At 44.1% G+C, this 144,179-nt stretch overlaps 23 pseudogenes; all 23 read left to right on the top strand.

Annotated features, from left to right (window-relative positions):
• The first annotated feature begins 27,892 nt into the window (after positions 1 to 27,892).
• LOC142690141 (5S ribosomal RNA) lies at positions 27,893 to 28,011 on the top strand (annotated as a pseudogene).
• Positions 28,012 to 34,281: 6,270 nt separating this feature from the next.
• LOC142690687 (5S ribosomal RNA) lies at positions 34,282 to 34,400 on the top strand (annotated as a pseudogene).
• Positions 34,401 to 76,804: 42,404 nt separating this feature from the next.
• On the top strand, positions 76,805 to 76,923 carry LOC142704902 (5S ribosomal RNA; annotated as a pseudogene).
• Positions 76,924 to 77,333: 410 nt separating this feature from the next.
• LOC142707651 (5S ribosomal RNA) lies at positions 77,334 to 77,452 on the top strand (annotated as a pseudogene).
• Positions 77,453 to 89,124: 11,672 nt separating this feature from the next.
• Positions 89,125 to 89,243, top strand: LOC142706295 (5S ribosomal RNA; annotated as a pseudogene).
• A 2,463-nt stretch (positions 89,244 to 91,706) lies between these two features.
• LOC142705753 (5S ribosomal RNA) lies at positions 91,707 to 91,825 on the top strand (annotated as a pseudogene).
• A 439-nt stretch (positions 91,826 to 92,264) lies between these two features.
• Positions 92,265 to 92,383, top strand: LOC142736034 (5S ribosomal RNA; annotated as a pseudogene).
• A 67-nt stretch (positions 92,384 to 92,450) lies between these two features.
• LOC142683584 (5S ribosomal RNA) lies at positions 92,451 to 92,569 on the top strand (annotated as a pseudogene).
• A 67-nt stretch (positions 92,570 to 92,636) lies between these two features.
• Positions 92,637 to 92,755, top strand: LOC142671495 (5S ribosomal RNA; annotated as a pseudogene).
• A 957-nt stretch (positions 92,756 to 93,712) lies between these two features.
• LOC142685262 (5S ribosomal RNA) lies at positions 93,713 to 93,831 on the top strand (annotated as a pseudogene).
• Positions 93,832 to 94,086: 255 nt separating this feature from the next.
• LOC142691616 (5S ribosomal RNA) lies at positions 94,087 to 94,205 on the top strand (annotated as a pseudogene).
• A 67-nt stretch (positions 94,206 to 94,272) lies between these two features.
• LOC142692675 (5S ribosomal RNA) lies at positions 94,273 to 94,391 on the top strand (annotated as a pseudogene).
• Positions 94,392 to 109,301: 14,910 nt separating this feature from the next.
• LOC142698712 (5S ribosomal RNA) lies at positions 109,302 to 109,420 on the top strand (annotated as a pseudogene).
• Positions 109,421 to 109,860: 440 nt separating this feature from the next.
• LOC142666777 (5S ribosomal RNA) lies at positions 109,861 to 109,979 on the top strand (annotated as a pseudogene).
• Positions 109,980 to 110,046: 67 nt separating this feature from the next.
• LOC142717164 (5S ribosomal RNA) lies at positions 110,047 to 110,165 on the top strand (annotated as a pseudogene).
• Positions 110,166 to 110,421: 256 nt separating this feature from the next.
• LOC142699770 (5S ribosomal RNA) lies at positions 110,422 to 110,540 on the top strand (annotated as a pseudogene).
• Positions 110,541 to 111,166: 626 nt separating this feature from the next.
• Positions 111,167 to 111,286, top strand: LOC142691284 (5S ribosomal RNA; annotated as a pseudogene).
• A 6,486-nt stretch (positions 111,287 to 117,772) lies between these two features.
• On the top strand, positions 117,773 to 117,891 carry LOC142677359 (5S ribosomal RNA; annotated as a pseudogene).
• Positions 117,892 to 119,416: 1,525 nt separating this feature from the next.
• LOC142705035 (5S ribosomal RNA) lies at positions 119,417 to 119,535 on the top strand (annotated as a pseudogene).
• An 811-nt stretch (positions 119,536 to 120,346) lies between these two features.
• On the top strand, positions 120,347 to 120,465 carry LOC142737745 (5S ribosomal RNA; annotated as a pseudogene).
• A 3,974-nt stretch (positions 120,466 to 124,439) lies between these two features.
• LOC142716026 (5S ribosomal RNA) lies at positions 124,440 to 124,558 on the top strand (annotated as a pseudogene).
• A 1,288-nt stretch (positions 124,559 to 125,846) lies between these two features.
• LOC142677082 (5S ribosomal RNA) lies at positions 125,847 to 125,965 on the top strand (annotated as a pseudogene).
• A 434-nt stretch (positions 125,966 to 126,399) lies between these two features.
• On the top strand, positions 126,400 to 126,518 carry LOC142685583 (5S ribosomal RNA; annotated as a pseudogene).
• Positions 126,519 to 144,179: the final 17,661 nt, after the last annotated feature.

Below are 144,179 nucleotides of genomic sequence, written 5' to 3'. Positions count from 1 at the left end.
AAGGACCGTTACCTGGTGTCTGGCCCCCTCCAGGAAGTGCCGCCACTCCTCAAAAGCCCATTTAATGGCTAGAAGTTCGCGGTTGCCAATATCATAGTTACTCTCCATGGGCGAAAACTTCCTAGAGAAGTAAGCACAGGGGCGGAGATGGGTGAGGGAGCTGGTACCCTGGGACAGGACGGCCCCCACTCCCACCTCGGAAGCGTCAACCTCCACAATAAATGGCTCCTCTTGGTTGGGCTGAATCAGCACGGGGGCCGAGATAAAGCACTTCTTGAGAGTCTCAAAGGCCTGGACGGCCTCAGGGGGCCAATGGAGGACATCGGCACCCTTGCGGGTAAGGTCCGTAAGAGGCTTAGCGACGACCGAGAAGTTGGCAATAAATCTCCTGTAATAGTTGGCGAACCCTAAAAAACACTGTAACGCCTTAAGGGAGGCAGGTTGGACCCATTCCGCCACAGCTTGAACCTTGGCAGGGTCCATGCGGAATTCATGAGGAGTGAGGATTTGCCCTAAAAATGGTATCTCCTGTACCCCAAAGACACATTTTTCAGTCTTAGCAAACAGATTATTCTCCCGAAGGACCTGGAGCACCTTCCTGACATGCTCCACGTGGGAGGACCAGTCCTTGGAAAACACCAGTATGTCATCAAGGTACACAACAAGAAAATTACCCAGGTACTCTCTCAGGATTTCATTAATAAAATTCTGGAAGACAGCAGGGGCATTACACAACCCAAAGGGCATGACCAGGTATTCGAAATGACCCTCGGGTGTGTTGAACGCAGTTTTCCACTCATCCCCCTCTTTGATGCGGATAAGGTTATATGCCCCCCGTAGATCGAACTTAGAAAACCATTGGGCTCCCTGAACCTGATTAAAAAGATCCGGAATCAAAGGAAGTGGGTACTGGTTCCTTACGGTGACCTTATTCAGGTTACGATAATCAATGCACGGCCTAAGACCACCATCCTTCTTCCCCACGAAGAAGAAGCCAGCACCTACAGGAGAAGTCGAGGGGCGAATGAAACCCTTGGCCAGGCATTCTTGGATATACACCCTCATCGCTTCACGTTCAGGACATGAAAGATTAAATATCCTACCCTTAGGAAGCTTGGCACCAGGCACCAAATCGATAGCGCAATCGTAATCTCTATGGGGGGGCAACACCTCGGAGGCCTCCTTAGAAAACACGGCGAAGTCCTGAACAAACTCAGGAAGTGTGTTTACCTCCTCCCGGGGAGAAATAGAGTTAACAGAAAGACATGACATCAGACATTCATTACCCCATTTGGTGAGATCCCCAGTATTCCAATCAAATGTGGGATTATGCAACTGCAACCAGGGAAGGCCTAAAACCAGATCAGACGATAATCCCTGCATCACCAGTACAGAGCACTGCTCCAAATGCATGGAGCCAACCAGGAGTTCAAAAACAGGAGTATGCTGAGTAAAATAACCATTAGCAAGGGGTGTTGAGTCGATTCCTACTACAGGGATAGGATAAGGTAAATCAATACAAGGCATCTTTAGAGACATAGCAAATTCCACAGACATGATATTAGCAGATGAGCCAGAATCCACGAAAGCACTGCCCGTGGCAGACCGGCCAGCAAACGAGACCTGAAAGGGAAGCAAAATTTTATTGCGTTTCACATTAACGGGAAATACCTGTGCGCCCAAGTGACCTCCCCGATGATCACTTAGGCGCGGAAGTTTTCCGGCTTCTTATTCTTGCGCCTGGGACAGGTGTTCAGTAGATGCTTGTCGTCCCCACAGTAGAAGCAGAGACCATTCATTCTGCGAAACTCCCTACGTTGTCGAGGGGACATGGAGGCCCCGAGTTGCATAGGTACCTCCGAGTCCTCCGTGGAGGGGCGAGGAGACGGGACCTCGGGGGGAATCGCAGAAAGGTCAGAGGGGAGCACACTGAAGCGTTCTAGCTGACGTTCCCTGAGACGTCGGTCAAGTCGTACTGCTAGGGCCATAACCTGGTCAAGGGAGTCAGGCGAGGGGTAGCTAACCAGCAGATCCTTCAGGGCGTCAGATAATCCTAACCTAAACTGGCACCTTAGGGCCGGATCGTTCCACTGAGAAGCTACGCACCACTTCCTAAAATCAGAACAGTATTCCTCAACCGGTCTTCTACCCTGACGTAAGGTCACCAGCTGACTCTCGGCTAAAGCAGTCCTGTCAGTCTCGTCGTAAATGAGTCCGAGGGCAGAGAAAAAACGATCAACAGAGGAAAGTTCAGGGGCGTCAGGAGCCAAGGAGAAGGCCCACTCTTGGGGCCCTTCCTGGAGTCGGGATATGATGATACCCACCCGCTGGTTCTCGGAACCTGAGGAGTGGGGCTTTAGGCGGAAATACAGTCTGCAACTCTCCCGGAAGGAGAGAAACGTCTTACGGTCCCCTGAAAACCGGTCAGGTAACTTGAGGTCGGGTTCTAGAGGTGAGGTGAGGGGTACTACTAAAGCAGCGTCACCCTGATTGACCCTTTGGGCCAGGGCCTGGACCTGTAGGGAGAGGCCCTGCATCTGCTGGGTCAGGGTCTCAAGGGGGTCCATGATAGCGTCAGCGTAGGAGAAATGGTAGACTAGGTAAAGGCTTGTAATTATGTAATGGCAGGAAGGAGGTGAAGGGAAAGTGAGCCCTAATCTACCCACCGCCCTGTCCCTGCCTACTTGCAACGACCCGCCCTAGGCGACGAGGTACAACTGGGCGGCGGTCCCTACGCTGGCTAAGTGCACAGGAAGACAAACAGGGAACACGCAAGGGAAGGGGCAGTAGCCACGGAACGCCACGAGGAAACGGAGCGGCGAACGAACAGTCAGGACCAGGACGAAGTGAGTACACCCGAGCGGACACGGAGACAGAAGCAAGCCAGGGCAAGCAAAGCAGGTCAAGCAGAACTGCAGCAAGGCAGAAGCACGGCAGAAGCAGGCTGGAGCAAGCAGCAGTGGGGCCAGGAATCCAAAAGAATTACAAGCACTGAGGGAGAGCACAGGGCAGGTAATAAAGGGCAGGGGGCGGAGCTAACTCCGAGAGACCAGGCCGCGATAGGCTCTCCCACTCCTGAGCCTGCCACCCTGGTTGGTGGGAGAAGGTGTCAGTCGAACAGGTCTGGCCTCAGGTGTGGATTGATTAATCCCAGGAGTGTAGCTAGATGAAGTACCTGGCAGATCCCTAACAATATATATATATATATATACCATTAGTTTGTGTGTTAATAAAAAAAAAAGTTTCTTTAGTTAGTGTTAGTGACGTTATAGCGAGGACGTTTTTTAGTGCTGAGGAGGCATACGCCATGCTGTGATCTGAGTCTGAGAACGCATCAGAGATGGCGTCAGAGATGGAACCTGTTTTAGGTAGCGACGATGATAGCGTCACTTCAGGTTCATCTTCAGGGGACGTTGTCCCTGACGCAGTTGAAACTGAAGAACATGGAAGCACAGGGCCTAGTAGCGCTGTAGCACGGGACAGCCTGGTCCCTTCAGTTCAGGCTCTTGTATGGGCACCTGCTCCATCTTTTGGGCCTAGAATCCCCGGCTTTACTGCCACTCCTGGCATAACTGTGGATAATACAAATTTTGTCCAAATGGATTACTTCCATTTATTTATTACTGACGACATCCTAAATATGATTGTCCACGAAACTAATTTATATGCCGCTCAGTATATAAGGCAGAAACTTTCATCCACCCATGCCAGAGATTGGACACCCACCAATTTGCAGGAATTAAAAACATTTTTGGGGCTCACCCTAAATATGGGTATTGTCAAAAAGCCCTCCATTAGGTCTTACTGGTCAACAAGACCCACCCAAGCCACCCCAGTGTATTCTGCAGTAATGCCCAGGTCTCGTTATGAAACAATAATGAGGTTCCTCCACTTCAATGACCACGCACAGGCCCCCCCCCAAGTACCGATGCAAACCGTGATCGGTTGTTCAAAATAAGACCGCTAATATATTCCCTCAATAATTTATTCCTGCAACTTTACACCCCTGAGCAGAATGTAAGCGTGGACAAATCCCTCCTCAACTTCCATGGAAGACTTAGCTTTCGCCAATATATACCTTCCAAAAGGGCAAGATATGGCGTTAAGCTTTACAAATTGTGTGAAAGCGGGTCAGGATATACCACCACCTTCAGGATTTATGAAGGGCGGGACCGCACAATAAATGTTCCTGGATGCCCCCCTGATCTTTCCACCAGAAGTAAGATCGTGTGGGAGATAATGCAGCCTCTGCTTCACAAGGGGTACCACCTGTACTGCAATAATTTTTATTCCAGTGTGCCCCTTTAAAGGCATTTGCATGCTGCAAGGACTGGGGCATGTGGTACCATGCGCAACAATCAAATTGGTTTTCCGCAGCAATTAGTGGGGAAGCGCATGGTAAAGGGGGACTCCTGTGCTTATGCATCTGAGGAATTGCTGGCGGTCAAGTACAGGGATCGCAAAGATGTATATGTGCTAAGCATGATTCATACCTCAGGAAAAGTGTCAGTGAGGGAAAGAAAGGCAACATCGGACAAGCACAAACCAGTGATCGTGTCCGAATATAACAAGTACATGGGGGGGTGGGGTGGATTTAAGCGGCCAGGTTTTACAGCCCTATTTAGTAAAACGCAAAACAAAAACCTGGTACAAAATTGTGGCCATTTATCTGTTACAGGTGGCAATCCACAATTCATTTGTGCTCTATAAAAAAAACAGAGGCAGAGACACATGTCACGGTCACAGGGTATGTGGACCCACCAGGCCGCTCTGCCGTAGCAGGGAGGCAGCTGACCAGGTCACAGTCTACACGAAAGTCAATAGCGGATAGCAACGCTAGGGTACCTGAACTAGTCCAGACGGTGGCTGTGGCTTCAGCATGGATGGAGGCCGGTGCGGTAGGTAGCGCCAGACGTGGCGGGCAGTATTCGATGTGGCAGAAGACACTGGACGTGGCAGAAGGCACGGTATGTGGCAGAAGACACTGGACGTAGCAAACGACAGTAGGTGCAGTAGACGTAACTCCAACATGGGTAGGCACAGGAACAAGAACAATACGGGATACAGGAACGGGTAACAGGGCACGGGTAACAACTGGAACGGGGAAACACTAAGGGACCATTTGCAAGACAGACTGGGATAGACTAACAATGCTCAGGCAAGGATCAGAAGGCCTGGGGCCTTCTTATAGACCAGGAAATCATGGCAGATGATGATGATGACGATTTCCTTTGTGCGTGCGCTGGCCCTTTAAGGCCTGGCACTAGCGTGCGTGCACACCCTACGGGACACAGCCGAAGGGAGCGGAAGTGAGCGGCAGCATCTCCTAGGAAGGAGATGGGGACCAGCACTCACGGATCCATGGCTGCAGGCGTCGGGAGGTGATTAAACCCGACGGCCCGTGGCCATGGACGCTACAACACATATCTGGATTTCCAGGAGAAAATTATTGAAGGCCTCATATTTGACGTTCAGGACACCAGAGAATGCCCCCAGTCTGAGGATGTCACGCGACTGGCTGAAAGACATTTCATCACTCGCATTCCCCCAACACCAACTAGAAGCAAACCCCAGAAAAAGTGCAGCGTCTGCAGAAAAAACGGGCACCGCAAAGATTCCCGATATTTCTGTCTCTCATGTCCCTCGCAACCAGGCCTGTGCATTGACCCATGTTTTAAAAATACCACACTGTTCTGAATTATTAGATTTTAATAAATTAGTTGAAAATATATTTGCCCTACATTACATTTTTATTTTTCCCCCGATTTTACTCCAAGGGTGAGGGACGGAATGCGTGGGGGGGTGGATGTCATGTTTGCATATTTTCTAAAGTTCATCTGCTGGTGAGCTCCATTTGCATAAACTTGCAATTTCTTCTTTTAGAAAACCCCAAAAATAAATTCCCATTATACCCCTAGATGAATATTTCGGGATCTCTGCTTCAAGAGCAGATATTTTGGAAGTGTTATAGAAACACTGTTGAGTTTTGTAAAACCAGCTTTGAAAAATGGCGATTTGTGAAATAAGCTTCTTCTATCGTCCGTCCTCCTACATCTCTATGTGATAAATAAGGCACACATATTTGGTATCCCCATGCACAGGAGAAGTGGAAGAATGTGAAAGGAGATTAATTTGGTCCGTGGTCTATACCGTGTGTGAAAAATGCTAAAAAAAATGCTAATTTTATTTTGTTCCATCTTATTCAAGAAACTTTCAGAAGAAAACTGGATTTTCAAAAAATATGATAAACCCCCTTGAAGGAAATTTTGTTGGGTCTACTTGTGTGAATGAAGTAATTTAAGGGGTGTTTCTAAAGTTTCAGTAGCATTAGGCCCCCCAGAAAACAGTATGCTGCTATAAAATCGTATGCAGAATTCCTGGACCGAAAAGGCCAAAAATCCTCCTTTTATGCCAAGCCCTGGCACATGCCCGCACAGTGAATAAAGCATACATATTTGATATCCCCATGCACGTGAGAAGTGGAAGAATGTGAATGGTGATGAATTTTGTCCGTGGTCCATACTATGTGTGAAAAATGCTAGCATAAACTGACGCAATTGCTAAAAAAAAATCACATTTTATTTTGTTCCATCTTATTCAAGAAACTTTCAGAAGAAAACTGGACATTCTAAAAATATTATAAACCCCTTGAAGGAAACCTTGTGGGGTCTACTTATGTGAATGAAGCCATTTATGGGGTGTTTCTAATGTTTCAGCAGCATTAGGCCCCCCAGAAAACAGTATGCTGCTATAAAATCAAATGCAAAATTCCTGGACCGAAAAGGCCAAAAAGCCTCCTTTTATGCCAAGCCCTGGCACATGCCCGCACAGTGAATAAAGCACACATATTAGATATACCCATGCACGTGAGAAGTGGAAGAATGTGAAAGGTGATGAATTTTGTCCGTGGTCCATACTATGTGTGAAAAATGCTAGCATAAACTGACGCAATTGCTAAATTCTTGCATTTTTTTTCCAATTTTGCCCACTTTAGAGAAAAAAATAAAAATGACATATACTGACAAATGCAACTAAAACAAAGCCCTAGCTGTCCTTTAAAAAGAGTGTAAAATTCAAAGATGAACTTTATTCACCTGCAGAGTTATAGTCATCTAAAGTGGTCATTTAGCTGTAAAACAGCCTAGTCCTTAACCGGTTAAAGCTTTAGCTTTTTTAATCGATTGTGAAACAAAATCTAAACTGCATAACAATAGGTCAACAGCACCACGGATTCCCAGACAGTCTCCCACACTGGTACTAGCAGGGTCTTAAGCCATGTAATTTCTACAAACTGACGAGAGAAGGTACATTCAGCTTAGATTGGATTTTGACTTTTAAAGCTTTAGTCCATAGTGATATTTTAATCGATTTAGAAACAAAATCCAAACAGCATAACAATAGTTCAAGAGCACCACAGATTCCCAGACAGTCTCCCACACTATTATCTAGCGATGCCTTAAGCCACTTAACTTTTGCAATCTGACGAGAGCAGGCACATTCAGCTCAGAAAGACCATTGACTTTCAATGTTTTAGTCCAAAGTCCTTTTTTAATCGATTGTGAAACAAAATCTAAATGACATAATAATAAGTCTACAACACCACAGATTCCAAGACAGTCTCCCACACTGGTACTAATGAGGCCTTAAACAGTATAATTTCTGCAATTTGACGAGAACAGGCACATTCAGCTGAGAATGGCCATAGACGTTTAAAGATTTAGTCCGCAGTCCTTTTTTAATCGATTGTGAAACAAAATCTAAACAGCAAAACAATAGCTCTACAACACCACAAATTCCCTGACAGACTCTCAAACCAGTACTAGCTAGGTGTTATGCTGTGTAACTTCTGAAATCTGATGAGAGCAGGCACATTCAGCTTAGAATGGCCATTGACATCTAAAGCTTTAGTCCATAGTCCTTTTTTAATCGATTGTGAAACAAAAGCTAAACCACATATTAATAGGTCAACAGCACCACAGATTCCCAGACAGTCTCCCACACTGGTACTAGTGAGGTCTTAAGGTGTGTTTCTTCTGCGATTTGATGAGGGAATGCACATTTTAGCTTAGAACAGCAATTAACTTTTAAAGCTTTAGTCTATTGTCATTTGTAATCAATTGTGAAACAAAATCTAAACCACACATTAATAGGTCAACAGCACCACATATTCCCAGACAGTCTCCCACACTGGTACTAGCAAGGTTTAAAGCTGTGTAACTACTGCGATCTGACGAGAGCAGGCACATTCAGCTTGGAATTGCCATACACTTTAAAAATTTTAGTCCATAGTCCTTTTTAATCGATTGTGAAACAAAATCTAAACAATATAATAATAAGTCAAACGCACCACGGATTCCCAGACAGTCTACCACACTAGTACCAGCAGGGCCTTAAGCTGAGTAACTTTTGCAATCTGACGAGAGCAGGCACTTTCAGCTTAGAACGGTCATCGACGTTAAAAGCTTCAATCCATAGTCCTTTTTTAATCGATTGTGAAACAAAATTTAAACAGCAAACAACAGGTTCTAAAGCACCACGGATTCTTTGACAGCCTCCCACAATGGTATTAGCAAGGTCTTAATCTGAGAAACTTCTGTGATCTGATGAGAGCAGACACATTCAACTTAGAATGGCCATGGGCATTAAATGCTTTAATCCTTAGTCCTTTTAACAAAATCTAAATGACATAATAAAAAGTCAACCGCACCATGGATTCCCAGACAGTCTCCCACACTGGTACTAGCGAGACCTTAAGCCATGTAATTACTGCAATCTGATGAGAGCAGGCACATTCAGCTTAGAATGGCCTTTAACATTTAAAGCTTTAGTCCATAGCCCTTTTTTAATCGATTGTGAAACAAAATCTAAACGACATAACAACAGGACCACAGATTCCCAGACAGTCACCCACACTGGTACTAATGAGGCTCAAAGCCATGTAACTACTACAATCTGATGCATGCAGGCACATTCAGCTTAGAACGGACATTGACTTTTAAAGCTTTAGTCCATAGTCCTTTTAATCGATTGCGAAACAAAATCTAAAAGACATTTTAATAATTCAACTGCACCACGGATTACCAGACAGTCTCCCACACCGGTACTAGCAAGGGCTTAAGCTTTGTAACTGCTGTGATCTGACGAGAGCAGGCACATTCAGCTTAGAATGTCTGTTGACATTTAAAGCTTTAGTCCATAGTCCTTTTTTAATCGATTGTGAAACAAAATCTAAACTGCATAATAATAGGTCAACAGCTCCACGGATTCCCAGATAGTCTCCCACACTGGTACTGGCAAGGCCTAAAGACATGTAACTACTTCAATCTGACAAGAGCAGCTACCTTCAGCTTAGAATAGCCATTGATTCTGGAAGACTTTAGTCCATAGTCCTTTTTTATCGATTGTGAAACAAAATCTAAACTGCATAACAATAGGTCAACAGCACCACCCATTCCCAGACTGGTAATAGCAAGGCCTTAAGATGTATAACTTCTGCGACCTGACGAGAGAAGTCACATTCAGCTTAGAATGGTCACTGCCTTTAAAAACATTAGTCCATAGTCCTTTTTTAATCGATTGTGAAACAAAATCTTAACGGCAAAACAATAGGTCTACAACACCACAGATTCCCAGTTATTCTCCCACACTGGTACTAGCGAAGACTTAAGCTGTGTAACTTCTGTGATCTGATGAGAGCAGGCACATTCAGCTTAGAATGGCTATTAACATTTGAAGGTTTAGTCCATAGTCCTTTTTTAATCGATTGTGAAAAAAAAATCTAAACGACATAATAATAAGGGAACCGCACCACAGATTCCCAGACAGTCTCCCACCCTGGTACTAGCAAGGCCTTAAGTTGTATATCTTCTGCGAGCTGACGAGAGCAGGCGCAATCAGCTTTGAAAGACCATTGCCTTTAAAACTTTAGTCCATAGTCCTTTTGTAATTGAATGTGAAACAAAATCAAGCAGTAGGTTTACAGCACCACTGATTCCCAGCCAGCCTCCCACAGTGGTACTAGCGAGATCTTGAGCTGTATAACTTCTTGGATCTAACAAGAGCAGGCACATTGATCTCAGAATGGCCATTTACATTCAAAGTGTTAGTCCATAGTCCTTTTTTAATCGATTGTGAAGCAAAATATAAACAACACAATAATAAGTCAACAACACCACGCATTCCCAGACAGTCTACCATAGTGGTACTAGCGAGGCCTTAATCTGTTTATTTTCTGCGATCTGACCAGAGCAGTCAAAATTAGCTTAGAATAGTCATCACCATTTAAACCATTAGTCCATTAGTCCATAGTCCTTTTTTAATCGATTGTGAAACAAAATCTAAATGGCATAACAGTAAGTCAACCGCACCACAGATTCCCAGATAGTCTCCCACACTAGTACTAGCGAGGACTTAAGCTCTGTAAATTCTGCGATTCGACGAGAGCAGGCACTTTCAGCTTAGAATGGTCATTGACATTAAAAGCTTTAATCCATAGTCCTTTTTTAATCGATTTTGAAACAAAATCTAAACAGCAAACAACAGATCTACAGCACCACGGATTCCCAGACAGCCTCCCACACCGGTACTAGTGAGGTCTTAATCTGTGCAATTTCTGCGATCTGACGAGAGCAGGTACATTCAACTAAGAATGGCCATTGACATTTAAAGCTTTAGTCCATAGTCCTTTTTTATCGATTGTGAAACAAAATCTAAACGACATTGTGTTAGGTCAACAGCACCAAGGATTCCCAGCCTGTCTCCCACACTGGTACTTGCAAGGCTCAAAGCAATGTAACTACTGCAATCTGATGAGTGCAGGCACATTCAGCTTAGAATGGCCATTGATTTTTAAAACTTTAGTCCATAGTCCTCTTAATCGATTGTGAAACAAAATCTAAACCACATATTAATAGGTCAACAGCACACTGGACTTTACGTTACTGCCAAAATTTTCTCGATATATTCAGTATTTAATTGTGAAAAAAAACTAAATGTAGCGAAAAATTGCAAAATTAGCATTTTTCTACATTTAAATCTATCTGCTGTTAGACAGGCAGTTATACCACACAAAATTGTTACTAATTAACATCCCCCATATGTCTACTTTAGATTGGCATCGCTTTTTTAACATCGTTTTATTTTTCTAGGATATTACAAGGCTTAGAACTTTAGCAGCAACTTCTCACATATTCAAGAAAATTTCAAAAGGATATTTTTACAGGGGCCAGTTCAGTTGTGAAGTGGCTTTGAGGGCCTTATAGATTAGAAACACCCAATAAGTCACCCCATTCTTAAAACTTCACCCCTCAAAGTATTCAAGACAGCATTTAAAAAGTTTTTTAACCCTTTAGACGTTTCACAGGAATTAAAGCAAAATAGAGGTGAAATTTACAAGTTTCATTTTTCTTTGTGCAGAAATTCATTTTTGATCAATTTTTTTTTGTAACAGAATGTTTTACCAGAGAAATGCAACTCCATATTTATTGCAAAGATTCTGCAGTTTGTAGAAATATCCCAAATGTGGCCCTAGTGTACTTATGGACTAAAGCACAGACCTCAGAAGCAAAGTATTTGGATTTTGGGCCTCCTTTTTATTAAAATATATTTTAGGCACCATGTAAGGTTTGAAGGGCTCTTGCGGTGCCAAAACAGTGGAAATTCCCCAAAAGTGACCCAATTTGGGAAACTAGACACTCAAGGAAATTATCTAGGGGTATAGTAAGCATTTTGACCCCACAGGTTTATTGCAGAAATTATTGGAAGTAGGCCGTGAAGATTAAAATCTACATTCTTTCAAAGAATGTAAACTTAGCACATTTTTTCTCATTTCCACAAGGAGTAAAGGAGAAAAAGCACTGCCATATTTGTAAAGCAATTTCTCCCGAGTAAAACAATACCCCACATGTGGTCATAAACGGCTGTTTGGACACAGGGCAGGGCCTAGAAGGGAAAGAACAGCGTTTGGAGCTCAAATTTAGCAGGAATCGTTTGCGGAGGCCATGTCGAATTTCAAAGCCCCTGAAGGACCAAAACAGAGAAAACGTCCAAAAAGTGACTCCATTTAGGAAGCTACACCCCTTGAAGCCCTTGAGGAATTCATCTACGGGTGCAGTGAGCATTTTGACCCCACAGGGGTTTCATCAATTTTGGGCAGTTAAAATAAAAACAATCCTTTTTTTTTTCAATAAGACGTAGCTTTAGCTCAAAATTATTCATTTTCTCAACAAGAAAAAAAGGAACCACAACGTTTCTAAAGCAATTTTTCTTGAGTACGGCAATACCCTATATGTGGTCATAAACTGCTGTTTGGGCACACATTAGGGCTCAGAAGGGAAGGAGAGCCGTTTGGCTTTTGGAGTGCCACTGTGGGACCAAAACAGTAGAAACCCCACAGAAGTGACCCCATTTTGGAAATTAAACCACTCAAGGTATTCACCTAGGTGTGTAGTGAGCTTGTTGACCCTGCAGGTGTTTTGCAGAAATTAGTGTGCACTTGATGTTGCAGAGTAAAATGGGATTTTTTCCATAGATATGCCGATATGTGGGGCCCAGCTTATGCCACCATAACAAGACAGCTCTCTAATTATTATGCTGTGTTTCCTGGTTTTAGAAACACCCTACACGTGGCCCTAATATTTTGCCTGGACAGGGCTCAGGATTGAAAGAGTACCATGCAACGTTGAGGCCTAATTTGGCAACTTACACAGTATTGGTTTACAATTGCAGAGGCTCTGATATGAAATAATAAAATAAACCCCTAAGAAGTGACCCCATTTGGGAAACTGCACCCCTCAAGGCATTTATTAAGGGGTGTAGTGAGCATTTTCCCCCCACAGGTCTTTTCCATAAATGATTGTGCTGCGGATGGTGCAAAGTCAAAATTTTTATTTTTACCTAGATGTGACATTTTTGTGGGAAATATGTCATGCCCAGCTTGTGCCACTCTAGACACAGCCCCAAAAATAGTTAAAAGGGTTCTCCCGGGCATGGCGATGCCATATATGAGGAAGTAAACTGCTGTTTGGGCACGCTGTAGGGCTCAGAAGGGAGGGAGCGCCATTTGGCTTTTGGAGCGTGGATTTTGCTTGGTTCTAGTTTTGTTTGAGTATTGCTGGTATTTCAGTTAATAATGTGGGGGTACATGTAAGCTGGGCAGAGTACATTAGGGGCATAGTCAGGTGGTATAATGGGTAAACCATAAAATAATAGTGTAGATGTGTGTTACGCTGTGAAGCAATCCTTTCTGCACAGGCCAGTGTCGCACTGATAAATGTCCTTACTTATCCCCTTTTGGTTCACACTCTGTACCTTAGGGAATTTTACTGGGAAAGTGTTGTCCTGGTACAATATGGTCACTTCCAACAGATATGTTTGGGCCCTCCCATTCCTGGTTCCCTAATTTTAGGGCCTTGATAAATCGCCTCTGGAAACAAGAAGAAATGTTCCCTTCGGGCCTGCACAACTGCATATTTTTTATTTCCGGACTTATTGGAACCTTAACTAATTTTATTTTTTCACATGCGTAGTGGTATGAGGGCTGTTTTGTTGTGGGACGAGCCGTAGTTATTATTGGTACCATTTTGGGGTACATGTGACTTTTTGATCACTTTTTATCCTTTTTTTTTGAGAGGCAGTGACTAAAAAACAGAATTTCTGGCATCGTTTTTTCATTTTTTATATATAGCGTTCACCATGCGTCATAAATTACATGTTAACTTTATTCTGCGGGTCAGTCCAATTCCATAAATACCAAATTTATAGAACTTTTTTGTTTTACACATTTTTGCACAATAAAATTAGTTTTATAAAAAGAATGTAGTTTTTTTTTCTGTTGCCATATTGTAAGAGCCATAACTTGTTAATGTTTTTCGTCGACGGAGCTGTATGAAGGCTTGTTTTTTGCGAGATGAGCTATAATTTTTATAGATTCAACTTTTTGGATACATGCGACTTTTTGATCACTTTATATTTACATTTTTGAAAGGTAAGGTGACCAAAAAAGAGCAATTCTGGCATTGTTTATTAGAATTTTTTTTACAGCGTTCACCGCGCTGGATAATTAAAATAATATTTTTTTTTATAGTTACAGATGTGGCAATACCACTTATGTATAGTTTATTTTTTCCCAATAATAAAGGACTCGATATGGGAAAAAGGGCAATTTTTGATTTTGATACTTGAACTTTTTTTAGTCCCACTTGGGGACATAAAGGTCCAACAGTCTGATCTCTTTTCTAGTACATTGTGCTAGCCATGTATTGTAATGCAGTAAAACGGTCAGTTTGACACTGACCATGGGCCTAATAGGCTTCTGTACTTGGCAGGCCATTGTTAGGCCTCCGGTTGCCATCAGCACCCCGGTCATCTCGACGCGGGAATGCCGATTGGCTACAAACCACTAAGATGCCGCAGTTGCTTTGGACCACAGCATTTAAAGAATTAATGGCAGGGATTGGCACTAGCTCCAGTCCCTGGCGTTTCAGAAGGGTGACAGCTGTAATACACAGCAAAAACACACGGCTGAGGCCCCATGCACACGACCGTATTTTTTCCCTCCCGTGAATACTGGCCGTAAATACGGATCCTTTGTCACACGTTTTTAACCCATATTTACGGACCCGTGCCCGTAAATATGGGTCCGTTGTCATCCGTATTCCACCCGTATTTACGGACCTGTAAAAAAAGGGGGTATGGAAATGATGTCACAATCATGTCCAAACCCCTTAAAAGGGTCACATGATCGCTTAGACGCCATTTTCTCTACTTCTCTGTAAAGGATCTGCCAGGCACAGCTTCGGGGTTAACGCCCATAGATAATCAGTCTGCACCTGCTTCTATGCCTGTGAGACTGACTCCATCTTCCACCACTCAGGGTGGCAGGCTTAGGAGTGGGAGAACCTATCACAGCCTGGCCAGACAGAGCTAGCTCCCGCCCTCTGTCTATTTATACCTACCTTTCCTGTTCCTCCTTTGCTTGTGATTCTTCTTGTTTGGTTTCCTGGCCCTGCTGCAGCTTCTTGTACTATTGTCCTTGCTTCATATTGACCCCGGCTTGCTGACTACTCTCCTGCTCTGCGTTTGGTACCTCGTACACTCCTGGTTTGACTCGGCTTGTTTACTACTCTCCTGCTCTGCGTTTGGCACCTCGTACGCTCCTGGTTTGACTCGGCTTGTTCACTTCTCTTGTTGCTCACGGTGTTACCATGGGCAACTGCCCCTTTCTCCCCCTAGCTCTGTGTACCCTTGTCTGTTTGTCTGTCGTGCACTTATTGAGCGTAGGGACCGTCGCCCAGTTGTACCCCGTCGCCTAGGGCGGGTCGTTGCAAGTAGGCAGGGACTGAGTGGCGGGTAGATTAGGGCTCACTTGTCTGTCTCCCCACCCCCATCATTACATTCTCTTTATTCAAAAATTGAAATCCCTGTCACCTAGCAACTCTCCCGTAATTACGGGTGCACACACGTAGCCACCTGTAATTACAGGAGCCCCATAGACTTCTATGGGCCTGCCCGTGCCGTAATTACGGCCTGAAATAAGACACGTTCTATATTTTTCAACGGCCCGGGCACCTTCCCGTACGCAAACAGGAAGGTACCCGTGGGCAATAGAAGTTTACACCGCATTCCAAATTATTAGGCAAATGTTATTTTTCGCTGATTTTCCTAAATAGTCGATGCAAATGACAGTCAGTATAATCTTCAAGCCATCAACCGTTGGAGTATAATGCAAATTTTATTGAACAAATCTCCTAACGATAATGTAAAGGGTTTGCCAGACACAGGTTCTGTGTCGACGCACGGGGTTAATCAGCCTTCATCAGCTCCAAGGTCTGCTAGAGTGACACGATCTGTTACAACTCAGGCTGGCAGGCTGAGGAGAAGGAGAACCTATCACAGCCTGGCCTGACGGTGCTGCTCCCGCCCTTGGTCTATTTATACCCTCACTTGCAGCTTGGTCCTTGCCTGTGATTGTCTTGTTTCCTGGCTCTGCGATTCCTGCTATTTACCTAATTGACCGCTGCTTCATATTGACCCTGGCTTGACTGACGATTCTCCTGCTCAGATTTTGCTACTGCGTACTCTCATGGTTTGACTCAGCTCGTTCACTACTCATGTTGCTCACGGTGTCGCCGTGGGCAACTGCCCAAACTTCCCCCTTTGCTTCTGTGTGCCCTTGTCTTGTGTTGTCTGTCTTGCACTTACTGAGCGTAGGGATCGTCGCCCAGTTGTACACCGTCACTTAGTACGGGCCGTGCAAGTAGGCAGGGACTGAGTTGTGGGTAGATTAGGGCCCACCAGTCCGTCTCCCTACCCCTATTCATTACATAATCACAGGCCAAATACCTTTTCTACTCAACAAAAATGTATCTTAAGCATACATTATACCATCAGGTATAACTATCAATTAATCAGAATACCAAAAATATACCTGATATACAAATAATGTCGATAGACAACGAAATAACAAATATAAATCTTTATTATCCCATAAGGGAAAAATTACCCCCAAAATACATACATTTAAAACACAGAAAATTAAAAACACCCCGGATTGGAATGTCCAACATATCCCATAACAATAGCCATGAAATGTTTACAATGTGTAAAGCTATAAAGTATTGCCTGAAGATCAGAAATCTAGAATGATCAACTAGCTATGGCATGAGTATTTCACATATGTGGATGTATAGAGCCACATCAATATCTGAATTGGCTATTTATTTACCTGGGGTGGACATGATGAAAGCTACCCAATCCGAGGACCACCTCGACGCGTGTTTCGCTTCCTTCGTCAAGAGGTGAATATGCTAGTTGTTTCCCCTCTTTAAGTACAGGCTCAAATGAGATGATGTTAATCGGCGCATGACAGATCACGCCCATCTCCATGCGTCAGACCATCCGCGTCATGGCCGGAAGTTGTACCTGGAAACCAGGACTCGTTCTCAAACCTGATTGACAACTTCCGGTCCGGCGCATAAGAGATCACGCGACCCGCATGCGCTCGGATCAAGTACCCAGTGAGTAGAACAAGAAGCATATTATCAATAGAGGGAAAGTGTCATCTGTGAGATCGATTTGTAAAGCGCCAAAAACCCATATACATGGATACAAAATTACTTAATATATATCATTATACCTATATCTACCCATAATATGGGAATGCTAAAAAGAGCTCTAGAAAAATGCATAAATAAAGAAAAAAAAAAATATCCAATCCATGACTGTATAAATACTTCAATAGCTAAATACTATGTCCAAATTATTATATATACATAACTAAAACCATCATTAAACACTACATCACTTATGGTTCCATGTAAAATGACTAAATATGAATAATTGCCATAGATATACCAATATTAAACATAACAACGTGTATATATATAAAAAAAAAAACAAAGTAATAAGAGGACCATCAAAAACCAGGACAGACCCACGATCATTATAATAAATATAAAGTGCACAAGTGTAAATCAATGGGTTCGTGGATGATAATCTCGATCAGAGAGCCAACCTGCACACAGGAATTACGGGCTCCGATCAAGATGAGCATCCCGGATCCATTGATAACGTGAATAATGTTATTATACACATAACATATAAATCTCATAAAAGTACATGTGCAAATATATAGTGAGATTAGAACAATATTCCAGTTCATATAATAAAAATAAATATAAAAAAATATATATTAAATTAAATAAATAAATACATAATATCAGAACACCCAATATATATAGTTCATCCTAAAAGTGAAACACACAGTGTATACAGATAAATTATACATAATATAGAAACTTCATACAGATATACAATAAAAATACATTCTACATTAATACAAAGACCCTAAAACATAATACAAATAGGGACAGACAGATTATTACACATACAACCAAAATAAATATAAATATATTAGCCCAATTATATCAGCGTATATAAATCTCCCATAATCTCCATATTATATTACAGACTAACCGTATAAAAGATAAATATATATCTATATATAAACAAACAAACAAACATATATCCACTACCGATATCACTACATTTATATACACAAAAATATATATTTATAAAAAATATATATATATATATGGACAGCCATGTACATTTTCCAAAAATTCATATCATCCTGCATATGCAGTCTTTAGCACTGTTCCGTTTAATTCTGAATCTTCGGTGTTCACTTTTTACAAAAATCCGATAACTTGACACTAGCAACAAATAAAAACAGCATTAGTCTTAAACAAAATAATTACAAAAAGGATGCAAAACTTTGTGTTTTTAATTTTCTGTCTTTTAAATGTATGTATTTTGGGGGTCATTTTTCCCTTATGGGATAATAAAGATTTATATTTGTTATTTTGTTGTCTATCGACGTTATTTGTATATCAGGTATATTTTTGGTATTCTTTTCATATACCTTTTCTACCCTGGTCCCTGACTCGTCTATGGACCCCCTTGAGACCCTGGCTCAGCAAATGCAAGGTCTCTCCCTAAAGGTCTAAGACCTCCCTACAGTTCCTGGTTTGACTCGGCTCGTTCACTACTCCTGTTGCTCACGGTGTTGCCGTGGGCAACTGCCCCACTTCCCTCTCTTCTGTGTACCCTGTCTTGTGTTGTTTGTCGTGCACTTATTGAGCGTAAGGACCGTCGCCCAGTTGTACGCCGTCGCCTAGGACGGGCCGTGCAAGTAGGCAGGGACTGGGTTGCGGGTAGATTAGGGCTCATTTGTCCGTCTCCCTACCACGTACACTCCTGGTTTGACTCGGCTCGTTCACCTCTCCTGTTGCTCACGGTGTTGCTGTGGTCAACTGCCCCACTTCCCTTTGCTTCTGTTTACCCTTGTCTTGTGTTGTCTGTCGTGCACATATTAAGCGTAAGGACCATTGCCCAGTTGTACGCCGTCGCCTAGGACGGAACGTGGAAGTAGGCAGGGACTGAGTGGCGGGTAGATTAGGGCTCACTTGTCTGTCTCCCTACCCCGACATTACAGTGGCACATCTTACTGAAGCGGTCTACTACAACCCACATCACCGACTTGCCTTGGGATGGAGGCAGATCGGTGATAAAATCCATGGAGATATGGGTCCAAGGTCTCTGGGGAATGGGCAAAGAACATAGTAAGCCCACTGGTCGGGACCTGGGAGTCTTGGACCTAGCACAAATTTCACAAGCGGCGACGTAGGCCTTAACGTCTTTAAGCAACCCAAGCCACCAATAGGTTCTAGAAATTAGGTGCTTGGTACCCAGGATGCCTGGATGGCCAGATAGTGCAGAGTCATGATTCTCCCTGAGTACCCTTAGCCGGAATTGCAGGGGAACAAACAGCTTGTTCTCAGGAAGGTTCTCGGGAGCTGAACCTTGATCAGCCGCAATTTCGGAGACTAAGTCAGAATCAACAGAGGATATGATTATTCCTGGGGGCAAAACACAAGCAGGATCCTCCTCAGGAGGAGGGCTGGCCATGAAGCTACGCGACAGTGCATCAGCTTTAATATCTTTAGACCCAGCCCTATAGGTGACCACAAAGTTGAAACTAGTAAAAAACAACGCCCATCGAGCTTGTTTCAGGTTTAGCCTCCGGGCAGATTCTAGGAAAACCAGATTCTTGTGGTCCGTAAGGACCGTTACCTGGTGCCTAGCCCCCTCCAGGAAGTGGCGCCACTCTTCAAATGCCCATTTAATGTCTAAGAGTTTGCGGTTGCCAACGTCATAGTTACTCTCAGTGGGGGAGAACTTCCTGGAGAAGTAGGCACAGGGGCGGAGATGGGTGAGAGACCAAGTACCCTGGGACAAGACAGCACCCACTCCCACCTCGGAGGCGTCAGCCTCCACGATGAATGGCTCCATTTGGTTAGACTGAATCAGCACTGGGGCAGAGACAAATCACCTCTTAAGGATCTCAAAAGCCTGGAGCGCCTCCGGAGGCTAGTGGAGGAGATCAGCACCTTTGCCAGTAAGGTCCGTAAGAGGCTTAGTGATGACTGAGAAGTTAGCAATAAATCTCCTGTAATAATTAGCAAACCCCAGGAAGCACTGTAAAGCCTTCAGGGAGGCAGGTTGGACCCATTCAGCCACAGCCTGAACCTTGGCAGGGTCCATGCGGAATTCGTTAGGAGTGAGGATGTGACCCAAAAATGGTATCTCCTACACCCCAAACACATATTTTTCGGTTTTAGCAAAGAGTTTGTTTTCCCGAAGGGCCTGGAGCACCTTCCTGACATGCTCAATGTGAGAGGAACAGTCCTTGGAAAACACAAATATATAATCAAGGTACACTACAAGAAATACCCCCAGTATTCCAGTTAAATGTGGGATTATGCATATGCAACCAAGGAAGGCCTAAAACCAAATCGGACGATAATCCCTGCATCCAAATGAATGGAGCCAACAATGAGTTCAAAAACAGGGGTATGCTGCGTAAAATAACCATTAGCAAGTGGAGTGGAGTCGATACCCACTACCGGGACAGGTTTAGGCAAATCAATCAATGGCATAGCTAGAGACATAGCAAATTCCACAGACATAATATTAGCAAAAGACCCTGAATCCACGAAGGCACTGCCGGTGGCAGACCTACCCTCAAAAGAGACCTGAAAGGGAAGCAAGATCTTATTAGGTTTCATATATACGGGAAATACCTGTGCGCCCAAATGACCTCCCTGATGGTCACTTAGGCGCGGAAGTTCTTCCGGCTGCTTATTCTTACGCCTAGGACAGTTGTTCACTTGATGCTTGTCATTCCCACAGTAGAAGCAGAGACCATTCTTCCTGCGGAGCTCTCTACGTTGTTGGGGAGACACGGAGGCCCCGAGTTGCATTGGTTCATCCGAGTTTTCCGTGGAAGAGCGAAGCAACGGAACCTCAGGAGCTGTCATATGAGAGCCAGAGGAGAAGGCATAAAAACGTTCAAGTCGTCGTTCCCTGAGACGTCGGTCAAGACGTACTGCTAAAGCCATAACCTGATCTAGAGAGTCTGAAGAGGGATAGCTAACTAACAGGTCTTTCAGGGCGTTTGACAGACCCAATCTAAACTGGCACCTCAAGGCAGGGTCATTCCACCGAGAAGCTACACACCACTACCTAAAGTCAGAACAGTACTCCTCAACGGGTCTCTTACCCTGACGTAAGGTCACCAGCTGACTCTCGGCAAAGGCAGTCTTGTCAGTCTCGTCATAGATGAGCCCGAGAGCAGAAAAAAAAGGTCAACAGAAGAAAGTTCAGGGGCGTCAGGAGCCAAGGAGAAGGCCCATTCCTGGGGGCTGTCCTGGGGCCGGGAAATAATTATACCCACTCGCTGGCTCTCAGAACCTGAGGAGTGGGGCTTAAGGCGGAAATAGAGCCTACAACTCTCCCGAAAGGAGAAAAAAGTCTTCCGGTCCCCTGAGAACCGGTCAGGCAACTTGAGGTGGGGTGCAAGAGGTGAGGTGGAGGGCACTACCTGGTTGCACCTCTGAGCCAGGTCTTGGACCTGTAGGGAGAGACCCTGCATTTGCTGAGCCAGGGCCTCAAGGGGGTCCATAGTGTGTCAGGGACCAGGGTAGAAAAGGTATTTGAGCCTGTGATTATGTAATGTCGGGTAGGGAGACGGACAAGTGAGCCCTAATCTACCCGCCACTCAGTCCCTGCCTACTTGCACGGACCGTCCTAGGTGACGGCGTACAACTGGGCGACGGTCCCTACGCTTAATATGTGCACGACAGACAACACAAGACAAGGATACACAGAAGCAAAGGGAAGTGGGGCAGTTGCCCACGGCAACACCGTGAGCAACAGGAGAGGTGAAGGAGCCGAGTCAAACCAGGAGTGTACGTGGTAGCAAAAGCAGAGCAGGAGAACAGTCAGTCAAGCCAGGGTCGATATGAAGCAGAGGTCAATGGTAAATAGCAGGAACAGCAGAGCCAGGAAACAAGAGAATCACAGGCAAAGGACAAGCAGCAAATGAAGGTATAAATAGACAGAGGGCGGGAGCTAGAACCATCTGGCCAGGCTATGATAGGTTCTCCCACTCCTCAGCCTACCAGCCTGAGTGGTAGCAGATCGAGTCACTCTAGCAAACCTAGGAACAGATTCAGGCTGATTAACCACGGGCGTCGACACAGAGCTGTGTCTGGCAAATCCTTTACAGCCACTTTGTACCCCTCAAGAAACGACCCAATGCCAAGACGTTAGCTACCTTGTTTGTCAAACACATGCTGCGTCTCCATGGGGTTCCGATCAATATTGTTTCTGACAGAGGGGTACAATTTGTTTCATTGTTTTGGAGAGCTTTCTGTGAGAAGCTGGAGATTGATCTGTCCTTTTCCTCGGCCTTCCATCCTGAAACTAATGGCCAAACTGAGAGGACTAATCAGTCTCTAGAACAATACTTAAGGTGTTTTATCTCAGACTGTCAAAATAATTGGGTCTCCTTCATTCCCCTCGCTGAATTTTCCCTTAATAACCGGGTCAGTAACTCATCGGGGGTCTCCCCCTTCTTCTGTAATTTTGGGTTTAATCCACGGTTCTCCTCCGTTTCACCTGGTGGTTCCAACAATCCCGAGGTAGATGTAATTCATCGGGAACTGTGCACAGTCTGGGCCCAGGTTCAGAAGAACCTTGAGGCGTCCCAGAGCATCCAAAAGACTCAGGCAGATAAAAGACATTCAACTAACCCCCTGTTTGTGGTCGGGGATCTGGTGTGGCTGTCTTCTGAAAATTTGTGCCTTAAAGTTCCGTCCAAGAAATTTGCTCCCCAGTATATAGGGCTGTACAAAATCATTGAGGTCCTTAACCCTGTCTCCTTCCGGCTGGAGTTACCCCCGTCTTTTTAGATACACAACGTGTTCCATGCCTCCCTCTTAAAAAGCTGCTCCCCGTCCTTGGCTACATCGAGGAAACCTCCGGTCCCTGTTCTCACTCCTGATAGGGTAGAATTCGAGGTAGCCAAGATTGTGGACAGCAGGATGGTCCAGGGCTCCCTCCAGTACCTGGTCCATTGGAGAGGATACGGGCCTGAGGAGAGGACTTGGGTACCCGCCCGGGATGTTCACGCCGGTATATTGCTCAGGAAGTTCCATCTTCGGTTCCCCAACAAGCCAGGTCCACCTAGGAAAGGTCCAGTGGCCCCTCATAAAAGAGTACTGTAAAGGGTTTGCCAGACACAGGTTCTGTGTCAACGCCTGTGGTTAATCAGCCTTCATCAGCTCCAAGGTCTGCTAGAGTGACGCGATCTTTTACCCCTCAGGCTGGCAGGTTGAGGAGAGGGAGAACCTAACACAGCCTGGCCTGACGGTGCTGCTCCCGCCCTTGGTCTATTTATACCCTCACTTGCAGCTTGGTCCTTGCCTGTGATTGTCTTGTTACTGGCTCTGCGATTCCTGCTATTTACCTGATTGACCGCTGTTTAATATTGACCCTGGCTTGACTGACGATTCTACTGCTCTGATTTTGCTACTACGTACTCTCCTGGTTTGACTCGGCTTGTTCCCTACTCCTGTTGCTCACGGTGTCGCTGTGGGCAACTGCCCCAACTTCCCCCTTTGCTTCTGAGTGCCCTTGTCTTGTGTTGTCTGTCGTGCACTTACTGAGCGTAGGGACCATCGCCCAGTTGTACGCCGTCGCTTAGGACGGGCCGTGCAAGTAGGCAGGGACTGAGTTGCGGGTAGATTAGGGCCCACCTGTCCGTTTTCCTACCCCTATTCATAACAGATTTTTCTTTTAGAAGTAAAAACTCAAAATGCACTGTTTCAAATTATTATGCACAACAGTGATCAAAACATTTTAAAGGTTGTAAAGAGAACTAAAATGGTAATTTGTTAAATTTGCAGCATCAGGAGGTCATATGTTCAGGAATCAAAAGCTCTTTCAATCAAAAAAAACTTAACAGGCCAAGTTACATGTTAACATAGGACTCCTTCTTTGATATCACCTTCACAATTCTTGCATCCATTGAATTTGTAAGTATTTGGACAGTTTCTGCTTGAATATCTTTGCAGAATGTCAGAATAACCTCCCAGAGCTTCTGTTTTGATGTGAACTGCCTCCTACCCTCATAGATATTTTACTTGAGGATGCTCCAAAGGTTCTCAATAGGGTTGAGGTAAGGGGAATATGGGGGCCACACCATGAGTTTCTCTCCATTTATGCCCATAGCAGCCAAAGACACAGAGGTATTCTTTGCAGCATGAGATGGTGCATTGTCATGCATGAAGATAATTTTGCTACGGAAGGCACGGTTCTTCTTTTTGTACCACGGAAGAAAGTGGTCAGTCATAAACTCTACGTACTTTGCAGAGGTCATTTTCCCACCGTCAATGACCCTAAAGGGGCCTACCAGCTCTCTCCCCATGATTCCAGCCCAAAACATGACGCCGCCACCTCCTTGCTGACGTCGCAGCCTTTTTGGGACATGGTGGCCATTCACCAACCATCCACTACTCCATCCATCTGGACTATCCAGGGTTGCACGGCACTCATCAGTGAACAACACGGTTTGAAAATTGGTTTTCATGTATTTCTGAGCCCACTGCAACCGTTTCTGCTTGTGAGCATTGTTTAGGCGTGGCCGAATAATAGCTTTATGCACACTTGCAAACCTAGGGAGTATCCTACACCTTGAGGTTCGCGGGACTCCAGAGGCACCAGCGGCTTCAAATACCTGTTTGCTACTTTGCAATGGCATTTTAGCAGCTGCTCTCCTAATCCTATTAATTTGTATGGCAGAAGCCTTCCTCATTATGCCTTTATCTGAACGAACCCGTCTGTGCTCTGAATCAGCCACAAATCTTTTCACAGTACGATGATCACGCTTAAGTTTTCTTGAAATATCCAATATTTTCATACCTAGTCAAGGTATTGCACTATTTCACGCTTTTCGGCAGCAGAGAGATCCTTTTTCTTTCCCATATTGCTTGAAACCTGTGGCCTGCTTAATAATGTGGAACGTCCTTCTTAAGTAGTTTTCCTTTGATTGGGCACACCTGGAAAACTAATTATCACAGGTGTCTGAGATTGATTATAATGATCCAAAGAGCCCTAAGACACAATACCCTCCATGAGTTTAATTGAAAAACTAATAATTAAATGTTTATGACACTTAAATCCAATGTGCATAATAATTTGGAACACGGTGTATGGGCCTGTAATTATGGGCGTTTTTATGGTTATGGTCGTGTGCATGGGGCCTGATGGCTTGGGCTCAGCTTCTGTGCCCGCACCATCATCTTGTCGTAACTGTGGAACATGTTGTGGGAACAACTCCCCACTTATCATGTAGATACAACAAATGTCGGGAAGGTAGTAAGTGATCAATGCGTATGCTCCCAACCAGGGTCAGGTTCCTTTCCTGCTTAACCTCATAGACACTGCCCTTTCGACTGTGCGGGGGACTGTGGTGCTTTGCAAGGATTTTAGCAGCAGATATCAAGGGCTTGCTGTGCTGTGCTTACTCTGGAAAAACGACAAAGCACAAACTGCAAGTTTAAACTTTAGTACAGCCTCAAGTATGACTCTTATCTTGCTATTTACTTGCTATTACCTGCAGAGGCGACAAGCCTTCTTTACTGTGAGAACTGTGAATCTATGGAATAGTCTACCGCAGGAGCTGGTCACAGCAGGGACAGTAGATGGCTTTCAAAAAGGCTAAGATAATTTCCTAGAACAATTTTTTTTTAGCTCTTATGTGTAGAAATTTTTACCTTGCAATCGTGGAGGCTGCTGATGCTTGTGATGGTATCCGGAGGCTAGGCAACGGCCTCCGGGTCTGCCATGTATGGAAGCCTATGAGGATCAACCTCTGACTGGCCCTCATAGACTAACTGTCAGAGTGACTGTGACGTCACACTGACAGTTGGAATAAGTTACACTACCAAGGTAGTGTAATGTATTCTATCAGCGATCAAAGCTGCAGGTCGAAAAAATAAAGTGTAAAAAGTAAAAAAAAAGTTAATAAACAAAAAAATAAAGTGTAAAAAGTAAAAAAAAAGTTAATAAAAATGTTTTATAAAAGTGTAAAAATAAAAGTTTTTGTTTTCCTATAATAAGTCATTTATTATAGGGAAAAAATGAAAACGTTGAAAAAAGTACACATATTTGGTATCACCGTGTTCGTAACGACCCAAACTATGAAACTATAATGTTAATTTTTCCGCATGGTGAACGCCGCAAACAAAATAAACGAAAAACTATGTCAGCATCGCTATTTTTTGGTCACTACCCCTCCCAAGATATAGAATAAAAAGTGATCAAAAAGTCGCATTTACCCCAAAATAGTACCAATAAAAACTACAACCCGTCCCACAAAAAACAAGACCTCCCACAGCTTTTTTTACGAAAAAATAAAAAAGTTACGGCTCAGAATAGCGTGTCTCAGAAAATAAATTATTTTATAGAAACGTAATTTTATTGTGCAAACGCTGCAAAACTTAAAAAAAGCGTAATCGTACCGACCGTCAGAATGAAGTAAAACGTCATTTATTGCGCACGGTGAACGCTGTAAGAAATAAAGAATTTAAAGCGCCAAAATCGCTGTTTTTTGGTCACCTTAGCTCTAAAAAAGATCCTGTGGGGTCAAAATGCTCACTATACCCCTAGAAAAATTCCTTGAGGGGCGTAGTTTTCAAAATAGGGTCACTTTTGGGGGGTTTTCACTGTTTTGGTTCCTCCGGGGCGTTGCAAACCCGACATGGCATTGAAAACCAATCCAGCAAAATCTGCGCTTCAAAATCCAAAAGGCGCTCCTTCCCTCCTGAGCCCTGCTGTGGATCCAAACATCAGTTTATGACCACATATGGGGTATTGCCGTAATCGGGAGAAATTGCTTTACAAATGTTGGGGTGCTTTTTCTCCTTTATTCCTTGTAAAAATGAAAAAAATCTATGTTTCCACAGAAAAATAGGTGATTTTCATCTTCACAGACTAATTCCACTAAATTCTGCAAAAAAACTGTGGGGTCAAAATGCTAACTATACCCCTAGAAAAATGCCTTGAGTGGTGCAGTTTCCAAAATGGGGTCACTTTTGGGGAGTTTCGACTGTTTAGGTACCACAAGACCTTTTCAAACCTGACATGGTGCCTAAAATATATTCCTAAAAAAAGGAGGCCCCAAAATCCACTAGGTGCTCCTTTGCTTCTGAGGCCGGTATTTCAGTCCATTAGGACACTAGGGCCACATGTGGGATATTTCTTAAATCTGCAGAATCTGGGCAATAAATATTGAGCTGCGTTTCTCTGTTAAAACCTGCTGTGTTACAGATTTTTTTTTATTACAAATGAATTTTGGCAAAAAAAATGAAATTTGTAAATTTCACCTCTACTTTGCCTTAATTCCTGTGAAACGCCTAAATGGTTAAAATACTTTCTGAATGTGGTTTTGAATACCTTGAGGGGTGCAGTTTTCAAAATAGGGTGATTTATGAGGACTTTCTAATATAGAAGGCCCTCAAAGCCACTTCAGAACTGAACTTGTCCCTGAAAAAATGGCCTATTGAAATTGTCTTGAAAATATGAGAAATTGCTGCTAAAGTTCTAAGCCTTGTAACATCCTAGAAAAATAAAAGTACGTGAAAAAAATGATGCAAACATAAAGTAGACATATGGGGGATGTTAACTAGTAACTATTTTGTGTGGTATTACTATCTGTTTTGCAAGCAAATACATTTAAATTTTGAAAAATGCAAATATTTGCAAATTTTTGCTAAAATTTGAAGTTTTTCACAAATAAATATTGAATTTATCGACCAATTTTTTTCACTAACATAAAGTACAATATGTCACGAGAAAATAATCTCAGAATCGCTTGGATAGGCAAAAGCAGTTAAAGAGTTATTACCAATTAAAGTGACACGTCAGATTTGAAAAAATCATCTGTGTCCACAAGGCCAAAACAGGCTGTGTCCTAATGGGGTTAAATGTCAATGGCCATTCTAAGCTGAATGTGCCTGCTCTCATCAGATCACAGTTGTTACACGGCTTAAGGCCTCACTAGTACCAGTGTGGGAAACTTTCTGGGAATCTGTGGTGCTGTTGATCTATTGTTATGCCCAGGGGTGAACCTAGCCCCTCTTCTGCCTGAGGTGAACTATGAAAAAAAGCCCCCCCCCCCCCAAATCTATCCGAGTTTTCTCTTTACTAGCTTTACACAACAAACACACAGTATATACATTTTTTTTAAATAGGATAACATTTGTAGTTATCATGTATAGAAAAGATTTAAAGAATTCCACTTACTGTATTACTTTAGTATCATAGATTAGCAACGCAGCATTAACACTGAAAATGGTTTAACGCATCTACTATGTCCACTTTTTATTACCTAATTGACTTATGATTTTTAACTGAGTTCAGTGGCCCGGCGTGGACGGCATGATGCAGTGACGTCATCATGCCGAACAGTTGACGTCATCAGCATGCTCCCGATCTCTTGTAGACCTCAAGTCTAAACCAGGCTGTGGCCTACAAGAGCAAATGGCGGAGCAGGGAGCCAATGGCCAGGGGTTGGCTGGAAAATTTTAGTCTGGGGGGCAAGCACACAGCACTGGCCCAAGAGTAGCGGCCCATTCTGGGGACACTGGGCAATTGGCGAGTTTGCCCCTCTAAGACCGCTATGGAAGAACTCTGCTACCTGTCAACAGAAAAATCATCCACCAGGAAGAAAAACATTTCTTGTTAGTGGAGTACAAGAAAGCCTCACCTGGGAATTAGACTTTCTTGTACTCCGCCATGGGGAAACATTTTTCACTCTGGTGGATGACTTTTCAGTTGATAGGTAGCAGAGTTACATGAAGGGGAATTATTTTTCCTTGACCTCTAGTTTCAATTGTGGCAAATTTAAATGTTTTACATTTTTATACAGCTAACTTTTTTTGGTAGGTTCCGCTGGACAGTGTCCCAACGATGTTACACGCCCCCTTGCCAATTACCGCACCATTGACAATTCAGGAGGTTATATACATATGGGACGCCAAATATTACGGCAACGATATCTAAATAACGAAGGAGGCTAGCAAAAATATGTAAAGTGCCCCAGAGTTTGTGCAGCCCTACCCATTACATGCTGCACTCAGCTGCAGATGTATGGGCAGGTGAAAGATTCTCTTTAAAGTGTAACAAAAATTTTTAAAAACTTGTGACATGTCAGAAGTTTTGATCAGTGGCGTCCGAGCACTGAGACCCCCACTAGTCACTAAAACGAAGCAGCAGAAGTGCTCGGGTGAACAGTGTGCTGCTTCGATTCTGCTTGGCTTTCCATGGAGCAGTGTACAGGTTCAATAGAAAGTCTATAAGTCCATACACCGCTCACTCGGCCACAAGTCGATCATAAATGAAGTGGCACAGCGCTCACACGAGCACTTCTGCTGCTTCATTTTAGCGATCGGTGGGGGTCTCAGTGCTCGGTCCCCCACTGATGAAATCTTCTGACATGTCAGTATGACATGATAAAAAATTTGACTCAATTTAAAGGCTATGTACACCTTTAAAAACTTATTTTTATATATGTATGTATATATATATACAGTGAAGGAAATAAGTATTTGATCCCTTGCTGATTTTGTAAGTTTGCCCACTGTCAAAGACATGAACAGTCTAGAATTTTTAGGCTAGGTTAATTTTACCAGTGAGAGATAGATTATGTAAAAAAAAAAAAATGAAAATCACATTGTCAAAATTATATATATTTATTTGCATTGTGCACAGAGAAATAAGTATTTGATCCCTTTGGCAAACAAGACTTAATACTTGGTGGCAAAACCCTTGTTGGCAAGCACAGCAGTCAGACGTTTTTTGTAGTTCATGATGAGGTTTGCACACATGTTAGATGGAATTTTGGCCCACTCCTCTTTGCAGATCATCTATAAATCATTCATATTTCGAGGCTGTCGCTTGGCAACTCGGATCTTCAGCTCCCTCCATAAGTTTTCGATGGGATTAAGGTCTGGGGACTGGCTAGGCCACTCCATGACCTTAATGTGCTTCTTTTTGAGCCACTCCTTTGTTGCCTTGGCTGTATGTTTCGGGTTATTGTCGTGCTGGAAGACCCAGCCACGAGCCATTTTTAATGTCCTGGTGGAGGGAAGGAGGTTGTCACTCAGGATTTGACGGTACATGGCTCCATCCATTCTCCCATTGATGCGGTGAAGTAGTCCTGTGCCCTTAGCAGAGAAACACCCCCAAAACATAATGTTTCCACCTCCATGCTTGACAGTGGGGACGGTGTTCTTTGAGTCATAGGCAGCATTTCTCTTCATCCAAACACGGCGAGTTGAGTTAATGCCAAAGAGCTCAATTTTAGTCTCATCTGACCACAGCACCTTCTCCCAATCACTCTCAGAATCATCCAGATGTTAATTTGCAAACTTCAGACGGGCCTGTACAGGTGCCTTCTTGAGCAGGGGGACCTTGCGGGCACTGCAGGATTTTAATCCATTACAGCGTAATGTGTTACCAATGGTTTTCTTGGTGACTGTGGTCCCAGCTGCCTTGAGATCATTAACAAGTTGCCCCCGTGTAGTTTTCGGCTGAGCTCTCATCTTCCTCAGGATCAAGGATACCCCACGAGGTGAGATTTTGCATGGAGCCCTAGATCGATGTCGATTGACAGTCATTTTGTATGTCTTCCATTTTCTTACTATTGCACCAACAGTTGTCTCCTTCTCACCCAGCGTCTTACTTATGGTTTTGTAGCCCATTCCAGCCTTGTGCAGGTCTATGATCTTGTCCCTGACATCCTTAGAAGGCTCTTTGGTCTTGCCCATGTTGTAGAGGTTAGAGTCAGACTGATTAATTGAGTCTGTGGACAGGAGTCTTTTATACAGGTGACCATGTAAGACAGCTGTCTTTAATGCAGGCACCAGGTTGATTTGGAGCGTGTAACTGGTCTGGAGGAGGCTGAACTCTTAATGGTTGGTAGGGGATCAAATACTTATTTCTCTGTGCACAACGCAAATAAATATATATAATTTGTAATATGTGATTTTCTTTTTTTTTTTTTATATAATCTATCTCTCACTGGTAAAATTAACCTAGCCTAAAAATTCTAGACTGTTCATGACTTTGACAGTGGGCAAACTTACAAAATCAGCAAGGGATCAAATACTTATTTCCTTCACTGTATATATATATATATATATACATATATATATGTACATATATATATATGAAGATATCCATCAATGTGATTGCTGCAAGTTTTAATTACTTTTTACTGAAAATTATTTAAACTTTTTGAGATACAGCTGCTTTGTATCCTGTATACAGAACAGCTGTATCTAGTGCTGAGACCTGAATCCATTAGGTCACCTATTATCAATCACATCTAAGTTATGAACTTAGATCTGATTGGTAACAGCTCAATCCTGCCCCTACTAATTTCAAAGGGATCGGCCGATGCTGGGGGGCCGTGAGTATACTGCAAGGGGGGCTTGGGCGTTTTGCTGACAAGCAGAGGGCTCTATAGTGGGAAAAATACCCCCCATAGAGCCCTCACTAGTTGCTATACTGAAAGGTTAGGGGGGTCTGAGCCCCCCTATAGAGCCCTCTCCAGTAAGTCCGATGCTCAGACTGACCCCCCCCCCTTGCATCCCCCTATTCTTCCATTATAGTAATGTGAGGGCTCTATGGGGTGGATTATTCCCCCCCATAGTGCCCTTGGCTGCTAGTAAAATTCCCAGACCTCCCTTGCAGTGTACTCCCGGGTCCCGATCCCCCAGCCACGGCCGACCAACACCTTTTGAATTATTGAAGGCAGGAGCGTAAGCGCTCAGTTTATAATACAGGCCACCGCTCATCTCGTGCATCTCGTCACTTCTCTTCTCGACCGCTCCTTCTGCAGACTTGCTCCTCTCTGGCGGTGCGTGCTGCGCGCTGCGTACAGCGACAGAGAGGAGGAGGAGTGTTCTTACAGACGTGCCCATCATGCGACACGTCAGGTAAGTAAAATAAGGCATGCACCTTACCCCGGGTCCAGTCTGTCCCTGGTTCAAAATGCCGCCCCCCATTTTCGGCAAGGTGGCACCGCCTGAGTCTGTCGGCTCACCTCACATCATGGCAGGTGCGGCACTAGTTATGCCGTTTAGATTTTGTTTCACAATCGATTAAAAAGGACAATAGACTAAATCTTTAAAAGTTAATGGCCATTCTAAGCTGAATGTGCCTGCTCTCGACAGATCGCAGAAGTTTCACAGCTTAAGACGTCGCTAGTACCAGTGTGGGAGGCAGTCTGGGATTCTGTAGTGCTGTAGACCTGTTGTTTGCCGTTTAGATTTTGTTTCACAATCGATTAAAAAAGGGCTATGGAATAAAGCTTTAAATGTCAATGGCCATTCTAAGATGAATGTACCTGCTCTCATAAGAACACAGAAGTTACACAGCTTAAGCCCTCGCTAGTACCAGTGTCTGAAACTGTCTGGGAATCCATGGTGCTGTTGACCTATTCTAATGCCGTTTAGATTTTGTTTCACAATCGATTAAAAAGGACTATAGACTAAAGCTTTAACACTCAATGGCCATTCTAAGTTTAATGTGCCTTCTCTCGTCATATTGCAGTAGTTACGTGGCTTAAGGCCTCGCTAGTACGAGTGTGGGAATCTGTGGTGCTGTTGACCTTTTGTTATAGATGGCGACGCCTGCCCCCTTCGGCTTCGATATATGCACTGCGCATGTCCGGAACTCCCGTTACGCGTCGCGAGTCCGGATGTGCGCTCCAGCATGCGGGGCCGGATGTGGGGCATGCCTCTCTTCCGGTCGCGTCATCGGACAAGCGCCGATTCTTGTCTCGGCGCTAATGTGGATTCATTCCACCATATACACACACACTATAAAAGGACTACACACACTATGGGCTTAATGTACCCCCTGAGGAAGCGACCAAAGATAGCGAAACGCGCGTTGGGGTTGTACTGTGGACCTCTCAGCACGGACGTATTCTGATACTTTCTTCTTTTTTGAATGGGTAAGACAGCATCACTACAACTGCTCACCGTTTATTTACTGATTCTCCCCATGTGACCCCATTGTGGCCAGGTAATATTCATTGTTGCCACATAACCGAGAGGACTTTGTGGACTATCAGTATATAATCCACTTGGATGAGATACATTATATATCTAACTGTGTGGGTAGTATATATGGGTTTGCCCTATTGTACCATTCTGTTACGTAATATTGTCCTGTGCTGTATGATGTACCACGGTATTAGTACTAGAGTCTTCTTATGATGTGCTTTTAAATGTATGTTATTTTCTATAAATAAAATTGATATATTCTTGTATACCCAGACGTTATGCTCTTTTCTTCGGTATGGTTCTGTGACCTTTTGTTATGCAGTTTAGATTTTGTTTCACAATCGATAAAAAAGGACTATGGACTAACATTTTGAAGATCAATGGCCATTCTAAGCTGAATGTGCCTGCTCTCATCAGATTGCAGAAGTTACATGGCTTAAGCCCTCTCTAGAACCATTGAGGGAGACAGTATGGGAATCTGTGGTGCGGTTGGTTTAATATTATGCCATTAAGATTTTAAATCACAATCGATTAAAAAAGGGCAACAGACTAAGAATTTAAAAGTCAATGGCCATTCAAAGCTGCATGTGCCAACGCTCATCTGTTTGCAAAAATTACGTGGCTTAATGCCAGGCTAGAACCATAGTGGGAGACTGTCTGGGAATCTGTGGTTCTATTGTTATGCCGTTTAGATTTTATTTCACAATTGATTAAAAAAGTCTATGGACAAATGCTTTGAAATCCAATGGCCATTCTAAGCTGAATGTGCCTGCTCTCGTCAGATCGCAAAAGTTACACGGCTTAAGGCCTCGCTAGTACCAGTGCTGGAGATTGTCTGGGAATCCGTGGTGCTGTTTACGTATTGTTATGCCGTTTAGATTTTGTTTCACAATCGATTAAAAAGGACTATAGACTAATGCTTTAAAAGTTCATGTGCATTCTAAGCTGAAATGTGCCTTCTATAGTCAAATCGCAGTAAATAAACACCCTAAGACCTGGCTAGTACCAGTGTGGGAGACTTCCTGGGAATCTGTGGTGCTGTAGACCTATTGTTTTGCCGTTTAGATTTTGTTTCACAATCTATTAAAAAAGGACTATGGACTAAAACGTAAAAGTCAATGGCCACTCTGAGCTGAATGTACCTGCTCATGTCAGATCGCGGAGGTTACACAGCTTAAGACCTCTCTAGTACCAGTGTGAGAGGCTGTCTGGGAAGCCGTGCTGCAGTTGACTTTTTATTATGTCGTTTAGATTTTGTTTCACAATCGATTAAAAACGACTATGGACTAAAGTTCTACGTGTCAATGACCATTCTAAGCTGAATGTGCCTGCTCTCATCAGATTGCAGAAGTTATACAGCATAAGGCCTCGCTAGTACCAGTGTGGGAGACTGTCTGGGAATCAGTGGTGCTGTTGACCTATTGTCTTGCCGTTTAGATTTTGTTTCACAATCGATTTAAAAAGTACTATGGACTAAAGCATTAAAAGTCAACAGCCATGCTAAGCTGAATGTACCTGCACTCCCTTCTCTTGTCAGATCATAGTAGTTACATGGCTTAAGACCCTGCATGTACCAGTGTGGGAGTCTGTCTTGGAGTACGTGGTGCTGTTGACGTATTGTCATGGCGTTTAGCTTTTATTTCACAATCGATTAAAAAGTACTATAGACTAAAGCTTTAAAAGTCAATGGCCGTTCTAAGCTGAACGCGCCTTCTCTCGTCAAATCACAGAAGAACCACGCCTTAACGCTGGATGCACACGAGCATGTTATGTCCGTAAAGGGCGGATCGTATTTCGGCCGCAAGTCGGGGACCTAACACACTGCAGGGAGCCGGGCTCCTAGTATCATAGTTATGTACGATGCTAGGAGTCCCTGCCTCGCTGCGAGACAACTGTCCTATAGTGAAATCATGTTTTCAGTACGGGACAGTAGTTCCACGGAGAGGCAGGGACTCCTAGCATCGTACATAACTATGATGCTAGGAACCCGGCTCCCTGCAGTGTGTTCGGTCCGTGACTTGCGGCCGAAATACGTTCCGTCCTTTACGGACATAACACGCTTGTGTGAATCCAGTCTAAGACCTCGCTAGTACGAGTGTGGGAGACTGTCTGGGAATCCGTGTAGCTGTAGACCTATTGTTTGCTGTTTAGATTTTGTTTCACAATCAATTAACCGGTTAAGGACTAGGCTGTTTTACAGCTAAATGACCAGAGCAAATTTCACAATTTTGCTATGCGCTTCTTTAGAGGACTATAACTCAGCAGGTGAATAAAGTTCATCTTTGAATTTTACACTCTTTTTAAAGGACAGATAGGGCTTTGTTTTAGTGGCATTTGTCAGTATATATAATTATTTTTTTTTTCTCTAAAGTGGGCAAAATTGGAAAAAAATGCAAGAATTTAACAATTGCGTCGGTTTATGCTAGCATTTTTCACACACGGTATGGACCACGGACAAAATTAATCTCCTTTCACATTCTTCCACTTCTCCCGTGCATGGGGATACCAAATATGTGAGCCTTATTCACTGTGCGGGCATGTGCCAGGGCTTGGCATAAAAGGAGGCTTTTTGGCCTTTTCGGTCCAGGAATTTTGCATTTGATTTTATAGCCGTATACTGTTTTCTGGGGGGCCTAATGCTGCTGAAAGATTAGAAACACCCCATAAATGACTTCATTCACACAAGTAGACCCCACAAGGTTTCCTTCAAGGGGTTTATCATATTTTTAGACAGTCCAGTTTTCTTCTGAAAGTTTCTTGAATAAGATGGAACAAAATAAAATCAGCACTTTTTTAGCAAATGCGTCAGTTTAGGCTAGCATTTTTCACACACGGTATAGACCACGGTCAAAATTCATCTCCTTTCACATTCTTCCACTTCTCCCGTGCATGGGGATACCAAATATGTGAGCCTTATTCACTGTGCGGGCATGTGCCAGGGCTTGGCATAAAAGGAGGCTTTTTGGCCTTTTCGGTCCAGGAATTTTGCATTTGATTTTAGAGCCGTATTCTGTTTTCTGGGGGGCCTAATGCTGCTGAAACATTAGAATCACCCCATAAATGACTTCATTCACACAAGTAGACCCCACAAGGTTTCCTTCAAGGGGTTTATCATATTTTTAGCAAGTCCAGTTTTCTTCTGAAAGTTTCTTGAATAAGATGGAACAAAATAAAATCAGCACTTTTTTAGCAAATGCGTCAGTTTAGGCTAGTATTTTTCACACACGGTATAGTCCACGGACAAAATTAATCTCCTTTCACATTCTTCCACTTCTCCCGTGCATGGGGATACCAAATATGTGTGCCTTATTCGCTGTGCGGGCATGTGCCAGGGCTTGGCATAAAAGGAGGCTTTTTGGCCTTTTCGGTCCAGGAATTTTGCATTTGATTTTATAGCCGCATACTGTTTTCTGGGGGGCGTAATGCTGCTGAAACATTAGAATCACCCCATAAATGACTTCATTCACACAAGTAGACCCCACAAGGTTTCCTTCAAGGGGTTTATCATATTTTTAGACAGTCCAGTTTTCTTCTGAAAGTTTCTTGAATAAGATGGAACAAAATAAAATCAGCACTTTTTTAGCAAATGCGTCAGTTTAGGCTAGTATTTTTCACACACGGTATAGTCCACGGACAAAATTAATCTCCTTTCACATTCTTCCACTTCTCCCGTGCATGGGGATACCAAATATGTGTGCCTTATTTACTGTGCGGGCATGTGCCAGGGCTTGGCATAAAAGGAGGCTTTTTGGTCCAGGAATTTTGCATTTGATTTTAGAGCCGCATACTGTTTTCTGGGGGGCCTAATGCTGCTGAAACATTAGAATCACCCCATAAATGACTTCATTCGCACAAGTAGACCCCACAAGGTTTCCTTCAAGGGGTTTATCATATTTTTAGACAGTCCAGTTTTCTTCTGAAAGTTTCTTGAATAAGATGGAACAAAATAAAATTAGCTTTTTTTTTTAACAAATGCGTCAGTTTATGCTAGCTTTTTCACACACAAAATGGACCACGGACAAAATTCATCGCATTTCACATTCTTCCTCTTCTCCCGTGCATGGGGATACCAAATATGTGTGCTTTATTCATGGGCATGTGCCAGGGCTTGGCATAAAAAGAGGCTTTTTGGCCTTTTCGGTCCAGGAATTCTGCACTTGATTTTATAGCCGCATACTGTTTTCTGGGGGGTGTAATGCTGCTGAAACATTGGAAACACCCCATAAATGACTTCGTTCACACAAGTAGACCCCACAAGGTTTCCTTCAAGGGGTTTATCATATTTTTAGCAAGTCCAGTTTTCTTCTGAAAGTTTCTTGAATAAGATGGAACAAAATAAAATCAGCACTTTTTTAGCAAATGCGTCAGTTTATGCCAGTATTTTTCACACACGGTATAGACCACGGCCAAAATTCATCTCCTTTCACGTTCTTCCACTTCTCCCGTGCATGGGATACCAAATATGTGTGCCTTATTCACTGTGCGGGCATGTGCCAGGGCTTGGCATAAAAGGAGGCTTTTTGGCCTTTTCGGTCCAGGAATTCTGCACTTGACTTTATAGCCGCATACTGTTTTCTGGGGGGTGTAATGCTGCTGAAACATTAGAATCACCCCATAAATGACTTCATTCACGCAAGCAGACCCCACAAGGTTTTCTTCAAGGGGTTTATCATATTTTTAGACAGTCCAGTTTTCTTCTGAAAGTTTCTTGAATAAGATGGAACAAAATAAAATTAGCAATTTTTTAGCAAATGCGTCAGTTTATACCAGCATTTTTCACACACGGTATAGACCACGGTCAAAATTAATCTCCGTTCACATTCTGCCACTTCTCCCGTGCATGGGGATACCAAATATGTGGCCTTATTTATCACATAGAGATGTAGGAGGGCGGACGATAGAAGAAGATTATTTCACATATCGCTTTTTTTCAAAGCTGGTTTTACAAAACTCAACAGAGTTTCTATAACACTTCCAAAATATCTGCTCGTCCACACTTACATTCTGCTCAGGGGTGTAGAGTTGCAGAAATTAATTATTCAGGGAATTTATTAGCGGTCTTATTTTGAACAACCGATCCCGGTTTGCATCGGTACTTGGGGGGGCCTGTGCGTTGTCATTGAAGTGGAGGAACCTCATTATTGTCTCATAACGAGACCTGGGCATTACTGCAGAATATACTGGGGTGGCTTGGGCGGGTCTTGTTGACCAGTAAGACCTAATGGAGGGCTTTTTGACAATACCCATATTTAGGGTGAGCCCCAAATTTTTTTTTAATTCCTGCAAATTGGTGGGCGTCCAATCTCTGGCATGGGTGGATGAAGGTTTCTGCCTTATATATTGCGTGGCATATAAATTTGTTTCGTGGACAATCTGATTTAGGATGTCGTCCGTTATAAATAAATGGAAGTAATCCATTTGGACAAAATTTGTATTGTCCACGGTTATGCCAGGAGTGGCAGTAAATCCGTGGATTCTAGGCCCAAAAGATGGGGCAGGTGCCCATACAAGAGCCTGGACTGGAGGGACCAGGCTGTCCCGTGCTACAGCGCTACTTGGCCCTGCGCTTTCATGTTCTGCAGTTTCGACTGCATCAGGGACAACGTCCCCTGAAGATGAACCTGAAGTGACGCTGTCATCGTCACTACCTAAAACAGGTTCCATCTCGAACGCCATCTCTGATGCGGTCTCCGACTCAGACCACAGCATGGCGTATGCCTCCTCGGCGCTAAACAACTTCCTCGCCATAACGTAACTAACACTAACACTAACTAAACAAATTTTATTTTTTTATTTTTTTTATAAAACACACAAACTAAGGCCCCATGCACACGACCGTGCCCGCAATTGCTGTCCGCGATCGCGGGCACGGCCGGCCGCTGACTGACAGCCGCATTTTCGGGCCGTGCTCCCATACAAAGTATGGGAGCACGGCCCGCAAAATGCGAAAGAACGGACATGTTCCATAATTCCCGGAACATTTCCACGGCACTGACACCCTTCCGTAGTGCTACTGAAAGGTGTCAGCGTTCAATGAAAGTGAATGGCTCAGTTTTTGCGGACCGCAGTTGCGGTCCGCAAAAACGGAGGTTTTTTGCTGTCGTGTGCATGGGGCCTAACTGCTATATATATCTACACTACCGCTAACAAAAAAATAAACCGCTATTGCTATATATATTATATATATGTGGATATATATATAATTATATACTCCCTACCTGCCTATTCTAATAGAATAAAAGAAAGAAAGGTAGATAGATAGAAAAAAAGATAGATGGATAGATAGATTGTATAGATAGATAGAAATCTATCTATACAGAGAATGTTTTATAGTGTAACTGTTTGTTTTTTTTTCACTGTAATCTTCTGGCAGCAATTCTCCCGAGTCTCTTTTTCTCCTCAAACTGAAACAATATTTGAGGAGAAGAAAAGAGGCAGGAGATTTACTGCCAGAAAACTCAAAATAAAACAAATGTGGTCGCTGTGATTTTCACAGCGACCACATGTTCAGGGACCATCAGATTGGTCCCTGATACTCTGCCCAGTGCCCAGAGCTGTTGGTAACAGCGAGGGCACAGGGCTGTGTGCACGCGATCGCGGGCACAGGGCTGTGTGCACGCGATCGCGTGCACACTGTTTTATAAGCAGAAATGCATGTGATCGCTGTGATTGGTTGTCACAGCGACCACATGTTCAGGGACCATCAGATTGGTCCCTGATACTCTGCCCAGTGCCCAGAGCTGTTGGTAACAGCGAGGGCACAGGGCTGTGTGCACGCGATCGCGTGCACACTGTTTTCTAAGCAGAAATGCATGTGATCGCTGTGATTGGTTGTCACAGCGATCACATGTTCAGGGGCCAAAAGATTGACCCCTGACATTCTGCCCAGTGCCCATGGCTGTTAGCAACAGCCAGGGCATAGAGCTGTGTGCACGCGATCGCGCGTGCACAGTCTCTGAAGTGCGGCCGTATATATACTATACGCCGGACTTTAGAGACCCTGACCGCTGGCCGTATATTTACGGCCAGCGGTCGGGAACCTGTTAAAAAAGGACTATGGACTAAAGCTTTAAATGTCGATGTGAATTTTTTGCTGAATGTGCCTACTCTCGTCAGATCGCAGAAGTTACACGACTTAAGGCCTCGCTAACACCAGTTTGGTAGACTGTCTGGAAATCCGTGGTGCTGTTGACCTATTGTTATGCAGTTTAGATTTTGTTTCACAATCGATTAAAAAAGGTAAAGCTTTAACCGGTTAAGGACTAGGCTGTTTTACAGCTAAGTGACAAGAGAAAATTTCACAATTTTGCTATGCGCTTCTTTAGATGACTATAACTCTGCAGGTGAATAAAGTTCATCTTTGAATTTTACACTCTTTTTAAAGGACAGATAGGGCTTTGTTTTAGTTGCATTTGTCTATATATCATTTTTTATTTTTTCTCTAAAGCGGGCAAAATTGGAAAAAAATGCAAGAATTTAGCAATTGCGTCAGTTTATGCTAATATTTTTCACACATAGTATGGACCACGAACAAAATTCATCTCCATTCACATTCTTCCACTTCTCCCGTGCATGGGGATACCAAATATGTGTTCTTTATTCACTGTGCGGGCATGTGCCAGGGCTTGGCATAAAAGGAGGCTTTTTGGCCTTTTCGGTCCAGGAATTCTGTATTTGATTTTATAGCAGCATACTGTTTTCTGGGGGCCTAATGCTGCTGAAACATTAGAAACACCCCATAAATGACTTCATTCATACAAGTAGACCCAACAAGGTTTAATTCAAGGGGTTTATCATATTTTTAGAAAGTCCAGTTTTCTTCTGAAAGTTTCTTGAATAAGATGGAACAAAATAAAATGTGCATTTTTTTAGCAAATGTGTCAGTTTATGCTAGCATTTTTCACAAACAGTATAGACCACGGACAAAATTAATCTCCTTTCACATTCTTTCACTTCTCCCGTGCATGGGGATACCAAATATGTGTGCTTTATTCACTGTGCGGGCATGTGCCAGGGCTTGACATAAAAGGAGATTTTTTGGCCTTTTCAGTCCAGGAATTCTGCATTTGATTTTATAGCAGCATACTGTTTTCTGGGGGGCCTAATGCTACTGAAACATTAGAAACACCCCTTAAATGACTTCATTCACGCAAGTAAACCCAACAAGGTTTAATTCAAGGGGTTTATCATATTTTTAGAAAGTCCAGTTTTCTTCTGAAAGTTTCTTGAATAAGATGGAACAAAATAAAATGTGCATTTTTTTTTTAGCAAATGCTTCAGTTTATGCTAGCATTTTTCACACACGGTATAGACCACGGACAAAATTAATCTTCTTTCACATTCTTCCACTTCTCCTGTGCATGGATACCAAATATGTGTGCCTTATTTATCACATAGAGATGTAGGAGGACGGACGATAGAAGAAGCTTATTTCGAAAATCGCCTTTTTTCAAAGCTGGTTTTACAAAACTCAACAGAGTTTCTATAACACTTCCAAAATATCTGCTCTTGAAGCAGAGATCCCAAAATATTCATCTAGGGGTATAATGGGAATTTATTTTTTGGGGTTTTCTAAAATAAGAAATTTCAGGTTTATGCAAAAGGTGCTCTCCAGCAGATGAACTTTAGAAAACATGCAAACATGACATCCACCCCCCCCCCCCACCCATTCCCTTCCTCACCCTTGGAGTAAAATCGGAGGAAAAATAAAAATGTAATGTAGGGCAAATATATTTTCAACTAATTAACTAAAATCTAATAATTCAGAACAGTGTGGTATTTTTTAAAACATGGGTCAATGCACAGGCCTGGCTGTGAGGGACATGAGAGACAGAAATATCGGGAATCTTTGCGGTTCCCGTCTTTTCTGCAGACGCGGCACTTTTTCTGGGGGTTGCTTCTAGTTGGTGTTGGAGGAATGCGAGTGATGAAATGTCTTTCAGTCAGTCGCTTGACATCCTCAGACTGGGGGCCTTCTGATCCTTGCCTGAGCGTTGTTAGTCTATCCCAGTCTGTCTTGCAAATGGTCCCTTAGTTTTTCCCCGTTCCAGTTGTTACCCGTGCCCTGTTAACCGTTCCTGTTTCCCGTATTGTTCTTGTTCCTGTGCCTACCTGTGTTGGAGTTACGTCTACTGCACCTGCTGTCATTTGCCACGTCCAGTGTCTTCTGCCACGTCCAGTGTCTTCTGCCACATCGGATACTGCCCGCCACATCTGGCTCTACCTGCCGCACCGGCCTCCATCCGTGCTGAAGCCACAGCCACCGTCTGGACTAGTTCATGTACCCTAGCGTTGCTATCTGCTATTGACTTTCATGTAGACTGTGACCTGGTCAGCTGCCTCCCCGCTACGACAGAGCGGCCTAGTGGGTCCACATACCCTGTGACCGTGACAGTATGCTTAGGCCATGGAACCCGCTGGCCAGCCCAAGACCGCAGTCCAGAAGATACAGACGGAGATGCATGACCTACGCACACGTCAGGATCAACTCCTTGAGGCTGTGAATTCTATCCTGGTCCGCCTGGATCTACTCACTTTTCCACCCCCGGTTCTTCCTCCTGAGGCTGTTGCTGTGCCACTGCCCTTTGCTCCTCCTGTTTGTTCCGGATCTACAGTTCCTCTGCCTCTTCCTCCTCGCTATGATGGTGATCCCAGAGCATGTAGAGGATTTCTTAATCAATGAATGGTTCATTTTAGGCTACGGCCTCATCTCTTCCCCTCCGAGGAGGCCAAAGTGGCATTTATTATCTCCCTCCTCGCTGGCAAGGCCCTCGCATGGGCAAACCCAATCTTGGAGCAACAAGGACCTGTATCCTCAGACTTAGCCTTGTTCCTGCAGTACTTTCGTGCCATGTTAGAGGAGCTGGGTCAAACATTCTCTGCCGCAGCCACTCTGTTGACCCTCAAGCAAGAGGGCTACAAGGGAGGGGAGTATGCTATCTCCTTCCGTACCCTAGCAGCCGAGCTGACATGGAACAATGAGGCACTAGCAAATATCAGCAGCACTGGACAAAAAGATATAAATTGGGTGCAAGCCTCTTAGGTCACAGTCCAATGACCCTTCAATATACGTAAAAAGGAAAGTGAGACAGCACCACCAAATTTGTGAAAATAATGATCCGTTTATTCCACTCGTGTGCGACGTTTCAGCTCAGTGTGAGTGCTTGAGAAAGGCTCATACTGAGCTGAAACGTCGCACACAAGTGGAATAAACGGATCATTATTTTCACAAATTTGGTAGTGCTGCCTCACTTTCCGTTTTACGAACAATGAGGCACTGGTGGCGACCTTCTGGCAGGGACTGTCCTCTCACATCAAGGACGAACTGGCAGCCCATTACCTTCCTTCTACCTTGGATGTCCTCATCCTGTTAGCCACCCGGGTTGATATGAGAATCCGGGAGCGCACTCAAAAGGTTCGACAGGAGAGCTGGGCCCACAGACCAGCACCCTCGGTCCAGAGACCACTATTGTCTTCCCCTAGTGCGCTACCTGAAGAACCCATGCAGGTAGACAGAGTCCGGTTATCTGAACAGGAGAAGCAGCGCAGAGGCTCCTTTGGACTATGTATGTATTGTGGCCTTAAGGGTCATTTTGTGCGCCAATGCCCATAGAAACCGGGAAACTCCAGTACCTAGGGTTGGTTGGAGAGGCAACTCTAGGTATAACGTCTCCAAACGTTAAAACCTCTTCCAGATTATCGATTACTGTGGCCATCGTCTCCGGAGAAACGTCACAACCTTCCTCCGCCTATCTTGACTATGGAGCAGCTGCTAAATTCCACAGTCCGTCTGGAGAGACCCCTGGCTGTTGCCTCTGTGAATGGTCTACCATTGCCCGATCCGATTATGCTCAACACGGAGCCGTTGACACTACGGGTCGGAGCTCTTCACTCAGAACAGATCATCTTCCTGGTACTACCTAAGGCTATCAAGCCTATCCTGCTGGGTCTGCCATGGCTCCGCCTATACGCCCTGCTCCTTGACTGGAATTCCGGAGAGGTTCTTCAATGGGGTTCCAGATGCCATAGCCATTGCCTATCACAAGTCCGTCCTGTTATGCCCCCTCTGCCCCCATCACTGTAATGTCGGGGTAGGGAGACAGACAGATGAGCCCTAATCTACCCGCCACTCAGTCCCTGCCTACTTGCACGGCTCGTCCTTGGCGACAGTGTACAACTGGGCGACGGTCCCTACGCTCAATATGTGCACGACAGACAAAACAAGACAAGGATACACAGAAGAAAGGGAAGTGGGGCAGTTGCCCACGGCAACACCGTGAGCAACAGGAGAGGTGAACGAGCCGAGTCAAACCAGGAGTGTACGTGGTAGCAAAAGCAGAGCAGGAGAACAGTCAGTCAAGCCATGGTCGATATGAAGCAGAGGTCAATGGTAATAGCAGGAACAGCAGAGCCAGCAAACAAGAGAATCACAGGCAAAGGACAAACAGCAAATGAAGGTATAAATAGACCAAGGGCGGGAGCTAGAAACGTCTGGCCAGGCTATGATAGGTTCTCCCACTCCATAGCCTACCAGCCTGAGTGGTAGCAGATCGAGTCACTCTAGCCGACCTAGGAACAGAAGCAGGCTGATTAACCACGGGCGTCGACACAGAAGCTGTGTCTGGCAAATCCTTTACAATCACTCTCCGGTCTTCCATCTCAGTATGCCAGTTTTGCGGATGTCTTCTGCAAACTGAGACGTTGCCTCCACATTGGAATTATGACTGTCCCATTGAACTGGTTCCTAATGCTTCTCTTCCCCGTGGACGAGTATATCCTCTCTCCTTGCCAGAGACTTTATCTATGTCAGCATATATCAAGGAGTACTTGGAGAGAGGTTTTATTCGAAAATCTTCTTGGGGCAGGCTTCTTCTTCGTTAAGAAGAGAGATGGATCTCTTCGACCCTGCATTGACTACCGTGGTCTCAACCAGATCACGGTCAAGAACAAATACCCATTGCCACTTATATCCGAGATGTTTGATCGCATATGAGGAGCCAACATTTTTTCTAAGCTAGATATGCGGGGGGCTTATAATCTAATCCGGATTCACCGGGGTGACGAATGGAAGACGGCATTTAACACCCGCGATGGGCACTACGAATACCTAGTGATGCCCTTCGGACTGTGTAACGCTCCCGCAGTATCTTAGGAATTCTTCAATGATATTTTCAGAGATCTCCTCTATATGTGTGTTGTAGTTTATCTCGATGATATTTTGATTTTCTCCCCAGATCTGATGACCCATCGGAGGCATGTCCGTCAAGTTCTTCTGCGACTAAGAGAGAATCGCTTATATGCCAAGTTGTAGAAGTGCGTCTTTGAAAATAAGTCTTTGCCCTTCCTGGGCTACATCATCTCGGATCAAGGTCTTAAGATGGACCCTGAGAAACTAAAGTCTGTCCTGGAGTGGCCACGTCCTCAAGGCCTAAGTTCAAGCACTTCTCTACCTTTACCAAGAAGGTTGTGAACGCCAAGGTGTGGACTCCAGAGGCAGAGTGCGCATTCATTAGCCTCAAGAAAGACTTCACTTCAGATTCGATCCTCCATCACCCTGGCGTATCTTGGCAGTTCTCACTAGAGGTGGACGCTTCCTCTGTTGGTGCAGGTGCACTTCTGTTCCAGAGGAGCTCCAAAGGAAAGGCAGTAGTATGTGGCTACTACTCAAGACTTTTTTCTTCTGCTGACTCTTACTCTATTGGAGATCAGGAGCTACTGGCCATCAAATTGGCTCTGGAGGAGTGGAGACATCTTCTAGAAGGCGCAGCTCACCCCATCTTGATCTACACCGACCACAAGATCCTTACCTACCTTCAGTCCGCTCAAAGACTGAATCCCTGTAAAGCCAGGTGGTGGCTGTTCTTCACCCGTTTCCAGTTTCTGCTCCACTACCGTCCCGCTGACAAGAATGTGAGGGCCGATGCCCTGTCCAGATCGTTTGAGACGGAAGACACGGTGGAGTCCCTTCAGACTATCATAGACCCGTCCTGCGTTGTCACCGCTAATCCTCTGCAGATTAGAGACATCCCTCCGGGGAGAACTTTTGTTCAGTTGGCAGACAGGAGAAGAATTCTCTGCTGGGGACACAGTTCTAAACTGGCTGGGCACGCTGGTGTCCGTAAAACCCAAGACCTGATTGCTCGTCACTTCTGGTGGCCCACGCTACCTAAAGATGTTCTGGACATTGTCTCTTCTTGCACAGTTGCCTCTAACAAAAGTTACTCACTCCAAGCCTGCCAGCCTTCTTCAACCTCTGCCTGTACTCAATGCCCCTTGACAGCACATTGCAATGGACTTCGTCACAGACCTTCCTCCCTCAGCAGGATGCAACACCATCTGGGTGGTGGTGGACCAGTTCTCTGAGATGGCACATTTTATCCCGCTGACCGGCCTACCTTCTGCTCCCCGACTGGCGAGTCTCCTCATTCAACACATCTTTCCCTTGCATGGCTTGCCTTTTCACATTGTGTCCGACTGGGGGGTTCAGTTTACCTCTAAGTTCTGGAGAGCCCTCTGTAAACTCCTGAAGGTGAGTTTGGACTTTTCCTCAGCCTATCACCCCCAGTCCAATGGGCAAGTTGAGAGGATCAACCAGATCATGGAGAATTATCTCCGCCACTTCATCTCTTCACAGCACGATAACTGGGTACAGCTTCTTCCCATGGGCCGAGTTCTCATACAACCACACAAGTGAGTACACCACTTCCACTCCATTTCACATTGTATACAGTCAACATCCTAGTGTCCCTCTTCCTGTGTCGACTTCATCTCAGGTACCCACTGCTGACTCTGCATATGGGGACTTCCTGCAAATCTGGCAACAGACCCGGTCCTCTATTTTGCTGGCAATAGATCGCATGAAGCGAAAGACAAATACTAGGAGAAGAGAGCTGCCTCGGTTTCTTCCGGGTAATAAAGTCTGGCTGTCCTCTCGAAACATTCGCTTGAAGGCACCCTCATACAAGTTTTCTCCCAGGTTCCTTGGTCCTTTCGAGATTCTGCAACAAATCAACCCTGTCTCCTATAAGCTGCGGCTGCCTCCTACCCTCAGAATCCCCAACTCCTTCCATGTGTCCCTCCTGAAACAAGTGGTCCTAAACCGCTACAGCAAGACTTCTAGTTCCACAGTTGCTCCCAGCGGTCCTTCTGATGTATTCGAGGTATAGGAGATAATGGACTACAAAAGGGTAGGAGGAAGGACTTTCTATTTGGTGGACTGGAGAGGGTTTGGTCCTGAGGAGAGGTCCTGGGAGCCAGAAGAGAAACTCAGTGCTCCTGCTCTTATTAAAAAGTTCCTCTCTCGCTCTGGCCCCAAGAAGAGGGGGCGTAAGAGGAGGGAAACTGTAGCGTCCATGGCCGTGGGCCGTCGGGTTTACTCACCTCCCGACGCCCGCAGCCATGGATTCGTGAGCGCTGGTCCCCATCTCCTTCCTAGGAGAGGCCAGCGCTCCCTTCCGCTCCGTTCGGCTGTGTCCCGTAGGGTGCGCACGCACGCTCGTGCCCGGCCTTAAAGGGCCAGCGCGCGCACAAAGGAAATTGTCATCATCATCAACTGCCATGATTTCCTGATCTATAAGAAGGCCCGAGGCCTTCTGATCCTTGCCTGAGCGTTGTTCGTCTATCCCAGTCTGTCTTGAAAATGGTCCCTTAGTGCTTCAAATGAATTGTGGATTGCCACCTGTAACAGATAAATGGCCACTATTTTGTACCAGATTTTTGTTTTGCGTTTTACTAAATAGGGCTGTAAAACCTGGCCGCTTAAATCCACCCCCCCATGTACTTGTTATATTCGGACACACTCACTGGTTTGTGCTTGTCCGATGTTGCCTCTCTTTCCCTCACTGCCACTTTGCCTGAGGTATGAATCATGCTTAGCACATATATATCTTTCGATCCCTGTACTTGACCGGCAGCAATTCCTCAGATGCATAAGCACAGGAGTCCCCCTTTACCATGCGCTCCCCACTAATTGCTGCGGAAAACCAATTCGTTTTTTTTGCGTATGGTACCACATGCCCCAGTCCTTGCAGCATGCAAATTCCTTTAAAGGGGCACACTGGAATAAAAAGTATTGCCGTACAGGTGGTACCCCTTGTGAAGCAGAGGCTGCATTATCTCCCACACGATCTTACTGCTGGTGGAAAGATCAGAGGGGCATCCAGGAACATTTATTGTGCGGTCCCGCCCTTCATAAATACTGAAGGCGGAGGTATATCCTGACCCGCTTTCACACAATGTGTAAAGCTTAACGCCATATCTTGCCCTTTTGGAAGGTAGATATTGGCGAAAGCTAAGTCTTCCATGGAAGTTGAGGAGGGATTCGTCCACGCTTACATTCTGCTCAGGGGTGTAAAGTTGCTGGAATAAATTATTGAGGGAATTTATTAGCGGTCTTATTTTGAACAACCAATCACGGTTTGCATCGGTACTTGGGGGGGCCTGTGCGTTGTTATTGAAGTGGAGGAACCTCATTATTGTTTCATAACGAGACCTGGGCATTACTGCAGAATACACTGGGGTGGCTTGAGCGGGTCTTGTTGACAGTAATAAATAAATGGAAGTAATCCATTTGGACAAAATTTGTATTGTCCACAGTTATGCCAGGAGTGGCAATAAAGCCGTGGATAAACGAACTTTTTTTTCATTAACACACAAACTAACTGGTATATATATATATATATATATATATATATATATATATATATATATATACATACAGTGAAGGAAATAAGTATTTGATCCCTTGCTGATTTTGTAAGTTTGCCCACTGTCAGAGTCATGAACAGTCTAGAATTTTTAGGCTAGGTTAATTTTACCAGTGAGAGATAGATTATATATAAAAAAAAAAAAAAAAAATCACATTGTCAAAATGATATATATTTATTTGCATTGTGCACAGAGAAATAAGTATTTGATCCCCTACCAACCATTAAGAGTTCAGCCTCCTCCAGACCAGTTACACGCTCCAAATCAACTTGGTGCCTGCATTAAAGACAGCTGTCTTACATGGTCACCTGTATAAAAGACTCCTGTCCACAGACTCAATTACTCAGTCTGACTCTAAACTCTACAACATGGGCAAGACCAAAGAGCTTTCTAAGGATGTCAGGGACAAGATCATAGACCTGCACAAGGCTGGAATGGGCTACAAAACCATAAGTAAGACGCTGGGTGACAAGGAGACAACTGTTGGTGCAATAGTAAGAAAATGGAAGACATACAAAATGACTGTCAATTGACATCGATCTGGGGCTCTATGCAAAATCTCACCTCGTGGGGTATCCTTGATCCTGAGGAAGGTGAGAGCCGAGCCAAAAACTACACGGGGGCAACTTGTTAATGATCTCAAGGCAGCTGGGACCACAGTCACCAAGAAAACCATTGGTAACACATTACACCGTAATGTATTAAAATCCTGCAGTTCCCGCAAGGTCCCCCTGCTCAAGAAGGCACATGTACAGGCCCATCTGAAGTTTGCAAATGAACATCTGGATGATTCTGAAAGTGATTGGGAGAAGGTGCTGTGGTCAGATGAGACTAAAATTGAGCTCTTTGGCATTAACTCAACTCGCCGTGTTTGGAGGAAGAGAAATGCTGCCTATGACCCAAAGAACACCGTCCCCACTGTCAAGCATGGAGGTGGAAACATTATGTTTTGGGTGTGTTTCTCTGCTAAGGGCACAGGACTACTTCACCGCATCAATGGGAGAGTGGATGGAGCCATGTACCGTCAAATCCTTAGTGACAACCTCCTTCCCTCCACCAGGACATTAAAAATGGCTCGTGGCTGGGTCTTCCAGCACGATAATGACCCGAAACATACAGCCAAGGCAACAAAGGAGTGGCTCAAAAAGAAGCACATTAAGGTCATGGAGTGGCCTAGCCAGTCTCCAGACCTTAATCCCATCGAAAACTTATGGAGGGAGCTGAAGATCCGAGTTGCCAAGCGACAGCCTCGAAATCTTAATGATTTACAGATGATCTGCAAAGTGGAGTGGGCCAAAATTCCATCTAACGTGTGCAAACCTCATCATCCACTACAAAAAACGTCTGACTGCTGTGCTTGCCAACAAGGGTTTTGCCACCAAGCATTAAGTCTTGTTTGCCAAAGGGATCAAATACTTATTTCTCTGTGCACAATGCAAATAAATATATATAATTTTGAGAATGTGTTTCTCTTTTTTTTTTTTTTTTATATAATCTATCTCTCACTGGTAAAATTAACCTAGCCTAAAAATTCTAGACTGTTCATGCCTTTGACAGTGGGCAAACTTACAAAATCAGCAAGGGATCAAATACTTATTTCCTTCACTGTATATATATATATATATATATATATATATATATATATATAATATATGTATATATATATAAATATATCTACACTACTGCTAACAAAAAAATAAACCGCTATTGCTATATATATTATATATATATGTGGATATACTGTATATATATATATATATATGTATATATATATAAAATGATATATTCCCTACCTGCCTATTCTAATATAATAAAAGATAGAAAGGTAGATAGATAGAAAAAAAGATAGATGGATAGATTGTATACACAGATAGAAATCTATCTATACAAAGAATGTATTGATGTGTAACACTGTATTTTTTTTTTTGCACAGTATTCTTCTGGCAGCAATTCTCTCAAGTATCTTCTTCTCCTCACACTGAAACAATGTGTGAGGAGAAGAAAAAAGGCAGGAGATTTGCTGCCAGAAATGTCAAAATAAAACAAATGTGATCACTGTTTTCACAGCGATCACATGTTCAGGGACCATCATATTGGCACCTGTCACTCTGCCCAGTGCCCATGGCTATTAGCAACAGCCAGGGCACAGATCTGTGTGCACGCGATCGCGCGTGCACAGTCCCTGAAGTGCCGCTGTAATTAGTCTATACGGCGGACTTTAGAGACCCTGAACGCTGGCCGTAAAAAGTCAGTATTCAGGAACCTGTTAATAAGCTGAATGTGCCTGCTCTCATCAGTTCACAGAAGTTACACAGCTTCAGGCCTCGCTGGTACTAGTGTGGGAGACTGTCTGGGAATTTGTGGTGCGCTTGACTTATTATTATGTCATTTAGATTTTGTTTCACATTCGATTAAAAAGGACAATGGACTAAAGCTTTAAAAGTCAATGTCCATTCTCAGCTGAATGTACCTGCTCTCCCTTGTCAGTTCATAGAAGTTTCATGGCTAAAGACTCTGCTAGTACCACTGTGGAAGACTGTCTTAGAATCTGTGGTGCTGTTGACCCATTGTTATGCTGTCTAGATTTTGTTTCACAATCGATAAAAGAAGGACTATGGACTAAAGCTTTAAAAGTCAATGGCCATTCTAAGCTGAACGTGCCTGCTCTTGTCATGTCGCTTGCTAGTACCAGTGCAGGAAACTTTCTGGGAATCCGTGGTGCATTTGACCTTTTCTTATGTAGTTTAGATTTTGTTTCACAATCGATTAAATGGACTATAGACTAAGGCTGGGTTCACACGAGCACATTACGTCCGTAATGGACGGACGTATTTCGGCCGTAAGTCCCAAACCCAACACACTGCAGGGAGCCGGGCTCCTAGCATCATACTTATGTACGATGCTAGGAGTCCCTGCCTCGCTGCTGGACAACTGTCCCATACTGAAAACATGATTACAGTACGGGACAGTTGTCCGGCAGCGAGGCAGGGACTCCTTGCGTCGTACATAAGTATGATGCTAGGAGCCCGGCTCCTTGCAGTGTGTTCTGTCCGGGACTTGCAGCCGAAATACGTCCATCCATTACGGACGTAATGTGCTCGTGTGAACCCAGCCTAAAGCTTTACAAGTCAATGGACCTTCTAAGCTGAATGTGCCTGCTCTCCCTGCTCTTGTCATATCATAGAAGTTACATGGCTTAAGACCCTGCTAGTACCAGTGTTGGAGACTGTCTTGGAATCTGTGGTGCTGTTGACCTATTGTTATACTGTTTCGATTTTGTTTCATAATCGATTAAAAAAGGACTATGGACTAAAGACTAAAGATTTAAAAGGCAATGGCCATTCTAAGCTGAAAGTGCCTGCTCTCGTCAGATCTCATGAGTTACGCAGCTTAAGGCCTCGCTAGTACCAGTATGGTAGACTGTCTGGGAATACTTGGTGCTGTTGACTTATTGTTAAGCAGTTTAGATTTTGTTTCACAATCGATTAAAAAAGGACTATGGACTAAAGTTTTCAGAGTCAATTGCCATTCTAAGCTGAATGTGCCTGCTCTCATCAGATTGCAGTCGTTACACAGCTTAAGCCCTCGCTAGTACCGGTGTGGGAGACTGTCTAGGAATCTGTGGTGCTGTTGACCTATTGTTATGCAGTTTAGTAAGCCCAACGTAATTTAGGCGCAGCCGTAATGGAGAGAACGCATGACAAGGTGGTTTGGGTATAGGCTATTAAGTGTGAGGTTAAGTGTACAGGGATTTAAATGGTTAAGCAAAGTGGGGCTTGCATAGGAATGTATCTTTAGGTGATGGGAGGAGTATATTGTATATAAGTCCACGTGGGATAGAGGCAGCCCTCTTTCCTGCTGGACAACAGAAGAAAGACTTTCTGTATATTACAGTGAAGTATTTAAAAAAAAAAAAAAAAAATATATATATATATATATATATATATCTCACTTACCTGATCATGGATACTTCCTTGGAGTCCATGATGGCCAGGATCAGAGTCGCGGCGCTTCAGCACAGTCCTGGATGGCTGGAGCAGCTGTTCTCTGGGCCTCTTCCTCCTGTTTCAGTGGCAGGAGCGTTGAGTGTGGAGGGACGCAGGAGTCGGCATTCCAGACCTCCGGAGAGGCCTTCACCTGAGGTAACGCCTCAGTCCCGTCGGCGCCATGGGACCCCCACCAGGCACCCTCCTCCTTTGGGTCCTAAGCGAGCGCCATGCTCAGGGCCTAGGAGGTCTGAAAGGAATCCCGGCAGGCGGGCGGGATTGGAGTTGGCATGAGGGCAGGGCCGCGGCCATCTTCCCTCCTCCTGTCGTCAACGACAAGGCCGGAAGTGACGGCGGGAAGTAGCGGCCCTCTCCGGAAAACGATGTTCCGGGTGCCGGAGGAGTTCATCTGACAGAGGCAAGGACTTCATGCCCAGCCCGCAGGAAGCGGCAGGCGGGCTCGGCAAAGAGGATGTGTTCGCCTCCTGCTGGAGCAGGGAGGCGTGCGGCGGGGACCGGAAGTACCCGGTTTGAATATGCTAGTGATGTCGTGCCCCTTCCGGAAAGGGGGCAGCGGCCATCTTGCCCTTCAGAGGGAGAGGACGAGGACAGCCTTTTAGAGGTGCATGAGAGCCAGGGCTGTCTTTCCATTTATGCCACGCCAGAAGCGTTGGATAGGCCGGTGTCGGCTGGGCCTAGGACTGCATCGGCCGGGTTGTCAGCCAGCTACGGGGAGAGAGTGGTGCCAGACCATCACCCCCCTGGAATGCCGCGATTGACAGAGAGAAAATCTGGATCGGTGGATACGGCCGCTGGGAGGTCACCTCAGGGACGGCCGGGTGAGTCTACCACTTATGTGGTCCCGGGGATGGGTGGGAGGTGTGGGGGGTATGTTTTCTATGGCTCATATGCAAATGTTTTTTAAGGGTATGCAGGAATATTTTGCTAAGTGTATGGGGGATGTAGTGCAGTCTCCAGCGAGGGTGTGGGGCTCTGCTAGTGAGGTGCGTGGAAGTGCGGCTGCGGCAGGGGTTGCAGTTGCTAGCGAGGTGGCGCAGGTTGCGGGCGCTGTGGTGGAGGTGGATAAGTCTGTTGACGCGGGAGCTGGTACATCCAAAAAAGTGGTGGATGATGTGCGTTTTGCTGACGCTGCGAAAGGTGAAGTGTATTTGTGTTTTAAGGGCCCGCTTGGGGCGCATTTAAAGGCTGAGATTAGGGAGAAGATATGGAAGGATGAATATGTGGAGATATTTGCTTTATTGCCATTGGAGAAGTTTAACTTGTAGCGGTGGAAACCGGATGAGAGTAAGAAGGAGGAAGAGGAGCGCCGCCGTTATCGCTTGATTCCTTGGACGTTCGCGAATTGGCTGCAGGCCTTCGCTAATTTGGCTAGTGTGGTGGGCAAAATGGCTGCTTCCTCGGGAAAAGGATGTTGCTGGCAGTTTAATGAGGGGCATTGTAAATTTGGAGCAGATTGTAGGTACAAGCACGAGTGCTGCGGTTGCGGAGGCACCCATGGTTTGTCAGATGCTTCAAGAAGCATAAGGGCAGGCAGGGAGATGCTGAACAGAAAAGGGGCGACGCCGGTGAAAGTGGAAAGGATGCTTCCGTTTTTAAGGGAGTATCCAAATAAGAAAGTGACGGAATTGTTGTTTCTGGGATTCCTTGTATGTCGGTAGTACGGGATGGGGTGTTTCGAAATTTGTCGTCTGCTTTGGCGCGGCCTGAACAGGTTACTGATAAACTGATGAAAGAGGTGGCTTTGGGCCGCATGGCTGGCCTGTTTTCCTCCCCTCCAGTTTCTGGTTTGCGGGTTTCCCCTTTGGGTTTGGTTACTAAAAAGGAGGTTAACAAATTCCGCCTTATTCATCACTTACCTTATCCGGAAGGGGAGTCGGTGAACGACGGCATCGATCCTGCTCTGTGCGCGGTTAGTTACACTTCCTTTGATGCGGGGGTCGTTTGGGTTTGCAAGTATGGGAAGTGCTCACTGTTAGCAAAAACTGACATTGAGGCCGCATTTCGTTTATTGCCGGTGCACCCAGACAGTTTTTGGTTATTAGGTTGTTGTTGGCAGGATGGGTATTTCGTAGATTGTTGCCTTCCGATGGGCTGCTCCATTTCCTGCGCTTTTTTGGAAATGTTTAGCACGTTTTTGGAGTGGGTGGTTCGCCGTGAGGCGCAAGTGCCATCAGCAGTGCATTATTTAGATGATTTTTTGTTTATCGGTCCGCCGGCTACGTATGTGTGTGCAGGGATGCTGCATACTATGGAAAGGGTGGCAAATAACTTTGGGGTTCCACTGGTGCCCGAGAAAACTGAGGTACCTACGATGGTCATCAAGTTTCTGGTGATAATTATTGATTCTGACAAAATGGAATGTCATTGGCCAGACGATAAATTACTGGAATTGAGGGAGTTGGTGGTGAGTGTATTGCGCAGGAAGAAGATCCAGTTGCGGGACTTGCAATCGTTGTTGGGACGTTTGAATTTCGCATCTAGGATTATGCCCATGGGGCGGGTGTTTTGTAGGCGGTTGGCTAGTACTACCGCAGGGGTTCATTCTCCCCATTATTTCATTAGGTTGCCTGGTGAGTTAAAAGCGGATTTGTTGGTATGGGGGGAGTTTTTGCAAAGCTACAATGGGCGGTCTGTTCTCATGTATCAGCCGGTGTGGATTTGAAGCACTTTACAGATGCGTCAGGTGCTTATGGTTTTGGGGCATATTTACAGAAGCAGTGGTGTGCGTTTGTTTGGCCAAGTGCATGGCGTGAATGTGGTTTAGTCCGTAATTTGGCTTTGCTGGAACTGTTCCCGATTGTGGTGGCTGCAGAGCTTTGGTGGGTGTCACGGCGCGGGGTATGGACCCACTGGGCCGTACCGCATAGCAGGCTAGCAGCTGGCCAACAAGGTACAAAACAATGTCTATAGTTCTGAACTGGTACCAGAGGCAATGTAGATAGTGGCAGGGACACGACTTGGCTCTCACAGCAGGTGAAGCCGCGGGTGCAGCGGGAGACACGACTTGGCTTTCACCACAGGTAACGCTGTGGAAGCAGCGGGGAGACACGACTTGGCTTTCACCGCAGGTAATGTTGCGGATGCAGCGGGAAGACATGACTTGGCTTTCAAAGCAGGTAATGCTGCGGATGCAGCGGGAAGACACGACTTGGCTTTTACAGCAGGAAACGATAGCACGGGATACAGGGTACAGGCAGCAGGAACGGGTAAAGCTGGGAACTGGAAGACACTGGGAGACCTTTAGCAAGACAAACTAGGGTATACAATAACGCTCAGGCAAGGAACCAGTGGGCAGAGCCCCTTTTTATAGTCCAGCAGCCATTTGGGCTGATAACTAATTTTTGACAGCTGGACGCGTACTGGCCCTTTAAGTCCGTGCACGCGCGGGCGCGCGCGCCCTGCGGGAAACAGCACAAGGAGCCGGAAGAGAGTGTCGGCGTCTGCCAGGAGGAGGAGGACACCGAGCAGAGAGATGTCCATGGCTGGGATCATCAGGGGGTGAGTTAGAACGGCGATCCCCGGCGATCCCCGGCCCCTCTTACGCCCCCTCCTCTTGGGACCAGAGTGGGAAAGAAATGTCTTCACGGGGACAGGGGCATCGATATTCTCCTCTGGATCCCAAGACCTCTCTTCTGGACCAAATCCCCTCCAATCCACCAAGTAAAATGTCCTGCCTCCTACTTTCTTGGTGGCCAGGATCTCCCTCACTTCGAAAGTACCAGATGAACTGCCAGGAGCACTGCGGAACTAGGAGTCCTGGAGTAGCGGTTTCGAACCACTGGTTTTAGCAAGGAGACGTGGAAGGAGTTAGGGATCTTGAGGGTAGGAGGCAGTCGAAGCTTGTATGACACAGGATTGATCTGCAGCAGAATCTCGAAGGGTCCAAGGAATCTGGGAGCAAACTTGCAAGATGGCACCCTCAGCCGGATATTCCTGGAAGACAGCCAGACCTTTGTACCTGGGGAGGTTCTCGTCTTCTAGTGTCTGCCTTTCTCTTCATGCGGTTCACCGCCAGCAGAATAGAAGACCGTGTCTGCTACCATATTTGCAGAAAGTTCCTGAAGGTAGAATGGGCTGCAGGCACCTGAGACATAGCAGAGACGGGCAGGGGTATTCGAGGATGTTGGCCATAGACTATGAAGAACGGACTGAAGGTGGTGGACTCACTGGTATGGTTATTATAAGAGAACTCCGCCCACGGGAGTAGCTGCAGCCAGTCATCATGTCTTCTGGAAACAAAGTGCCGTAGGTAGTTCTCCATAATTTGATTAATCCTCTCAACTTGCCCATTGGACTGAGGGTGGTAAGCTGAGGAGAAGTCCAACTTTACCCTGAGTAGGCCGCAGAGTGCTCTCCAGAACTTAGAGGTGAACTGGACCCCTTGATCCGAGAAAATATGCAGAGGTAATCCATGCAGACGGAAGATGTGTTGCATGAAGAGGTCCGCCAGTCGAGTGGCAGAAGGCAGACCATTCAGGGGAACAAAATGAGCCATCTTTGAAAAACGATCCACCACCACCCAGATCACACTGCATCCTGCAGAGGGAGGCAGATCTGTAACAAAATCCATAGCAATATGCTGCCAGGGGGCCTCGGGCGCCGGCAGTGGTTGGAGCAGACTGGCTGTAATGGCAGGAAGGAGGTGAAGGGAAAGTGAGCCCTAATCTACCCACCGCCCTGTCCCTGCCTACTTGCAACGACCCGCCCTAGGCGACAGGGTACAACTGGGCGGCGGTCCCTACGCTGTCTAAGTGCACGGGAGAACAAACAGGGAACACGCAAGGGAAGGGGCAGTAGCCCACGGAACGCCGCGAGGAAACGGAGCGGTGAATGAGTAGTCAGGACCAGGATGAAGTGGAGTATACCAACGTGAGCACGGAGAAGGAAGCAAGCCAGGGGCAAAGCGAAGCAGGTTAAGCGGAACTGCAGCAAGGCAGAAGCACGGCAGAAGCAGGCTGGAGCAAGCAGCAGTGGGGCCAGGAATCCAGAAGAATTACAAGCACTGAGGAAGAGAACACGGCAGGTAATAATGGACAGGGGGCGGAGCTAACTCCGACTGACCAGGCCGCGATAGGCTCTCCCACTCCTGAGCCTGCCACCCTGGTTGGTGGGAGCCGGTGTCAGTCTAAGAGGTCTGGCCTCAGGTGTGGATTGATTAATCCCAGGAGTATACCTAGACGTAGTACCTGGCAGATCCCTAACACTGGCTGGTCTGGAGTGGGCACCCTTGTTGGCTGCACACACCGTACAGGAGGAGACAAAGTCTATGACGTCTTTGGGCAGCTTGGGCCACCAGAACTGACGGGCAATAAGGTCTCGGGTCTTACAGGCACCCGCATGTCCTGCCAGCTTGGAACTGTGACCCCAGCGAAGGATTCTTCCTCTGTCTGCCAGCCGTACGAAAGTTTTTCCTGGGGGAATGCCTCTAACCTGCAGAGGGTTGACAGAGTAGATGCAGGAAGGATCGATAATATTCTGTGGGGACTCCACAGTGTCCTCTGTCTCAAATGACCTGGACAAGGCATCGGCCCTCACATTCTTGTCGGCAGGTCGGTAGTGGAGTTCGAACCGGAACCGTGCAAAAAACAATGACCATCTGGCTTGACGAGGGTTCAGCCGTTGAGCCGTCTGTAGGTAGGTCAAGTTCTTGCGGTCCGTGAAGACCAGAATAGGATGAGCTGCGCCCTCCAGTAGGTGTCTCCACTCCTGCAGAGCCAGCTTGATGGCCAGTAACTCCCGATCCCCAATCGAGTAGTTGCGCTCTACAGAAGAAAACAGCTTGGAGTAGTAACCACATACCGGCGTCTTGCCTTTCGAACCCCTCTGGAACAATAGAGCACCGGCACCAATAGAGGAGGCGTCGACCTCTAACGAAAACTGCAGGGCCACATCAGGATGGTGCAGAATGGAGGCAGACGTGAAGGCTTTCTTTAAGGTTTCAAATGCGATCTCCGCCTCTGGAGTCCACACTTTGGCATTCATACCCTTCTTATTGAGGGTGGAGATGGGGGCTGTCAGAGAAGAGAAGTTGGGGATGAACAGTCTGTAGAAGTTGGCGAATCCCAGGAAGCGTTGTATGGCCCTTAAGCCTTGAGGACGTGGCCACTCCAGGACAGTCTTGACCTTTTCAGGGTCCATCTTGACGCCCTGATCAGAGATGATATAGCCCAGGAAGGGTAGAGACTTCTCTTGGAACACACACTTCTCCAACTTGGCGTAGAGATGATTCTCTCTTAATCTAAGCAACACCTGGCGGACATGGCCCTGATGAGTCACAATATCTGGGGAAAAAATCAAGATATCATCGAGATACACCACAACACAGACATAGAGGAGGTCACGAAGTATGTCATTCACAAATTCTTGAAATACTGCGGGAGCGTTACACAGGCCGAAGGGCATGACCAAATATTCGTAGTGTCCATCACGTGTGTTAAAGGCAGTCTTCCACTCGTCTCCCTGACGGATCCGGATTAGATTGTAGGCCTCACGCAGGTCAAGCTTGGAAAAAAATTTCGCCCCCCATATACGATCAAAGAGCTCAGAAATCAACGGCAAGGGGTACCTGTTCTTCACCGTGATATGATTGAGGCCCCGGTAGTCAATGAAGGGTCGAAGGGATCCATCCTTTTTTTTGACAAAGAAAAACCCGGCTCCGGCCGGGCATGAAGACTTTCGTATGAAGCCCCTCTCTAGATTCTCTTTAATGTAGGCCGACATAGACTGGGTCTCTGGCAGGAAAGAGGGTATACTCTACCGCGAGGAGGGGAAGAGTCAGGGACCAAGTCCATAGGACAGTTGTATTCTTGATGTGGTGGCAATATCTCTGCCTCCTTTTTGTCGAAGACATCAGCGAACTGAGAGTAACAAGGAGGCAACCCTGTCAATGACTGAGGCGAAGAAGGCTGGGATGGATGGACATGACCCAGACAGCGGTCTAGACACTTGGGGCCCCACTGAAGAACCTCTCCAGAGTTCCAATTCAGGATTGGGGCGTGAAGACGGAGCCAAGGCAAACCCAGCAGCATGGGGTTGACGGCCTTGGACAGGACATACAGAGAGATGAGCTCGGAATGAAGAGCTCCCACCTGGAGTCTCAACGGCTTGGTCACAGACAATACTGGGTCAGGCAAAGGCAGTCCATCTACCGAGGCAACGTTCAATGGTCTCTCCAGCAAAACAGTAGGCAAATGAAGAAGATCCACCAGGTCCTGACAGATGAAATTGGCTGCAGAGCCAGAGTCCAGGTAGGCAGAGACTGGATGAGGTCTCCTGCCAGCGACAATGGTCACAGGAATAAACAGCTTGGACCAGAATTCTCTATCAAGTGCAGTAGCGCCCAGGGTTGTCTCTTCAACCAATCCCAGGCGTTGGGGTTTCTTAGGCCTCTGGGGACACAGACGCACGACATGGCCAGCGAGGCCGCAATACAGACAGAGTCCAGAGGTGCGCCTGCGCTGTTTCTCTTGATCAGACAGTTTAAGCTGATCCACCTGCATCAGAACCTCGGGCACAGCAGAAGAACAAGGCAAGAGGGGTTGCTGGAAGTTAGGCGCCAGTCTAGGAAGCCGTCTCTCCTGAAGAATCTCTTGGGATCTCTCTCTGAGCCTTATGTCCACGCGGGTAGCCAGTAGAATCAGGTCATCCAGGGCAGCTGGGAGATCTCGAGCAGCCAGTTCGTCTTTGTTCTCAGGCGATAGGCCATGCCAGAAGGATTTAACGGCAATGGCCATTCTAAGCTTAATGTGCCTGCTGTCGTCAGATCACATAATTTACACAGCTTAAGGGGGGATTCACACGAGCGTGTATTCGGTCCGTGCGGGCCGCGTGGTTTTCACGCGCCACGCATCGACCAATACAAGTCTATGGGGCAGTACAGACAGTCCGTGCTTTTTGCGCAGCGTTTGTCAGCTGCGCAAAAAGCGCGACAGGTTCAATAACTCTGCGTATTTCGCGCATCACGCACCCATTGAAGTCAATGGGTGCGTGAAAACCACGCAGGTCGCACGGAAGCAGTTCCGTGCGAACCGACTGAAACAGCGCACCAGCTGTCAAAAGGATGAATGTAACCAGAAAAGCACCACGTGCTTTTCTGTTTCCAAACATCCAAATGGAGTGTCTTTGAGATGAGCGAACCCGGACAATCGAACCGAACTTCACCGGGTTCGGCCGAACTCGTTTTGGCCGAACCCGGCAAAAAATTTCCGGTACGCGACGTCCGGAGATAGTCACTATCCAGGGTGCTGAAAGAGTTAAACTGTTTCAGCACCATGGACAGTGACTACCGATCCCAATAAACATGAACCTGTAAAAAAAAAACGAAGTTCTGACTTACCGATAACTCCCAGCTTCTTCCTCCAGTCTGACCTCCCGGGATGACAATTCAGTCCAAGTGACAGCTCCAGCCAATCACAGGCCAAGCACAGGCTGCAGCGGTCACATGGACTGCCGCGTCATCCAGGGAGGTGGGGCCCGATGTCAAGAGAGGCGCGTCACCAAGGACGCGTCACCAAGGATGCGTCACCAAGGCAACGGCCGGGAAGTTCTCGGTAAGTACGAACTTTTTTTTTTTTTAACAGGTTGCTGTATATTGTGTTCGGCATTCACTGTCGAGGGTGCTGAAAGAGTTACTGCCGATCAGTTAGCTCTTTCAGCACCTTGGACAGTGACGGGCGTCGACTAGCCTCATCTCTATGATGGCGGCTGCGCGAAAATCACGCAGCCACGCATCATACACGGATGACACACGCAGCTGTCAAATGGTTTTTGCGCGCGCAAAACGCTGCGTTGTTTGCGCGCGCAAAAACGCAACGTCCGTCTGTATCTGCCCTAAGGCCTCGCTAGTACGATTGTGGAAGACTGTCTGGGAATCTGTGGTGCTGTTGTCCTTAGGGTATGTTCACACGGCCTATTTACGGACGTAATTCGGGCGTTTTTGCCCCGAATTACGTCTGAAAATAGCGCCTCAATAGCGCTGACAAACATCTGCCCATTGAAAGCAATGGGCAGACGTTTGTCTGTTCACACGAGGCGTATATTTACGCGCCGCTGTCAAATGACGGCGCGTAAATAGACGCCCGCGTCAAAGAAGTGACCTGTCACTTCTTGGGGCGTAATTGGAGCCGTTATTCATTGACTCCAATGAATAGCAGCGCTAATTACGGCCGTAATGGACGCGGCGTTCAAGCGCCTGCACATGCCGGTATGGCTGAAATTACGGGGATGTTTTCAGGCTGAAACATCCCCGTAATTTCAGCCGTAACGGACGCCCTCGTGTGAACATACCCTAACACTTTGTTGTTTAGATTTTGTTTCACAATCGATTAAAAAAAGACTGTGGACTAAATCTTTAAAAGTCAATGGCAGTTCTAAGCTGAATTTTCCTTCCCTTGTCAGATTGCAGAACTTACACAGCTTAAGGCCTCGCTAGTAGCAGTGTGGGAGGCTATCTGTGAATCTGTTGTACTATAGGCTTATTGTTTGCCATTTAGATTTTGTTTCACAATTGATTAAAAAAGGACTATGGATTAAAGGTTTTAATGTCAATGGCCATTCTAAGCTGAATCTGCCTGCTCTCGGCACATTGCAGAAGTTACACATTTTAAGGCCTTGCTAGTACCAATGTGGGAGACTGTCTGGGAATCCATGGTGCCGTTGATTTATTATTATTATGTTTCACAATCGATTAAAAAAGGACTATGGACTAAACTTAAAAACATCATTGGCCATTCTAAGTTCAACGTGCCTGCTCTCGTCTGATCGCAGAAGTTACACAGCTTAAGGCCTGGCTAGTACCAGTATGGGAGACTGTCTCGGTATCCGTGGTGCCGTTGCCTTATTATTATGTTGTTTAGCTTTTGTTTCACAATCGATTAAAAAAGGACTAAAGATAAAGATGGCAATGGCCATTCTAAGCTGAATGTGCCTTCTCTCGTCAGATCGCAGTATTTACACGGCTTAAGGCCTTGGTAGTACCAGTGTGGGAGACTATCTGGGAATCCGTGGTGCTGTTGACATGTTGTTATGCTGTTTAGATTTTGTTTCACAATCGATTAAAAAGGACTATGGATTAAAGCATTTAACGTTAATGGCCATTCTAAGCTGAATGTGCCTGCTCTTGTCAGATTGCAGAAGTTACACAGCATATGGCCTTGCAAGTACCAGTGTGGGAGACTGTCTGTGGTTCTGTTGACCTATTGTTATGCCGTTTAGATTTTGTTTCACAATCGATTAAAAAGGAAAATAGACTAAAGCTTTAAACGTTAATGGCCATTCTAAGCTGAAATCTCGTCAAATCGCAAAAGAATAACACTTTAAGACCTCGCTAGTACCAGTGTGGGAGACTGTCTGGGAATCCGTGGTGCTGTTGACCTAACGCTTTGTCGTTTACATTTTGTTTTACAATCGATTAAAACAAGACTGTGGGGGGCGTGGCTTGGACGCTGAGAGAAGCAGACGTGTGGAGATTGTGCTGCAGGATTTCTGCCTACAATCTGCAGGAATCTGCCAGGAATCTCTGATTCTTACCTGGCATATTCACAGGAGGTCATCCAGGATACCTGCTGCTCACTTTGGTACGGATCAGACGGCGGGAAGTGGTAGGACGAGTTGCGGCCTAGTCCACGTGGAACCGTGGCCTTGAGTTTGGGTCCGACCCGGCAGTTGTGCTTGTACCTCCAGTGCTGTGGCGTGGGTGTTCCGGCATTCAAGGGACACAGTCCTGGAGACAGGGAACCTTGTCCTGTGCACTGGGCAGCAGCAGCTACTTGAACTGCAGGGATCCACAGAGTGATACACGGTGGAGGAGATCTCAAAGCACCTCAACGTTCTAAGTGCCATACAATAGTCCCCTGATTAGACTGCCTTACATCCATTGCTAGGCCTCAGGATTCTAGGGTCTTGCACCACACTTTGGAAGAGCATAGCTCTAATTTTTTTTGCTGCACAACCAAGTTCAGTACACAAATAGACTGCCTTTTAAAATTACCCTGAGGATTGCATTATCTGAGGAATTAGCATTTCTGAACAGGATATAATTGTAATACCAATGCTGTTTTAAAGAGCATCTGCTCTGGTGGGATACTTGGATTCTTACTCACCTGAACGTTACATTGCATAGAACAATGGTTAAACCTTCTAAAGATAAAATCAAGGCTACTCCCAGTACTCCTAAATGTCGCAATAGTCAGCAAGAACTTGATACATTTCTGTGGAAGAAGCTGGAAGCTTCACCAGCGAGTAGGTCTAAAAATGTTTCTGATGACTCTGCTCAGATTGATCCGGCTGATGACTCTGATGAGGGCAGCAGTACTTCTGACAGGAACATGGATACTGATACTTGTCAGCTCTCTAAGTCGTTTCTGAGACGCTGCTTGGCACAAGTGTTGTCTCCTGTTTTAAAAGAACTTTCAGACATAAAAGTGGAGTTGAAGCATATTGGCGGTAGAGTGGAGTGTTTGGAAAATACACAGTCCTCCATTTTGTCTCATAGTAAAGTTGCTCAGCTGAATATTTTAGCACAACAGGATCACCTGAATAACGCTCTTCTTATGTTAGAAGACCAAGAAAATCGCAGTCGCAGGAAGAACATTCGGATAAGGGGTCTACCTGAAAGTATAGCTAATGACGCCTTACAGAGTGCAGCCATGACTATGTTTTCTGGATTACTTGGAGATGACAGAGCGAATAAAATTACTATTGAGAGAATTCATAGAGCTTTACGCCCAAAGCCGGCGTTATCGGATCCACCACGAGATGTGATATGCGGTCTTTTGAGCTTTGTGGATATGGCCGCATTACTGCAGAAAGCTAGAGAGGAGTCCAAGGTGGTCTTTGAGGGGACTACGGTTCTTTTCTTCCAGGACCTAGCAACCAGCACACTGACCAAGCGGAGATTGTTAAAACCGTTAACTGATGTATTGAGAGAGAGGAAAGTTCAGTTTAGGTGGCTGTACCCCTTTGGTCTATCGACCATGTGTAATGGTAAACAGATTACCATCAGACATCCGGATGATCTGGGATCTTTGTGGCAAAGGCTAGCCATTCCGCCCTTGAATATACCCTTATGGCTACCGATTTACCTTCAAACCCCTTTCCCAGCTCTGCCACAGCGGGGTGAATGGAAGACTGCAACTAAGGGGAAATCGCCTAGGAGAAGATTGGAAGGCTATACTGCTTCTCCTTCAACGTCATGAACTTTCCATTTGTGTCTTTGTTGGATACGTGAGGAATATGGTTTTTCTCCTGCAAAATATGCTTAATTCTGTGTTTGGGACTTTCTGAAATTGTGCTGGGTCACGTAAGTTGACATGTCATTAATGTCCAATGTTTCAGATGCTGTTGTCATATTGCAGGTCTGTTCTGAATCTCTAATGTGGATTTATCTTATCCTGTACCTGACTTTAACTAATTTCTATTTTATAGACAGAATGTTATTACGTTCTAGTGTAATTAGGATGCATGCTTTACTTTTTGAAGAGTGCATTTGTTCTCACCAGGGCTTGTTTGCCTTGTAAGTATTGTTATTGAACTATGCTATTAACCAGGGTCTTTTCAGTATACATGGTTACTTCTTATGTAATTTGCTTTGATACACTGCAAAATTTCTCTATTACCTCTATTCAGAGTTTCGTAAGCACATATATATCTCTTTTTCTACAGGGTAGAGGAGTAATTACTACCGATGTGTATTTGCTTAGTCTATTACGATTCGCTATCTATGTATTGTTTTGTTCCCTTTTTGTGTGTCATGTGAAATGGCGTATTCAATCTCACTGCTACCATCCATTTTTATATAAGTAATGGCGAATATCAAAATAGTTTCACTGAATACTAAATGGCTTAATACGCCGCAGAAACGATACCAGGTTTTTCATACCCTGCGGAAAGAACGAGCAGGGATCCTCTTCTTACAAGAAACACACTTTAGACACCAGCATATACCTAATTTATCACGCTCTGATTTTCCTCTTTGGTTTCATAGCACTCACTCCTCAGCGTCTAAAGGAGCGAGTATAGGCATCAGTAAACAGATTCCTTTTACTGCTTTATCACACAAGGCAGATCCCAAAGCTAGATACATTTTTGTAAAGGGCCACATAGGTAACACGTTGGTGACTCTGGTGAATTTGTACGCGCCAAATGTGCACCAACTTACATGGATATCTAACACATTAGATGAACTTCACTTATTTGCTGAAGTACTAATTGTTTTGGGAGGAGATTTTAATTGCATATTAGACAAGGAGTTGGACACAACCTCTAAATCACCTGCTTTGTCTCATAAGGCCATTAGGAAGATTAAACAAGCCCTAACTAATTTTCACCTCTTAGATACCTGGAGAACACTCAATCCGGATAAGAAGGACTATTCCTACTACTCACACATTCATGGTACTTACCATCGTTTAGATAAGATTTTTATTACGGAACGACACTTATCTGGTATAATTGCGGCAGATATTGGGACAATCACAGTGTCCGATCATGCCCCAGTTTCAGTCACACTATCCATCGCTTCACTTCCATGTAGAGCTTGGAATTGGTCATTGAATGAGACACTCTTAGGTGATGCTACTCAGGTTACGTATTTACAGGAACGGCTTAAGGAATATTTTTGTTTTAATGATGTTCCTGAGACCCCAATACCTATGGTGTGGGAGGCGCATAAAGCCTATATTAGAGGAGAACTGATCTCATTAGGAACTAGTCTGAAAAAGGCTAGATCGGCAAAAATCGATGGGCTCATTAATCAAATCTCAGCTTTGGAAAATTTAGGTAAAAAATCCCAGTTACAAAATGCACGGCCTGAGATACTTAGACTCAGGAATGAGCTCAAAGGTCTCTTGAATGTGAAAGCGGCAAAGGTCCTACAGAAATGTAGATATCAATTTTACGCACATGGAGATAAGGGATCCAAAATAATGTCCGCCTTGGTTAGGAAACAAAGGGAAAAAACTTTTATCTCTACTTTAAAAACGACGACAGGTAATGTGATCTCAGATACTTCAGATATTGCATTGGAATTTCATGCTTTTTATACCTCTTTATATTACATTGAGTCCGTTTCCACTCAGTCGGCCATGTCAAGTAAAAATGTTATCATGGCAGAGTTCTTAGATTCAATTAAATTACCACACCTAACCATCGAGGAACAAGAGTCTCTTGTGGCTCCATTTACAGCTGAGGAGATGTCAGTGGTTTTGTCCTTTATTCCGGGAGGTAAAAGCCCAGGCCCGGACGGTCTTCCTATCACCTACTATAAGACTTTTTCTTCTATTTTGTTGCCATATTTTACATCCTTGAGTAACTCTCTTCTGAGAGGGGGCTGCTTACCGAGACAAATGTTAGAGGCTTACTGTTAGGGATCTGCCAGGTACTTCATCTAGCTATACTCCTGGGATTAATCAATCCACACCTGAGGCCAGACCTGCTCGACTGACACCATCTCCCACCAACCAGGGTGGCAGGCTCAGGAGTGGGAGAGCCTATCGCGGCCTGGTCTCTCGGAGTTAGCTCCGCCCCCTGCCCTTTATTACCTGCCCTGTGCTCTCCCTCAGTGCTTGTAATTCTTTTGGATTCCTGGCCCCACTGCTGCTTGCTCCAGCCTGCTTCTGCCGTGCTTCTGCCTTGCTGCAGTTCTGCTTGACCTGCTTGCTTGCCCTGGCTTGCTTCTGTCTCCGTGCCTGCTCGGGTGTACTCACTTCGTCCTGGTCCTGACTGTTCGTTCGCCGCCCCGTTTCCTCGTGGCGTTCCGTGGCTACTGCCCCTTCCCTTGCGTGTTCCCTGTTTGTCTTCCTGTGCACTTAGCCAGCGTAGGGACCGCCGCCCAGTTGTACCTCGTCGCCTAGGGCGGGTCGTTGCAAGTAGGCAGGGACAGGGCGGTGGGTAGATTAGGGCTCACTTTCCCTTCACCTCCTTCCTGCCATTACATAATTACAAGCCCTTACCTAGTCTACCATTTCTCCTACGCTGACGCTATCATGGACCCCCTTGAGACCCTGACCCAGCAGATGCAGGGCCTCTCCCTACAGGTCCAGGCCCTGGCCCAAAGGGTTAATCAGGGTGACGCTGCTTTAGTAGTACCCCTCACCTCACCTCTAGAACCCGACCTCAAGTTACCTGACCGGTTTTCAGGGGACCGTAAGACGTTTCTCTCCTTCCGGGAGAGTTGCAGACTGTATTTCCGCCTAAAGCCCCACTCCTCAGGTTCCGAGAACCAGCGGGTGGGTATCATCATATCCCGACTCCAGGAAGGGCCCCAAGAGTGGGCCTTCTCCTTGGCTCCTGACGCCCCTGAACTTTCCTCTGTTGATCGTTTTTTCTCTGCCCTCGGACTCATTTACGACGAGACTGACAGGACTGCTTTAGCCGAGAGTCAGCTGGTGACCTTACGTCAGGGTAGGAGACCGGTTGAGGAATACTGTTCTGATTTTAGGAAGTGGTGCGTAGCTTCTCAGTGGAACGATCCGGCCCTAAGGTGCCAGTTTAGGTTAGGATTATCTGACGCCCTGAAGGATCTGCTGGTTAGCTACCCCTCGCCTGACTCCCTTGACCAGGTTATGGCCCTAGCAGTACGACTTGACCGACGTCTCAGGGAACGTCAGCTAGAACGCTTCAGTGTGCTCCCGTCTGACTTTTCTGCGATTCCCCCCGAGGTCCCGTCTCCTCGCCCCTCCACGGAGGACTCGGAGGTACCTATGCAACTCGGGGCCTCCATGTCCCCTCGACAACGTAGAGAGTTTCGCAGAATGAATGGTCTCTGCTTCTACTGTGGGGACGACAAGCATCTACTGAACACCTGCCCCAGGCGCAAGAATAAGAAGCCGGAAAACTTCCGCGCCTAAGTGATCATCGGGGAGGTCACTTGGGCGCACAGGTATTTCCCGTTAATGTGAAACACAATAAAATTTTGCTTCCCTTTCAGGTCTCGTTTGCTGGCCGGTCTGCCACGGGCAGTGCTTTCGTGGATTCTGGCTCATCTGCTAATATCATGTCTGTGGATTTTGCTATGTCTCTAAAGATGCCTTGTATTGATTTACCTTATCCCATCCCTGTAGTAGGAATCGACTCAACCCCCCTTGCTAATGGTTATTTTACTCAGCATACTCCTGTTTTTGAACTCCTGGTTGGCTCCATGCATTTGGAGCAGTGCTCTGTACTGGTGATGCAGGGATTATCGTCTGATCTGGTATTAGGTCTTCCCTGGTTGCAGTTGCATAATCCCACATTTGATTGGAATACTGGGGATCTCACCAAATGGGGTAATGAATGTCTTATGTCATGTCTTTCTGTTAACTCTATTTCTCCCCGGGAGGAGGTAAACACGCTTCCTGAGTTTGTTCAGGACTTCGCCGATGTGTTTTCTAAGGAGGCCTCCGAGGTGTTGCCCCCCCATAGAGATTACGATTGCGCTATCGATTTGGTGCCTGGTGCCAAGCTTCCTAAGGGTAGGATATTTAATCTTTCATGTCCTGAACGTGAAGCGATGAGGGTGTATATCCAAGAATGCCTGGCCAAGGGTTTCATTCGCCCCTCGACTTCTCCTGTAGGTGCTGGCTTCTTCTTCGTGGGGAAGAAGGATGGTGGTCTTAGGCCGTGCATTGATTATCGTAACCTGAATAAGGTCACCGTAAGGAACCAGTACCCACTTCCTTTGATTCCGGATCTTTTTAATCAGGTTCAGGGAGCCCAATGGTTTTCTAAGTTCGATCTACGGGGGGCATATAACCTTATCCGCATCAAAGAGGGGGATGAGTGGAAAACTGCGTTCAACACACCCGAGGGTCATTTCGAATACCTGGTCATGCCCTTTGGGTTGTGTAATGCCCCTGCTGTCTTCCAGAATTTTATTAATGAAATCCTGAGAGAGTACCTGGGTAATTTTCTTGTTGTGTACCTTGATGACATACTGGTGTTTTCCAAGGACTGGTCCTCCCACGTGGAGCATGTCAGGAAGGTGCTCCAGGTCCTTCGGGAAAATAATCTGTTTGCTAAGACTGAAAAATGTGTCTTTGGGGTACAGGAGATACCATTTTTAGGGCAAATCCTCACTCCTCATGAATTCCGCATGGACCCTGCCAAGGTTCAAGCTGTGGCGGAATGGGTCCAACCTGCCTCCCTTAAGGCGTTACAGTGTTTTTTAGGGTTCGCCAACTATTACAGGAGATTTATTGCCAACTTCTCGGTCGTCGCTAAGCCTCTTACGGACCTTACCCGCAAGGGTGCCGATGTCCTCCATTGGCCCCCTGAGGCCGTCCAGGCCTTTGAGACTCTCAAGAAGTGCTTTATCTCGGCCCCCGTGCTGATTCAGCCCAACCAAGAGGAGCCATTTATTGTGGAGGTTGACGCTTCCGAGGTGGGAGTAGGGGCCGTCTTGTCCCAGGGTACCAGCTCCCTCACCCATCTCCGCCCCTGTGCTTACTTCTCTAGGAAGTTTTCGCCCACGGAGAGTAACTATGATATTGGTAACCGCGAACTTCTAGCCATTAAATGGGCTTTTGAGGAGTGGCGGCACTTCCTGGAGGGGGCCAGACACCAGGTAACGGTCCTTACGGATCACAAGAATCTGGTTTTCCTAGAATCGGCCCGGAGGCTTAATCCTAGACAAGCTCGGTGGGCACTATTCTTTACCAGATTTAATTTCTTGGTTACCTATAGGGCTGGGTCCAAGAATATTAAGGCTGACGCTCTGTCACGTAGTTTCATGGCCAATCCTCCTTCCGAGAAGGATCCCGCTTGTATTTTACCCCCTGGTATAATCGTCTCTGCCACGGATTCTGATTTAGCTTCTGATATCGCGGCTGATCAGGGTGCAGCTCCCGGGAACGTCCCTGGGGACAAATTGTTTGTTCCCCTGCAATACCGGCTGAGGGTACTCAGGGAAAACCATGACTCCGCTCTATCTGGTCATCCTGGCATCTTGGGCACCAAACACCTCATTACCAGAAACTATTGGTGGCCTGGGTTGCCTAAAGATGTTAGGGCTTACGTCGCCGCTTGTGAGGTTTGCGCTAGGTCCAAAACCCCTAGGTCCCGACCTACGGGCCTACTACGTTCCTTGCCCATTCCCCAGAGACCTTGGACCCATATCTCCATGGATTTTATCACCGATTTGCCTCCATCTCAGGGCAAGTCGGTGGTGTGGGTGGTAGTCGACCGCTTCAGCAAGATGTGCCACTTTGTGCCCCTTAAGAAGCTACCTAACGCCAAGACGTTAGCTTCTTTGTTTGTGAAACACATCCTGCATCTCCATGGGGCCCCAGTCAATATCGTTTCTGACAGAGGGGTACAATTTGTTTCCATATTTTGGAGAGCTTTTTGTAAAAAGTTGGAGATTGATCTGTCCTTCTCCTCCGCCTTCCATCCCGAAACTAATGGCCAAACGGAAAGGACCAACCAATCCCTGGAACAATATTTAAGGTGTTTCATCTCTGACTGTCAATTCGATTGGGTCTCATTCCTTCCCCTTGCTGAATTTTCCCTGAATAACCGGGTCAGTAACTCGTCAGGGGTCTCCCCGTTTTTCTGTAATTTCGGGTTTAACCCAAGGTTCTCCTCCGTCTCCCCTGGTTGTTCCAATAATCCTGAGGTAGAGGAGGTTCATCGGGAACTGTGCACTGTCTGGGCCCAGGTTCAGAAGAACCTAGAGGCGTCCCAGAGCGCACAAAAGATTCAGGCGGATAGTAGACGTTCTGCTAACCCCCGGTTTGTCGTCGGGGATTTGGTCTGGTTGTCGTCCAGGAACTTGCGCCTTAAGGTCCCGTCCAGGAAGTTTGCTCCCCGATTTATTGGACCTTATAAGATCATTGAAGTCCTCAACCCTGTATCCTTCCGTCTGGAGCTCCCCCCATCCTTTCGCATACATGACGTCTTCCATGCCTCCCTCCTTAAACGCTGCTCCCCGTCCTGGTCCCCCTCGAGGATACCTCCTGTTCCCGTTCTCACCCCTGAGGGGGTGGAATTCGAGGTGGCCAAGATTATGGACAGTAGGATGGTCCAGGGCTCCCTCCAGTACCTGGTCCATTGGAGAGGATACGGGCCGGAGGAGAGGACTTGGGTACCTGCCCGTGATGTTCACGCTGGGGTATTGATCAGGAGGTTCCACCTCCTCTTCCCCACTAAACCGGGTCCCCTTAGTAAGGGTCCGGTGGCCCCTCATAAAAGGGGGAGTACTGTTAGGGATCTGCCAGGTACTTCATCTAGCTATACTCCTGGGATTAATCAATCCACACCTGAGGCCAGACCTGCTCGACTGACACCATCTCCCACCAACCAGGGTGGCAGGCTCAGGAGTGGGATAGCCTATCGCGGCCTGGTCTCTCGGAGTTAGCTCCGCCCCCTGCCCTTTATTACCTGCCCTGTGCTCTCCCTCAGTGCTTGTAATTCTTTTGGATTCCTGGCCCCACTGCTGCTTGCTCCAGCCTGCTTCTGCCGTGCTTCTGCCTTGCTGCAGTTCTGCTTGACCTGCTTGCTTGCCCTGGCTTGCTTCTGTCTCCGTGCCTGCTCGGGTGTACTCACTTCGTCCTGGTCCTGACTGTTCGTTCGCCACCCCGTTTCCTCGTGGCGTTCCGTGGCTACTGCCCCTTCCCTTGCGTGTTCCCTGTTTGTCTTCCTGTGCACTTAGCCAGCGTAGGGACCGCCGCCCAGTTGTACCTCGTCGCCTAGGGCGGGTCGTTGCAAGTAGGCAGGGACAGGGCGGTGGGTAGATTAGGGCTCACTTTCCCTTCACCTCCTTCCTGCCATTACACTTACATTACGGTTCTACATAAAGAAGGGAAGGATCCTGAGAACTGTGGTAGCTATAGGCCTATATCACTTCTGAATGCGGATGTCAAGTGGTGGTCGAAACTTTTAGCTAGTCGTATAAGTAAATTCTTGCCTGAATTAGTGGGACCATAACAAACAGGGTTTATTCCAGGGCGGGAGGGCAAATTCAATATGACAAGGCTGATTAATGTCATTGCATATGCTAGGAAACATCACATCCCATTGCTGCTTCTTGGTACCGATGCTGAAAAAACCTTTGATAGGATGGCTTGGGATTTTATGTCAAAGGTGTTAGAACGATTTGGTTTTCCTGCGCCTTTCATAGAAGTAATTCTCACACTTTACAAATCTCCACATGCAAAAATAAGAATTAACGGTACCCTCTCCTCCACTTTTGAGATAACGAATGGTATTAGGCAGGGGTTTCCTCTTTCACCTTCGCTTTTTATATTAGTAATGGAGACACTCATACAAAAGATTACTCAGACTCCTGAGATTAAAGGAATTGATGTAGGCCCACTAACTCACTCCACGTCTGCATTCGCGGATGATTTATTACTTTTCATAACTAACCCCACTGAAGCACTTCCGAAACTTCTAGATTTGCTTGAGGATTTTGGGAGAATATCTAATCTCAAGATTAACTATAGTAAATCAGAAGCCCTTAATATAACTATTCCCAGTCGAGTGCTCACTTAAAACTTCAGTACCCTTTAAGTGGCCGTCCACGACGATCAAGTATTTGGGAGTAAATGTTCCACCTGACCCAGGTCACTTGTACTTACATAACTATAAGCCCCTCTTGAAACGCATATCTAAGCAGATGTCTCAACTTAAGATACCTTACGTCTCTTGGTTGGGGAGAAAGAACTTGGTCAAGACTTATATTTTGCCACAGATATTATATCTTCTCTAAACGGTGCCTATACGGCTGCCACTGGCCTTTTTCAAACAAATAAACTCCCAGTTAACAAGGTTTATATGGAACAATAAACGCGCTAGAATATCTTATGCACAGTTGAAACAACACAAATTGCAAGGGGGGTGTGCTTTTCCAGATGTGTCCACTTATTATGTAGCAAATCATTTAGTTCGTTGGATTACATTGGTTCGTCACAGTATATAGGAAACATATCTCACTCACACAGCCATATGGGGGCCCATCCCCACTCATGCCGGTGAGCTTAATACCGGCTTATTTTCAAAACAAACCTATACCATTAATTGTGCCTTGGACTAATCTTCAGAACATATTTATCTCACCACATTTTAAAGATAACTCTCGTTTGCCTAAGTTGACTGGGCTGTTACTAGAAACACCTACGGAACCTACTACGTTTTTACACTAAATGTCCTTTAAATACTGGTGTGGAAGATTTGCAGCTCGACAGGTAGCCCCCATACGGGATGCCAGTTGGCTTGAAAATATCTTAATACTCCCAAAGCTTCCTAAAGGTTTATTGTCTAAAATTTATAAACAGTTGTTGATACAATCTGCTCCATCTAGGCCCTGTTATTTGACTGCTTGGGAAAAGGAATTGGGACCCTGTTATTTGACTGCTTAGGAAAAGGAATTGGGAGTACAATTTACGCCATCTGAAATTACTAGAATTTTTTCAAGCTCACATGGTTTTTCCAGATGTATAAAGATCCAAGAGAATTCATTCAAAACATTATCCAGATGGTACAGGACGCCATGTCAATTAAAATTGATGGGACTATCTCAAGACGATAGTTGTTGGAGATGTGGGTGGGGTACGGGTACTCTTTCACATATTTGGTATCACTGTGATCTGATTCAACCCTTTTGGTTGGAGGTACAAGAATATATCTCCAAAATTTGTGGAGGTGCGATTGCCTTGACTCCGGAATTAATTTTGCTGTGGCTCCCTACCCAGCAGTTTCGACCCTCTAGGCATAACCTACCAACAATATTACTCACAGCGGCGAAACTGCTGGTTCCACTTCGGTGGAGATCTGTTGACCCCCCAACTATGGGAAAATGGATTGAAAAGGTGCATCAGATATCCAGATTGGAAGAGTTGGCTAGCTGGGAGACGGGCAGTCATGTTAAATATATGAAATTATGACAGCCGTGGGTTCTTTCTGGAACAATAGAGACCACCCACTCTAGTTTACATATTGTCATAAGGAGGGGCTTCAATTCGGTAGATCCTCTAGATATATGCTCGTTGCTTATATATATTTTTCATTATATTGCTTTTTGATTGGAAATGGTTCCTCATACTAATTGCTGCTTACAAACGTATTGTCACTGTGTGTTCCCCCCCCTGTTTTCCATACTTTTAATTTTTTTTATGTATACCTGTATAACAGTGTCTGTAATTTGCAATGTAAATCTCAAGTACTAAAATTTTAACTTTATTTCTTTGCACTTTGGGCTAATGTGCCCCTGTTTCTATGATGTTACGATTTGTATTTCAAATAAAAACAGATTTGAGAAAAAAAAAGACTGTGGACTAGTCTTTAAAAGTCAATGGCCATTCTAAGATGAATTTGCCTGCTCTCATCAGATCGCAGAAGTTACACAGATTAAGACTTTGCTAGTACCAGTGTGGGAGACCGTCTGGGAATCAGTGGTGCCGCTGACTTATTATTATTTTGTTTCACAATCGATTAAAAAAGGACTATGGACTAAACCTAAAGATGTCAATGGCCATTCTAAGTTTAATGTGCCTGCTCTCGTCAGATTGCAGTACTCACATGGCTTTAGGCCTCGATTGTACCAGTGTGGGAGACTGTGTGGGATTCTGTGGTGCTGTTGACCTATTGTTATGCCGTTTAGATTTTGTTTCACAATAGATTAAAAAGGACTATGGATTATAACATTTAATGTCAATGGCCATTCTAAATTTAATGTGCCTACTCTCTTCAGATCGCAGAAGTTACGATTGGCCTCGCTACAGCTTAAGGCCTCGCTAGTACCAGTGTGGGAAACTGTCTGGGAATCCGTGGTGCAGTTGACTTATTATTATGTTGTTTAGCTTTTGTTTCACAATCGATTAAAAAAGGACTATGGACTATCGCTAAAGATGTCAATGGCCATTCTAAGCTGAATGTGCCTGCTTTTGTTAGATCACAGTAGTTACACGGCTTAAGGCTTCGCTAGTACGAGTGTGAGAGAATGTCTGGGAATACGTGGTGCTGATGACCTATTGTTATGCCGTTTAGATTTTGTTTCACAATCGATTAAATAGGACTATGGATTAAAGCATTTAATGTCAATGGCCATTCAAAGCTTAATGTGCCTGCTCTCATCAGATCGCAGAAGTAACACAGCTTAAGGCCTCACTAGTACCAGTGTAGGAGAATGTCTGGGACTCCTTGGTGCTGTTGACCTATTGTTATGCCGTTTAGATTTTGTTTCACAATCGATTAAAAAGCAAAATAGACTAAAGCTTTAAAAGTTAAATGCCATTCTAAGCTGAAATGTGTCTTTTCTCATCAAATCGCAGAGGAATAACACTTTAGGACCTCGCTAATACCAGTGTGGGAGACTGTCCGGGAATCCGTGGTACTGTTGACTTTTTATTGTTGTTTAGATTTTGTTTCACAATATTAAAAAAGGACTATGGACTAAAGTTTAAATGTCAATGGCCATTCTAAGCTAGATGTGCCTGCTCTCGTCAGATTCCAAAACTCACATGGCTTTGGGCCTCGCTAGTACCAGTGTGGGATTCCATGGTGCTGTTGACCTATTGTTATGCCGTTTAGATTTTGTTTCACAATTGATTAAAAAGGACTATGGATTAAAGCATTTAATGTCAATGGCCATTCTAAGCTTAATGTCCCTGCTGTTGTCAGTTTGCAGAAGTTACACAGCTTAAGGCCTCGCTAGTACCAGTGTAGGAGACTGTCTGGGAATCCGTGGTGCGGTTAACTTTTTATTATGTCGTTTAGCTTTTGTTTCACAATCGATTAAAAAAGGACTATGGACTAAAGCTAAAGTTGTCAATGGCCGTTCTAAGCTAAATGTGCCTGATCTCGTCAGATCCCAGTAGTTACACAGCGTAAAGCCTTGCTAGTACCAGTGTGGGAGACCTGTCTGGGAATCCACGGTGCTGTTGACCTACTGCTTTGTCAATTAGATTTTGTTTCACAATCGATTAAAAAAAGCCGTGGGCTAAATTTTTAAAAGTCAATGGCGATTCTAAGCTGAGTTTGCCTGCTCTCGTCAGATCGCAGAAGTTACACAGATTACGAACTCGCTAGAACCAGTGTGGGAGACTTTCTGGGAATCCATGGTGCAGTTGAGATTTTATTATGTCGTTTAGATTTTGTTTCACAATCGATTAAAAAGTACTATGGATTAAAGCATTTATTGTCAATGGCCATTCTAAGCTGAATGTGCCTGCTCTCGTCAGAATGCAGAAGTTACACAGCTTAAGTCCTCGCTAGTACCAGTGTGGGAGACTGTCTGGGAATCTGTGGTGCGGTTGCCTTTTTATTATGTCGTTTAGATTTTTTTTCACAATCGATTAAAAAGGACTATGTATTAAAGCATTAAACGGCAATGGCGATTCTAAGATGTATGTGCCTGCTCTTGTCAGATCGCAGAAGTTACATAGCTTAAGGCCTCACCAGTACCAGTGTGGGAGACTTTTTATTATGTCGTTTAGATTTTTTTTCACAATCGATTAAAAATGACTATGGATTAAAGCATTTATTGTCAATGGCCAATCTAAGCTGAAAGTGCCTGCTCTCGTCAGATCGCAGAAGAATAATATTTTAAGACCTCGCTAGTACCAGTGTGGGAGACTGTCTGGGAATCCGTGGTGCGGTTGACTTTTTATTGTCGTTTAGATTTTATTTCACATTCGATTAAAAAGGACTATGGATTAAAGCATTGAATGTTAATGGCCATTCTAAGCTGAATGTGCCTGCTCTCGTCAGATCGCGTAAGTTACACAGCTTAAGGCCTCGTTAGTACCACTGTGGGAGACTGTCTGGGAATCCGTGGTGTGGTTGACTTTTTATTATGTCGTTTAGATTTTGTTTCACAATCGATTAAAAAGGACTATGGATTAAAGTATTTAATGTCAATGGCCATTCTAAGCTGAATGTGCCTGCTCTCGTCAGAGCGCAGAAGTTACACAGCTTAAGGCCTCGCTTCGTTACTTGTGCGCTGACTGTCGTATTGTTAGCATGAAGCAAAGAGATGAGTACTGGATAGCCACACTTTTAGACCCTCGGTATAAAGCCAGAATGGGGGAGTTTTTTGCGCCTTCCGAGAGGGAGGCAAAATTGGCTTATTATCGAGAGAAGCTATGCAGCCAGCTTGTCATGGCTTTCAAACGGCAAACACCTGCTGCAAGCATGTCTGATCGGGGGGCCACTCTCCGCTCCCCACTGTCTCATCGTTCCACCGTTTCTGGCAGAGCTACCTCTGCAATAGGCGGCAGCCGCGGCAGCAGTACTATGGATTAAAGCATTTAATGTCAATGGCCATTCTAAGCTGAATGTGCCTGCTCTCGTCAAATCACGTAAGTTACACAGCTTAAGGCCTCGCTAGTACCACTGTGGGAGACTGTCTGGGAATCCGTGGTGTGGTTGACTTTTTATTATGTCGTTTAGATTTTGTTTCACAATCGATTAAAAAGGACTATGGATTAAAGCATTTAATGTCAATGGCCACTCTCCGCTCCCCACTGTCTCATCGTTCCACCACCTCTGGCAGAGCTACCTCTGCAATAGGAGGCAGCCGCGGCAGCCGCAGCAGCAGTAGCAGCAGCCAATTCAGTTTGGAAAATATGATGACAACATTTTTACATCCAATACCCCGACCTGACACACATCTTAGTCACCAAAGGGATGTTTATCATCACCAGGTGCAGCACCTAAACAACCAGGTTCACTCGTACCTGGACTGTGCCCTTTCTCCGTCAGAAATGCTGATCCCAGACCCCATGGACTTCTGGGTCAGCAGATTGGATCATTGGCAAGAACTGGCCCAGTTTGCCATGGGTGTACTGTCTTGTCCACCCTCCAGTGTAGCGTCAGAGAGGGTATTCAGCGCGGCCGGGGGCTTCGTCACCCCTAAGCGAACAAGATTGTCCGCCAACAGCTTGGAAAATCTCACGTTTCTGAAAATGAATCAAGCGTAGATCGGTGAGAATTTTAAAACCCCTGTGCATGATGCCACTGATTAGATCTGACATTGCTGCTGCTGCCGCTGCCGCCTGCTACTGCCGCCTGCTACTACGGGATTCTGTCCTGTCCACTCTTTTTTTAATGTGCCGCTGTTGGTGCTGCTACTACCGTGTTTCCCCGAAAGTAAGACAGTGTCTTACTTTCTTTTTATCCCCAAAAGCCCCACTATGTCTTACTTTCGGGGTATGTCTTATATTGGAAAAAAATTGTCGAATTATTTTATTTATTTTTTTCACAAACTTTATTTAACTGTTTTACTTTTTTTTTTTTAGTCCCACCAGGGGACTTCACTATGCGATGTGCCGATCGCATATATAATGCTTTGGTATACTTAGTATACCGAAGCATTATTGCCTGTCAGTGTAAAACTGACAGGCAACCTATTAGGTCATGCCTCCGGCATCGCCTAACAGGCAGATGCTGAAGGCAGACCTGGGGGTCTTTGTTAGACCCCCGGCTGTCATGGAAACCCGACGGCGACCCGCGATTTGTTTGCGGGGGCGCCGATCGGGTGACAGAGGGAGCTCCCCCCTCTGTCAAACACATTAAATGCCGCTGTCACTATTGACAGCGGCATTTAATGGGTTAAACTGCCGGAATCGGCGCGCGCTTCGATTCCGGCAGTTGCAGCAGGAGCCAGGCTGTGTATAACAGCCGTGCTCCTGCCGCTGATGGAGACGTATGGAGAGGGGGGCGGCGCGGAAGTGGGCAGGAGGCGGCAATACCCCCGTGTTTCCCCGAAAGTAAGACATATGTCTTACTTTCGGGGTACGGCTTATATTAGCCGACCCCCCTGAAACCCCCGATACGTCTTACAATCGGGGGTGTCTTACTATCGGGGAAACACGGTACTTCTACCACCAATCCACCCCAGTGCCGTCTGCTACAAGCAGGCCTGCCCACCACAGGGCTTTGTCCTGTGATTGTCCAGTCTCTTTTTTTAATGTGCTGCTACTACTACTACCACCCTTGCTGTCCGTTGGCTACCTCTACTACCACCAATACACCTCCACTGCCATCTGCTACAAGCAGGCCTGAGGCCTGCCCCACCAGAGGGCTTTGTCCTGTGACTGTCCAGTCTCTTTTTTTAATGTGCTGCTACTGCTACTACTACTACCACCCTTGCTGTCCGTTGGCTACCTCTACTACCACCAATACACCTCCACTGCCACCCGTCTGCTACAAGCAGGCCTGCCCCACCACAGGGCTTTGTCCTGTGACTGTCGTCCAGTCTCTTTTTTTAATGTGCTGCTACTACTACTACCACCCTTGCTGTCTGTGTTGGCTACCTCTACCACCAATACACCTCCACTGCCGTCTGCTACAAGCAGGCCTGAGGCCTGCCCCACCAGAGGGCTTTGTCCTGTGACTGTCCAGTCTCTTTTTTTAATGTGCTGCTACTGCTACTACCACCCTTGCTGTCTGTGTTGGCTACCTCTACCACCAATACACCTCCACTGCCGTCTGCTACAAGCAGGCCTGAGGCCTGCCCCACCAGAGGGCTTTGTCCTGTGACTGTCCAGTCTCTTTTTTTAATGTGCTGCTACTGCTACTACCACCCTTGCTGTCTGTGTTGGCTACCTCTACCACCAATACACCTCCACTGCCATCTGCTACAAGCAGGCCTGAGGCCTGCCCCACCAGAGGGCTTTGTCCTGTGACTGTCCAGTCTCTTTTTTTAATGTGCTGCTACTGCTACTACTACTACCACCCTTGCTGTCCGTTGGCTACCTCTACTACCACCAATACACCTCCACTGCCGTCTGCTACAAGCAGGCCTGAGGCCTGTCCCACCAGAAGGCTTTGTCCTGTGACTGTCCAGTCTCTTTTTTTAATGTGCTGCTACTGCTACTACTACTACCACCCTTGCTGTCCGTTGGCTACCTCTACTACCACCAATACACCTCCACTGCCACCCGTCTGCTACAAGCAGGCCTGCCCCACCACAGGGCTTTGTCCTGTGACTGTCGTCCAGTCTCTTTTTTTAATGTGCTGCTACTACTACTACCACCCTTGCTGTCTGTGTTGGCTACCTCTACCACCAATACACCTCCACTGCCGTCTGCTACAAGCAGGCCTGAGGCCTGCCCCACCAGAGGGCTTTGTCCTGTGACTGTCCAGTCTCTTTTTTTAATGTGCTGCTACTGCTACTACTACTACCACCCTTGCTGTCCGTTGGCTAAATCTACTACCACCAATACACCTCCACTGCCACCCGTCTGCTACAAGCAGGCCTGCCCCACCACAGGGCTTTGTCCTGTGACTGTCGTCCAGTCTCTTTTTTTAATGTGCTGCTGCTACTACCAGTCTACCACCCTTGCTGTCTGTGTTGGCTAGTCTACCTCTACTACCACCAATACACCTCCACTGCCACCCGTCTGCTACAAGCAGGCCTGCCCCACCACAGGGCTTTGTCCTGTGACTGTCATCCAGTCTCTTTTTTTAATGTGCTGCTGCTGCTACTACCAGTCTACCACCCTTGCTGTCTGTGTTGGCTAGTCTACCTCTACTACCACCAATACACCTCCACTGCCACCCGTCTGCTACAAGCAGGCCTGAGGCCTGCCCCACCAGAGGGCTTTGTCCTGTGACTGTCCAGTCTCTTTTTTTAATGTGCTGCTACTGCTACTACCACCCTTGCTGTCTGTGTTGGCTACCTCTACCACCAATACACCTCCACTGCCGTCTGCTACAAGCAGGCATGAGGCCTGCCCCACCAGAGGGCTTTGTCCTGTGACTGTCCAGTCTCTTTTTTTAATGTGCTGCTACTGCTACTACTTCTACCACCCTTGCTGTCCGTTGACTACCTCTACTACCACCAATACACCTCCACTGCCGTCTGCTACAAGCAGGCCTGAGGCCTGCCCTACCAGAGGGTTTTGTCCTGTGACTGTCCAGTCTCTTTTTTTAATGTGCTGCTACTGCTACTACTACTACCACCCTTGCTGTCCGTTGGCTACCACTACTACCACCAATACACCTCCACTGCCACCCGTCTGCTACAAGCAGGCCTGCCCCACCACAGGGCTTTGTCCTGTGACTGTCGTCCAGTCTCTTTTTTTAATGTGCTGCTACTACTACTACCACCCTTGCTGTCTGTGTTGGCTACCTCTACCACCAATACACCTCCACTGCCGTCTGCTACAAGCAGGCCTGAGGCCTGCCCCACCAGAGGGCTTTGTCCTGTGACTGTCCAGTCTCTTTTTTTAATGTGCTGCTACTGCTACTACTAATACCACCCTTGTTGTCCTTTGGCTAAATCTACTACCACCAATACACCTCCACTGCCACCCGTCTGCTACAAGCAGGCCTGCCCCACCACAGGGCTTTGTCCTGTGACTGTCGTCCAGTCTCTTTTTTTAATGTGCTGCTGCTACTACCAGTCTACCACCCTTGCTGTCTGTGTTGGCTAGTCTACCTCTACTACCACCAATACACCTCCACTGCCACCCGTCTGCTACAAGAAGGCCTGCCCCCCACAGGGCTTTGTCCTGTGACTGTCGTCCAGTCTCTTTTTTTAATGTGCTGCTGCTACTACCAGTCTACCACCCTTGCTGTCTGTGTTGGCTACCTCTACTACCACCAATACACCTCCACTGCCGCCCGTCTGCTACAAGCAGGCCTGCCCCACCACAGGGCTTTGTCCTGTGACTGTCGTCCAGTGTCTTTTAATGTGCTGCTACTACTCACCCTTGTCAATAAAAAGGGTCAATTTTTGGAGGGCTTGTCAAAAGCCATTGCTTGTTGCTTTTACATCCATGTATGGAAGAACCCCGGCAGGCATCTGCCAATAAAAAGGGTCAATTTTTGGAGGGCTTGTCAAAATCCATTGCTTGTTGCTTTTACATCCATGTATGGAAGAACCCCGGCAGGCATCTGCCAAAAAAAAGGGTCAATTTTTGGAGGGCTTGTGAAAAGCCATTGCTTGTTGCTTTTACATCCATATATGGAAGAACCCCGGCAGGCATCTGCCAATAAAAAGGGTCAGTTTTTGGAGGGCTTGTCAAAAGCCATTGCTTGTTGCTTTTACATCCATGTATGGAAGAACCCCGGCAGGCATCTGCCAAAAAAAAAGGGTCAATTTTTGGAGGGCTTGTGAAAAGCCATTGCTTGTTGCTTTTACATCCATGTATGGAAGAACCCCGGCAGGCATTTTCGACCATAAAGGGTAAATTTTTTGAGGGCTTGTCAAAAGCCATTGCTTCTTCTTTTACCACCTTATATGTATGAACCCTGGCAGGCATCTGCCGCCAAAAATGGTTAATTGTTGTACCTTTTTTAACAATGCATTAAGCATACAACATGCACAAGTGCAGTGGTTTCTGTTAGTTATCACCGTGTCCCATCCGTTTTCCTATAGCCATACATGTTGGCGTAACTTTGACACTAACTTTGCCTTAAAGACAGCTCAAAAGTTCTTGGATACACTCATGGGTGACCTAAGAGGCTTCTAGGGCTTCTAGGGCTTCTAGGGCTTTTAAACAGTGTTATACACGATTTTTATGGGCTTTCTTGTATTACAGGTTCGGTCAGAACTAGTTCGGTTCGAATCGAACTTTTTCATGAAATTCGGCGAACCTGCCGAACCGAACTTTTCATAAGTTCGCTCATCTCTATTAATGAGGTTCCTGACTCAAATATGGATCGTACTTTGGGTCCGCGAAGACTGGGTGGTGATCTTAAGAACCTGATTTCTGAGGAAAATTTACATGATATTTGGAGATATCAACACGCCTCAGAAAAAGATTTTACATTCTTCCCTTCCCCGCATAATACTTACTCCAGGATAGATTTCTTTCTGGTGGATAGGGAGATCTTACTAAATGTTGTACAGTCCAATATTGGGGTGATTTCGTGGTCAGATCATGTGCCAATAGAACTTATTCTTGCGGACAAATATAACAGATCCCCACGTTTTCCGTGGAGACTTAATACCTACTTATTGAACGATAAATCTTTGCAGACTTCAATAGGAAGTGCCTTATCAGAATTTTTCTTAATTAATTCCCCTACGGATTCTTCTCCTGAACTCTTGTAGTGTACCCATAAAGCGTTTGTCCGAGGACTATTCATACAAGCAGCAGCAAGAGCAAAGCGGGAAAGGACCAAACAAATAGACGCTCTTCTTTCTGATATTCATAAATGGGAAAATAGCATGAAGGTGTCTCCTTCAGTTGTCTTGAAACAAGAAATTAGAGACCTCAGGGATAAACTATGTTCCTTATATCTTTATGCACACGAGAAAAACCTAAAGAAACTTAAAGAGGCTCTGTCACCAGATTTTGCAACCCCTATCTGCTATTGCAGCAGATAGGCGCTGCAATGTAGATTACAGTAACGTTTTTATTTTAAAAAAACGAGCATTTTTGGCCAAGTTATGACCATTTTTGTAGTTATGCAAATGAGGCTTGCAAAAGTCCAAGTGGGTGTGTTTAAAAGTACAAGTCCAAGTGGGTGTGTATTAGGTGCGTACATCGGGGCGTTTTTAATACTTTCACTAGCTGGGCGCTCTGATGAGAAGTAACATCCTCTTCTCTTCAGAACGCCCAGCTTGTGACAGTGCAGATCTGTGACGTCACTCACAGGTCCTGCATCGTGACGGCCACATCGGCACCAGAGGCTACAGCTGATTCTGCAGCAGCATCAGCGTTTGCAGGTAAGTCGATCTTACCTGCAAACGCTGATGCTGCTGCAGAATCAACTGTAGCCTCTGCTGCCGATGTGGCCGTCACAATGCAGGACCTGTGAGTGACGTCACAGATCTGCACTGTCAGAAGCTGGGCGTTCTGAAGAGAAGAGGATGTTACTTCTCATCAGAGCGCCCAGCTAGTACAAGTATTAAAAACGCCCCGATGTACGCACATAATACACACCCACTTGGACTTGTACTTTTAAACACACCCACTTGGACTTTTGCAAGCCTCATTTGCATAACTACAAAAATGGTCATAACTTGGCCAAAAATGCTCGTTTTTTAAAAATAAAAACGTTACTGTAATCTACATTGCAGCGCCTATCTGCTGCAATAGCAGATAGGGGTTGCAAAATCTGGTGACAGAGCCTCTTTAAGTGGAATTTTTATGTTCAGGGGGACCGTCCTAGCAAAATTCTAGCCCGCAGAGTTAAACAACACATAACAAAAACCAAGATACATTATTTAAACTCAGTCAGAGCGCAGAGAATTTATGATCCCCAACAGATAACGGATGAGTTTGCTGAATATTATAGAGCACAGTATAATCTTAGGGAAGATGCTTCCCTCCCTCCTATATCTCAGGAATCTATACAAGCTTTTCTGAGCAAAGTACAGCTGCCCCAATTGCCTGAAGTACAACTATCCCAATTGAATGCTCCCATACGAGGGGAAGAATTAAAGAAGATAATTTTAGGTTCCAAACAAAATAAATCCCCCTGATCAGATGGCCTCCCTAATGAATATTTTAAAACGTTTATGGAAACTTTAATTCCATACATGGTAGATACTTTCAATGGAATAATGTCTCCTCAAGGTCCTCCCTCAGAAATGTTGCAGGCCATTATTGTTACGCTTCCCAAGCCGGGAAAAACTCCAGATTCCCCAGCCAACTTTCGACCCATATCTTTATTAAACAGCGATATTAAGTTATTTTCTAAATTGCTAGCTTCCAGACTAAATGACTGTCTACCTTCATTATTAGCTTTAGATCAAGTAGTGTTCGTTAACAGTTGTACGAGGGAGGCATACTCAAATCCTTTCAGCAAATAAGGGAGGGGTTTCAGCTGGACTCTCGCATGTTCTATCAGTACCTGCAGATTCGGCACGCGGTGCAGACACAAGCGGCCAGTGTAGACATGACAATACATGCCGCGGGAGTGTTGGAACATATTGCAAAAGCAGTAACGTCAAAAGGATTAATTTCATTGGTTTATCGCAGGTTATTGGTGGAACATCTGGGGGATCCTATGGCACCAGTGAAAGCTGCATGGGAAAGAGATGTGGGTCCTATTTCTACAGACCACTGGGAGGCGGTATTGGCAGCAACATGTACTTTGTCCATTAATGTAGCACAACGAAGATCGCAGTTGTTTCTGATACATAGGGTGTATAGGACCCCGTGGGTGCTGAAACAAATGGGATTAAGAGCAGATGCCAAGTGCCCTAGGTGCCCGGAGGAAAAAGCAGACATCCTCCATATGTTCTGGACATGCGGGAGGTTGGGGATTCTGTGGACGGAAATATCGGAGCTAGTGGGGAGAGTGTTTGAGGTACAGATTCCATGGGATCCTGTGGTAATGCTGCTAGGGTATGTTGGGGATTTGGAGGGGGATAGGATGTCAGGTTTGGCAATCGCTAAAATACTATACCAAGTTAGGAAAGGAATAGCAAAGCACTGGCTGGATGCGGAGCCACCCTCAAAGCAAGAAATTATAGGGGCACTTAACTCACAGGTTCTGATGGAATATAGGATATACTCCAAGAGGGGGTCCAAGGTCAAGTTTGAAAAACAATGGGCTAGGTGGATTGATCAATCTGGGTATGCTTCTGCGGAGCTAATGACACTACGGTCACACGTTCAGGTATAGGGCTACTGACGGTGGGGTACATACGGAGAGCAGGCGAAGGATGGGGAATGGAAAAGGGGAAGAGAAGGAGATAGGATTGAAAAAGTGGTATCGAGAAGACCGGCTGGGGGGATACAAGGGGGAGTTGGGGGGAAGGGAATGTTTGGTTGGAAATAAATAATTGGGTCTGTGGAAATTTGCTTATACACTGTATGAGAAAGTACAATGACCTGTAAAAATGTGAAGTTTGTTGAATAAAATTGAACTGATTAAAAAAAAAAAAAGTAGGGTTCGTTAAAGGAAGACAAGCTAGAGATTTAACTCGTCGGTTTTAGATTTGATTCAAGTAGCTTCTCGATCTAAGGATGCAACGATTTTTCTTTCCCTGGATGCTGAAAAAGCATTCGATAGGGTACATTGGGGTTTCATGGAAGCAGTCCTGGAAAAATTTGGATTTGGATCTTTTATAAAAACAGCAATTCTCTCTTTGTATACCTCCCCTTCAGCCAGGGTTTTGAATTCCGGGTTTATGTCGAGTATATTTCAGATAACTAATGGTACTCGTCAGGGTTGTCCATTGTCTCCGTTGATCTTTACTCTTTGCATTGAACCTTTCGCAGAATTGATCCGTACTACTCAGGAGATCTCAGGGATTAAAGTAGGTGCCATGGAGCACAAAATTGGACTATACGCCGATGACGTGGTTATGACTTGTACTTCCCCCTTGACGTCCCTGACTGCAGTACTAAAGGTTATCTACCAATATTCCAGAGTTTCATATTATAAACTAAACAAGTCGGTAATGTTACCAATTAAATTTTGGATCCCCTGAGGGCACATCTATCAAAATTTCAGTTTGCATGGGCAGAAACAGGCATTCCATATTTAGGTATAAAGTTATTTTCATGTCCTTCTCAAATAATCTCTGAAAATTATTCTGCTCTTTTGTTGACTATAAAGGAAGAATGTGAAAGGTTAAATAAGTTCCAATTATCGTGGATAGCCAGGATAAATTTGGTTAAGATGTTCTTACTGCCTAAGATCTTATACTTACGTAGAACCATTCCATTTCTTATACCTGTCTCATTCACTACACAATTCCAAAATGTTTTGCTTAAGTTTATCTGGAATCACAAACGAGCAAGAGTTGCAAAGTCACTGCTGTATCAAAGGAATGGGGATGGAGGTTTGGGAGTTCCTAACATTGCTTCCTATAATGTGGCAGCAATAATGGACCAGCTGCGGGAGATGTGGCATGCTTCTCCTAAGCACTTATGGGCTCAAATTGAAGAAGTGCTTGTCCCTCATCATTCTCTCAAAACCCTGATGATAATAGCATATATGGGGGGTTCAGTTCCTCCTCTCCCCATACAATCTATGAAAGACTCCATACAGGTTTGGTCACAGGTAATGTGTAAACAAAATTGTGTGCATGTCTCCTTACAAAATATGGCAGTGATTTCTATTCAAGACTTTATTCCTGCCACTCCAATGTTAGAATGGGAATCAGCTGGGTTGGAGGTTCTTTCTGACTTTTATGACAACGGGGTTTTCAGAACATTTGCAGATTTAGCCGATTCATTTCGCATATCTCATAAGAAGTTCTTTCAATATCTCCAAATTCTGCATTTCTTGCAAGGCTTGAAACTTCCTACCCAACCGCTCCAATCCTCTACATTTCATAAGTTTATGTTTCAATGGCAGGGTTTTCCGAAAGGCCTCACATTTAGTTATGATTTACTGCTTCATAGAGGACGGGATTCAAAAGACCCTTATATGCTAAAATGGGAAGGAGAGTTGGGTACTTCATTCTCTTCAGAACAATGGATTAAAGCTGCTAATTGGATCTCCAAGCACTCTAGATGTATAAATCATATGGAGTTAGTTAAGAAAATACATCTTAGGTGGTACTTAACGCCTTCCAGATTCTCCCACTTTGGGGTGGGGGGGAGGACTAATATGTGTTGGAGAGGCTGTGGGAACAAAGGCTCCACATTACATATGTGGTGGACCTGTGCTTCTATTTGCTTTCTATGGAAAGAAGTGTTTCAACTGATCTCTGAGATCTCAGGTATACTCATCTCAGGGTCCCCAGAATTGGCCGTTTTGGACATGGGGTTGGAAGATATACCTCACCAAGTTCGACTGATGTGTCAACATATTCTCATAGCTGCAAGAATGTCAATAGCTAAATTGTGGAAATCTTCCGTCCCTCCATCCTTATCAGAGGTAATTAGAAGAGTTAACATAGATTGTAGACATGAAACGTCCTTCCTCTATTACTTTAACACACCTCACACTAAGGTGGCAGCGTGGGATTTATGGAAAAGCTCAAAATATTATAAATAAGTCATTAATATGTCTGAACAGAGTCACAGTATGTATAAGATTGTTTTTTCTTTTGTTTTCTGTTTTTGTTGATTTTCTGTTATGTTGATCTGGGCACTCCTTTATAGTACTTCTCATGTTGAGAGCCTTGGGTGCAGACGTTTGGATGTATTTTTCCTATGTAATGTGAAGAAAAAGCTCAATAAAAATTGAAATGATTAAAAATAAAAATAGACTATAGCTTTAAAAGTTAATGGCCATTCTAAGCTGAAATGTGCCCTTTCTCGTCAAATCGCAAATGAATAACACTTTTAAGACCTCGCTAGTACCAGTGTGGGAGACTGTCTGGGAATCCGTGGTGCGGTTGACTTTTTATTATGTCGTTTAGATTTTTTTTCACAATCGATTAAAAAGGACTATGGATTAAAGCATTTATTGTCAGTGGCCATTCTAAGCTGAATGTGCCTGCTCTCGTCAGATCGCTGAAGTTACACAGCTTAAGGCCTCGCTACTAACAATGTGGGAGACTGTCTGGGACTCTGTGGTGCGGTTGACTTTTTATTATGTCGTTTAGATTTTGTTTCACAATCGATTAAAAAGGACTATGGATTAAAGCATATAATGTCAATGGCCATTCTAAGTTGAATGTGCCTGCTCTCGTCAAATCGCAGAAATTACACAGCTTAAGGCCTTGCTAGTACCAGTGTGGGAGACTGTCTGGGAATCCGTGGTGCGGTTGTCTTTTTATTATGTCGTTTAGATTTTGTTTCACAATCGATTAAAAAGGACTATGGATTAAAGCATTTAAAGTCAATGGCCATTCTAAGCTGAATGTGCCTTCTCTTGTCTGATTGCAGAAGTTACACAGCTTAAGGCTTCGCTAGTACCAGTGTGGGAGACTGTCTGGAAATCCGTGGTGCTGTTTACCTAACGCTTTGTTGTTTGGATTTTGTTTCACAATCGATTAAAAATAAAAATAGACTAAAGCTTTAAAAGTTAATGGCCGTTCTTAGCTGAAATGTGCCTTTTCTCGTCAAATCGCAGATGAATAACAATTTAAGACCTCGCTAGTACCAGTCTTGGAGACTGTCTGGGAATCCGTGGTGCGGTTGACTTTTTATTATGTCGTTTAGATTTTGTTTCACAATCGATTAAAAAGGACTATGGACTAAAGCATTTCATGTCAATGGCCATTCTAAGCTGAATGTGCCTGCTCTCGTCAGATTGCAGAAGTTACACAGCTTAAGGCCTCGCTAGTATGAGTGTGGGAGACTGTCTGGGAATCCGTGATGTGGTTGACTTTTTATTATGTCGTTTAGATTTTGTTTCACAATCGATTAAAAAGGACTATGGATTAAAGCATTTAAAGTCAATGTCCATTCTATGCTGAATGTGCATGCTCTCGTCAGATCGCAGAAGTTACACAGCTTAAGGCCTCGCTGGTACCAGTGTGGGAGACTGTCTGGGAATCCGTGGTGGGGTTGAATTTTTATTATGTTGTTTAGATTTTGTTTCACAATCGATTAAAAAGGACTATGAATTAAAGCATTTAATGTCAATGGCCATTCTTAGCTAAATCTGCCTGTTCTTGTCAGATCGCAGAAGTTACACAGCTTAAGGCCTCGCTATTACCAGTGCGGGAGACTGTCTGGGAATCCGTGGTGCGGTTGACTTTTTATTATGTCGTTTAGATTTTGTTTCACAATCGATTAAAAAGGACTATGGATTAAAGCATTTATTGTCAGTGGCCATTCTAAGATGAATGTACCTGGTCTCATCAGATTGCAGAAGTTACACAGCTTAAGGCCTCGCTAGAACCAGTGTGGGAGACTGTCTGGGAATCCGTGGTGCGGTTGACTTTATATTATGTCGTTTAGATTTTGTTTCACAATCGATTAAAAAGGACTATGGATTAAAGCATTTAATGTCAATGGCCATTCTAAGATGAATATGCTTGCTCTCATCAGATTGCAGAAGTTACACAGTTTAAGGCCTCACTAGTACCAGTCTGGGAGGCTGTCTGGGAATCCATTGTACGGTTGACTTTATATTATGTCGTTTAGATTTTGTTTCACAATCGATTAAAAAGGACTATGGATTGAAGCATTTAAAGTCAATGGCCATTCTAAGATGAATGTCCCTGCTCTCGTCAGATCGCAGAAGTTACACAGCTTAAGGCCTCGCTAGTACCAGTCTGTGAATCCGTTGTGCGGTTGACATTTTATTATGTCGTTTAGATTTTGTTTCACAATCGATTAAAAATAAAAATAGACTAAAGCTTTAAAAGTTAATGGCCGTTCTTAGCTGAAATGTGCCTTTTCTCGTCAAATCGCAGATGAATAACACTTTAAGACCTCGCTAGTACCAGTCTGGGAGACTGTCTGGGAATCCGTGGTGCGGTTGACTTTTTATTATGTCGTTTAGATTTTTTTTCACGATCGATTAAAAAGGACTATGGATTAAAGCATTTATTGTCAGTGGACATTCTAAGCTGAATGCACCTTCTCTCGTCAGATTGCAGAAGTTGCACAGCTTAAGGCCTCGCTAGTACCAGTGTGGGAGACTGTCTGGGAATCCGTGGTGTGGTTGACTGTTTATTATGTCGTTTAGATTTTGTTTCACAATCGATTAAAAAGGACTATGGATTAAAGGATTTAATGTCAATGGCCATTTTAAGCTGAATGTGCGTGCTCTCGTCAGATCGCATATGTTACACAGCTTAAGGCCTCGCTAGTACCAGTGTGGGAGACTGTCTGGGAATCCGTGGTGAGCTTGACATGTTATTATATCGTTTAGATTTTGTTTCACAATCGATTAAAAAGGACTATGGATTAAAGCATTTAATGTCAATAGCCATTCTAAGCTGAATGTGCCAGCTCTCGTAATATCGCAGAAGTTACACAGCTTAAGACCTCTCTAGTACCAGTGTGGGAGACTGTCTCGGAATCCGTGGTGCGGTTGACTGTTTATTATGTCGTTTAGATTTTGTTTCACAATCGATTAAAAAGGACTATGGATTAAAGCATTTAACGTCAATGGCCATTCTAAGATGAATATACCTGCTCTCATCAGATCGCAGAAGTTACACAGTTTAAGGCCTCACTAGTACCAGTCTGGGAATCCGTGGTGCGGTTGCCTTTTTATTATGTCGTTTAGATTTTGTTTCACAATCGATTAAAAAGGACTATGGATTAATGCATTTAATGTCATTGGCCATTCTAAGCTGAATGTACTTGCTCTCGTCAGATCGCAGAAGTTACACAGCTTAAGGCCTCGCTAGTACCAGTGTGGGAGACTGTCTGGGAATCCGTGGTGAGGTTGCCTTTTTATTATGTCGTTTAGATTTTGTTTCACAATCGATTAAAAAGGACTATGGATTAATGCATTTGATGTCAATGGCCATTCTAAGCTGAATGTGCCTGCTCTTGTCAGATCGCAGAAGTTACACAGCTTAAGTCCTCGCTAGTACCAGTGCGGAAGACTGTCTGGGAATCCGTGGTGCGGTCGACTTTATATTATGTCGTTTTGATTTTGTTTCACAATCGATTAAAAAGGACTATGGATTAAAACATTTAACGTCAATGGCTATTCAAAGCTGAATGTGCCTGCTCTCGTCAGATCGCAGAAGTTACACAGCTTAAGGCCTCGCTAGTATGAGTGTGGAAGACTGTCTGGGAATCCGTGGTGCGGTTGCCTTCTTATTATGTCGTTTAGATTTTATTTCACAATCGATTAAAAAGGACTATGGATTAAAGCATCTAAAGTCAATGGCCATTCTAAGCTGAATGTTCCTGCTCTCGTCAGATCGCAGAAGTTACACAGCTTAAGGCCTCGCTAGTACCAGTGTGGGAGACTACCTGGGAATCCGTGGTGCGGTTCACTGTTTATTATGTCGTTTAGATTTTGTTTCACAAACGATTAAAAAGGACTATGGATTAATGCATTTAATGTCAATGGCCGTTCTAAGCTGAATGTGCCTGCTCTCGTCAGATCGCAGAAGTTACACAGCTTAAGGCCTTGCTAGTACCAGTGTGGGAGACTGTCTGGGAATCCGTGGTGCGGTTGCCTTTTTATTATGTCGTTTAGATTTTGTTTCACAATCGATTAAAAAGGACTATGGATTAAAGCATTGAATGTCAATGGCCATTCTAAGCTGAATGTGCCTGCTCTCGTCTGATTGCAGAAGTTACACAGCTTAAGGCCTCGCTAGTACCAGTGTGGGAGACTGTCTGGGAATCCGTGGTGCGGTTGCCTTTTTATTATGTCGTTTAGATTTTGTTTCACAATCGATTAAAAAGGACTATGGATTAAAGCATTGAATGTCAATTGCCAATCTGAGCTGAATGTGCCTGCTCTCGTCTGATTGCAGAAGTTACACAGCTTAAGGCCTCGCTAGTACCAGTGTGGGAGACTTTCTGGAAATCCATGGTGCTGTTGACCTAAAATTTTGTTGTTTAGATTTTGTTTCACAATCGATTAAAAATAAAAATAGACTAAAGCTTTAAACGTTAATGGCCATTCTAAGCTGAAATGTGAGTTTTCTCGTCAAATCGCAGAAGAATAACACTTTAAGGGTATGTGCACACACACTAATTACATCCGTAATTGACGGACGTATTTCGGCCGCAAGTACCGGACCGAACACAGTGCAGGGAGCCGGGCTCCTAGCATCATACTTATGTACGATGCTAGGAGTCCCTGCCTCGCTGCAGGACAACTGTCCCTTACTGAAAACATGATTACAGTACGGTACAGTTGTCCTGCAGAGAGGCAGGGACTCCTAGCATCATACATAACTATTATGCTAGGAGCCCGACTCCCTGCACTGTGTTCGGTCCAGGACTTGCGGCCGAAATACGTCCGTCAATTACTGACGTAATTAGTGTGTGTGCACATACCCTAAGACCTCTCTAGTAGCAGTGTGGGAGACTGTCTAGGAATTTGTGGTGCGGTTGACTTTTTAGTATGTCGTTTAGGTTTTGTTTCACAATCGATTAAAAAGGACTATGGATTAAAGCATTTAAGGTCAATGGCCATTCTAAGATGAATGTTCCTGCCCTTGTCAGATTGCAGAAGTTACACAGCTTAAGGCCTCGCTAACACCAGTGTGGGAGACTGTTTGGGAATCTGTGGTGCGGTTGATGTTTTATTATGTCGTTTAGATTTTGTTTCACAATCGATTAAAAAGGACTATGGATTAATGCTTTTAATGTCAATGGCCATTCTAAGCTGAATGTGCCTGCTCTCGTCAGATCGCAGAAGTTATACAGCTCAAGCCCTCGCTAGTACCAGTGTGGGAGACTGTCTGGGAGCCCGTGGTGCGGTTGACTTTTTATTATGTCGTTTAGATTTTGTTTCACAATCGATTAAAAAAGGCCTATGGATTAAAGGATTTGATGTCAATGGCCATTCTAAGCTGAATGTGCTTTCTCTCGTCAGATTGCAGAAGTAACACAGCTTAAGTCCTCGCTAGTACCAGTGTGGGAGACTGTCTGGGAATCCGTGGTGCGGTTGACATTTTATAATGTTGTTTAGATTTTGTTTCACAATCGATTAAAAAAGGCCTATGGATTAAAGCTTTTAATGTCAGTGGCCATGCTAAGCTAAATGTGCCTGCTCTCGTCAGATCGCAGAAGTTACACAGCTTAAGGCCTCGCTAGTACCAGTGTGGGAAACTGTCTGGGAATCCGTGGTGCGGTTGGCTTTGTATTATGTAATTTAGATTTTTTTTCACAATCGATTAAAAAGGACTATGGATTAAAGCATTTAATGTCAGTGGCCATTCTAAGCTGAATGTGCCTGCTCTCGTCAGATCGCAGAAGTTACACAGCTTAAGGCCTCGCTAGTACTAGTGTGGGAGTCTGTCAGGGAATCTGTGGTGCGGTTGGCTTTGTATTATGTCATTTAGATTTTGTTTCACAATCGATTAAAAAGGACTATAGATTAAAGCATTTGATGTCAATAGCTAGAGATGAGCGAACCGGGACACCCGATCCCGGATTTGGTCCGAACATCGTGAATAGTTCGGTTCGCAGCGGGTTCGGCCGAACCCGGCTAAATTTTGGCGCCTGCCACATGTTAGATGTAAAATGGAGGATTTCACAATATAACCTGACATCAGGCTACCCCATAATGCCTTGCAAACGGCTCTCCCAGCCAATCGGCAGGCAGCATAGGGGCGGGCTCAAGCCTGCAATAAAAGTCTATACACGGAGCTCAGCGGCCATTTTACAGACAGGAGCTTTAGGGATAGCATCACTGTGCAGTAAGGGAAAGCTTTAGTAATCTAAGAGGCAGGAATCCAGCAATCGAAGGGGCTCATCCACTACTCACTACTCAGCCAGTGTGTTAATACGCTTTTATAAAGGGCTCATCCCCGTTGCATCCAACTTGCAATACAGGCAGCCTTTGTAGTAGTACTACAACGCCCAGCATTCCCTGAGTGCACCACGGCGTGGCTGATAGAAATTCTCATTCATTGCCATTTGCCAAGCCAGTGTGTGAATACGCTTTTAGAAGGGGCTCATCCCCGGCCGTTAACATAACGAAATAACAATCCAACTTGCAATACAAGCAGCCTTTGTAGTAGTACTACAAGGCCCAGCATTCCCTGAGTACACCGCGGCGTGCCTGATAGAATTTCTCATTCATTGCCATTTGCCAAGCCAGTGTGTGAATACGCTTTTAGAAGGGGCTCATCCCCGGCCGTTAACATAACGAAATAACAATCCAACTTGCAATACAGGCAGCCTAGTAGTACTACAACGCCCAGCATTCCCTGAGTGCACCGCGGCGTGCCTGATAGAAATTCTCATTCATTGCCATTTGCCAAGCCAGTGTGTGAATACGCTTTTAGAAGGGGCTCATCCCCGGCCGTTAACATAACTAAATAGCAATCCAACTTGCAATACAGGCAGCCCTTGTAGTAGTAGTAGTAGTAGTACTACAACGCCCAGCATTCCATGAGTGCACCGCGGCGTGCCTGATAGAAATTCTCATTCATTGCCATTTGCCAAGCCAGTGTGTGAATACGCTTTTAGAAGGGGCTGATCCCCGGCCGTTAACATAACAAAATAACAATCCAACTTGCAATACAGGCAGCCTTTGTAGTAGTAGTAGTACTACAACGCCCAGCATTCCCTGAGTGCACCGCGGCGTGCCTGATATAAATTCTCATTCATTGCCATTTGCCAAGCCATTGTGTGAATACGCTTTTAGAAGGGGCTCATCCCCGGCCGTTAACATAACGAAATAACAATCCAACTTGCAATACAGGCAGCCTAGTAGTACTACAACACTCAGCATTCCCTGAGTGCACCGCGGCGTGCCTGATAGAAATTCTCATTCATTGCCATTTGCTAAGCCAGTGTCAGTGTGAATACACTTTTAGAAAGGGCTCATCTCTGGCCGTTAACATAACAAATAACAATCCAACTTGCAATACAGGCAGCCTTTGTAGTAGTACTACTACAACGCCCAGCATTCCCTGAGTGCACCGCGGCGTGGCTGATAGAAATTCTCATTCATTGCCATTTGCCAAGCCAGTGCCTGTGTGAATACGCTTTTAGAAGGGGCTCATCCCCGACCGTTAACATAACAAATCACATTCCAACTTGCAATAAAGGTAGCCTTTGTAGTAGTACTACAAGGCCCAGCTTTCCCTGAGTGCACCGCGGCGTGGCTGATAGAAATTCTCATTCATTGCCATTTGCCAAGCCAGTGTCAGTGTGTGAATACGCTTTTAGAAGGGGCTCATCCCCCGGGTTTTGATTCAACTTGCTGCACTCCAGCAGTGAAATGTCTGGTAAAAAAAAAGTTGTGAAAGGACGGGGTAGAGGAAAAAACACCCATGCCGTGTCCTCTTCCAGTCCAAATGTTGGATCTGTTGGTGCCAGACCCAGTACCAGCATTTGTGGCACAAGACATGTGCCCAGTTCCACTAGTAGCAGCAGCCATGTGCCTGCTGGTAGTAGTAGCAGTATCAGCAAGCCAGACTTGTCCATCTCCTCCGGTGGGCGGGCTACTTTAGACAATACGGCCATTGTGGACTAGTTGGCTGGCTCGCGGTCATCTCAGCAGGAAGACTCTGACGATCTGGCTTCAAGCCAGGTTTCGTTGGATTCCAGATCCTCTACAGTTCCTTGGCACAGTGACAGTAGTAATATAAGTATTTCTAGCGTTTCCATTCCATTATCTATGTCTTCACTCCCCCTTCCTAGCGGGAAGCCATCTTTCCTGAGAGTCCTAAGAGACATCTCCTCGGGTGCGAAGGAAGATACTGAACAACACAGTGATGATTTGTTTACCGCGAGTCAGCCAACGGAGTGTGTTGCGGCGGTGGTGGAGGTGGAAGCGGTGTCCGAGACGCATAGCTGTGGTAGTGGGGGTGTTGGTGGTGGTAGCCATGGTGGCAGACGCAGTAATGAGGGGGGGCATGGAGCCCGCCATGATGTCACATCACATTCACAACACAGTGACAGAAGTGGCGGGGATGATGAGGAAGGCTATGATGATGATGTTGTTTTAGACAGGACGTGGGAACCAGGTGACGAGGTGATGACGGCGTCAGAGGAGGAGGGTAGTAGTGGCGGCACTGGCCGTGATAAACAGCCAAGCTGAGGTAGGGGCAGAAGTCAATCTGCAAAACGTTGAAGCGGTAGGGTCAGCTCAGGAGCCGGTGACGGTGACACTGATGCTTGTGTAGGCTCCCAAAAAAAGCCTGCCAGACAAGGGGCAAGCTCGGGTGGTGGTGGTGGACGTGGTACTATCTCTTTACGGTACTGTGCCGTGTGGCAATTTTTCTGTACCTTCCCGGAGGACGAAAACATGGCACAGTGCCGTATCTGCAAGCAGAAAGTAAGGTGTGGGCAGGGCAGCAATGTAGGAACTACCGCTCTACGTAAACACATGGAGCGGCATCACAAGGCCATGTGGGACAATCGACATGCCCCACCATCATCATGTACATCATGTAATGAAGACCCCTCTGCCACTGCTGCTGCTGCTCCGAGTACCTGTCATCTAAGTAGTAGCCAGGCCTTATCCACCATGTCGTTGTCATCATCATCATCACTGTCATCTAGTGCTCCTCCTACGTCCCGTCAGTTATCCATTACGGAATCGTTGTCCAATAAGCAACAATATATACCCAGTCATCCACTTGTCGTGCGGTTTAATTCACACCTGGCTAAGTTGTTGGTGGTGCAGTCGCTGCCGTACAACCTGGTCGACTCCGCCGGCTTCAAGCAATTGATGGTGTGCGCTCAGCCTAGGTGGCGAATACCTAGCCGACATTACTTCTCCAAAACAGCTGTCCCTGCCTTGCACAAGCACGTGGAGGAAAAGGTGTGCCAGTCCTTGCAATTATCCGTGTGCAGCAGGGTACATGCCACCGTCGACACGTGGAGCAGCAACTATGGGCAGAGACAGTACATGTCTTTCACGGCCCACTGGGTCAATAGTTTGCAGTCCGATGCACCACCGCAGCAATGCCAGGCATTACCACCTCCACGCTTGTATCTTTCTGGTTCAACTCCGGACACCAGGCGTCTACCATCCTCCTCCTCCTACTCCTCCCCCTCCTCCTTGCCCTCCTCAATGGAGGTCTTCCCGTCCCCGACAGGACACAGCGTATCTTCCACTCCTCCTCCCTCCTCTTTTCATAGGTGCAAGGTGAAGCGCCACAACGCTGTCTTACACCTGCTGAGCCTGGGCGAGAAAAGCCACACAGGGCAGGAGCTGCTGCTGTGCATCAAGGAGGAAATCACACGCTGGCTGTCTCCTCTGAAACTCACACTGGGCAATGTTGTCTTTGATAACGGGAAGAACGTTGTGGCTGCACTGCGTCTAGGTCACCTGACACACGCTCCTTGCATGGCACGTGTGATCAATCTGGTGATAACACGCTTCTTAAAGTCATATGTTGGTTTGAAGGGTGTGCTGGCCATGTCCAGGAGGGTTTGCGTTCGCTTTAGACGTTCGTATGCATTTAAGCACGCCCTCCTGGACTTGCAGCGTCAAAACAATCTCCCAGAACACAGCCTGATTTACGATGTTCCAACACGCTGGAATTCCACACTGCACATGTTGGACCGTCTGTACGAACAGCGAAAAGCCGTGAATGATTTCCTGATGCAGCAGACGGGCAGCGTTTGGAGCCAGTGTAATTTCGAGCTCAGGCACTGGCAGCTGGTTAGAGACGCATGTCGCGTTTTGAGGCCCTTTGAAGAGGCCACACGATTTGTGAGCCGTGACACTAGCGGAATGAACGATGTTATGCAGCTGATATTCATTATGGAGCAAACGCTCACAGCGATGATTCAGCAAAGGATGGAGGAAGGATCACATCTGGCTATGGATGTTGAGGAGGAGGAGGAGGATGAGGATGAGGAAACAGGACCTGAAGAGGAGCTGGATTTGGAGATGGAATCACAGGAAGGGATAGGGGACGAGGCAGCCGCACAACATGACAGTGATGGTGGTGATGACGAGTCTGACGACGACCTTGATGATGGACAACCATGGCAGTATGGGGCGGAGATGGAACCAACCGGGCCCTCTGAAACGCTGGCCAGGATGTATGCTTCGTTACTTGCGCGCTGACTGTCGTATTGTTAGGATGAAGCAAAGAGATGAGTACTGGATAGTCACACTTTTAGACCCTCGGTATAAAGCCAGAATGGGGGAGTTTTTTGCGCCTTCCGAGAGGGAGGCAAAATTGGCTTATTATCGAGAGAAGCTATGCAGCCAACTTGTCACGGCTTTCAAACGGCAAACACCTGCTGCAAGCATGTCTGACCGGGGGGCCACTCTCCGCTCCCCACTGTCTCATCGTTCCACCGCCTCTGGCAGAGCTACCTCTGCAATAGGCGGCAGCAGCGGCATCGGCAGCAGAAGCAGCAGCAGCAGGCAATTCAGTTTGGAAAATATGATGACAACATTTTTACATCCAATACCCCGACCTGACACACATCGTAGTCACCAAAGGGATATTCACCATCACCAGGTGCAGCACCTAAACAACCAGGTTCACTCGTACCTGTACTGTGCCCTTTCTCCGTCAGAAATGCTGACCCAGATCCCATGGACTTCTGGGTGAGCAGATTGGATCATTGGCAAGAACTGGCCCAGTTTGCCATGGGTGTACTGTCTTGTCCACCCTCCAGTGTAGCGTCAGAGAGGGTATTCAGCGCGGCAGGGGGCTTCGTCACCCCTAAGCGAACAAGATTGTCCGCCAACAGCTTGGTAAATCTCACGTTTCTGAAAATGAATCAAGCGTGGATCGGTGAGGATTTTAAAACCCCTGTGCCTGATGCCACTGATTAGATCTGACATTGCTAATGCTGCTGCCGCTGCCGCCTGCTACTGCCGCCTGCTACTACGGGATTCTGTCCTGTCCACTCTTTTTTTAATGTGCCGCTGTTGGTGCTGCTACTACTTCTACCACAATCCACCCCCAGTGCCGTCTGCTACAAGCAGGCCTGCCCCACCACAGGGCTTTGTCCTGTGACTGTCCAGTCTCTTTTAATGTGCTGCTACTACTACTACCACCCTTGCTGTCTGTGTTGGCTACCTCTAATACCACCAATACACCTCCACTGCCGTCTGCTACAAGCAGGCCTGAGGCTTGCCCCACCACAGGGCTTTGTCCTGTGACTGTCCAGTCTCTTTTATTGTGCTGCTGCTACTACTACTATTACCACCCTTGCTGTCTGTGTTGGCTACCTCTACTACCACCAATACACCTCCACTGCCGTCTGCTGCAAGCAGGCCTGAGGCCTGCCCTACCACAGGGCTTTGTCCTGTGACTGTTCAGTCTCTTTTAATGTGATGCTACTACTACTACTACCACCCTTGCTGTCTGTTGGCTATCTCTACTACCACCAATACACCTCCACTGCCGTCTGCTACAAGCAGGCCTGAGGCCAGCCCACCACAGGGCTTTGTCCTGTCACTGTCCAGTCTCTTTTAATGTGCTGCTGCTACTACTACCACCCTTGCTGTCCGTTGGCTACCTCTATTACCACCAATACACCTCCACTGCCGTCTGCTACAAGCAGGCCTGAGGCCTGCCCCACCACAGGGCTTTATCCTGTGACTGTCCAGTCTCTTTTAATGTGCTGCTACTACTACTACTACCACCCTTGCTGTCTGTTGGCTACCTCTACTACCACCAATACACCTCCACTGCCGTCTGCTACAAGAGGGCCTGAGGCCTGCCCCACCACAGGGCTTTGTCCTGTGACTGTCCTGTCTCTTTTAATGTGCTGCTACTACTACTACTACTACTACTACTACTACCTCCACCCTTGCTGTCTGTTGGATACCTCTACTACCACCAATACACCTCCACTGCCGTCTGCTACAAGCAGGCCTGAGGCCTGCCCCACCACAGGGCTTTGTCCTGTGACTGTCCAGTCTCTTTTAATGTGCTGCTGCTACTACTACTACTACCACCCTTGCTGTCCGTTGGCTACCTCTACTACCACCAATACACCTCCACTGCCGTCTGCTACAAGCAGGCCTGCCCCACCACAGGACTTTGTCCTGTGACTGTCCTGTCTCTTTTAATGTGCTGCTGCTACTACTACTACCACCCTTGCTGTCCGTTGGCTACCTCTACTACCACCAATACACCTCCACTGCCGTCTGCTACAAGCAGGCCTGAGGCTTGCCCCACCACAGGGCTTTGTCCTGTAACTGTCCAGTGTCTTTTAATGTGCTGCTACTACTACTACTACTACTACTACTACCTCCACCCTTGCTGTCTGTTGGATACCTCTACTACCACCAATACACCTCCACTGCCGTCTGCTACAAGCAGGCCTGAGGCCTGCCCCACCACAGGGCTTTGTCCTGTGACTGTCCAGTCTCTTTTAATGTGCTGCTGCTACTACTACTACCACCCTTGCTGTCCGTTGGCTACCTCTACTACCACCAATACACCTCCACTGCCGTCTGCTACAAGCAGGCCTGCCCCACCACAGGGCTTTGTCCTGTGACTGTCCAGTCTCTTTTAATGTGCTGCTACTACTACTACTACCACCCTTGCTGTCCGTTGGCTACCTCTACTACCACCAATACACCTCCACTGCCGTCTTCTACAAGCAGGCTTGAGGCCTGCCCCACCACAGGGCTTTGTCCTGTGACTGTCCAGTCTCTTTTAATGTGCTGCTACTACTACTACCACCCTTGCTGTCTGGTGGCTACCTCTACTACCACCAATACACCTCCACTGCCGTCTGCTACAAGCAGACCTGAGGCCTGCCCACCACAGGGCTTTGTCCTCCTGTGACTGTCCAGTCTGTTTTAATGTGCTGCTACTACTACTACTACCACCCTTGCTGTCTGTTGGCTACCTCTACTACCACCAATACACCTCCACTGCCGCCTGCTACAAGCAGGCCTAAGGCCTGCCCCACCACAGGGCTTTGTCCTGTGACTGTCCAGTCTCTTTTAATGTGCTGCTGCTACTACTACTACCACCCTTGCTGTCCGTTGGCTACCTCTACTACCACCAATTCACCTCCACTGCCGTCTGCTACAAGCAGGCCTGCCCCACCACAGGGCTTTGTCCTGTGACTGTCCAGTCTCTTTTAATGTGCTGCTACTACTACTACCACCCATGCTGTCTGTTGGCTACCTCTATTACCACCAATACACCTCCACTGCCGTCTGCTACAAGCAGGCCTGGAGGGCTTGTCAAACGCCATTGCTTGTTGCTTTTACATCCATGTATGGATAAACCCCGGCAGGCATCTGCCAATAAAAAGGGTACATTTTTGGAGGGCTTGTGAAAAGCCATTGCTTGTTGCTTTTACATCCATGTATGGATGAACCCCGGCAGGCTTCTGCCACCATAAAGGGTAAATTTTTTGAGGGCTTGTCAATAGCCATTGCTTCTTCTTTTACCACCTTATATGTATGAACCCTGGCAGGCATCTGCCGCCAAAAATGTTAAATTTTTGTACCTTTTTTAACAATGCATTAAGCATACAACATGCACAAGTGCAGTGGTTTTTGTTAGTTATCAACGTGTCCCATCCGTTTTCATATAGCCATATATGTTGGCGTAACTTTGACACTAACTTTGCCTTAAAGACAGCTCAAAAGTTCTTGGATGCACTCATGGGTGACCTAAGAGTGTTATACAGGGCTTCTAGGGCTTTTAAACAGTGTTATACATGATTTTTAGGGGCTTTCTTGTATTACAGGTTCGGTCAGAACGAGTTCGGTCCGAATCGAACTTTTTCATGAAATTCGGCGAACCAGCCGAACCGAACTTTTCATAAGTTCGCTCATCTCTGTCAATAGCCGTTCTAAGCTGAATGTACCTGCTCTCGTCAGATTGCAGAAGTTACACAGCTTAAGGCCTCGCTAGTACCAGTGTGGGAGACTGTCTTGGAATCCGTTGTCTGGTTAACTTTTTATTATGTCGTTTAGATTTTGTTACACAATCGATTAAGAAGGACTATGGATTAAAGCATTTAATGTCAATGGCCATTCAAAGCTGAATGTTCCTTCTCTTGTCAGATCGCAGAAGTTACACTGCTTAAGTCCTCGCTAGTACCAGTGTGGGAGACTGTCTGGGAATCCCTGGTGTGGTTAACTTTTTATTATGTCGTTTAGATTTTGTTTCACAATCGATTAAAATGGACTATGGATTAAAGGATTTAATGTCAATGGCCATTCTAAGCTGAATGTGCCTGCTCTTGTCAGATCGCAGAAGTTACCCAGCTTAAAGAGGCTCTGTCACCAGATTTTGCAACCCCTATCTGCTATTGCAGCAGATAGGCGCTGCAATGTAGATTACAGTAACGTTTTTATTTTTAAAAAACGAGCATTTTTGGCCAAGTTATGGCCATTTTTGTATTTATGCAAATGAGGCTTGCAAAAGTACAACTGGGCGTGTTGAAAAGTAAAAGTACAACTGGGCGTGTATTATGTGCGTACATCGGGGCGTGTTTACTACTTTTACTAGCTGGGCGTTCTGATGAGAAGTATCATCCACTTCTCTTCAGAACGCCCAGCTTCTGGCAGTGCAGATCTGTGACGTCACTCACAGGTCCTGCATCGTGTCGGCCACATTGGCACCAGAGGCTACAGTTGATTCTGCAGCAGCATCAGCGTTTGCAGGTAAGTAGCTACATCGACTTACCTGCAAACGCTGATGCTGCTGCAGAATCAACTGTAGCCTCTGTTGCCGATGTGTCCTCGCTCGTCCGACACGATGCAGGACCTAGGGCAGGAAGTGAGTGACGTCACTGCATGATCTCTCGAGAACACGCTGTGTCTGCACTGCCAGAAGCTGGGCGTTCTGAAGAGAAGTGGATGATACTTCTCGTCAGAAAGCCCAGCTAGTAAAAGTAGTAAACACGACCCGATGTACGCACATAATACACGCCCAGTTGTACTTTTACTTTTCAACACGCCCAATTGGACTTTTGCAAGCCTCATTTGCATAAATACAAAAATGGTCATAACTTGGCCAAAAATGCTCGTTTTTTAAAAATAAAAACGTTACTGTAATCTACATTGCAGCGCCTATCTGCTGCAATAGCAGATAGGGGTTGCAAAATCTGGTGACAGAGCGTCTTTAACCCCTTAAGGACGCAGCCTAGTTTTGGCCTTAAGGCTCAGAGCCCATTTTTCAAATCTGACATATTTCACTTTATGTGGTAATAACGTCGGAATGCTTAAACCTACCCAAGCGATTCTGAGATTGTTTTCTCGTGACACATTGGGCTTCATGTTCGTGGTAAAATTTGGTCGATATATTCAGTGTTTATTGGTGAAAAATTGCAAAATGTAGAGAAAATTTTGAAAAAATTGCATTTTTCTGAATTTAAATGCATCTGCTTGTAAAACAGACGGTTATACCACCCAAAATAGTTACTAGTTCACATTTCCCATATGTCTACTTTAGATTGGCATCGTTTTTTGAACATTTTTTTATTTTTCTTGGACGTTACAAGGCTTAGAACATAAACAGCAATTTCTCATATTTTTAAGAAAATTTCAAAAGCCTTTTTTTTAAGGTACCTCTTGAGTTCTGAAGTGGCTTTGTGGGGCCTATGTATTAGAAACCCTGATAAAACACCCCATTTTAAAAACTAGACCCCTCAAAGTATTCAAAACAGCAGTTAGAAAGTTTTTTAACCCTTCAGGCATTTCACAGGAATTAAAGCAAAGTGGAGGTGAAATTTGCAAATTTCATTTTTCTTGCTGAATTTCAATTTTATTCATTTTTTTTTCTGTAACACAGAAGGTTTTACCAGAGAAACACTACTAAATATGTATTCTCCAGATTCTGCAGTTTTTAGAAATGTCCCACATGTGGCCCTACTGCGCTCGTGGACTAAAACACAAGCCCTAGAAGCAAAGAAGCACCTAGTGCATTTTGAGGCCCCTTTTTTATTAGAATATATTTTAGGCAGCATGCCAGGTTTGAAGAGGTGTTGAGGTGTCAAAACAGTAGGAATCCCCCAATAGTGACCCAATTTTGGAAACTACACCCCTCAAGGAATTCATTTAGGGTTGTTGTTACCATTTTGACCGCACAGTTTTTTCACAGCACGTATTTGAATTGGGCTCTGAAATGAAAAAAATGTCATTTTTTCCAATAAAATGTCATTTGTGATCAAAATTTCTTATTTTCACAAGGAACAAAATACCCCATTTTGTTGCCCAATTTGTCCTTAGTGTGGCAATACCCCATTTGTGGTGATAAACTGCCGTTTGGGCCCATGGGAGGGCTCAGAAGGAAAGGAGCGCTATATGTTTGTTGGAGTCCAGATTTTGTTGGATTGGTTTTCGGGTGCCATGTCGCATTTGCAGAGCCTCAGAGGTATCAAAGCAATGGAAACCCACCAAAAGTGACCCCATTTTGGAAACTACACCCCTCAAGGAATTCATTTATGGTTGTTGTTAGCATTTTGACCACACAGTTTTTTCACAGCATCTATTTCAATTGCGCTGTGACATTAAAAAAATGACATTTTTTCCAATAAGATGTAATTTTTTACCAAAATTTCTTATTTTCACAGGGAACAAAATACTCAATTTTGTTGCCCAATTTCTCCTGAGTGCATCAATACCCCATTTGTGGCAATAAACTGCCGTTTGGGCCCATGGGAGGCCTCAGAAGGGAAGGAGCGCTGTGTGTTCTTTGGAGTACAGATTTTGCTGGTTTGGTTTTCGGGTGCCATGTCGCATTTGCAGAGCCCCAGAGGTATCAAAGCAATGGAAACCCACCAGAAGTGACCCCATTTTGGAAACTACACCCCTCAAGGAATTCATTTATGGGTAATGTGACCATTTAGACTCCATAGTTTCTTCACAGAACTAATTTGAATTGGGCTGGGAATTAAAAAAATATATATTTTTTCCAATAATATGTCATTTTAGCTCAAAAATTCTTATTTTCACAAGAAATAAAATACTCCATTCTGTTGCCCAATTTGTCCTGAGTGCGGCAATACCCCATTTGTGGTGATAAACTGCCGTTTGGGCCCATGGGAGGGCTCAGAAGGAAAGGAGCGCTGTGTGTTCTTTGGAGTCCAGATTTTGCTGGATTGGTTTTCGGGTGCCATGTCGCATTTGCAGAGCCCCAGAGGTATCAAAGCAATAGAAACCAACCACAAATGACCCCATTTTGGAAACTACACCCCTCAAGGACTTCATTTATGGGTGTTGTGACCATTTTGACCCCATAGTTTTTTCACAGAACTTATTTGAATTGGGCTGGGAATGAAAACAAAATTATTTTTTTCAAATAATATGTAGTTTTGGCTGAAAATTTCTTATTTTCACAAGAAACAAAATACCCCATTCTGTTGCGCAATTTGTTTTGAGGGCCGCAATACCCCATTTGTTGTGATAAACTGCCATTTGGGCCCATGGGAGGGCTCAGAAGGAAAGGACCACCATTTGGCCTACTGGGGATTTTCTAGTGCGAAGTCATGTATGCAGAAGCCCCTGAGGTACCAGAACAGTTGAAACCCCCAAGAAGTGACCCCGTTTTAAAAACTACACCCTTAAGGCATTCATCTACATGTGTAGTGAGCATTTTGACCGGAGACCTACACCCCATAAACTGTAATGTGGGTTCTCCCGGGTATGGCAATACCCTACATGTGGCTGTTATCAGCTGCCTGGACACACAGCAGGGATCAGAGGGGAAAGACGAGGGGGGATAAGCTGTGTGGAGTGCATCAGGGTAAGTAAAATTGGGGTAAATTATAAACCAAGGGATGTATGATAAATTTTAAAACACTTTCATACAGAGCTCTGGTTATTCGGGACACGTGTCACATTGATATATTGTGTCCTCCCTTACCCCCTCTTATAGCAGACTTTGCACCTCTTTTGACTTTTTCCCTTCTTGCCAGTTTGGGGAACTTCTCCTGGAAAGTGTTGCCCTGGTACGATGCGTGTGGGCTCGCTTCCAGAAGTACTGGGTGCCCCCCCCTTCTTGGTCCCTAAAGATTAGGTTCTTGATAATCACCTCTTGAAATTCCAGGAAAGTTCCCGTCTGGCCTGCACATCGACGTAGCATGTACGCATTGTACAATGCCATCTGTATGATTTGCCCGGCCAGCTTCTTATACCACACCGCATGGCGCTGTAGGGCTTCAGGGCTTGATCTTACAAGTCCATCCCTCCCATGTACCTATTGTAGTCCAGGATGCAGTCTGGTTTGGGGGTGGCCTTTCCTTCATATATCCTAAACCTGTAGGTATACCCTGATGCACTCTCACAGCTTATACATCTTCACGCCATACCTTGCCCTCTTACCCGGCAGGTACTCGCGGAATTGAACCCTCCCTTTAAAATGTACCAGGGACTCATCAATAGAAATACACTTCTCAGGGGTGTATGCTTGGGAAAACCGGGCACTGGAACGGTCTAATAGGGGTCTCCGTTTATACAAACGGTCAAAACTGGGGTCATCTCGGGGTGGGCACGGCTCATTATCAGTATAATGTAAGAAGCGAAGTATTGCCTCATTTATTTATTTTTTTAGGTTCCAGTTCAGTTCTGAAGTTGCTTTGAGGGGCCCATATATTAGAAACCCCTATCAAACACCCCATTTTAGAAACTAGACCCCTCAAAGTATCCACAACAGCATTTAGAAAGTTTATGAACCCTTTAGGTGTTTCACAGGAATTTAGAGCAAAGTAGAGGTGAAATTTACATTTTTTTTTTGGTAAGAAAATCCTCTTTATACCATTTTTTTTATAACACAAAAGCATTTATCAGAGAAACGCAACTTAATACTTATTGCCCAGATTCTGCAGTTTTGAGAAATATCCCACATGTGGCCCTCGTGCGGTAATGGGCTGAAGCATCGGCCTCCGAAGCAAAGGAGCACCTAGTGGATTTTGAAGCATCTTTTTTATTAGGCACCATGTCCGGTTTGAAGAGGTCTTGTGGTGCCAAAACATTGGGAACCCCCCAAAAGTGACCCCAATTTGGAAACTAGACCCCTTGAGGAATCCATTGTAGTTTTCTTGGGGTGCATGCGGCTTTTTGATCAGTTTTTATTCTATTTTTAGGTGGCGTGGTGACTAAAAAACAGCAATTGTACGATTGTTTTTTTTTTCGTTTTTTTTTACAGCGTTCACCGTGCACTATAAATGACATATTCACTTTATTCTGCGGGGCGATACGATTACGGCGATACCAGATGTTTATAGGTTTTTTTTATGTCTTATGGCGTTTGCACAATAAAATAAGTTTTGTAAACAATCATTCACTTTTTGTGTTACCTTATTCTAAGAGCCATAAAGTTTTTATTTTTCAATCAATAAAGCCGTGCGAGGACTTATTTTTTGCGTAACGAACTGTAGTTTCGATCAGTACCATTTTTAGGTACATGCGACTTTTTGATCTCTTTTTATTCCATTTTTTGGGAGGTGAAGTGACCAAAGAATTGTGATTGTGGTTCGGTTTATTATTTATTTTTTTTACGGCGTTCACCGTGCGGGATAAATAATGAAATAATTTTGTAGTTCAGGCCGTTACGGACGCGGCGATACCAATTATGTATAGTTTATTTGTTTGTTTATATATTTTTATTAATAATAAAGGACTGATAAGGGAAAAAGGGGGATTTTTACTTTTAATACTTTTAAATCTTTTATTTTTACACAACTTTTTTTAACTTTTTTTTTACTTTATTACTTTGTCCCACTAGGGGACATGAGGGCAGGAGGCCCTGATCGCTATTCTAATACACTGCACTACATGCGTAGTGCAGTGTATTAGAACTGTCAGCTACTCACTGACAGCAAGCATAGTGGGTCCTGACGTTGTCAGGACCCACTAGCCTTCCGTCTATGGCATCGCCGGACGCCATTGTTTGGTGTCCGGTTGCCATAGTCACCATCGCCGGCCGCTATCGCGTAGCAGGCCGGCGATGGCAGCTTAACCCCTAAAAAGCCACGATCTCTATAGAACGCGGCTTTTAAGGGGTTAATCAGCGGGGACACAGCGATCGGTCCCCGCTGTAGGAGCTGTGACAGCTGCTGAACAAGACAGCAGCGTCACAGCTCCTGTATGTGTCGGGAGGACGGCCGAAACGGCCGTTACTCCCGTGACGTACTATTACGTCATGGAGCGCGAACGATACAGCTGCCATGACGTAATAGTACGTCAAGGAGCGGGAAGGGGTTAAGGCCTCAGCTAGTACCATTGAGGGAGACTGTCTGGGAATCCGTGGTGCGGTTGGCTTTTTATTATGTCGTTTAGATTTTGTTTCACAATCGATTAAAAAGGACTATGGATTAAAGTATTTAACGTCAATGGCCATTCTAAGCTCAATGTGCCTGCTCTAGTTAGATTGCAGAAGTTACACAGCTTAAGGCCTCGCTAGTACCAGTGTGGGAGACTGTCTGGGAATCCGTGGTGCTGTTGACTTTTTATTATGTCGTTTAGATTTTGTTTCACAATCGATTAAAAAGGACTATGGATTAAAGCATTTGATTTCAATGGCCATTCTAAGCTGAATGTGCCTGCTCTCGTCAGATCGCAGAAATTACACAGCTTAAGGACTCAGCTAGTACCGGTGTGGGGGGCTGTCTGGGAATCCGTTGTGCGGTTGACTTTTTATTGTGTCGTTTAGATATTGTTTCACAATCGATTAAAAAGGACTATGGCTTAAAGCATTTAATGTCAATTGCCATTCTTAGCTGAATGTGCTTGCTCTCGTCAGATTGCAGAAGTTACACAGCTTAAGTCCTCGCTAGTACTAGTGTGGAAGACTGTCTGGGAGTCCGTGGTGCGGTTGACTTTTTATTATGTTGTTTAGATTATGTTTCACAATCGATTAAAAAGGACTATGGATTAAAGCATTTAAAGTCAATGGCCATTCTAAGCTGAATGTGCCTGCTCTCGTCAGATCGCAGAAGTTACACAGCTTAAGGCCTAGCTAGTACCAGTGTGGGAGACTGTCTGGGAATCCGTGGTGTGGTTGACTTTTTATTATGTCGTTTAGATTTTGTTTCACAATCGATTAAAAAGGACTATGGATTAAAGCTTTAAATGTCAATGGCTATTCTAAGCTGAATGTGCCTGCTCTCGTCAGATCGCAGAAGTTACACAGCTTAAGGCCTCACTAGTATTAGTGTGGGAGACTGTCTGGGAATCCGTGGTGCTGTTGACCTTTTTATTATGTCGTTTAGATTTTGTTTCACAATCGATTAAAAAGGACTATGGATTAAAGCATTTAATGTCTATTGCTATTCTTAGCTGAATGTGCCCACTCTCGTCAGATTGCAGAAGTTTACCTAGCTTAAGGCCTCAGCTAGTACCAGTGTGGGAGACTGTCTGGGAATCCGTGGTGCGGTAGACTTCTTATTATGTCGTTTAGATTTTGTTTCACAATCGATTAAAAAGGACTATGGATTAAAGCATTTAATGTCAATGGCCATTCTAAGCTGAATGTGCCTGCTCTCGTCAGATCGCAGAAGTTACACAGCTTAAGGCCTCGCTAGTACTAGTGTTGGAGACTGTCTGGGAGTCCGTGGTGTGGTTGAAATTTTATTATGTTGTTTAGATTATGTTTCACAATCGATTAAAAAGGACTATGGATTAAAGCATTTAAAGTCAATGGCCATTCTAAGCTGAATGTGCCAGCTCTCGTCAGGTTGCAGAAGTTACACGGCTTAAGGCCTCGCTAGTACCAGTGTGGGAGACTGTCTGGGAATCCGTGGTGCAGTTGACTTTTTATTATGTCGTTTAGATTTTGTTTCACAATCGATTAAAAAGGACTATGGATTAAAGCATTTGAAGTTAATGGCCATTCTAAGCTGAATGTGCCTGCTCTCGTCAGATCGCAGAAGTTACCCAGCTTAAGGCCTCAGCTACTACCAGTGTGGGAGACTGTCTGGGAATACGTGGTGCGGTTGACTTTTTATTTTGTCGTTTAGATTTTGTTTCACAATCGATTAAAAAGGACTATGGATTAAAGTATTTAATGTCATTGGCCATTCTCTGCTGAATGTGCCCGCTCTCGTCAGATCGCAGAAGCTACACAGCTTAAGGCCTCGCTAGTACCAGTGTGAGAGACTGTCTGGGAATCCGTGGTGCAGTTGACCTTTTATTATGTAGTTTAGATTTTGTTTCACAATCGATTAAAAAGGACTATGGATTAAAGCATTTAATGTCAATGGCCATTCTAAGCTGAATGTGCCTGCTCTCGTCAGATCGCAGAAGTTACACAGCTTAAGGCCTCCACTAGTACCGGTGTGGGCGACTGTCTGGGAATCCGTGGTGCGGTTGACTTTTTATTTTGTTGTTTAGATTTTGTTTCACAATCGATTAAAAAGGACTATGGGTTAAAGCATTTAATGTCAATGGGCATTCTCTGCTGAATGTGCCTGCTCTCGTCAGTTCGCAGAAGTTACACAGTTTAAGGCCTCGCTAGTACCAGTGTGGGAGACTTTTTATTATGTTGTTTAGATTTTGTTTCACAATCGATTAAAAAGGACTATGGATTAAAGCATTTAAAGTCCGTGTCCATTCTAAGCTGAATGTGCGTGCCCTCGTCAGATCGCAGAAGTTACCCAGCTTAAGGCCTCAGCTAGTACCAATGTGGGTGACTGTCTGGGAATCCGTGGTGCGGTTGACTTTTTATTATGTCGTTTAGATTTTGTTTCACAATCGATTAAAAAGGACTATGGATTAAAGCATTTATTGTCAATGGGCATTCTAAGCTGAATGTACCTGTTCTCGTCAGATCGCAGAAGTTACACAGTGCAAGGTCTCGCTAGTACCAGTGTGGGAGACTTTCTCCGAATCCGTGGTGCGGTTGACTTTTTATTATGTCATTTAGATTTTGTTTCACAATCGATTAAAAAGGACTATGGATTAAAGCATTTAATGTCAATAGCCATGAATTAAACCATTTAATGGCAATGGCCATTCTAAGCTGAATGTGCTCTCTCTGGTCAGATCGAAGAAGTTACACAGCTTAAGGCCTCGGTAGTACCAGTGTGGGTGACTGTCTGGGAATCCGTGTTGCGGATGACTTTTTATTATGTCGTTTCGATTTTGTTTCACAATCGATTAAAAAGGACTATGGATTAAAGCATTTAATGTCAATGGCCATTCTAAGCTAAATGTGCCTGCTCTCGTCAGATCGCAGTAGTTACACAGCTTAAGGCCTCAACTAGTACCGGTGTGGGCGACTGTCTGGCAATCCGTGTTGCGGTTGACTTTTTATTTTGTCGTTTCGATTTTGTTTCACAATCGATTAAAAAGGACTATGGATTAAAGCATTTAATGTCAATGGCCATTCTAAGCTGAATGTGCCTGCTCTCGTCAGATCGCAGAAGTTACACAGCTTAATGCCTTGCTAGTACCAGTGTGGGAGACTTTTTATTATGTTGTTTAGATTTTGTTTCACAATCGATTAAAAAGGACTATGGATTAAAGCATTTAAAGTCAATGGCCATTCTAAGCTGAATGTGCCTGCTCTCGTCAGATCGCAGAAGTTACCCAGCTTAAGGCCTCAGCTAGTACCAGTGTGGGAGACTGTCTTGGAATCCGTGGTGTGGTAGCCTTTTTATTATGTCGTTTAGATTTTGTTTCACAATCGATTAAATATAAAAATAGACTAAAGCTTTAAACGTTAACCCCTTCCCGACATCCGCCGTATATATACGGCGCTGTCGGGAGGTGCTTCCCGCAAAGCGCCGTATATGTACGGCGCAGTGATGGTGCGGGCTCAGAAGCAGAGCCGGCACCATCACCGCGGGGTGACAGCTGTATTATACAGCTGGCACCCTCCTGTAACTGCCAGGACCGGAGCTATTCTCCGATCCGGCAGATTAACCCCTCAGATGCTGCGCTCAATAGCGACCGGCAACCCAGTGATGCAATCGCTGGGTTGCTGTGGCAATCGGACGCCAGAAAATGGCGTCCGAGTCTGCCTTGTACGGGAGCCGACGTGCGGCGTGTCCTCATAGGCTTGCTGTCAGTGAATAACTGACAGCGCTAATACACTGCACTACGTATGTAGTGCAGTGTATTAGAGCAGCGATCGGGGCATCAGGCCCTCATGTCCCCTAGTGGGACAAGTAAAAAAAGTAAAAAAAAGTTAATAAAAATGTGGTAAAACAATAAAAACACACACATTTCAAATAAAAATAAAGCTAAACTGACTTTTTTCCCATAGTAAGTCTTTTATTATGGGAAAAAACGTAAAAAAAAAACAAAAACGATACATAATTGGTATGGCCGCGTCCATAACGACCCAAACTACAAAACTATTATGTCATTTATCCCGCACGGTGAACGCGGTAAAAAAAAAACATGAAAAACAGCGCCAGAATCTTTGTTTTTAGGTCACATCACCTTCCAAAAAATGCTATAAAAAGTGATCAAAAAGTCACATTTACTCCAAAATAGTACTAATAAAAACGGCATTCCGTCCCGCAAAAAATAATCCCTGACACAGTTTCGTGCACGCAAAAATAAAAAAGTTATGGGTCTTAGAACATGGCGACACAGAAAACAAATGATTTTATAAAAAAAGTGATTTTATTGTGCAAAAGCCGCAATACATAAAAAAACTTTACATAATTGGTATCGCCGCGTACGTAACGACCCAAACTACAAAACAATTATGTAATTTATCCCGCACGGTGAACGCCGTAAAAAAAAAACATGAAAAACAACGCCAGAATCTTTTTTTTTAGGTCATATCTCCTTCCAAAAAATGCTATAAAAAGTGATCAAAAAGTCACATTTACTCCAAAATAGTACTAATAAAAAACGACAATCCGTCCCGCAAAAAATAATCCCTGACACCGCTTTGTGTACGCAAAAATAATAAAGTTATGGGTCTTAGAATATGGCGACAGAAAACAAATGATTTTATAAAAAAAGTGATTTTATTGTGCAAAAGCTGCAATACATAAAAAAAACTATATAAATTTGGTATTGCCGTAATCGTATGGACCCGCAGAATAAAGCTAACATGTAATTTAGGGCGCACTGTGGATGCCGATAAAAAACCCAATAAAAAACTATTCCAGAATTGCTTGTTTTTGGTAATTTCCTTTACCAAAAAATGAAATAAAAAGCGATCAAAAAGTCGTATGTATTCTAAAATGGTACCAATAAAATCTACAGCCCATCTCGCAAAAAACAAGCCCGCACACCGCTCAATCAACTGAAAAACAAAAAAGTTACGGCACTAGTAATGCGGTGATGAAATAACATCTCAATGCGCAGGCCGGCGGGGGAACATTCCTTCAGTTTCAGGGCCCTAGTAGGAACTAGGAAAGGGAATGGACATAGCACATCCGCTGGAAGCGAGGGCGCCCGTATTATACCAGCGCAAAACTTTCCCAGTAATATTTCCCAAACTACGAAGTAGAAAAAGTCCCCAAAAGGTGCAGAGTGTTACAAAAGGGGGATAAGAAACAAAACCGTTTATCAGTGTGACACCGGCCTGCGCATAACGGATCGCTTCACAGCGTACAACACTTCTATGGATAATTGTATTATTTACCCCATTATTATACCCTCTTATTATGCCCTGATGTACTCCGCACAGATTACATATACTCTGATGTACTCCGCACAGATTACATTTGCCACCACATTATAAACGGAAATACCAGCAAAACCCCAAACAGAACTATTACCAAGCAAAATCCATGCTCAAAATGGCGGTCTTTCCCTTCTTAGCCCTACAGTGTGCCCAAACAGCAATTTATGGCCACAAGTAAGGTATTACCATACCCGGGAGAACCCGCTTAACAATTTATGGGGTAAGATTCTCTAGGGGCACAACATCTTGTGTGGAGAATGGGCAGATCAGTGGAGAAATTGCAATTTTCACTTTGCACAATCCACTGCGTATTCATTTCTGAAAAACACCTGTGGAGTCTAAATTCTCACTACACCCCTTGATAAATGCCTTTAGGGGTGTAGTTTCTAAAACGGGGTCACTTTTGTTTGGTACATCAGGGGTTTTGCAAATGCAACATGGCGTCCGCAAACCATTCCAGCAAAATCTACGCTCCAAAAGATAAATACCGCTCCTTTTCTTCTGAATGCTCCCATATACGTAAACAGCTGATTATAACCACATATGGGGTGTTACCGTACTCGGGAGAAATTACTTTACAAATGTTGGGGTGCTTTTTCTTCTCTATTCCTTGTAAAAATGAAAAATGTGTATCTAAAACTACATCTTGTTGGAAAAAAAATTATTATTCATTTTCATGGCTTAATTCTAATTAATTCAGCAAAAAACCTTTGGGATCAAAATTTTCACTATAACCCTAGATGATTCCTTAGGGGGTGCAGTTTCCCAAATGGAGTCACTTTTGGGGTGTTTCCACTGTACTAGTACTACAGGGGCTCAGCAAATGTGACATGGCGCCCAGAAACCATTCCAAAATCCAAATGGTGCTAGTTCCATTCTGAGCCCTACCGTGTGTCCAAACAGATGTTTGTGACCACATGTGGGGTATTGTTTTACTCGGGAGAAGATGCCTTACAAATTTTACGGTGCTTTTTCTCCTTCAGTCCTTGTGGAAATTAAAAGAAAATACCTAAACCTACATTTTCTTTGAAAAAATTTAGATTTTCATTTTTACGGCCTACTTACAATAAGTTCTGTAAAACACCTGTGGGGTCAAACTGCTCACTGTACCCCTAGATAATTTCCTCAAGGGGTATAGTTTCCAAAATGGGGTCACTTGTTGGGGGTTTCCACTGTTTTGTCACCTCAGGGGCTTTGCAAATGTGACATGGCCTCCGCAAACCATTCCTGCTAAATTTGAGCTCCAAGAGCCAAATGGCGCTCTTTCCATTCTAAGCCCTGCCGTGTGTCCAAACAACCGTTTATTACCACATGTGGGGTATTGTTTTACTCAGGAGAAATTGCTCTACAAATGTTGTGGTGCTTTTTCTACTTTAGTTCTTTTGTAAATGAAAAAAAATTAGCTAAACCTACATTTTATTTGAAAAAAATGTAGATTTTCATTTTCATGGCCTAAATCCAAAAATGTTTGCAAAAAAACTGGACGGTCAAAATGCTTGCTACACCCCTAGATAAATTCCTTGAGGGGTATAGTTTCCAAAATGGGGTCACTTGTTGGGGGTTTCCACTGTTTTGTCACCTCAGGGGCTTTTGCAAATGTGACATGGCCTCCGCAAACCATTCCTGCTAAATTTGAACTCCAAGAGCCAAATGGCGCTCTTTCCCTTCTAAGCCCTGCCGTGTGTCCAATCAACCGTTTATTACCACATGTGGGGTATTGTTTTACTCGGGAGAAATTGCTCTACAAATGTTGTGCTGCTTTTTTTACTTTACTTCTTTTGGAAATGAAAAAAAATTAGCTAAACCTACATTTTATTTGAAAAAATGTAGATTTTCATTTTCATGGCCTAGTTCCAAAAATTTTTGCAAAAAAACTGGCCGGTCAAAATGCTTGCTATGCCCCTAGATAAATTCCTCGAGGGGTGTAGTTTCCCAAATGGGGTCACTTTTGGGGGGTTTCCACTGTTTTAGTTCCACTAGACCTGTTCAAAGCTGACATGGTGCCTAAAATATATTCTAATAAAAAGGAGGCCCAAAATCCACCAGGTGCTCCTTTGCTTCTGAGGCCGGTGCTTCAGTCCAGTAGCACACTAAAGCCACATGTGGGATATTTCCTAAAACTGCACAACCTGGGCAATAAATATTGAGTTGCATTTCTTGGGTAAAACATTCGGTGGTACAAAAAAAACTGGATTCAAAATGAATTTCTGGAAAAAAATAATGAACTTTGTAAATTTCACAAATACTTTTCTTTAATTCCTGCGCAATGTCTAAAGGGTTAAGAAACTTTCTAAATGCTGTCTTGAATACTTTGAGGGATGCAGTTTTTAAAATGGGGTGACTTATTGGGGGTTTCTAATATCTAAGGACCTCAAAGCCACTTCACAACTGAACTGGCCGCTGTAAAAATAGCATTTTGAAATTTTCTTGAAAATGTGAGAAATTGCTGCTAAAGTTCTAAGCCTTGTAACGCCCTAGAAAAATAAAATGATGTTCAAAAAACGATGCCAATCTAAAGTAGACATATGGGGGATGTTAGTTAGCAATATTTTTGTGTGGTATAACTGCCTGTCTTACAAGCAGATACATTTAAATTGAGAAAAATGCTAATTTTTGCAATTTTTCGCTAAATTTTGGTGTTTTTCACAATTAAATACTGAATGTATCGGGCAAATTTTGCCAGTAACATAAATTCCAATGTGTCACGAGAAAACAATCTCAGAATCGTTTGGATAGGTAAAAGCATTCCGGAGTTATTACCACATAAAGTGAAACATGTCAGATTTGAAAAATGAGGCTCTGTCAGGAAGGTTAAAAGTGGCCAAAGAGGGAAGGGGTTAAAGGCCATTCTAAGCTGAAATTTGCCTTTTCTCTTCAAATCGCAGATGAATAACATTTTAAGACCTCGCTAGTACCAGTGTGGGAGACTGTCTGGGAATCCGTGGTGCGGTAGACTTTTTATTATGTCGTTTAGATTTTGTTTCACATTCGATTAAAAAGGACTATGGATTAAAGCATTTAATGTCAATGGCCATTCTAAACTGAACATGCCTGCTCTCATCAGATCGCTGAAGTTTCACAGCTTAAGGCCTCGCTAGTACCAGTGTAGGAGACTGTCTCGGAATCCGTGGTGCGGTGGACTTTTTATTATGTCGTTTAGATTTTATTTCACAATAGATTAAAAAGGACTATGGATTAAAGCATTTAATGTCAATTGCCATTCTAAGCTGAATGTGCCTGCTCTCGTCAGATCGCAGAAGTTACACAGCTTAAGGCCTCGCAAGTACCATTGTGGGAGACTGTCTGGGAATCCGTGTTGCGGTTGACTGTTTATTATGTCGTTTAGATTTTGTTTCACCATGGATTAAAAAGGACTATGGATTAAACTATTTAATGTCATTGGCCGTTCTAAGCTGAATGTGCCTGCTCTCGTCAGATCGCAGAAGTTAAACAACTTAAAGAGGCTCTGTCACCAGATTTTGCAACCCCTATCTGCTATTGCAGCAGATAGGCGCTGCAATGTAGATTACAGTAACGTTTTTATTTTAAAAAAACTAGCATTTTTGGCCAAGTTATGACCATTTTTGTATTTATGCAAATGAGGCTTGCAAAAGTCCACTTACTTGTTTAAATCATCCACTTCTCTTCAGAACGCCCAGCTTCTGGCAGTGCAGATCTGTGACGTCACTCACTTCCTGCCCCAGGTCCTGCATCGTGTCGGCCACAGTTGATTCTGCAGCAGCATCAGCGTTTGCAGGTAAGTAGCTACATCGACTTACCTGCAAACGCTGATGCTGCTGCAGAATCAACTGTAGCCTCTGGTGCCGATGTGTCCTCGCTCATCCGACACGATGCAGGACCTGTGAGTGACGTCACAGCGTGATCTCTCGAGAACACGCTGTGTGTCTGCACTGCCAGAAGCTGGGCGTTCTGAAGAGAAGTGGATGATACTTCTCGTCAGAACGCCCAGCTAGTAAAAGTAGTAAAAACGCCCCGATGTACGCACATAATACACGCCCAGTTGGACTTTTACTTTAAACACGCCCAATTGGACTTTTGCAAGCCTCATTTGCATAAATACAAAAATGGTCATAACTTGGCCAAAAATGCTCGTTTTTAAAAAATAAAAACGTTACTGTAATCTACATTGCAGCGCCTATCTGCTGCAATAGCAGATAGGGGTTGCAAAATCTGGTGACAGAGCCTCTTTAAGGCCTCGCTAATACTAGTGTGGGCGACTGTTTGGGAATCCATGGTGTGGTTGACTTTTTATTATGTCGTTTAGATTTTGTTTCACAATCGATTAAAAAGGACTATGGATTAAAGCGTTTAATGTCAATGGCCATTCTAAGCTAAATGTGCCTACTCTCATCAGATCGCAGAAGTTACACAGCTTAAGGCTTCGCTAGTACCAGTGGGGGAGACTATCTGGGAATCGGTGGTGCGGATGACTTTTTATTTTGTTTCACAATCGATTAAAAAGGACTATGGATTAAAGCGTTTAAAGTCAATGGCCATTCTAAGCTGAATGTACCTGCTCTCGTCAGATCGCAGAAGTTACCCAGCTTAAGGCCTCAGCTAATATCAGTCTGGGAATCCGTGGTGCGGTTGACTTTTTATTATGTCGTTTCGATTTTGTTTCACAATCGATTAAAAAGGACTATGGATTAAAGCATTTAATGTCAATGGCCATTCTAAGCTTAATGTGCCTGCTCTCGTCAGATCGCAGAAGTTACACAGCTTAAGGCCTCGCCAGTACCAGTGTGGGACACTATCTGGGAATCGGTCGAGCGGATGACTTTTTATTTTGTTTCACAATCGATTAAAAAGGATTATGGATTAAAGCATTTAATGTCAATGGCCATTCTAAGCTGAATGTGCCTGCTCTCGTCAGATCACAGAAGTTACACAGCTTAAGGCCTCGCTAGTACCTGTGTGGGAGACTGTCTGGGAATCCGTGGTGCAGTTTCCTTTTTATTATGTCATTTAGATTTTGTTTCACAATCGATTAAAAAGGACTATGGATTAAAACAGTTAATGTCTATGGCTGTTCTAAGCTGAATGTGCTGGCTCTTGTCAGATTGCAGAAATTGCACAGCTTAAGGCCTCGCTAGTACTAGTGTGGGAGACTGTCTGGGAGTCCGTGGTGCGGTTGACTTTTTATTATGTCGTTTAGATTTTGTTTCACAATCGATTAAAAAGGACTATGGATTAAAGCATTTAAAGTCAATGGCCAGTCAAAGCTAAATGTGCCTGCTCTCGTCAGATCGCAGAAGTTACACAGCTTAAGGCCTTGCTACTACCAGTGTGGGAGACTGTCTGGGAATTCGTGGTGCGGTTGACTTTTTATTATGTCGTTTAGATTTTGTTTCCCAATCTATTAAAAAGGACTATGGATTAAAGCATTTAATGTGAATGGCAATTCTAAGCTGAATGTGCCTGCTCTCATCAGATCGCAGAAGGTACACAGCTTAAGGCCTCGCTAGTACCAGTGTGGGAGACTGTCTGGCAATCCGTGGTTCAGTTGACTTTTTATTATGTAGTTTAGATTTTCTTTCACAATCGATTAAAAAAGACTATGGATTAAAACCTTTAAAGTCAATGGCCATTCTAAGCTGAATGTGCCTGCTCTCGTCAGCTTGAAGAAGTTACACAGCTTAAGACCTTGCTAGTACCAGTGTAGGAGACTGTCTGGGAATCCGTGGTGCGATTGCCTTTTTATTATGTCGTTTAGATTTTGTTTCACAATCGATTAAATAGGACTCTGGATTAAAGTACTTAATGTCAATGGCCGTTCTAAGCTGAATGTGCCTGCTCTCATCAGATCGCAGGAGTTACACAGCTTAAGGCCTCGCTAGTACCAGTGTGGGAGACTGTCTGGGAATCCGTGGTGCGGTTGACTTTTTATTTTGTCGTTTAGATTTTGTTTCACAATCGATTAAAAAAGGCCTATGAATTAAAGCATTTAATGTCAATGGCCATTCTAAGCTGAATGTGCCTTCTCTCGTCAGATCGCAGAAATTACACAGCTTAAAGGGGTTTTCCAATCCTTTTTTTTTTTTTTTTAAATCAATGCAATGTTCCTCTATTAATATATTAGTGCATTCTGACTAGCTTTTTCTTGATAATAAATGTTTTTAGTAACACTACTCCCTATTGTTTACCTTGAGAGGTTTGTTTTGCTCAGTAAGTTCATTCCTCTTCTCTTCCTGTGTTTCTCCTCCCTGCATGCGCTGCTCTAATCCCAGCATGCAATGTGCATGCAGCAGTGCACTTGCTCCGCCTACTACACCCAGCTCTAGTAACTTCTGCAATCTCAGTCTTCATTTTGGTGCTCTCATTCTATTACTGATAGCACAAGCTGAAATCACTGGATATCTGCGTTTTTAACCTCTTAACGCCGAAGGACGGATATATCCGTCCTCAGCAGCAGCTAGTTTGCGCAGGAGGATGGATATATCCGTCCTGTAATCGTGCGGGTACTGTCACTGTACCCACGCGATCAGCGGCAGGAGCACGGCTGTTATACACAGCCTGGCTCCTGCTGCAACTGCCGGAATCAAAGCGCGCTCCGATTCCGGCAGTTTATCCCGTTAAATGCCGCTGTCAATAGTGACAGCGGCATCTAATGTGTTTGACAGAGGGAGGGAGCTCCCTCTGTCCCCCCATCGGCGCCCCCGCAAAGAAATCGCGGGTCGCCGTCGGGTTTCCATGGCAGCGGGGGTCTAACAAAGACCCCCAGGTCGGTCTTCAGCATCTGCCTGTTAGGCGATGCCGGAGGCATGACCTAACATATTGCCTGTCAGTTTTACACTGACAGGCAATAATGCTTCGGTATACTGAGTATACCAAAGCATTGTATATGCGATCAGTAGATCGCATAGTGAAGTCCCATGGTGGGACTAAAAAAAAAAATGTCAATCAGTTAAATAAATTTGGTGAAAAAAAAAAAAAAAATTACAGTGAAAATCAAATAAAAATACTTTTTTTTACCCAAAAAGTGGTTTTATTTAGTAAAAGTGTCAAAACAAATCACACATACACATATATGGTATCCCTGCCATCGTAACAACTTGAACAATAAAATTAACACATTAATTAAACCGCCGGATGAACGCCGTCCAAAAAAAACGCAAAAAAACAACGGCAAAATTCACTCTTTTCTCCCATTCCCCCCATAAAATATTAAATAAAAATTAATCTATAAGTCCTATGTACCCCAAAATAGTACTAATGAACACTACACATTGTCCCGCAAAAATCAAGCGCACGTACGGCCACATCGACGGAAAAATAAAAACGTTACGGCTCTTGGAATGCGGCGATGCAAAAACAAGTATTTTTTTTCTAAAAGGGTTTTTATTGTGCAAACGTAGAAAAAACATATAAAACCTTTACATATTTGGTGTCCCCGTAATCGTGCCGACCCATAGAATAAAGTTAACATGTTATTAACGCTGCATAGTAAACGGCGTAAATTTATAACGTGAAAATCAATGCTGGAATAGCTGCTTATTTTCAATACTCTCCTAAAATAAAGTTAATAAAAGTTAATCAATATATTATAAGCATCTAAAAATGGTACAATTACAAAATACAACTCGTCCCGCAAAAAACAAGCCCTTATACGGCTATGTCGACGGAATAAAAAAAAGTTACGACTCTTGGAGTGCGACCGTGAAAAAAAAAAAAATAATCCTTGGTCATTAACGTGCAAAATGGCCCGGTCATTAAGGGGTTAAACGGTTTGAAGAGGTCTTCTGGTACCAAAACAGTGGAAACCCCCAAAAGGTGACCCCATTTTGGAAACTAGACCCCTTGAGGAATTCATTGTAGTTTTCATGGGGTGCATGCGGCTTTTTGATCAGTTTTTATTCTATTTTTAAGTGGCGTGGTGACTAAAAAACAGCAATTCTACTATTGTTTTTTTATTCTATTTTTGTTACAGCGTTCACCGTGCGCTATAAATTACATATTCACTTTATTCTATGGGGCGATAAGATTAGGGCTCATTTACACGAGCGTGCTATACGTCCGTGCAACGCACGTCGCAGGGACCTATGTTAGTCTATGGGGCCGTGCAGACAGGTGCGTGATTTTCACGCAGCGTATGTCCGCTGTGTGAAACGCACGACGTCCTATATTTGTGCGCTGTTCGCACATCACGCACCCATTGAAGTCAATGGGTTTGTGAAAACCTCGCATGTCGCACGGAAGCAATTCCATGGGACGCGCGTGATTCGCGCAACAGCACTGTAAAGGACGAATGAAAACAGAAAAGCACCACGTGCTTTTCTGTTTACAAACATCCAAACGGAGTGTCATAATGATGGCGGCTGCGCGAAAACCACGCAGCCGCGCATCATAAAGGGCTGACACACGGAGCTGTTAAGTGCCTTTTGCGCACGCACAACGCCGCGTTTTTTGCTTGCGCGAAACGCACACGCTCGTGTAAACCCGGCCTTACGGTGACACCAGATGTTTATAGTTCTTTTATGTCTTATGGTATTTGCACAATAAAATTCGTTTTGTAAAAAATCAATCACTTTTTGTGTTACCATATTCTAAGAGCCAGAACTTTATTCTTTTTCCATCAATAAAGCCGTGCGAGGACTTATTTTTTGCATAACGAACTGTAGTTTTGATCAGGACCATTTTTAGGTACATGCGACTTTTTGATCTATTTTTAATAAATTTTTTGGGAGGTGAAGTGACCAAACAATTGTGATTTTGGTACGGTTTATTATTATTTTCTTTTAGGGCGTTCACCGCGCGGGATAAATAACGAAATAATTTTGTAGTTCAGGCCGTTACGGACGCGGCAAAACCAATTATGTATCGTTTATTTACTTATATATTTTTATTAATAATAAAGGACTGATAAGGGAAAAAAAGGGGATTTTTTCACTTTTAAAACTTTTATTTTCTTATTTTTACACATCTTTTTTTAACTTTATTACTTTGTCCCACTAGGGGACTTGAGGGCAGGAGGCCCTGATCGCTATTCTAATACACTGCACTACATGAGTAGTGCAGTGTATTAGAGCTGTCAGCTACTCACTGACAGCAAGCATAGTGGGTCCTGACTTTGTCAGGACCCACTAGGCTTCCATCAATGGCATAGCCGGACGCCATTGTTTGGTGTCTGGTTGCCATAGTAACCATCGCCGGCCGCTATCGTGTAGCAGGCCGACGATGGTAACTTAACCCCTAAAAAACTGCGATCTCTATTGAACGTGGCTTTTAAGGGGTTAAACAGCGGGGACACAGCGATCGGTCCCCGCTGTAGGAGCTGCTGTACAAGACAGCAGCTGTCACAGCTCCTGCATCTGTCGGGAAGACGGCCGAAACGGGAGTCACTAGGACACTAACGCTACACACCGACTTCAAACCTGCGCATGCGCAGTGTAATATACACGGCCGCTGAAGACGCAGCCACATAATTTCACAGAGCATGCGCGGTGGAGTGTGTTAACCACGCATGCTCTAATCAGATAAAGAAGCACGTGGTACGGTTACGTCATTTGTGACATAACCGTACAGTGTGAAAGCCGGAAACCGAAAGTAAGGTAGCAGACCAAATGGACGGGTGTGCACAGGAAGTGCAGATTTTGCTTTACTAAGGGGGCGGTGACGGAAGAGGATATACGATGCTACAGCCATCTGATGAAACGTAAGTACATTGTAAAGTTATATATTTTTCATTGTTTAATTTAAATGAATGTAATTTTTTACTTCCGGAAAACCCCTTTAAGCCATCGCTAGTACCAGTGTGGGAGACTGTTTGGGAATCCGTGGTGCGGTTGACTTTTTATTATGTCGTTTAGATTTTGTTTCACAATCGATTAAAAAGGACTATGGATGAAAGCATTTAATGTCAATGGCCATTCTAAGCTGAATGTGCCTGCTCTCGTCAGATCGCAGAAGTTACGCAGCTTAAGGCCCCGCTAGTACCAGTGTGGGAGACTGTCTGGGAATCCGTGGTGCGGTTGGCTTTTTATTATGTCGTTTATTTTTTGTTTTACAATAGATTAAAAAGGACTATGGATTAAAACCTTTAATGTCAATGGCCATTCTAAGCTCAATGCGCCTGCACTCGTCAGAGTGCTGAAGTTATGCAGCCTAAGGCCTCGCTAGTATCAGTGTTGGAGACTGTCTGGGAATGTGTGGTGCTGTTGACCAATTGTTATGCTGTTCAGAATTTGTTTCAAAATCGATTAAAAATAGACTAAGGCTGGATTCACACGAGCGTGGCGTTTTTGCGGATGCAAAAATGCGGCGCTTTGCGCGCGCAAAAACCACTTGACAGTTCCGTGTGTCATCCGTGTATGATGCGCGGCTGCGTGATTTTCGCGCAGCCGCCATCATAGAGATGAGGCTAGTCGACGTCAGTCACTATCCAGGGTGCTGAAAGAGTTAACTGATCGGCAGTAACTCTTTCAGCACCCTCGACAGTGAATTCCGATTACCATATCGAGCAACCTGTTAAAAAAAAAAAAAAAAAAAAAAAAAAAAAGAGGTTCGTACTTACCAAGAACTTCCCGGCCGTTGCCTTGGTGACTCGTCCTTGGTGACGCGCCTCTCTTGACATCTGGCCCCACCTCCCTGGATGACGCGGCAGTCCATGTGACCGCTGCAGCCTGTGCTTGGCTGCAGCTGTCACTTGGACTGAATTGTCATCCCGGGAGGTCAGACTGGAGGAAGAAGCCGGGAGTTATCGGTAAGTCAGAACTTCTTTTTTTTTTACACGTTCATGTATATTGGGATCGGAAGTCACTGTCCAGGGTACTGAAACAGTTTAACTCTTTCAGCACCCTGGACGGTGACTATCTCCTGACGTCGCGTACCGGCAATTTTTTTGCCGGGTTCGGCCAAAACGAGTTCGGCCGAACCTGGTGAAGTTCGGTTCGGTTGTCCGGGTTCGCTCTTCTCAAAGACACTCCGTTTGGATGTTTGTAAACAGAAAAGCACGTGGTGCTTTTCTGTTTACATTCATCCTTTTGACAGCTCTTGCGCGAATCACGCAGTTCACACGTAAGTGCTTCCGTGCGGCATGCGTGGTTTTCACGCACCCATTGACTTCAATGGGTGCGTGATGCGTGCAAAACGCTGACAGAACGGACATGTCGTGACTTTTTTTCAGCGGACTCACGCTGACGAAAAATCACGGACATGTCTGCAGGGCCCCATAGACACATATAGGTCCGTGCAACGTGTGTGCAAATCACGCGCGTTGCACGGATGTTTTTCCTGTTCGTCTGAATAAAGCCTAAAGCTTTAAAAGTTAATGGCCATTCTAAGCTGAATGTGCCTGCTCTCGTCAGATCGCAGAAGTTACACGGCTTACGGCCTCGCTAGTACCAGTGTGGGAGACTGTCTGGGAATCCATGGTGCTGTTGACCTATTGTAATGCTGTTTAGAATTTGTTTCACAATCGATTAAAAATAGACTAAAGCTTTAAAAGTTAATGACCATTCTAAGCTGAAATGTGCCTTTTCTCGTCAAATCGCAGATGAATAACACTGTAAGACCTCGCTAGTACCAGTGTGGGAGACTGTCTGGGAATCCGTGGTGCGGTTGCCTTTTTATTATGTTGTTTAGCTTTTGTTTCACAATCGATAAAAAAGGACTATGGATTAAAGCATTTAATGTCAAAGGCCATTCTAAGCTGAATGTGCCTGCTCTCGTCAGATCGCAGAAGTTACACAGCTTACGGCCTCACTAGTACCAGTGTGGGAGACTGTCTGGGAATCCGTGGTGCGGGTGACTTTTTATTATGTCGTTTAGATTTTGTTTCACAATCGATTAAAAAGGACTAAGGATTAAATCATTTAATGTCAATGGCCATTCTAAGCTGAATGTGCCTGCTTTCATCAGATCGTAGAAGTTACACAGCTTAAGGCCTCGCTAGTACCAGTGTGGGAGACTGTCTGGGAATCCGTGGTGCGATTGCCTTTTTATTATGTCGTTTAGATTTTGTTTCACAATCGATTAAAAAGGACTATGGATCAAAGCATTTAATGTCAATGGCCATTCTAAGCTGTATGTGCCTGCTCTTGTCAGATCGCAGAAGTTACACAGCTTAAGGCCTCGCTAGTACCAGTGTGGGAGACTGGCTGGGAATCCGTGGTGTGGGTGACTTTTTATTATGTCGTTTAGATTTTGTTTCACAATCGATTAAAAAGGACTATGGACTAAAGCTAAAGATGTGAATAGCCATTCTAAGCTGATTGTGCCTTCTCTCATCAGATTGCAGTAGTTACACAGCTTAAGCCCTCGCTAGTACCAATGTTGGAGACTGTCTGGGAATCCATGGTGCTGTTGACCTATTGTTATGCTGTTTAGATTTTGTTTCACAATCGATTAAAAAGAAAAATAGACTAAAGCTTTAAACGATAACGACCATTCTAAACTGAAATGTGCCTTTTCTCGTCAAATCGCAGATGAATAACACTTTAAGACCTCGCTAGGACTTCCAAAAGTGAAGGCTTGTCTCAAACCTGGTGAAGAATCCAAATACTCCTCCCCAGACAAAGAGGTCAGATCTAGGAATGATGATACCTGGGGGTTATAATTTTTGGATTGGTGGGAGGAAGGTATGATCCAAGTAAGATATGGGATCCCGCAGATAACTTTAATTCTGGAACTACAGGTCACTGGAAATGGAGCGTAGTTAGCCTTAACTTTAGTATAGGACGAACAGCTATGTTTTAAGTTGATTTTTGTGACCTGATCAAAACAAAGTGTAATCAAAATAAAGAAGAAGCATCCAAATTAACATGGTCAGACAAATACATCTGAGCCATACATATAAACACATATGGAGCTAGGATGTGCAGTTCATGGGCCCAAGCTATATGGACCACACGAATGGCTAGAATTCCTTAGATATACTGCCAAAAGTCTTAAAAAATGGGAGTTGTATAGCCTGCGCTACAGCTAGGCCGCAAGTAGGAACAGTCCCCTTTCCCTTAAGTAACGAGGAAGATCCGGAAGGACTTCAATGTATCATAAAACCGTACAATAAAGCATACAAACCAACCACGAAAGAGGGAAAATGTAAAACGTTGACCCTCCTGTTCTCGCCAATCCAGAAGCCAGACATCCCACCTCAGGTTATTTGCTTATCCTGGTAACTATACTTGTTTTGCACTCCCAGGGAAAGGCCATAACTATGGCCAACTTCAGGACAAATATTTCTATATGACAGGAAACCGACAAACTGTCTTCAGCCAGTCTGAGCCACAATACGCTCTAATATGTGTATATAAACCAGGGCTTGTGTGATGAAACTCAGACAACTGCTTGACAACTATATGTTGTGTGTTTTGTTGTCTCCTTACCGGCAAGAAATAAAGGAACCTACTTCTAATTCAGATGACTTCGTGCCTCGCTTGATAGATCTAGAAAATTCTCCTGTCACAAAGAGAACCGGGTGTGTATCGATATAAAGATGCAAAAATTGGCAGGTACTGTATGTAGGTATAGGTTCATCTGCTGCACACTTGTGCTTTGAGGGTCAGTTGACACATTGCTAAATACTGAGTTTTTTCCACAATGGAATTGGTTGTGCAGCAAATACAGTAGCAGCAAAGTGGATGAGATCAAACAAATTTCATCCACACTCTGCGTAAATACTGAGCGGAAAAAACACTCAGGAATTGACCTGCGATGCAGAGTTTATTCTGCAGCATGTCAATTGTATTTGCGTAAATGCGGCTTATTTGTTGTGGGTTTTACCCCATTGAACTCAAAGGGGAGGTAATACCCGCAACAAATAACAGTTGTTGCATTTTTGGCGACCGCTATGCTGCGATTCTGATGCAAAAAACGCAATTCTGGAAATATCCCAAAAAATTGTATACTTACCCAGAAGTCTGTGTTCCTCCCTGCAGCACAGCCTCCTGGGATGACGTTTCATCCCATGTGACTGCTGCAACCAAACAGAGCCTGTAGAAGGTGATCACATGGGATAAAACAGTTTGGTGCGGCTTTTCGGACAGAATTTCCAGCGGCGCACAGGGTGGATACACTGCGTGCTTTTGCGCTGAGTATCCGTCCCATGTGAGCTCAGCCTGAATATTATTGGTCAAATTGAAAAACAAACTCACCGCAAGGTGATGAGCAGCCTTTCCTCTGCAGAGATCGCCTTCCTCATCACTGTATTTGAATAGGTCAGATAAGGACGGAGGATCGGCAGCAAACGATCAAAGCAATGAATGGGTAACCAACAAAACAAAATGAATTTGTCTGGATACCTGAAATGTAAAAATTATATTGTTTGTTTTTTAAAATTGGAAAACATTTTCTAAAATAGATACACAAACAAAATTTTACTCCGTAAATCACAATATAAGTTAGTGAAGAGTCCCTTCTGTGGCCGCTCCAATAATAGGGGGTGTACCCACATTCGGCGTCTTCTTCTAGCTTGCTCCTGGGGAATTTTTTTTTTTTTAAAAAGCTAAGATTAACCAAACTTGACTTGCTCTATGATGATAATCCTAAACTACATTCTCTATGTGGAGCTATTTCATTAAACGAAACGGAAAAGTAACATATATTACATATCACATTACATATTGAATTTGACTGACGTGTCTTAAACAACAATGCTGATGATTATTAGTAGTAATAACTTCATGTAAGGCCTTCTTAGTTTCAATGGCCGATTAGCACGTTCCATGGTAGCAGAAAACACGCTTGTATGTAAAATGATGAACATGAATGGTGTAAAAGGATACATGTCATAGAAGGTGACCTAAATTTATTTATTTATTTATTTTATTTATTGTATTGTCACTATTTAAAAAAACGCACCGATAACCGCAACTAATTCTGCAGCAAAAACGCATATAAAGATGAGAATTTTACGCAACGGATTGTCTGCTAGTTTGTGCGGAAATGCTGCAGAAATTTTCTGCAACAAATACGCAACATGTAGACAAGCCCTAATAGTTCTTACTTTTACGGACGCATCTATACCAGTTTTGTTCATTTTTTATCTTTTTACATTGTGCTTGAGGGAAAATAGGTATTACAAAAACTTTGTTTTACTGTTTTTACTTGTCTCCTAGTGGACTTTAACCAGTGATCGTTGGATCGCTTGCGCGATATACTGCGATACTAATGTATTGTATACATGATACCGGTGGCAGGGCTTCATAGGAGTACAAAGATGGCGGACCTGGGAGCCTTCATCAGGGCACCCCGTGATCGTGTAATATGGGGGCCGTTGGAATGTTACAGGGGGCCGCCCTCGTTTCTAGTCATTTAAATGAAAGGTCGCTATTGACTGCGGCATTTAACAAGTTAAACAAGCGGGATCCCGCTCGTTACCCTGAAGCGTTGTCACACTTGTTCTATGGTGCAGGCTCAGCCTGTGAACCTACTTCATGTTACCCCATCCCATGTTCCCCCCCATACATGTGGCAGATATTGGGAGGGGATAAACACACACGCATACACACGCATGCGCACACACGCACACACACACGTACACGTGTGTGTGTGTATATATATATATATATATATGTGTGTATGTGTATATACAGTAATATAGCTCTCTATCTATCTATCTATCTATCTATCTATCTATCTATCTACAAGAAACAGGGAGAGAACCTCCAGCTCACCGGTCTGCGTCTCCAACAGCGTCCATCGGATCCCCGCGACGGCCCGCGGTATGAAACAATAATGTAGAGGAAGAGTGATCCAGCGCTGATGTTAGTTTAAAAGGGAAATGAGAGTCCCATGTTTATTAGAAAAAAATTTTTTAGTAAAAATAGAACGGGAGACGCAGTCCCAAAGTGCAAGTAGTTAGGGTATATGCCCCAAGCCTACGCGTTTCAAACGCGGTCTGCGTTCTTAATCATGGCAAGAAAGATAATGACCGTGTGTCTGGGGCTCTCTTGTATGCTGAGTGATCAGCTGTAAGAGCCAGTATGCAAATGACGATGATTAGCGGAAATAGTCAGTCAAGGGGTAGCTAACACCCAGCGGGCAAGTAAGTAAATATATCGTAAAATCTAATCGATATAAATATGTGTACATCAAGTGTACAGTATTCTTCAAAAGCGATTCTAGGATATAATATATAAATATAACAACTTATGTATAGATAGTGATAAATAAGCCCGTTAATTATTGGTAAGCTCGTACAAAAGAGACTGAGACACCCGGTCGTACATATACTTGTACATACATGAAAAGCAAACATGGCATGTTGACATATCAAAGAATTAAAAATATTTGTATATGAATAAGGTTAAAAAAGAATTGAAGAAAACAGAACAAACTAAATATTTGTATAGTACAGTATTCATAATTCATCTATAATCGTAAGATTTATAAGTATCATGATAAATTACTAAATCTAGAATTGAGTTTTATTAGTATTTCATCATAACAAATGTCTAAATCTAATGTCCTCAACGAATGATAAATATTGTTTCCCCCCCCCTTCCTTTACCCCGGGGTAGCATATGTTAATCTATTAGTGTAGTTTCTTCTATGAATATGTTGGATATAGTTGTGTTTAATATTAATATTATTACATATAGAGCAAGTACTTGATTAGTATCCAAGAGGATAATAGATCTCATGTAAAATAGAGAGACTTCACATCCACTGAGAAACCTTCGCTGGATCCGGAACTAAACGACAACCGCAAGGCAAAAGCATTGGTCTGTGTATATATTAGAGACATATCAGCACCACAGGAGACTTCTGTATGTGAACAACCGATATAAGCATTAATGTGAACTACATATGCTGATGAGGATGTTTAAATATTTGGAAATCGTAACTAGTTTGAATTACTTGTGAAAACAGACATTAACGCATCGCGGTAGATGTGAATTGAATCCTATACAATGACGGAAAAGAATGTGTTTTCTCATGACAATAACAAAATACACACTGACAATCAGCTAATAATAGACTGGTATAAGAAAACATGGCACGATATTAGAATAGTTAGATATAAATTCCGTATTCCATGGAGTATGTAAAATGTTCATTAGCCTAATTCTGTATTATAGTTGACCATATATGGCCAAACAAGTACGTATAAACGGCAGAAGAAAACGTTAGATAACCAACTATAATGTTAACAACAGTTGTACGTGTGTAGTCCAACAATATTGATTTGAGATTATAGTTTGCCTCTTTTCATATACTACCGAAATATCTAAGAATAGGCCCATTTCTTACACTCATATGCTACATATTTTCAAGACAATCAAAACTAAGAGATCTTTACGCATTGGAATAAACCTAAGGTAAGGACAAAGTATATTGGGATCAACATGATCATAACTGTGTCATATGAGTGCATAAAGTGAGTACCATACTTGAATGAATATAATTGATTGTAAGTGTGTTTCAGCAGTCCAAAGAAAAAGGAAAATACGGCATGGTGGGAAACGTCCACCCCGAGATGAAGTCGGAAAGGAGGATGACCCACGGCCGCGGCCCGGCCATCCAGCAGCAACTAGTAAGTAGCACAGATGTTTATGGTAAATGGTGCAATATATTGTCAGATTATTTTTGATGGTTGACATTATTATGGTATATATATATACAAATGTTGCCTTTGAATTGTTGACAAAAATATTGGGTTGGCAAGAGCAGGACTAATAGTAACATTAATATATTTAATGAACAAATAATAAAGCCCAATTGTAAGGGATTTAATTTATGAAAAATAAAATAATGTATTACTAGGCGAAGTTATTGTAGTACCGCGCAATAGGTATTCATTTATAATGATCATTATTATCATAAGTAAGTTATTAATTCTGGAGTTTAGATTGAATATAGATATCTAGTAATTCATAATGTTGATATATTTAACCATACCCGCTTGTAGGGGATTTATTATATAAGGGCCAGAATAAAATATTACTCGTCAAGACATTGTACTTAATATCCAAATAATATTTATTATATTTATTTCTTTGAAATGCTCATTGTTGACACTAATGGATTTTGTATTCCAAGGTGTAAATTGGATATGAATATCTCAGAGTTCAATAGTGGAACATAAGTTCCTTCCTGAGATTAAGTCCCTGGGGAAAGCGGGTTTCCAGATTATAAATCCAGAATGCCTCCCTCGTGAGCAAGCGATGTTTCAGGTCTCCTCCTCTCATCGTCCCCCTTACTTTCTCTATGGCATATGTACAAAATGAGCTGACATTTCTGTTATGGCAAGTGACAAAATGTCTGGCTGCATTGGAAATATTGATGATAGATGGATTACGTATATAACCAAGATGTTCCAAAATACGAGTTTTAAATTTCCTTGTAGTGCAGCCTACATATTTGAGTTTGCATATCGTACATTCAATAATGTAGACTACATAGTCACTATTGCAATTCATGTAAGATTTGACAGCAAAGATGGTAGTTTCTGTGGAATTTGAGTATTGTTTGTTTATTTTTACAAAATTACAGACTTTACATGGACTAACCCCACACTTGTAAAACCCTTTGTGTGTAAGCCAAGTAGGCTTGGGGTTGTTTGTTGGTAAAAGTGATGGGGATAATAAATTACCCAGGGTTTGCGCCCTGCGGGAAACTACTCTACATCCCTCTTTCAAAAGTTTCTCTAATTTGGGATCTTCGTACAGTAAAGGAATGTATTTTAATACCATATTTTTGATAGTATCAAACTGTTTGCTATATTGTAGCACGAGAGTTGGAGTACTGTAATTTTTTGTTGGGATATTTTGAGTTCTGTTCGATGATATAAGAGAATCTCTATTTTTAGTTCCAACAATATTTTTAGCCCTTGCCAGGGTCCAATCTTTATAACCTCTAGCTTTAAGTCTTTGACAGATGATAGACTCCTCTTTGGTATATCCTACATGGGAACTACAGTTGCGTTTGGCCCGTGTCAGCTCACCTATGGGGATAGCAGAGATGGTATGAATAGGATGACAACTAGTAGCATGCAATATGGTGTTACCTGATATTGGTTTACAGTAGATATCAGATTGAATAATATCTCCAATTTTACAAGTCAGACTCAAATCCAAAAAATTGATGCACGTTGGATTGAAATTATGAGTAAATCTGAGGTTGGAATCATTATTGTTCATAAATGATATGAACAATGGTATGGCAGATACATCTCCTTCCCAAATGAATAGGAGATCATCAATGTATCTGCCATACCAATGGATGGAATTAGAAAATGGGTTGGCTGGAGAATATATATAGTGTTCCTCCCACCATGCCATGGTGAGATTGGCTATGGAGGGAGAGAACTTGGCCCCCATGGATACTCCACGTTTTTGTAGATAAAATTTATCTGCAAAACTGAAGTAATTGTGTGTCATGAGGTAATGGGTTATTTCTATCAAAAATATTTGCATGTCCTTGTCATAACCACTATATTTATTGAGATGATATCTCAGTGCCTCTAGGGCGATGTCTTGTGGGATACTTGTGTAAAGGGCAACAACATCACAGGTGAGCCACGTAAAATCATGATACCAAATTTTTTTGTGGAATGCCTCAAGGACATCTTTGGTGTCCTTGAGGTGCCCCGGTGTTCTGATAACCAAAGGCTGGAGGAAAGTATCCAGCCACTCAGATATCCTTTCAGTAAGGGAACCTATGCCAGAGACAATTGGTCGCATGGAGGGAGGATTCAATCCCTTATGTGTCTTGGGAAGTGCATGAAGGATAGGAACTATTGGATGTTCTACCAGCAAATATTTGAGTTCTTTATTTGAGAGTATGCCCAGATTTGATCCTTTGTCTAATATTTTATTGAGAATGGTGTAAAATTTCTCAGTCGGATTGCGGTCTAATCTGGTGTACGTATCTGTATCATTTAACAGTGTCATGATCTGGCTGATATATACATCTTTATCCAACACAGTGATGCTACCTCCCTTATCTGCCATGCGGATAACTATGTCTGGGTTATCGTGTAGCGATCTTATTGCCTGTTTCTCTGATAATGTAAGATTATGTGAGAAATTATCACTATTGACGGATTCTTGAATTTTATGCAGTTCGCGTTCCATGATCTGCTGAAAGGTGTCCATAGAGTCGGTGCGAGACTGAATCGGATAGAATCCTGGATTCTTGACTTCAAAAATGGATGTCGGAAGGGGAGATGGATTAATATGTTGTCCAGCCAGGTCTTCCAAATGTAGCAATGTAGTTTGTTCCTGGAACGACAATGTCCTGTATGCATTGACTACTTGAGATGTTGATGATATTTCTGATGAGGGAATGACTTGAGTTTCTTCAGAGGATGAAAAGTGTCTCTTAATAGTGAGGTTTCGTACAAACTTATTTATATCGAGCAATGTACTGAATAGATCGAAATTTTGATTAGGTACGAAATTTAGTCCCAATGAAAGAACTTTAATCTGAGATATCGTAAGAGACATGGATGAAAGATTGACTACGTCTAAGGTTCTTAGTGCCTCTGGTTCCTCAGTCTGCGGGGCAATATGATGCCGGCTTGATTTATGCTTGCGACCCCCCCTCCTCCCCCGTTTTTTGAAACATCATGTATGCTATTATAGTTGGATCTTGACCGTTGATTATATCTTGACGTATCCGTATCCGATTCACCCTCTGCCCCATCCGTGGTTTCAGGTTCAGTAGAACTGAAACTGACTTTGTGAGAGTTGGGCAGATATTTGTGTGGAGAACGTCTATTCCTCAGGATAGATTTGGTCTTATATCTGTTGTAATTTGCTCGATGCCATGTGTAGACTTCATTATTACTATAATCCTGGTTGTCCCTCTGGAACTTCACTTTTTTTGTTTCTGCAATCGATTTCTCCAATTGTTCCAGGTGATCGTTAGTGCGTTTCTGCAGTAATGTGAAGTCTGGTGAGCTGGAGGATAGATTGATCTCATCCCTTATTTTGCTGATATCCTTTTGCAATTCCAATAATTTAATATTTTCTTGCTTGGTAATCAGCCGCATAAGGTTGATCGAGCAGTCTGTTAGAATATTATTCCATTCCATTGAAAATTCATCCGAGTAGTTATGGGTTGGCGTTTTTCTCAATCTCAAACCCCTCGGGATCATGTTTTTAGAGATGTAGTTCTGGAGAGTAGTGAGATCCCACCAGACTTTGGTTTCTGTGGATGATAGTTTTTCCAATTCCTTAAATTTATTATGTAAGGATGAATTGGATAAATCAGAATAGTCTGAGTCTCCAAATACTAGAGCCGCCATTTCTGCTCTTGAGCGCTGTGGCATTTGGGAGAACGACATATTTGTAATTGTGATACCTTTTGTATAATAGAAATAGATTGAAAATGATGGTAGTACGTAAAGGCAAAAATCCAAAAAATATATATATGATATTCTTCAATTCTTGGTTAAAAATAACACATGAAAAAATGAAAATAGAAGCAACACATTCCTTGATTGCAATATATGTATGCCTTGGGAATAATGGTTGTTGCACTCGCTTGAGTGTAAACCAGGGAAAATAAATGAATGAAAAAATTTCAAATTGCTCCTGGTTACAAATCAAAATGACATTTTAGTATCCATATAACCTGATTGAATGGAATGCCAGCCCGTATGCATGAAAGGTATACCAAGCATGTATTACAAATTACTCCTGGCTCCAGGTATGAAATGATGTTAAAGTCAATGTAACACGAGTGAATATGCAAGCTGCTAGCCGATGTGCACGGAGGATAGGCCGTAATATGGGTAATAGAAACAGGGAGAGAACCTCCAGCTCACCGGTCTGCGTCTCCAACAGCGTCCATCGGATCCCCGCGACGGCCCGCGGTATGAAACAATAATGTAGAGGAAGAGTGATCCAGCGCTGATGTTAGTTTAAAAGGGAAATGAGAGTCCCATGTTTATTAGAAAAAAAAATTTTAGTAAAAATAGAACGGGAGACGCAGTCCCAAAGTGCAAGTAGTTAGGGTATATGCCCCAAGCCTACGCGTTTCAAACGCGGTCTGCGTTCTTAATCATGGCAAGAAAGATAATGACCGTGTGTCTGGGGCTCTCTTGTATGCTGAGTGATCAGCTGTAAGAGCCAGTATGCAAATGACGATGATTAGCGGAAATAGTCAGTCAAGGGGTAGCTAACACCCAGCGGGCAAGTAAGTAAATATATCGTAAAATCTAATCGATATAAATATGTGTACATCAAGTGTACAGTATTCTTCAAAAGCGATTCTAGGATATAATATATAAATATAACAACTTATGTATAGATAGTGATAAATAAGCCCGTTAATTATTGGTAAGCTCGTACAAAAGAGACTGAGACACCCGGTCGTACATATACTTGTACATACATGAAAAGCAAACATGGCATGTTGACATATCAAAGAATTAAAAATATTTGTATATGAATAAGGTTAAAAAAGAATTGAAGAAAACAGAACAAACTAAATATTTGTATAGTACAGTATTCATAATTCATCTATAATCGTAAGATTTATAAGTATCATGATAAATTACTAAATCTAGAATTGAGTTTTATTAGTATTTCATCATAACAAATGTCTAAATCTAATGTCCTCAACGAATGATAAATATTGTTTCCCCCCCCCTTCCTTTACCCCGGGGTAGCATATGTTAATCTATTAGTGTAGTTTCTTCTATGAATATGTTGGATATAGTTGTGTTTAATATTAATATTATTACATATAGAGCAAGTACTTGATTAGTATCCAAGAGGATAATAGATCTCATGTAAAATAGAGAGACTTCACATCCACTGAGAAACCTTCGCTGGATCCGGAACTAAACGACAACCGCAAGGCAAAAGCATTGGTCTGTGTATATATTAGAGACATATCAGCACCACAGGAGACTTCTGTATGTGAACAACCGATATAAGCATTAATGTGAACTACATATGCTGATGAGGATGTTTAAATATTTGGAAATCGTAACTAGTTTGAATTACTTGTGAAAACAGACATTAACGCATCGCGGTAGATGTGAATTGAATCCTATACAATGACGGAAAAGAATGTGTTTTCTCATGACAATAACAAAATACACACTGACAATCAGCTAATAATAGACTGGTATAAGAAAACATGGCACGATATTAGAATAGTTAGATATAAATTCCGTATTCCATGGAGTATGTAAAATGTTCATTAGCCTAATTCTGTATTATAGTTGACCATATATGGCCAAACAAGTACGTATAAACGGCAGAAGAAAACGTTAGATAACCAACTATAATGTTAACAACAGTTGTACGTGTGTAGTCCAACAATATTGATTTGAGATTATAGTTTGCCTCTTTTCATATACTACCGAAATATCTAAGAATAGGCCCATTTCTTACACTCATATGCTACATATTTTCAAGACAATCAAAACTAAGAGATCTTTACGCATTGGAATAAACCTAAGGTAAGGACAAAGTATATTGGGATCAACATGATCATAACTGTGTCATATGAGTGCATAAAGTGAGTACCATACTTGAATGAATATAATTGATTGTAAGTGTGTTTCAGCAGTCCAAAGAAAAAGGAAAATACGGCATGGTGGGAAACGTCCACCCCGAGATGAAGTCGGAAAGGAGGATGACCCACGGCCGCGGCCCGGCCATCCAGCAGCAACTAGTAAGTAGCACAGATGTTTATGGTAAATGGTGCAATATATTGTCAGATTATTTTTGATGGTTGACATTATTATGGTATATATATATACAAATGTTGCCTTTGAATTGTTGACAAAAATATTGGGTTGGCAAGAGCAGGACTAATAGTAACATTAATATATTTAATGAACAAATAATAAAGCCCAATTGTAAGGGATTTAATTTATGAAAAATAAAATAATGTATTACTAGGCGAAGTTATTGTAGTACCGCGCAATAGGTATTCATTTATAATGATCATTATTATCATAAGTAAGTTATTAATTCTGGAGTTTAGATTGAATATAGATATCTAGTAATTCATAATGTTGATATATTTAACCATACCCGCTTGTAGGGGATTTATTATATAAGGGCCAGAATAAAATATTACTCGTCAAGACATTGTACTTAATATCCAAATAATATTTATTATATTTATTTCTTTGAAATGCTCATTGTTGACACTAATGGATTTTGTATTCCAAGGTGTAAATTGGATATGAATATCTCAGAGTTCAATAGTGGAACATAAGTTCCTTCCTGAGATTAAGTCCCTGGGGAAAGCGGGTTTCCAGATTATAAATCCAGAATGCCTCCCTCGTGAGCAAGCGATGTTTCAGGTCTCCTCCTCTCATCGTCCCCCTTACTTTCTCTATGGCATATGTACAAAATGAGCTGACATTTCTGTTATGGCAAGTGACAAAATGTCTGGCTGCATTGGAAATATTGATGATAGATGGATTACGTATATAACCAAGATGTTCCAAAATACGAGTTTTAAATTTCCTTGTAGTGCAGCCTACATATTTGAGTTTGCATATCGTACATTCAATAATGTAGACTACATAGTCACTATTGCAATTCATGTAAGATTTGACAGCAAAGATGGTAGTTTCTGTGGAATTTGAGTATTGTTTGTTTATTTTTACAAAATTACAGACTTTACATGGACTAACCCCACACTTGTAAAACCCTTTGTGTGTAAGCCAAGTAGGCTTGGGGTTGTTTGTTGGTAAAAGTGATGGGGATAATAAATTACCCAGGGTTTGCGCCCTGCGGGAAACTACTCTACATCCCTCTTTCAAAAGTTTCTCTAATTTGGGATCTTCGTACAGTAAAGGAATGTATTTTAATACCATATTTTTGATAGTATCAAACTGTTTGCTATATTGTAGCACGAGAGTTGGAGTACTGTAATTTTTTGTTGGGATATTTTGAGTTCTGTTCGATGATATAAGAGAATCTCTATTTTTAGTTCCAACAATATTTTTAGCCCTTGCCAGGGTCCAATCTTTATAACCTCTAGCTTTAAGTCTTTGACAGATGATAGACTCCTCTTTGGTATATCCTACATGGGAACTACAGTTGCGTTTGGCCCGTGTCAGCTCACCTATGGGGATAGCAGAGATGGTATGAATAGGATGACAACTAGTAGCATGCAATATGGTGTTACCTGATATTGGTTTACAGTAGATATCAGATTGAATAATATCTCCAATTTTACAAGTCAGACTCAAATCCAAAAAATTGATGCACGTTGGATTGAAATTATGAGTAAATCTGAGGTTGGAATCATTATTGTTCATAAATGATATGAACAATGGTATGGCAGATACATCTCCTTCCCAAATGAATAGGAGATCATCAATGTATCTGCCATACCAATGGATGGAATTAGAAAATGGGTTGGCTGGAGAATATATATAGTGTTCCTCCCACCATGCCATGGTGAGATTGGCTATGGAGGGAGAGAACTTGGCCCCCATGGATACTCCACGTTTTTGTAGATAAAATTTATCTGCAAAACTGAAGTAATTGTGTGTCATGAGGTAATGGGTTATTTCTATCAAAAATATTTGCATGTCCTTGTCATAACCACTATATTTATTGAGATGATATCTCAGTGCCTCTAGGGCGATGTCTTGTGGGATACTTGTGTAAAGGGCAACAACATCACAGGTGAGCCACGTAAAATCATGATACCAAATTTTTTTGTGGAATGCCTCAAGGACATCTTTGGTGTCCTTGAGGTGCCCCGGTGTTCTGATAACCAAAGGCTGGAGGAAAGTATCCAGCCACTCAGATATCCTTTCAGTAAGGGAACCTATGCCAGAGACAATTGGTCGCATGGTTGTCAGTGTGTATTTTGTGTATTTTGTGTATTTTGTTATTGTCATGAGAAAACACATTCTTTTCCGTCATTGTATAGGATTCAATTCACATCTACCGCGATGCGTTAATGTCTGTTTTCACAAGTAATTCAAACTAGTTACGATTTCCAAATATTTAAACATCCTCATCAGCATATGTAGTTCACATTAATGCTTATATCGGTTGTTCACATACAGAAGTCTCCTGTGGTGCTGATATGTCTCTAATATATACACAGACCAATGCTTTTGCCTTGCGGTTGTCGTTTAGTTCCGGATCCAGCGAAGGTTTCTCAGTGGATGTGAAGTCTCTCTATTTTACATGAGATCTATTATCCTCTTGGATACTAATCAAGTACTTGCTCTATATGTAATAATATTAATATTAAACACAACTATATCCAACATATTCATAGAAGAAACTACACTAATAGATTAACATATGCTACCCCGGGGTAAAGGAAGGGGGGGGGAAACAATATTTATCATTCGTTGAGGACATTAGATTTAGACATTTGTTATGATGAAATACTAATAAAACTCAATTCTAGATTTAGTAATTTATCATGATACTTATAAATCTTACGATTATAGATGAATTATGAATACTGTACTATACAAATATTTAGTTTGTTCTGTTTTCTTCAATTCTTTTTTAACCTTATTCATATACAAATATTTTTAATTCTTTGATATGTCAACATGCCATGTTTGCTTTTCATGTATGTACAAGTATATGTACGACCGGGTGTCTCAGTCTCTTTTGTACGAGCTTACCAATAATTAACGGGCTTATTTATCACTATCTATACATAAGTTGTTATATTTATATATTATATCCTAGAATCGCTTTTGAAGAATACTGTACACTTGATGTACACATATTTATATCGATTAGATTTTACGATATATTTACTTACTTGCCCGCTGGGTGTTAGCTACCCCTTGACTGACTATTTCCGCTAATCATCGTCATTTGCATACTGGCTCTTACAGCTGATCACTCAGCATACAAGAGAGCCCCAGACACACGGTCATTATCTTTCTTGCCATGATTAAGAACGCAGACCGCGTTTGAAACGCGTAGGCTTGGGGCATATACCCTAACTACTTGCACTTTGGGACTGCGTCTCCCGTTCTATTTTTACTAAAAAATTTTTTTCTAATAAACATGGGACTCTCATTTCCCTTTTAAACTAACATCAGCGCTGGATCACTCTTCCTCTACATTATTATCTATCTACAAATCGGAAAATGAGCAGCAACTCCAAGGTTCAAGTGAAAAAATGGGTACTTTATTGCCCGTGCGACGTTTCAGCTCCGTCCACTGGAGCCTTTCTCAAGCCTTGTTGCACCCACACACTGCCAGTGCTGCCTGACTTTGTTTGTATCTATCTATCTATCTATCTATCTATCTATCTATCTATCTATCTATCTATCTATCGTGTTGCTTGGGTTTTAAAAGTTCAGGGGTACAAGCCCCAAGATGTGTGTTTATCCCCCACTACCTGAATTTTAAATATTAGTATATATGTGTATATATGTATGTTTGTATGTATGTATATACAGTATATATATATATATATTTATATATATATATATATATATATATATATATATGTGTGTGTGTGTGTGTGTGTGTGTGTGTGTGTGTGTGTGTGTGTGTATATACATATGCATATATATATATCCAAAACGAGACTGGAAGCAGCACTCAGCAAAAAATGTGAATTTATTCACCCAACACAGCAACGTTTCACTTCCTCCATGGAAGCGTTTTCAAGCAAGAAAATGCTTGAAAACGCTTCCATGGAGGAAGTGAAACGTTGCTGTGTAGGGTGAATAAATTCACATTTTTTGCTGAGTGCCGCTTCCAGTCTCGTTTTTGGATATATGCATGAGGAGCACGTCACTCCTTATTTTTGAAGCTAGCACCAACCGTTTTCTTGGCTATTTACACAGTGCTGCTCCTATCCCCTGTTCTACTGTGCATATATATATATATATATATATATATATTTACAAAAATTTAAATCAAGAGCAGCACCATGCAGGAATGAATAATAAATGTGGGTGCCAGCCTCAGGGTAAAGGCTATATCTAGAGATGAGCGAACCGGGACAACCGAACCCGGTTTCGGTCCGAACATCGGGAAAAGTTCGATTCGCAGCGAACCCGTTTTGACCGAACCCGGCTACATTTTGGCGACTCCGGCATGTTAGATGTAAAATGGAGGATTTCACAATATCACCTGACATCAGGCTACCCCATAATGCCTTGCAAACGGCTCTCCCAGCCAATCGGGAGGCAGCATAGGGGCGGGCTCAAGCCTGCAATAAAAGTCTATGCACGGAGCTCAGCGGCCATTTTAGAGACAGGAGCTGTAGGGATAGTATCTCTGTTCAGTAAGGGAAAGATTTAGGAATCTAAAAGCCAGGAATCCAGCAATCGAAGGGGCTCATCCACTACTCACTACTCAGCCTGTGTGTGAATACGCTTTTATAAGGGGCTCATCCCCGTTGCATCCAACTTGCAATACAGGCAGCCTTTGTAGTAGTACTAGAAGGCCCAGCATTCCCTGAGTGTACCGCAGCGTGGCTGATAGAAATTCTCATTCATTGCCATTTGCCAAGCCAGTGTCAGTGTGAATACGCTTTTTAGAAGGGGCTCATCCCCGGCCGTTAATATAATAAAAATAACAATCCAACTTGCAATACAGGCAGCCTTTGTAGTAGTACTACTACAATGCCCAGCATTCCCTGAGTGCACCTCGGTGTGGCTGATAGAAATTCTCATTCATTGCAATTTGCCAAGCCAGTGTCAGTGTGAACACGCTTTTAGAAGGGGCTCTTCCCCGGCCGTTAACATAACAAATAACAATCCAACTTGCAATACAGGCAGCCTTTGTAGTAGTACTACTACAACGCCCAGCATTCCCTGAGTGCACCGCGGCGTGGCTGATAGAAATTCTCATTCATTGCCATTTGCTAAGCCAGTGTCAGTGTGAATACACTTTTAGAAAGGGCTCATCTCTGGCCGTTAACATAACAAATAACAATCCAACTTGCAATACAGGCAGCCTTTGTAGTAGTACTACTACAACGCCCAGCATTCCCTGAGTGCACCGCGGCGTGGCTGATAGAAATTCTCATTCATTGCCATTTGCCAAGCCAGTGCCTGTGTGAATACGCTTTTAGAAGGGGCTCATCCCCGGCCGTTAACATAACAAATCACATTCCAACTTGCAATACAGGTAGCCTTTGTAGTAGTACTACAAGGCCCAGCATTCCCTGAGTGCACCGCGGCGTGGCTGATAGAAATTCTCATTCATTGCCATTTGCCAAGCCAGTGTCAGTGTGTGAATACGCTTTTAGAAGGGGCTCATCCCCCGGGTTTTGATTCAACTTGCTGCACTCCAGCAGTGAAATGTCTGGTAAAAAAAAGGTTGTGAAAGGACGGGGTTGAGGAAAAAACACCCATGCCGTGTCCTCTTCCAGTCCAAATGTTGGATCTGTTGGTGCCAGACCCAGTACCAGCATTTGTGGCACAAGACATGTGCCCAGTTCCACTAGTAGCAGCAGCCATGTGCCTGCTGGTAGTAGTAGCAGTATCAGCAAGCCAGACTTGTCCATCTCCTCCGGTGGGCGGGCTACTTTAGACAATACGGCCATTGTGGACTAGTTGGCTGGCTCGCGGTCATCTCAGCAGGAAGACTCTGACGATCTGGCTTCAAGCCAGGTTTCGTTGGATTCCAGATCCTCTACAGTTCCTTGGCACAGTGACAGTAGTAATATAAGTATTTCTAGCGTTTCCATTCCATTATCTATGTCTTCACTCCCCCTTCCTAGCGG

Source organism: Rhinoderma darwinii, chromosome 1 (genome assembly GCF_050947455.1).
Source record: "Rhinoderma darwinii isolate aRhiDar2 chromosome 1, aRhiDar2.hap1, whole genome shotgun sequence".
Taxonomy (NCBI): domain Eukaryota; kingdom Metazoa; phylum Chordata; class Amphibia; order Anura; family Rhinodermatidae; genus Rhinoderma; species Rhinoderma darwinii.
Note: the sequence above shows the minus strand (reverse complement) of the source record. Positions and strands in the feature narration are given on the sequence as shown.